The sequence below is a fragment of the Sceloporus occidentalis genome, unplaced genomic scaffold (assembly GCF_023333645.1).
Source record: "Sceloporus occidentalis isolate IW3139 unplaced genomic scaffold, rSceOcc1.0.p SCAF_224, whole genome shotgun sequence".
NCBI classification, from domain to species: Eukaryota; Metazoa; Chordata; class Lepidosauria; order Squamata; family Phrynosomatidae; genus Sceloporus; species Sceloporus occidentalis.
This window is the reverse complement of record NW_028317204.1, coordinates 1,043,703-1,166,260: the sequence shown is the minus strand read 5'-3', so window position 1 is coordinate 1,166,260 and position 122,558 is coordinate 1,043,703. Positions and strand designations below refer to the sequence as shown.

Genomic DNA, 122,558 nt, shown 5'->3' with positions numbered 1-122,558 from the left:
CTTGTTTATGTTCTTGGTTTGTTGTTTTCAGGTGAAGCCTGCCGTGCTGTGCTCTTTGCTCGACGGCATTGTATGGACATACTCTCCGTCTATGTTATTACACAATCTTTCTTCATTCTGTTGGAGTCTTTCGGACCCTGGTATGCTTATTGTATAAGGTTGTGTCTGATAACCTCCTGTATTACTGTATTGTCAGGGGTGACTCTGCCTATTTCTACGCATGTATGATTTGTGATGTTTTTCTTCTTCTGCTTTCCCTGAATAAACGGAGATTTGAACTATTTAAAAAAAAATAAAAAAATAATCATTTTAGGTAGGTTCTGCCATTTAAATATCATTTATTCTACATGTTATGGCAGCTTGGTTGCTCTGATCAGAAGGAGATGAAACATCGGGGGCAATGTTCCTTGCGTTGTTATGATGATCATAATTCACGCTAACACTTTTCTTTTTTTTTTTTTATTTCATTATAACCTAATTAAACTTACAATGTAATGTAAAGATTAATTAGGGTTTAGGTCATTATAGTATCGTTAGCGCTGTAAAATAATTATCACGCGCCGCGTATTATAATCCGTAACCACGCAGCGATTGGGAAACGCGGTTATAAACGGAGCTTTAGAATTCCACATTTATAAGAAAGAACATCGAGACGCGTTGCTACAAAGTATCCGTGTAGCGTCACCCCCATCTAGGACCGTCCTAGGTATCGTTCGGTGGTTAGAAGATCCGGTTCGTACCTTGAAGATATTTGGAAAGATATTAATAATTTACATTTTTTTTTATCGTTTAAGTGATGGAAAAAATTGATATATTTGGTAGAAATTGTAATAGAGTTGGATGATAAAAATGTAGAGTTTCATTTAAAACATTACTCTGGGTCACTGATTTCAGTTACAGGACACCATAGCCATTTCTTTTCAAAGAAAAAAAGAAAAGGGATTGTTGGCATTTGGTCTTTGGCCGGTTTAGATCAGTGATTTGCGTTAAAAGACGTTTAACGACTGCAGGAGTAACCGGGCCAAGTTTTAATTGCGTCTCCGGTATATCGATGATTAAAAGGAGATGTTCCACATAATTGAAACATTAATTACACCCTCTGGCATGTTTATCTAAGAAATCATGGAAGATTTATAATTTTTCTATTTACTTACACAAAAAAATACAGCAAATCTTAGAAACCTACTACCTGCCGGCAGATCGGCCCCATCCGGCCCCCGTCTAGTCGCCCGTTTCTCCTGCTGTAAAGACTCAAACCTTAATCAGTCGTTGGTCTCGTCTTAGATTCAGGAGCCGTATGTCTATCCCATGCATGTTTAATCCCCTCACTGTATTACCCTCTACCACTTCTGCTGGGAGGCTGTTCCACTTATCCACTACCCTCTCAGTAAAGTAAAACTTCCTTCCGCCCCATCTCAGTCTCTGACCCTCTAGTGTTAGATTCTGGCCTCTTGTTGTAGTTTTTCTCTTCCCAGGGGCGTAACTAGACGCCTCAGGGCCCGGGTGCGAGAATCTGTTAAGGGCCCCCCCACCCCCTCACCCCCCCACCCCCTCACCCCCCCAAAAAAACCATGATTTTTACCCAACAATTTTTTTTCAACTAATTCAACAAATTCAATTTACATATTGAATTATATCTGTAAAAAAATCAAAGAAAAAGGGGCGCATGTACAAAGGGCATAATCCAGGGGTGTCCAAGTTTTTTCTGCAGTGGGCCACTTCATCAGAATTGTATACGTGCGCGGGCCGCACTCATTTTTCACTGTGACAAAAAATATGGCCTTTAATAAAATATGCAGATTAAAATAAAGTAAAATGACCCAAAACCTTTACTCTTCCTCTCACTGATTTCTGGGCCTTACAAATTCAGGATTCCCTAGATTTATTCTAGGGATGAACTAAAATGAAAATTCTGGACCAAAACATTCAGGGTTCACTTAGCCAAAACCGAAAATGACCCCCACCTTTAAAAATAATAATAAAAACTCACATGTTTAATAAAAGTAGGTAACACACAATTGGACAAAATTAGCAATATGACTTGGCATGATAGGAGTGTGATTGCTAACAGCAATCACACTCCTATCATACCCAGGCAACCAGTAAATGCTGGTACCTAGGCATGATGGGACTGTGCTCGCTGTGATTGCTGTTAGCAATCACACTCCTATCATGCCAAGTCAGCCAGTACATGCTGGTACAGGGTGGCTGTAAGTGATGTGCAGACCCCATACTGCTGGCAGCATCACTACACAAGGGGGGCAGCTAGCCAGGTTTCAGCATGTACTGGCTGACTTGGCATGATAGGAGTGTGATTGCTAACAGCAATCACAGTCCCATCATGCCTAGGTTCCAGCACTTACACATCCATGCTATCACACACACACTCATTTATTCATATAATCATTCATTCACAGATTCATTCCCTCAATCACACACACTCATTCAAACACCCTCCCCACCCCCTTACCTGCACTGCAGCTCCTCGATGCCGCTCACAGACTTCAGCAGGGGGCGCGGCCTCCCTCTGCCTTCTCTGCTAAAGCACAGAGGAAGTAGGAAGTCACGTGAACTCCGCTTCCTCTGTGCAGTCCAGAAGACCCTCCCACAAGTAAGTAGCAGGGCTTGAGGTGCGGCTCGTGTAAGATCGGTTGCCCTGGCTGCCGATCTTACGCAGGCCACACCTCGAGGTCTCGCGGGCCGCATTTGGCCCGCGGGCCGCATGTTGGACGCCCCTGCCTTATTTAAAAAAAAAAAAAAAACGTAAAAAAGATTTCGGGCGGCCCCTTGGCTTGGGCCCCCCTGCCGCCGGGGCCCGGTCGCAGTCGCGACCCCTGCGACCCCGGTAGTTCCGCCACTGTCTCTTCCTCTGAAATAAAAACTTCTCTCTTCTCTCTCTCATCCTCTCTGTCTCTTTTTTTCTCCCCCAAGACCCCTTAGTCTACCTTTTTTCTGCAATGGTTTTTTTTTTCCGGAGTATGAAACATATAAGCAAACAAAACATGAAAAATCGCCAGACTCCAAATCTGCTCTATTCTAACATACATTATCTGCGCTAACCTTTTGGTTTATTACTAAATGATCACCAAAGTTTAATTAAATGTTTAACATAAAGACGAATGGGCAATCGGAAAAATATAGAACCATTAAGGAAAACGAACGGCGAAGACCAATTATCACGCGCGGGGAGATTCATTAGGTGGACGCCTCACAGCTTAATTAAGCAGAAATGAAGTAATGTTGTATTATTTGAAATTGTGGTTGAAATATATCGGAGAGGGGTAATAAATTAAGACGTTACATTCGTAACACTTTATTACCCGTCTTGCTACATTTTCCATATTTAAATCCCGCCAGGGGTGACGTTAAAAAAAAATTGCCAATATATCACAAGAAAATTCAAATGGTCCACTTATCACTTCTTTTCTATTCCACGTGCTAATCTTATTGTCAATTTAACCCGTTAATGACAAAGCCCGTACATGTATGGGCTCAAAATGCATTGTTTTCAATGGGTTTATGGACGGCCCATTGTCCTTAAGGGGTTAATTTAGTGCCGATTTATCGTTATTTTCACTCTGTACTGTAATAGTGCTACGGAATCTGCTGGAGCTCTGTTAATAGAATGTAAGGCGACGTGTATAAAAAAAGATAAAACTAATGGCCTCCGTAGGGTTTGGAAAGAGACCTTCAGAAAGAGAAGCCGACCACACCAGTCACACCAGTCACACCAGTCACCCGGATCCCGCTGTATCCGCCGTCGAAAATGATGTTTCTGGACTTCAGGAAAAGGAAAATCATCCCAAGGCCAGACTGCGGGTGAAAACCAGCGACCCCACACACCAGGACCTGATTTACTACTGGAGCAGTAAGGGTGAGGATACTAGGGAAGGGTAAGTATTTGGTGCTATTGACCGGCTGTCCATTGACATTTGACCTGCATCACCCACTGGATTATGGTACTGAATATCATGGAATAAGAGGAAAATATTTATGCTTAAAGAAACGTAACTAAAGCATAGCCATCGTCAGGTCCCCATAACAGTAGGAGGTTAGGAACGGACGGGTATTACGAAATTCCACACGGAAACGTAGATTCTTCATGTCCAACGTTCTACCTCTTCCCACCACCGGCAATGACCAGGAGGAAACTCATGAAGTCATTATTTGCGGTATAAGGAGCATATAAAACAAATTAAAGCGAATCAACTGATTCCAGTCTTTGTGAACTGCCTTGAATCGCTGTGATCGGGACACTTTTAATGAGTGCCCTATTAAGTGAATAGTATGTGTTCATCGAGAGGTAAGTTATGTGGACTAAAAACCCAACTTTTGTGTCTAGCATGCGTGCAGCCATCTTATCAGCTCTGCATTCTAAATCTTCCCTATTAAGTTGCCCCTACCCTTTGGTAGAAGGTGATTGGTCGAATGAGCTTTTTAAGTATGGAGGCTGAAAACACCCTACACGTTACCCTATTCAGTCTCCAAGTCCCTGATGCCGCTCTCTCTCCCCCCCTGTTACCCCTCTTTGCTCCCCTGATGCCCCTCTCTCCTCCCCAATCCCCCTCTCTCCCCCCTTGATCCCCCTCTTTTCTAGGAGGTCAGAATGTTTGCTGGGTATGAGGGGATCGCAGGGTTCTACAGCCCTAAAAGCCCCGATAATGTGTATAGAAACAGCAGGAAACGGCTTTATAAATTAAACAGGGTAAATAAACCCCATTCTTCTTCTAAATGCCCCACCCAGTTATACAAACAGCTAGTAATAAATATACAGAAGTATAAACTTTCTGCACCTCAGAGATGTCTTCTTCTGCCCTACCAATCCAGTACCAATCATATCAATTTCTCAGTAATAAATTGTAAAATCTCATAAAACAAAAACTGGAAAAACCCCTGCCCTCCCCCAAAACGTGCCGTTAACCATAACCCTTAACGCTAAGTACCCCTGCGTTCTTTGGACGTGTAAGTAAAAGACTAAGGGAGAGATTAATGTCGTAACGAAAAAAAATATTTATCAGAGAAAATCGCCCACCAACAATGATGAGAATTATAATGATTCTTCCAGAATGGAAAACATTTATAGGATTGTACACAAAGGCTTCAGACACAAAGAACCCGAAAAACATAAAATGTCCATACTAAAAATGAAACAAAAATATAGTATCTTTTTACCTCCTCAGGTCACACTTTATATTAAAACAAAATTACAAGCGAATTAAGGAGGACATTTTAACTGGGGGGGGGTAGCGACGGCAATAAACAGAAACTGGAAATGAAGAAGAAGAAGAAGAAGAAAAAGAAAAAGAAAAGGCAGAATAGAAGCAGAACGGAAACGTCTAATTCGCCGGGTGAACCATCTCATCTTCTTCTCTGAGGACCGGCAAAGACCTGTGAGGTTTAGATTGGACTTGGCCAGAAAGAGTTTGAAGATTTTCAGAAGAGCCTAAGGAAAAAAAGCAAGAAGAGATAAGAAGAGACGGTTAAAAAAAGGGCAGAAAAGAGGAGAAAGTAACAGAGCGATAGGTAGTTTTGCGTTGCAATCGTAAAAAACATGGCGGAAGGAACAATTATCCTGGAGATGTCGGCGGGGTCTACTGAGACGGACCACCTGCTGTAACGACTCAAACCTTAGTCGTTGGTCTCGTCTTAGATTCAGGAGCCGTATGTCTATCCCATGCATGTTTAATACCCCTCACTGTATTACCCTCTACCACTTCTGCTGGGAGGCCGCTCCATTTATCTACAATCCTCTCGGTTGGGGACAGAGTTGGCTATCTTTCTGTCTTTCAGTTAGGGTGGTCTCATTAACCCCTTTTTCCACAGAATTACTTACTGGCAAGTGATTCCTCTCTGTAAAACATGGGGCCCATTAACTCACAGACGGAATCTGTTGTACATCCCACATGCTGCAGGGGGCAGAACTTTCTAAACGTCCAGAAGAAAATGGCTGATGTGGTCCCTTGAGGTAGGCCAGTCGACTCTGATTTAACTATACCTTATACAGGGCTGGCTGAGCCCTTCCTGCATTAGCAGCTCCCAGGGTCGGTCCTTCTTAATGCACAAACAAGTTCTCCTATCATATTTCTTAGTTTAATTTGATTTTAATTCAGTTATCTGATTGCGGGAGCGATGAGGTGCAGGAACTGATAAAAAAAAGTAATCTCGGTCACTTAGTGCCGTAGAGGAAATTGAGGTTATTGACACAGAATGCACCTTGTAAGCAGTCATGGTGACTCTGCCCGGTCTCAATAGAAGTCTGTTTTTCAAAAATACAGAGATACCTCTTAACCCGCAGCGATTTCTTAACGCTTTGTAATTGTATGTCATCCACACGTCACATAGAGGCGATATAAAAATATGAAGGGGGTTCAGTAAACCAGTCAGAGATCTGTAGGGCGATCGCATTCAGCCATTTTCCAGGAAATACTCATATTACTGACCGACAGATTTTAAGTGCTGCCCCCTGCAGTATGTGGGGTGTATGAGCACACAGAAGGGAATCAGTCTCTGTGTTATACCTCCCACACCTTGCGGGGGGCAGCACTTTACCGATGCCAGTCAGTAATGTGTGACATCTACCCGTGTCCTAGAGAAAATGGCTGAATGTGGTCATCCTAGGCCGCTATTGGCTCAAAGGGAAGGAAACAGGAAAGAGGGGTATATGCAGAGTAAAGAGGGAGCACAAGGTGGGAAAGGGACGTTGTCAAAGGAGAAAGGGGGGGGACATTTGGGGGCCAAAGAGGGACTGGCTAAGCTGAATAGGGCCACTTGGGAGGTCTGATAAGATATATTTTTTAGTCCATTATTACATTATCACTTCAGCTTGAAAATGTAAAAAGCTTTATATTTTTTGCAACTTTTTTTCATCAAAATCCTTAAAAATTCTGTATGTTGCAGCGACCTCCCTCTATTTCCTCCCCAACATGCCCTTATCCTTAGTAGTCTGCCTTTTACGATATTCCATCTGTTTATGACCGTGCGACGTACGTAGGGCATGAACCTGTAATATAACTCATACAGAGACTTTGTGGTGATCTATGCATGCGCGGTAATTTTATTGAATACCAACAATTGAAATAACAAATGAGTAGAAAATAGTTCTTTTTTCTGAAAAACACTGATTTCTCTGTTAGTTTGTCAGAATGAAACTGAATGAAACTAATCAGAAGCACACAAGGCCCTGTAGCATTAATGATAAAAAGTAAATTCTAGCAATTAAAATGAAATATTGACCTTGGAGCTTTTTGCCAGGAATATGACATCAAATAAGGAATTAATTGAATATTGTCATAATTATTAATTTGTTGACATTCTATAAAGCTTTTTTTTTCTATTTGATTACTTTTGGAATTTACGCAGGTGTATGCAAGTTTAAAAGAGTAGGCAACTCACAAATTCATGAATCTATGTGCGGTATTTCAGAAAAAGGACCCAGTCAAGCCAATAAAGGCTGCAAAATACCCTTCTAACACTGGAGGCCGCTGGTGCGCAGGAGTATATAAACACGCGCCCATCCAGCCACAGGATATTTTGCGGCATCAAGTAATGATGGAATACTTTTATTATTTTTTGGTTTATTTTTTGATGGCTCCTTACATTGTTCCTTGAGGGCTTTGTGGATCATCATTGGATGGGCTCTCAAAAAGGTAAGTTTTTTTTTTCCACTCCAAATAGTTTTTTATGTATCTTACATGGTGTCAAAACAATAAGCATGTGTGTAGGTTTATTTTTTAAAATGTGTATCGTGAGGGGTGTTTTAAAATTTTGCGAGTTTCAGGAAAGGACATACAGTTTCCTATAGACCTTTCATGCCCTCTCCTGAAACAAGCAGAATTTAAAGTTGCAGGGTATCGCAAACATCTTGCAAATGAGTTCATGTGTGAGTTGTTTTGCACATGCTGGCATGCCAGGGTGTGTGGATGGAGTCCTGTCTAGTCAGTTGAGTTAACCCTTGATCTGACTGACCGCTCAAAGTCATGAAAGGGACTTCCCAAATAATAACCCTTTAATTACCCATCACACAGATTCTATTGACACTCTAATGGCACCAGCCAAATTCTTCTAATAATGCTAATCTTCATTATGATAATACATGAATATAATTACTTTAAATAAAAAAAATAAAAGCATTAATAGTGCCGGCAGGATTACCTCCGGGGATTTCCGTGAGCTCGTTTAATGGTGGAACGCTCTCCAGTTTGTCGGCATACTGCTTCCCAGCCTGGCGCTGCGCGTAGCGAGCTTCGATTTCCTTCTTGGTTCTCGGAATCCGGCATTTGAAGATGCAGCAGAGAGTGATGACTTCATGAAAAAGTCAGAAAGCACAAGATCAGCTTTTACAATAAAGATATTCCATTATAAATGATTTTTATTTTAAGCTGCTACGTAAATTGTTGCCGCTATATAAATAAAAGATAATAATAAAAATGTAATATTTTTTTTATCTATTTGTCCCCCCTCCTAGTAAAGTAAAACATTCTTACGTTACATCTAAGCCTCCGACCCTCTAATTTTAGATTCTAAATTCAATTTAAATGAATTATGTAAATATTAAAGAGTCTGAAACTAGAGGGTCTGAGGTTTAGATGGAATGGAAGGAAGTTTTACTTTACTGAGAGGGTGGTAGATAAGCAGAACAGCCTCCCAGCAGAAGTGGTAGAGGGTAATACAGTGAGGGTATTAAACATGCATGGGATAGACATACGGCTCCTGAATCTAAGACGAGACCAACGGCTGATTAAGGTTTGAGTCTTTACAGCAGGAGAAGCGGGCGACTAGACGGGGGCCGGATGGGGCCGGTCTGCCTGCAGGTTCTGCTTTTTATCTAAAGCTTGCATTTTACCAGTTGCCTTGGTAACAATTATATTAAATTAACAATTAAATAAATAATGTGTTTATCGCTAGCTAATGACTTCTCTATCTTAACAAACTTGAATTCCAAGGAGATGGGTTTGCCAGCCAGTCACGGCGTTAACCCCCCGGCCCCCCCGTCTCTGCCGTCGGGGCACTTCAACTAATGTATAAAGTAAATTTACGTCTTTAAATGCAGCAAAGTAATTCTTGCCGCTAACCATCGGCGGCACGTTCTGTAAAATGAGCCGCATATAACGTACGGCAACAGATTGCGAGCAGAGTAATAGATTTAGACTCCAATACGGTGATGGGGGAGAGGGAATTGGAAACAGATGCCATTGTTTTTATTATCAATGTAAATGATTTTTAGATTACATGCAGAGCGGTGCTTCGGAGAACGCCCCCCCCCCCAGCCCCGGAAGAAACGGGGTCATCAAGAGTAAAACTGGAAACATTACAACGCGAAACGCGTCTGCACAATGAAATGCAGAGGAAGTAAATGCACTTAGAAATTCATTCATTCATTCATTCATACATAGGCCATGGCACTGGGATACGCTTTTCAAGGTGCTGTTCCACTTGCTGCTGAATTTAACACTTTTATAAGTAAAAAGACGTTCAGTTAAAAACTGCTGTTAAAGGGAAACGTCAGCCGCCATATGATGTTTAATATATATGACAGCCGGGAGGTCCAATTAAATTCTTGTGTTGTCCCCCCAAGCAAATGCATTTGGGGGGCATCTGTCCCTTTTCAGCCCTCCAGTTATTAATTACAAAGTACTTTAATATGCATTCTTTGTTCCGGAGGCTGTCTGTCCCTTTAATAATCAGTATGCTCCCACTTTACCAAAACTTGCATTTATTATGTTTTTATTGGAAATGATTTATTTGATCCAGAGTTTCGGGACGAAGCTCTGCTTTCCTGGGTCTCCAGGTCAGTCTTCTCCTTCCCCCCCTTTCAATGTTAACCCATTCAATGCTGTCTGGGGCTAGCCTCGCTCGTCCGCATTGCTTATACTACCGCTAACCATTCACTTTACGTGTAATGGCTATCCCCTGAAGCTGTTCCCCTAGAAGATGCGGTTCCTGCCCCACAGAGCTGGCAATCTAATTTGAGAAGATAGAGAGAGGAAGTCAAATTAGTCTTCACAGTTCCTCCTAAATCCAAAGGTCCCAGTTTTTTTCCCTATGGGGAGCCCGCGACAATTTTCATATTCTTGCTATAGTTACATTCAGGTGGCGATCCTGTACAAGGGAAACCTGTATATTGTTTTACAGGCCAAGTTAATTACAGGTATTCATAGCTACCTAGTTTAGGGCAAGCCATGCCTCCCATAATAATAATAATATAGAGTAGGAAAAACTGAAAAAAAACTATTTTATTCCCTATTATTTCCTCAAAAAAACCAAAGTGATGGCAAAGAAAAGATATTCCTAACCCCCCCCCCAGATCTAGATTGTACACACAGCCCATATACAATATACAATATAACACAATTTAGGAACACATAAGAAAGGCTTCAATTTGCTAATAGTTTGAAATAAACAAAATCTAGGTAAAAAAACAAAAGTGTCCAAATGTATAGCCCCCCCCTCCTCCCTTTAGCAACTTCTTCTGTGGGCTACAAACTCCCATCTCTCCAATCTGTATTCCGGCAAACACACAATTTATTTTATTTACAAAATAAATACATTTACTTATATAAATATGTCCATTTATGTCTTTATTTGATTGCTGTTTTAATTATTATTAATTTGGCTTGATTTGATTGGTGGGGGTTGTTTTATAATGGGGGGGCACTTATGATGTCACAGTCAGGTACTTCTGTGCGTCTCACATTAGATCCGCCAGCGTCAGACTGTTAGGTTACTAGAGTAGCAAGCCGCCGTATTGGCCGCCTCTGCGTCATGTGACACGCATCCCCCATAAAAATATGAACGAGTCAAAATATGACATAATTCAAGAATTATTTCCCGGGAGGCGTTTGGAAATTGTAACTGCTACAATTGGTTACGACGACATCGTTAAATTCAGGAGAGTAAGTGGGACAGCAGCGTAAGTCAGATAATGAGATTCGTTTCTGCTTATCCTTCGTTTACATGAAACGAAATCATTTACTCCTGCGCTCCCTCCTTGTACTACGAAGGGTCAACTTTCTTAATTGCCTTATTTACTTCAGAAAAGAACCTGCACAAGAGGCTATTAGCGGACTCTTGCAGAGCCGGTCCTGTCGCAATATTTAAACAAAGCTCTGGATTAGACTAAACTGGGGAGAAAAAAAAAAAATCCCATTAAGAAAATGGTTTTGAGTCTCTGGGAATCGATACGCTCTGTGTAAGTAAGACGGGGAAAAAAAAACCCCGAGTGGATTCAGTCATTAGCGGGAAAGCTCGGCGTCCGCGGAATATATTTTATTTCATCGTCGTAATAATAACCCAAAAGGAGCTGGGCAGCAAGGAAACAGCAAACTGTGTGAGATTTTTGTTTAGCAATCATTTTTGTTACACAAATGTAGAAAAATGTTAGCACAAAAAAAAAAATCCCAGTAATGCCCATGGACAGATGTATACTGGTCATGTGCATGCGCAGAAGCCCCTGCTTGTTAAAGGTGCTTTTCTACATAGACCTTTTTTAAGATTTATTACGCACTAATACGGAATGCATGTTAAATAAGCTTTTATCTTTTTTATAAAAAACTTTTCAGCCGGGTCTCTGAATCCTGCCTGTCTTCACTGCTCATCCTGCCCGTCTCTGACATCACAGAAGGGGGCGTTACCTTTAAGCTCTTCTAATCACTCTCATCACACCTATTACACAGAACACCTCACTCACCGGCCATCACTGTTTCACATGCAGGGGTATGAGACGGCAGGTGGGAGTGGCTGCAGGCGGTCAGACTGCTGTGATGTAATAAATAGAGGAGGGCTTTGTAGAAATGACTTGTAGCTGTTTCTAGGCAGCTGTAGTATTTCAATAAACTTTAAAACACAATTTTCCAGAGAAAAACAAAGGAGAAAAAGTGACAAAACTTTATTTCTTTTTACTTCTCTCTACATGATGCAGGAAGATTTTAAGACCCCCCCTCTATAGAACAGCTCTTTTAATACAGCCACCTATAAGGAGCAGGAGATGAGGCCCCATGTATGGGGGCTGGGAAAGCATGCTGCTTGGGCCTCCCTGTCTTTGGGCCCCTCATTGACCCTCATGAGCTGACCCTCATGACCCACTACCCGTGTCTGGACCCTTTGGGGCTTTGGAGCACAGATGGCCTTTTGGGGGGGGAATGTGGTAGATGGTGCTTTTCCTGACTTTAGGGCCTGGTGGTCCTGTTGCGATCTTAAGGCCATGATGGGATAAGGCAGTGGGAGTAGCGTGGGTTGAGTAGTGGGAGGACCATGAGGTAATACGGGGCAGTCTTAAGGTTTGTAAAGAGCCCTGAGATTTCTGATGAGGGGGGAGACTCCCCAAATCCCAGATTTTGGGGAGTTTCTGTGGGATTTTTGCCCGTTCATCCAGTAGAGCGTTTGTGAGGTCAGGCGCTGATGTTGGACGAGACGCCCGGCTCGCAATCTTCGTTCCGGTTCATCCCAAAGGTGTTCAATGAGGTTGAGGTCAGGGTTCTGTGCGGGCGGCCAAGTTCTTCCCACCAAACTCATCCAACCCATGTCTTCATTTCCTAACAGCTTGTGCGCAGTGGAAACTTCTCCACGCCTGGAAACTTCCCAGGGTGCACTACCCGGAGCTCTCCCTCTTCTGGGGGAGTGGCTTCATAAGTGGGTGGGGCTAGACATTGGGCTCATGGGTTAGCCTTGGGTGAGGGCAGGGCTAGCCCCAGAAAGTATTCAATGAGCTGAGAGTGGGAGGAGAGTTGGGTGTGAAAGGGGAAAGTGACCTAGAGACTTCAGGAAAGACTCACCGGGAGACTCTGAGTCAAACCCAGTTCCCCGGTGATTATATTGGGACACTTAAATGCAATGTTTATTACAGCAGGAAAAATGGCAGATTAGATGGGGTCGAATGGGGGCTGATCTGCAGACAGGTTCTGGGGTTCAAATCTTTATACATAGTGGGTTTATTATCTATGGATCGTGGTTAGTTATGCTAGGGAAAGCAGTGCCTCATTCGGAGACTCCAGGTCAATCCCCAGGAGTTCCCAGGTATGCTTTTGGACTGTGTTTAACTTTGCTTGTAGATCATCCTTTACTGGTACCACACTTTGCCCCTGCGCTGTTGAGTAGTCTCTCGTATAGTACTGGAATATCGTACCGTTGTGCTTCTTTCCACCATCCAAACTCCACCAAACAAGCCTTATACAAGTCTCAAGTTGAACGATCAAGAGTGGGACCTTCTGGACAAATAAGAAAAGCGAGCGTGACTGTTGGTGTAGCTGTTTTTTAGTCACAGCTGTGCTATTGCATCCTGGCCAGAAATCCTCAGATTTTGATGCCGAAAATCCAAAAAGGCATTTGGAGACAAAAAAACAGATGATGTCCCAGGACACCAGGACTCTAAATCACAACTTTAGTTGACAGCTTGGTTTGCTCATTTGACCACAAGGCTCTTCAGTTGTTGAGTTGTTGTGAAGCTTTGTGTACTCAAATTGTGTTGTGAAGGCACCTCATCCAAAGTCTGTGTTGTTATTTTGTCTTAAAAACTTTCTAAATGAGCTTAACTACTAAGCCCTTTATAGCCAATTGTAGAGATCCTATGTAGTGATTTGCGAAATGTGTTACCCAAATTGCTCTAATACTGGCCCTCATGAATTGTCATTATTTAACGATGTACATAATTGAGTCACCTGCATTCAAGCAGAGATTTCAACCATAACAAATTGGTACCAAAAACACCAGATGGTAATCTTATACTGTATATGATGACAGGTAAGTAGGAAGGCGTCAGTTCCAGACTGTGTGACACTTAGAATCTACCCCTTCACCCTGAGACTGGGGCAAAAACCCTGAGAGTTCCCTTGTATGGCTGTGGGGCTAAGTTTAGATATCTCCATATAAGTAGCATCATTCTACATGAGAAGGATTCCCAAAATGTATGTGATGCGTACTTGAAAAATAAAATGAGGTGAATAGCCTAGTGGAATGTAAGACATTGCGAGACTCTCTTATTATGATTGAATTAGAAGATTCATACAAATGTTACCGTGTGTACATGTTAATGATCTCATAATGCGGTAACATTTACAGAAGCCTGACGGCCAGGCTTATACATGTTAGATGCTGACTGTTGATATCCAATTTAGTGGGGCTGCCAGTAGGTTAGTATGCTGGGGGCCATACATGATGAAAAGGGGGAGGAGCTTCCTATGACTTCATAATGTCACCCATTGTGACATTGCGCAGCCAAACCAGCGGTGTCCAGACGTACGACCGCTTCCATGTCCCTGTCTCCTTTCTCGGAGCTCAGCTTCTTCTCCTGCCTTTTCTGCCTTCTTTCTTTACCCACTTCTCCCCGGTATCCGTGTCATTAACCTTGCCTCCCGAAGCACTTCGCGCAAAATGGCAGAGCCTCCAGCACACCCTCTCCCTCGACAGGAGGAACAGGGGAGAGGCTGTCCCTGTGACTCTGCCCTTTTGCAGAAGTACTCCGTGAATAATAGAATAATTCATCTTTGCGGAAAAAGATGGGTGCAGCAACCAATAGGGGAGAAGAAGTGCCAGTGGCTCCGCCCACTTGAGGAAGTGCTCTGGGAGGCCTGGTTAATGGAGCAGATAGTGGGGAGAAGAAGCCGATGAAAGAAGAGGCAAGAGAAAAAGTGGAGGTGCGGGAAAGGAGAAAGGGACATGGAAGCAGTCAATGGAAAAGGTGGGGAGACATTAACAGAGAGAATGAATGAAAATGTGAGAGAACATGAACGAGAGTATGAGAGAGAGAGTAAATGAGTGCGAAAGAGGGTGTGAGAGCATGAGAGAGCATGAGGTGAGTGGCAATGAATTTCACATTCAAATAAAAAGGGACCTCTGAATTTCATCCCAACCGAAAAGGGCCATTTTGGTCCATTAGCACAAGTCTATTAAGTATCTGTTATGAGTAAGTTTCTCAGGGCTTTTTGTGGTCATAAAAAACTATTTTTTCATTAAGATCTCTAGTTTGGAACAGTTTGGCTCCAGGAAGTACCCCCTGTGGCTCAACGATCTCATCTTTGGCGACTGGGGCAGCTTGATGCAAAAAAAACCACTTCTGTGACATCATACAGCTGCTTGTATGCATACCAAGGAACTCTCTGGATCTCGCCAGAATGCTCCAGAAATGAGAGCCGATTACCGGCCCTCCCCGCCATCTTCAACCTCAAATACTTTTGTGACCCAGCATAATAAAAGTTAAACACAAGGGCAATTTATTATTAGACATTTATTTTACATTTCTGTTATCTATAAAACTCTAACTAAAAACAAAGGAAGACATAAAACAATGATATCTCACAATATTTATATAAAAGAACCGCCAAAACATCCTGTTCTTTGGATTCGTAAAAGGTTTTAAAGGATGGGAATCCAGGCAAATGATGCAGCTTGTGAAACAATGAACTAAACTCTCTACATGCTTGTTCTAATTTAAACAAAAAGATGAAATAGGCATAGATTAAGCTAGGTCTTCAGAAAACATTTTTTCTTTTAATTGAACCTATTCCATTGTTTTGCGTTAGCGAAATATTTTGTTATTGCGGGTATGATTTTACGATGTGTTTTTGTTGCCATCTACAGGCAAAGAGCTGTATTACACCAGCTGCTTGATGTTTTTTATCCTCATTGCTTTGGATTCTTTTTTATTTGTAATCTATGGATCTCTTTTACATACCGATAATATGAATTTGCCTATACATACCCCGTAAGGCAATACTTTTTGGGGGAACTAACAGTCTTTATGTGTCACTGATCATTTTAAGTGGACCTTGCTTTGTGCGCCACTATATAGACAAAAGTATTGGGACGCACCTCTTAATTATTGGAATCAGGGTTTGGGTCCCTTAATTCCAGTGAAGGAAGATCTTAATGCTTCAGCATATAATAAACATTTTGGACAATGTTATGCTTCCAGCTTTGTGGGACCAGTTTGAGGAGGGCCCTTTTCGATTCCAGCATGACTGCGTTTCCCACAGAAACTCCCCAAAATCTTGTGGAAAGCCTTCACAGAAGAGCAGAAGCCGTTATAGCTGAAAAGGGGGAAACAACTTCATATTAATGTCTATATATTTAGAAGTCCAAGTGTCCCAATACTTTTGCCCATAGAGTGTATATAGTGTCAGTGTATGTTGTTGGATAGTGTGATGATGTCAGCATGTGTGTGTCTGTTACTTCATGGAGTTTGAGTGTAGAGATGTTAGTGTATGGTGTAAGCATGAATGTGTGTCTGTTAGTATTTGGTTTTAGCGTTAGTGTATGGTGTTCGTTGAGTATGTAATCATGTACAGTATGTTATTATATGGTGTTAGCGAGAGTGTGTTAGTCTTTGGTGTTAGCGTGTGTGTGTGGATGTCAGCGCGTGGTGTTATCTTGGATGTGTGTGCATCAGTGTATTGTTTTAGAGCATGTAAGTGTATGTTAGTGTATGGTGTTGGCATGAGTGTGTGTTAGTATTTGGTGCTCGCATGTCTTTCACGGGTGTCAGTTTATGGTGTTATTATGGTTGTGTTACCTCATTGTATTGGAGTGTCAGGGGTGAACTTAGTGTTAGTGGTGCCTGGGAGGAGTAAGAGACACAATGTGTGTGTAAATGTATTGTGTAAGAGTGAGTGGGTGTCAGTATGTATGAATATATTTATGGAGGGTGTCGAAGAAATATCACTAACCTTAGGGTCACTCTTGCTCTCATATGTGTGCTGATTATAAGGTAGAGGTGGTTTGGGTAAATGGGGTGGGCATCGGACGGGTTGATGTGAGGGACATTGGGGCTCAGGCTTTACGCCTGTAATGGGCCCCAAGAATTCTGATGGCAGCCCTGCTTCTCACATCTTTTAACACAAGCAATCAGGTCCTATACTCCAATCAATCCTCCCTCTCCTCCCTCCCCAACTTCACTTCGGATTATGAATTTAACTATACATTATACAGGCCATCTCGCTGATTGAACTATACATTATACAGGGCATCTCGCTGCTTGAACTATACATTATACAGGGCATCTCGCTGCTTGAACTATACATTATACAGGGCATCTCGCTGATTGAACTATACATTATACAGGGCATCTCGCGGATTTAACCAGCTCTACCTGGGGTTGGCCCTTCGTGGTTCGGATAAAATGCAAAAATAGAACACAATATGCGAGCATGGCCAGGAAAAAGTCCTCAGGTTAAAGATAATCAGCTGGAGAGCAAAATATTACAACAATTATTACATTATTGCTATTTTATATGTTTTTTTGCGAGTACAGATCCTCATTTCCGTGTTTTGGTACATCCAGACTCCACGACCTGGCATTTCGCTATAAATCTGTGCAGCTGAAACATTGTATCTGGTTTTCTATGAAACCAGAATAATTAGAGTAACTACAGGAAGTTCCGCGAGTATTTCCAGCAAATCGCAAATCAGGTCCATAAAATAATGACGGTAATGTTCATAATCATTATTCTTAATGAAATGTAACTTACTGACTCCTAGAACAAAGATGGCAAAGACTCCGATAACTTGCCACAGTCGAAGGCCCCAGAAAACCACCGTCTCGGACGTCACGGGATCCGGCTTCTTTTTGGGAGGCTCTGTGGGCGCCTGGAGCGAGAAGCAGATTTTTTAATTTAGAGTTTTATTTTTAGCTGTTTTTCGAACCTACATTACTATCCTTGTGAAAGCTGAACATACTCTGTATGGGCCAAAACCATGAAGTCATGTTCTCTGGCTTACTTTAGAGGCTCTTTCAGCCCCTTCAAAAGGCCTGAGGTGGAGGTCTGACCTCTCCTAACGCTTCCTCCTTTGAGTGCTGGGCCCACCAACATTTAGCGACTGCTGACTTATGATGTCATAGCCCAGTGCCCCACAGTATATGACATGCGGAACACTAGGAAGTAACTGTTGGAGAGGGGCTACAACGACCTCCACTCGGATACAATTGTGCGTGACAGGATGACACACAGGGGTACTTTGCCCTGAGCGCCATTATGTCATTTCTTGGTCCTGCTAAAGGGCACTCAGGGGAGGAAGGTTCAGAAGGGAAAGAAACACGGGGGGCATCCTTATCCTTATGGGTAGAGAAAGATATACTTAATATTTCATTATTTCATTCTACAGAGCTGTGGAATATGATGTATATAAAATCGCTATATAAAAACAATAACTAAATAATAATAATAATAATTCAAAGCCTGTGATGTAACTTGAGACCAGGTCTAAAATGAATACATGATGTAAGTGTGAATCGCTGTAATCTGAGTCTACATAAAATGATAATTGATGTATTATGAGAGGACATACAAGGTGAACCCAACATTCCCATAATTTTTCCTTAAGTATCCAAATTCTAATGAAGAAATTCTCAAATAATTCATAACAAATAATACAATTAAAATAATGGCGGCGTTATGGTCTTATCCATTTATATTTTTAAACCGGACTCGTGCGATTTTATGAACAGGCAGAGGGATGACAATGAATGCGATTCTTTGGTTCCTGTTTTCTTCTAAATTGTACTTCGATAATTGGCCGTTCCAGACACTTTTTTAACCTCATTTTATGCTAAAAACCACTCTGTTAAATTTAAATAATTAAAATAATTAAATATATATTATTTTAATCTGTGAACATAATTTTGTTCAATTTGGCGTATTTAACTGTGAAATGCAATATTTTGGAAAATAACTTATTTAATGAGAAAACTGGGCACTTTTTTCCAGCAAATAAGATCAATATTGCAAAAAAATGGTTACTACTATTGCCTCTCTGGAACTCAAATGTCTAAAGTTATAGAAACATTTGCATTTGTATTTTATATTATTATTGTATAGCAATCAACAGTCCTGTATAAACTGGTATAGAACGTGCTATATTTGGCAAGCCGACCTTACGCATTGCAAACTAAAGAATCGGACATCGAACGTTTAGATCCCGGTCTGCGCCGGACACCTTTACAATGTATAGATATACTTCAGTGACGTGTGACTGCCATCTAGTGGCCAAACTAATTAATGCATCCATTGATGGCCATAACGTGGGTACAGGTGGTTTTAAGGATATCATTATTATTATTTATTGATTTATATAGCGCCGTCATATTCCATGTCTCTGTACAGTAGTTAGACAGGATATTAAGTAGTGCATCACAACAATTTACACAGAACTAAAAGGTGAGTAGGACCTGCTCGAAAGAGCCTACAATCTAGAATTTGCAGGAATGTTATAGAATCCTCTGGTGCCCTGGTTTGAATGTCATTAGTGTGCTATATACACAGCTTTTCCAGTGTTACAATTTTTTTGTGATTCTGGTGCAAAATGTCAAAACTGATTTTATTGCTACAGCAACTTATTGAAAACCTGGACTGTCTGTCAAAAACTGGACTGTTGGGTGGTATCAGCAGGAACACTCTTTTGGCCCATATGATTTAAAGTAATTTTTAAACTTTTAATGTATATTTCCCCTATTCTAAATATTTTTTAGAGGCAAACTAAATTAAAATTATTTTTCATTATTAATTATTATTTATTTTTTAATTAAATTCTTAATGGGAATTGCAAAGCTGATCTTCATGGGAAAATATTATCTTGACAATAAAAGCCATTTCAATAAAATTTTTACAAATTATTGGGTTATTTTACAAATATTAAAATACTTATTGTAGAAATATCGTGAGGGGATGCAGATAATTATGAAATATAACATATAACATATAATATGATTTTTCCGTTCCAATTGGCTCGTTCCTCCGGGCTTTATCGTCATTTCTTAAATCCGGCCGCCAGTCGGGCTTCATGTTTTTAATCACAATTGTAAATTTGATATGAATAGGGCTTTTCTCTAGTGATTCCCTCGCACTCGGCCAAGTGGGTAACTCTGCGGAATGTCACATTTCACAATCTCGCTTTTTATACTTTCCCTCCCAACTAAACATTTCACAGAAGTTTGTAAACCCTGGAAACGCGACCTCTGCGCCGGAGCACAAAGATAAGTAGTGTTGTAACGAGAGATTTCACTTGGCTCCGAGTGCTGCCTGGCAAAGAAAATGTCTTCCAGGGAGACGAAACATAATGTAAATATTCAGAGAAACAGAAAACAAACAGAAAAAACCTGGCAGCCCCTCGTTTCATCGCGTTGTAGAAAAAAAAAAGTATAATCTTTGAAAATTCTCATTTTCTGTCATTTCATGCAATTATGGTGTCCTGGATTCTGTACGTCATTTTAAGCCTGTAAACAAAGTATTGAATCTGTCGGGAGTGATGCACAGACATAGTATTTGGCCAAAATCAATCAATTATTAGTTTTACAAACAGATAAAAAATAATTATCACCGTAATAAAGGATTAAAGGTAAACAGCTATTCCAAAAAAGAAAAAAAAAAAATAAGAAAATAAGCAAATTATTAACACAATATTTGGAAAAAATGCAAAAATTTCAGATTATTTAAATTCTAGACAATAGCTACACCTACTTAATGGTATTTGTATCCTATTATTTGTACATTATGTGGTTACCACGGGAGCAGCCATCTTTACTTCCTGTTCTTAGGATCGACAGGGTTATCCCTCCTCGTTAAATTATCTCAGTCTCTGCTGATTGTTGCTGATTGGTTGAGGCAGCCTTTGTAATGTTAGGGAGAGCAGAAGGGAGAGGAGTTAAGAACGTATTTGGAAATAAGGAGAGGTAGACTCCATAATAATTATTATAAGTAATATAAACATATGGCCTTTATTTAATGCCTTTATTTACATATATGTCCTTTTAAGACAGTAATGTACCCTAGGCCTAGTGCAGCCGGTCCAGTGGGCTGCAGTTCCCCGTCACAAAACGGGGGACAGGCCTTCATAGACCCCGGCCGATGATATCGATGGCGGAAATACGAGAAATGGAACCTCTCACTACCCTGCTTGAATTCTTCTGGTCTGAAAGTTCAAGCATCATGAGAACATAACATGAAAAATGGGCACGTTTTAGTGAGAATGCCCCAAATTGCCCCAAAAACAAAACCTGAATGCCCCAAAACTGATTTGCGCCCTGGCTTCCCGAATCAATAAATCACTTAAATACGAGGTAAAGGTGTGATTTATACGCGGACTTGTCTTATATTAAAAAAATTTAAAAGGCCGATCTCCTTTTTTTTTTTCATTTGGAAATTTCAATTTTCTTTGATATCCCTTCAACAAACAACATTTACCGAAAACAGAGCAAGACGCGGATTTTCAAACCATTTTGGAACGACGTTCTCTCCAAAAAGAGGGGATATTTATAATGAATTAAAAAAAGAGAGAGAGAGAGAGAGAGAGAGAGAGAGAGAGAGAGAGAGAGAGAGAGAGAGAGAGAGAGAGAGAGAGAGAGAGAGAGAGAGAGAGCGTCCGTGGCGCCATCGGCGAAGCTCGATACCGAAAAACAAGATTTTACTTTACAGGAAAATTCGAATCTCTTACGGTTTGAAGAGCGTTGGTTTTTTTTTAAAGGTTTTTTAAGGTTTTTTTAGTTCTCCTCTAAGCAATTTTCCAATATAAAATTCATGAACTCTTTAGAAAATATTGACTTTATTTCCCTTACAAATGTAAAGTTAATTTGGCTTGCGTTTGACCTTGACGTTTGGAAGCGGAAAGGTTTGCCCGTACTGGCGGTGGCGCGGCCGTTTTATGAGGACTCGGCGGGCTGGAGTTGGTTCGTTATTTTTGTTGGCGGCCTGAAGTCGAAGTAAAGAGCCGGTGCTTTGTCCCACATAGTCTTGGGCATTGATACGACTCTTTGGCTTGGAACGCGAAGATAACTTCCGGAGAATTCTCCTCACATGAAGTAACTGAGTTGTATCTGTTGTACGTTTTCAGAAAATGTATTATTCCTGTTTTATTGGCCAGAACGACGCATGTCTGCGATCAATTCCAAAACGTTATTTATTTATTTTATAAATATTTACTTGGCATAGTATTGATCCATAGAATTTTAGGACAAATGGATTTTAATATTATACAGTAATATAACCCCCAGCGCTGTATACAGTAATATAACCCCCAGCGCTGTATACAGTAATATAACCCCCAACGCTGTATACAGTAATAACCCCCAGCGCTGTATACAGTAATATAACCCCCAGCGCTGTATACAGTAATATAACCCCCCAGCACTGTATACGTTAATATAACCCCCAGCGCTGTATCCAGTAATATAACCCCCAACACTGTATACAGTAATATAACCCCCAGCACTGTATACAGTAATATAACCCCCAGCGCTGTATACAGTAATATAACCCCCAGCACTGTATACAGTAATATAACCCCCCCAGCACTGTATACAGTAATATAACCCCCCAGCACTGTATACAGTAATATAACCCCCAGCGCTGTATACAGTAATGTCTGGTTTTATCTCATTTTGTTCTAATAAACTCCTTTTATCTGCAGACCTGGAGCCGCCGTTGCTGTCAGTCATGTGATATTTTGGGTGACTTTCCCGGCTCAATCACCACACTGAGCTGATGCTTTATGGCGATGCTAATGAAGTCCGTTCCTCCATAGACTTTTCTTAGTCAGAGACTCTGGGTGGTTAAGACTGAGCCATTCTATTGTTTCCCACAGGCAGTATGGTAAGGAGTCGGGGTGTTATTCTAGATTATATTTTTAGAAATATTAAATTTAATCAGATACTAGCATTTAAAAAAATTGGTGTGAATTTCCCTTTGCACAAAAGACGAGGTCTGAAATAAATATCAGACTCAACCGGGGCCACAGATTCACGATGATAGCACTTCATGGATTGCAGTCTGCCCTTTTCTACACTTTTCTAGAGGATTGTAGTTTATCCTCGACATAATAATCTCCCGGAACATCCTGAAAAGATGATTCTTCTCCAAGTCCGTTCCAGACCCCTGCCTGACCCTGACTCTGACTCTTTGCCGCCCGCCTTGGCCATGTCCTGTTATTTGATTATACGCTGCCTGATCCTTGGATACTTTGGACGTTTATCATCTGTCCTCCTTCGATACATTGTAGCATTTCCTGATGTAAAGATTCCATTAACCCCCGACGCAACCCAGCGTGATGAGGCCGCCGGCCACCGCAGAGACGCCATTTAATGGAGTTTATCCGTGGAAAACAGGCGGCGCCCGGCATTCACCACCTTCTAGCGCCTTCTATCTCCTAATTAATGGATCATCCAACAAAAGACAAAATGACCGGATATTTTTTCCATAGACGAAAAGCCATCTGCTGTCATCAAAAGGGATCTCGAAAGGTTAGATATGTAAAGAGTTAAAGACGTTTACACTAATCCTTCACAATCCTACATTGCGTGATCTCATAACATACGGCAGACGGGATTGGCCAGCCTCTAATTATCAGTAATTATGGAGTCTCTGGAGTCTCCGTCTCAATTGATCCCACCATTTAACCCCGTAGAGTTAAACCAGGTCCACCTGCTGTGAAAATACCTAAACAGCTTTATTCTCCAGTGAAGGTTGTTAGAAACATCGGTCTCGTCTTCGATTCAGGAGCTGTATGTCTATCCCATTCATGTTTAATACCCTCACTGTATTACCCTCTACCACTTCTGCTGGGAGGCTGTTCCATTTATCCACCGCCCTTTCGGTAAAGTAAAAGATCCTCACATTCCATCCCTAATTTTACAATCCTGCATCCTGAAGATCTCATCACACAGTGGGGTCATTAAAGAGCCCATTTTACATCGCTACGGAATATGACGTTGCTATATAAACAGATAAATAATAAAAAAAATAATAGGCCCTATATTATAGGAAATTACCTTTTCTGTTCGATTAAAAAAAAACAACATGAAATGTAAATGTTACTAAAAATAAAAGTAACAGATAATATATCGGCATAAATGTAACTTCATTTATTTACTGTGTGAGACGCTCAGAGTAGCTTCGTAACTTCATCCGCTACAGAGCGTTATCAACGTTCATTTCTGCTTTAAGTAAAATAATAAAAGAATGGGTTAAAACGTTGCGTGTGTTCAGAACGCGGATTTTTAGACATCAGAGCGCAATTTCTGAGGCTTCAGTTCCATTAGATCTCGGAATTGTGTAACGATAGCAGAATAACGAAGGCTGAATAAATCAGTTAAACGCAGCTAGAAAGCTTTGTCTGGAGTCCCCTGTTATTTGAAACCCCGAATTAATGGCTGTTTAACCCATAAGTGAGCGCAGGCACCGCCATGGTCCGCGTGAGTCAGGGATATCGGTTTATTATATGCTTTCCCAAACAAAAACAACGGCATTTACGTCTGGCGCCCTTTAGAAATTGAATTTAGAGATCTATTACTGTATGTTGTGCCTGCAGCACTTATGGCTGTATCCGTAACGGGTGAGCTCGGCATGGGGTCACCTACAGAATACCTGCCAATAGTCTCTAGTGATGCCAGTCCCTCTACATGTCCCTCAGTCCTCCCCTGAAGTCCCTTTTGTCCTCCACTTTCCCTCCTTTATGGTGTGTGCATATGTATGTGTAGATATGTGTGTTTGTGCGTGTGCATATGTATGTGTAGATATGGGTGTGTGTGCGTATGTATGTGTAGATATGTGTGTGTGTGTGCGCATGTATGTGTAGATATGTGTGCGTGTGTGTGTGTATGTATGTGTAGATGTGTGTGTGTGTGTATGTGTAGATATATGTGTGTGTGTATGTATGTGTAGATATGTGTGTGTGTGTGTGTATGTATGTGTAGATATGTGTGTTTGTGCGTGTGCATATGTATGTGTAGATATGGGTGTGTGTGTGCATGTATGTGTAGATATGTGTGCGTGTGTGTGTGTGTATGTGTAGATATGTGTGTGTGTGTGTGTGTATGTATGTGTAGATATGTGTGTTTGTGCGTGTGCGTATGTATGTGTAGATATGTGTGTGTGTGTATGTATGTGTAGATATGTGTGTGTGTATGTATGTGTAGATATGTGTGTGTGCATGTATGTGTAGATATGTGTGTGTGTATGTATGTGTAGATATGTGTGTGTATATATGTGTAGATATGTGTGTGTGTATGTATGTGTATATATGTGTGTGTGTGTATGTATGTGTAGATATGTGTGTGTATGTATGTGTAGATATGTGTGTGTGTGTGTGTGCATGTATGTGTAGATATGTGTGTGTGTATGTATGTGTAGATATGTGTGTGTATGTATGTGTAGATATGTGTGTGTGTGTGTATGTATGTGTAGATATGTGTGTGTGTATGTATGTGTAGATATGTGTGTGTGTATGTATGTGTAGATATGTGTGTGTATGTATGTATGTGTAGATATGTGTGTGTATGTATGTGTAGATATGTGTGTGTATGTATGTGTAGATATGTGTGTGTGTATGTATGTGTAGATATGTGTGTGTATGTATGTGTAGATATGTGTGTGTGTATGTATGTGTAGATATGTGTGTGTGTATGTATGTGTAGATATGTGTGTGTATGTATGTGTAGATATGTGTGTGTATGTATGTGTAGATATGTGTGTGTGTATGTATGTGTAGATATGTGTGTGTATGTATGTGTAGATATGTGTGTGTGTGTGCGCATGGGCACAAAAGGATCTTAATCCAGGACTAAGGTGGATGATAAAAGAGGTGACCAGTAATCTTGTAGGACCATCCAAGAAACATCTTTACTGCTAGGAGGAGAGTTGTCTGCCTTTTTATATTTAATAGACATTTTTTTAGCTATAGCTGCTTGAATTGGGGGACCCCCCCTCATGGTCGAGCGATTGGTTGACCTTTAGGAAAAATCGGTAAGAATGTGTTTATCGTAAAAAGAAATTTAAAAAAAAGAAAGAAATCAAATCAATGAATTTAGTTTGAAGATATGTGGGAAATGTCACAAAATTCTAAATCTTTACAGCGGCGAAGAAACAAAGCCCCCTCCAGACGCCCTGTGCGGTGACGCCGCGTGGCGCCGCCTCGTTATTCCAGCTCAGCGGATGGCGTTATAAAAAAAAATCTTTTATAGATCGGAATCAGACCTTGAAACTCGCTCTCAAAAAATAGCAGAATGTGCGTTTGATTGTGAAAACGATCCGCGCGGAGGAGCTAGCGGTTAATCGGCCGTGAAGTTGGAGCGCTGATCCGCCATTACCGCGTTAGGCGGCGTCCACGCAGATTTACACCTTTCTGCTGCCCGAACGGCTATGATTATAGTCGGCCCATTAATAAATATTACCGGCCATTAACTTCCACGCAGTGATTATTGGAGGATTTAATCGCGAAGGTCAGCGCCTGGACCTGCCGGAAATCCCTGAGTCTATAGACAAATGAGAAACACAGAACCTGCCGGCAGATCGGCCCCATCCGGCCCCCGTCTAGTCGCCGGTTTCTCCTGCTGTAAAGACTCAAACCTTAATCAGTCGTTGGTCTCGTCTTAGATTCGGGAGCCGGATGTCTATCCCATCCAGTAAAGAGTTTTTATCTCTATGTAGAATGTTCTTTACGGTTGAGGCGTGGAGACGTCGAGGCTCCTCACCTGCGCATGGAATTGTGTCCCGTCTTGTAACAACATTGCAAGCATTTATATGTAACTTTTTTGGGCTCTATACACTAAATGTGGTGGTGTCTATAGATTAAAGGGATATCCCAGCCATCACGTACACTCTAATGCATGTGATAGTTTGAGTGTCTCCTTTATTGTTTTATTTCACTTGTAGATGCGTGGAGAGGGTTCTACAGGGCAGGGGCGGAAGAGGACCAAGTGCCATCCAGTGACCAAGGAGAGTTGTAGAGCGGCAGTGTTACAGGGTCACCGTACCCAAGGCTGGGTCCCCCTGTTTGAGGGCTGAGGAATCACCAGTCAGTCCCTCATACGGATCGCACTCAGCTATCCACGGATCATCCAGACCACCATTCGTAGCAAACCAAGAAGAACTCTCTTTATTACAAACACACAGAACTTATATACAATCTCAATGCAATGAGTACCGAACCCAACCCCCAATCCCATCAGCCACATCCCATCACAAATCCCATCAGTATACAGGGGATGTATCAGGTGAGGGGATTACAGAATACAATGGGTTCCCCCACCTGTGTTATCCCCCCTGTAGTGCGGGTGCCGTCTGGGCAGACAGGGCTGTGTTGGCTGATTAAGAGCCCCAGCCAGATTATAGGATCGTCTCTTTGAAGGCTGGGGCTGAATCCACATCAGTCTCTGGGCCGGTTACACATTAAACACAATATAATATATTACCGGGTCACGGTATACGGAACCGGACACAAAAGTGCTCCGTGACCCGGCTAAACTTCATATGACACATGAGCCAGCTAGCCTGGCCCTGTCACAGATCTCCCCCTTGACCAACGGTCCGGCAGACCAGGCAGATCCACACGGGTCTGCTGCAGGCTGTCCGAGTGGACAAAGTTCAAAGGTGCAGGCCTTAGTTCATGGCCCCCTTTGTCAGAATCATCCATTGAAGGTGGGCCAGGGCCCTGGTTGCCCAAAAAGATAGTCAGTAGTCCTCTGTGAATTGGAGGGCGGACCCAGCTCAGCCGGGGGCACATGGCTATCCCCCTCACCGGGGTAACAGGGGCACGTGGGGACTCTTGCTCCCTAGTCTTGGGAACTGAGTCTGGGGCAGCTGCCAGGCCAGGGTGGTTGCATGGAAGGAAAACCCTGCTGATCGGGCCGGGGGCACTCGGGGAACCAGGGAAACACGTAGAGGTAGTAAGCGAGGCCTCTACCGGGACACTGGAGTGACCTAGGGGACACTCTGGGACAGGAACAGGTGCCCTTACAGGGTTATTGGGTGAGCTAAGCAGATCTGCGGGGTACTCAGGGGACCCAGGGGAATACTCCGGGGCAGGGACAGGTGCCAATACTGGACCACCGGGAGGGTTAAGCAGACCCTCGATCTTTCTCTCTGGGACAGGTGCCTCTGCCTGGGCACGGGGAGAGTCAGAGGAACACTCTGGGACAGTGACCTGGGCTTCTACCAGGACACTTGGGGAACCAGGGATCACTTCGGAGAACACAGGGATAGGAACCAGGGCCTGCGCCAGGCTACTGAGAGGACCCAGGGAACTCGGCAGCCCCTCTGGCGTCCTCGCTAGGTTAGGGAACGGTACCTCTACTGGGTCACCGGGGACTTCAGTGGGAACCTCTGGGGCAGTGACCCGGGCTTCTCCCAGGACACTCGGGAAATCAGGGGGACCGTCTGGGGCACTGGCTTCTACAGGCATAGCTAGGGGTTTGGTGAGGGGAATTGTGCCACTTACTCGGGCGGTGGGGACAGTCATCTCTTCTGCCGGGGTAGAGCAGCCAGGGTTGTTGGTGAGGACTTGGGTCGGAGCTTTTGGCTTCCTCCTCCGCTTCTTCTTGCTGGCGAGGACCTCGGTTCTTCTCGCCAGGGCAGGGGCCGCAGAGTAGGTGAAGAGGACCTCGGTCCCACTCCCGCAAGTTGTAGTATCATGCTCCCAGTCTCCTTGTAACTCCTGGAGCTCCACTCTCCGCAGCAATTCTTTATAGTCCCTCTCGAGCTGCCATTCCTCTTGGACCAGGCAATCCATAACAGCCTCCAGCTCGGGGGGAATAGCATAAACCAGGACTTCTGCACGGTTGTCCCAGATTGTATCCCTGCGGTACTGGCAGGGGCTTCCGAAGGACGAGTCAAATTGGAAGGCATCATATATCAGTCCTGGGTCGACGGGGCTATACAGCATCAGAGGGTCGCTGTGGTCTTCACCTGCTAACTGCTGGGAGAATCCCTGGTAGCGGCTCTGGAGGTCGAGCTCTGCATATATGAGACCCCTCAATTCGTCTTCCCACTCCGGCAACGGGTTCTCCCCCAGGAGTGGAACTCGTATATCCCACATTGTCCAGTACTGTGCCCAGTATGTTTCAAAGTGGGGATGGGAGAAATCATCCCTCCAGTCTGCAGGTGCAGACTCTATCTGCCATTGCTGGTGTTCCAGCTCACACACCTCGGCTGTAACCCGGTCTCTCTCACCCTCGGGTTCTCGGAAGGGTTGGATATCCTGGTATGATATTTTGGGGGTCTGTTCCCCTAGTCTGGGAGATACAGACCCACTCTGGCTCAGTTCCCGGTGACACATTTTAATCACCGCCGTCACTTGCTCCGATGTAGCCCCTCCTGGGTACAGGGATAGGTGCCATAGAATGTTCTTTTGTAGAGCACTCAGTCCGAGGCTCTCCTCTGGGGCATCCTGGTGCCGGTCCATCTCTCTGCAGTCCGCAATCAGAGTAGCCTTTCCTTTGCTACAAACCTCCAGGAGCTCTCTTGGTGTCTCTCGTCTGCAATCCCAGTTGGTGGTTTGGATTTCACCCAAGTCGTGGGATTCTTCCCACCGCTGCCAACCAATGTTACAGGGTCACCGTACCCAAGGCTGGGTCCCCTGTTTGAGGGCTGAGGAATCACCAGTCAGTCCCTCATATGGATAGCACTCAGCTATCCACGGATCATCCAGACCACCATTCGTAGTAAACCAAGAAGAACTCTTTTATTTACAAACACACAGAACTTATATACAATCTCAATGCAATGAGTACCGAACCCAACCCCCAATCCCATCAGCCACATCCCATCACAAATCCCATCAGTATACAGGGGATGTATCAGGTGAGGGGATTACAGAATACAATGGGTTCCCCCACCTGTGTTATCCCCCCTGTAGTGCGGGTGCCGTCTGGGCAGACAGGGCTGTGCTGGCTGATTAAGAGCCCCAGCCAGATTATAGGATAGTCTCTTTGAAGGCTGGGGCTGAATCCACATCAGTCTCTGGGCCGGTTACACATTAAACACAATATAATATATTACCGGGTCACGGTATACGGAACCGGACACAAAAGTGCTCCGTGACCCGGCTAAACTTCATATGACATAAGAGCCAGCTAGCCTGGCCCTGTCACAGGCAGCAACTTGCACTAATGATGGGAGAGGGAGAAAGTGGGAGTGTGTGTGTAAATATGTAAGTGTATGGTGTTATTTTAGGTGAGTGGGTTAGTGTATGGTGTTAGCGTGTATTACTGTATGGTGTGTGTGTTGGGATTGTGTGTTTCTGTATGGCAGTAGAGTGCGTGTGTTGGTATTTGGTGTCAGTATGTGTGTTGGTGAGTGTAAGTGTATGGTGTTAGTGTGTATTACTGTATGGTGTGTGTGTTGGGATTGTGTGTTTCTGTAAGGCAGTAGAGTGTGTATGTTGGTATTTGGTGTTAGTATGTGTGTTGGTGAGTATAAGTGTATGGTGTCAGAGTGAGTGTTTGAGAGATATAGTGTGTGATTGGTGTTTGAGTGAGTGAGTTTGTGTGTAAGTATGCGTGTGCTTTGGTTACAAGAGAAGGAGGCCACCAAAGAAATTCCACACCCAGACTCGTAGTCCAGGCACGATGGCTCACCAAAAATCTAAGGCCGCACTAACCGGAGGGACTGGTCTTCCTTGGCCAAAGCCTGGAGTATTTCTAAGGGAGGGCTAAAAGGGGGACCACTGGGGTCTCCAAAGAGAGATGAGATCCAAAAGGCATCACCAGACAGCATTAGGCTGGGCTAATGGTAAAGGGCTTTGGGTAACAAAGAGGGACTGGCCAGAATGAACAGTGACACTTGGGAGGTATTATAAATGCATGTTTCTTCTTTATAGTGCATTCGCGATATAGGTGTAAGCAAACATAACAGTAAAAATCATTTCACAAGCCTAAATTAACCCTTTGCTGGTATCCCTTGGTTAAACCATAGAACTCGGGGTCACTGAAGTTTCTTATTCTTTTATTAAATTTATAATAAATCTTAAATTCTGGAGATCTCTCATAAAGGGATCCTTTATTTCTTACATTTAATGATTCTATGGGACAGAGATATTTGAGTCAAATTAAAGCAGCGACTATTTTATAAGTCAGGACTTAACCCTTTCAGGAGAGCAAAACCACGGCCGAAGGATTTCATGTAATCCGGCTGCTTTTTATCGCTTTTTAATGTATTTAAAAAATGGTATTTGACATATAAATCCCATATAACAAAAAAAAAAAGAAGTTAGAGTTAATAAGTTACAATGTTGAAATCCTAAAAGTCCGTACTACAAAAAAAGGGAAAAAATGTGTTTAAAAAGAAAATATCAAAAACAAAAAAATAAAAAATCAATTTTTAAATAAAAAAATAAAAAATAAAATACAACTTTAAATGAAAAAAATAAAAACAATATAATGGTTTCCACGGTGATAGCTTATTATCTTTTTACATTTATACATCAAATACGAAAATCACGTCCACGAGTCTCAAATAGACTGAAATAAACTAAAATCCAATTAAATTTTGTGCGTTTATTTCAACGAAACCTCTCCTGGGTTGGTTTATTTTCTGTGTAGAAATCCAGAAATACAGTTAAAATTAAAAAAAGCGTGTAACCATTGCATGGCCAGAGCAAAGTGCGACAAATATAACACCAGTTAGTGATTTAACCTGATATTTACCAAAAACATAAAGAACCACCAGAAATGAGCCATGTTTGGGAAACCCAATCCCTGTGCATGTTGCAAATTGTAGAGCATCAACAATCATTCCACCGGTTTCCATGGTGATTGCTCCACATTTACAACCTTTTCTCAGAATCGCTGTTATAACACAGAATGTGCCGGCAGATCGGCCCCATCCGGCCCCCGTCTAGTCGCCCGTTTCTCCTGCTGTAAAGACTCAGACCTTAATCAGTCGTTGGTCTCGTCTTAGATTCAGGAGCCGTATGTCTATCCCATGCATGTTTAATACCCTCACTGTATTACCCTCTACCACTTCTGCCGGGAGGCTGTTCCACTTATCTACCAACCTCTTGGTAAAAAAAATAAAACAGCCTCCCATCAGAAGCATAAAATTTACACGGATCCTGCAACCCACCGACCCCTAGGCGTAATTTTCCCAAAAGGTCTCTTCTTACCTGAACTAGCTGGCAATACGAAGATCCCAAGGACGTGAATATCAGAATTATCAGCGTCCTTAGAGGTAGAAATAATAGAGAGAGGCTCGACTCGCACGCCATCTTCTTCTTTCTGTGTTACAGCCTCTCCCTCTCCCTCTGGCCACTGAAGAAGGACCAGGCAGGCCAGCTGATTGATAGCCAGCTAGCCACTGACTGCCCGTCCACGGCGTGTCTGTATATCATCGGGCGGCAGAGAGTTCTAGACCAACTGTGACAGCAGCGAGAGGCTTCCCATGGGGATAATTAATTAATGAGACCCGGTGTCATTTACACTCCGCGCAAGAGAGCAGGGGGTGGGGGCAGATCCACGGCGGGGTATACAATAATATAATATGTCCAGAAAAAAAAAAGAAATGTTCGTTAATTATTATCATTATTTTTTAATAGAATGTTAGAAAATATCTTTTCAACTGCTTGGTAACAAATTTAGTGGTTTGTAACAATTTCATTTATCATATCATTCATTTTAACTCTTCTATATACATGCAAATTTAAAAAAGGCATTACAAAAAAATATATATTCCCCCCCCTTTTTCTGAGAGGGTGGTAGATAAGTGGAACAGCCTCCCAGCCGAAGTGGTAGAGGGTAATACAGTGAGGGAATTTAAACATGCATGGGATAGGCATAGGGCTCCTGAATCTAAGACGAGACCTACGGTATATATCTCTATATATATATTTATATATAATGTATATATATATATATATATTGGGATATTGCTGAATTTAAAAATATGACTTGACCCAAACAGACAGCAGTGAATTATTTTTATAAATAATAAATATTAGATATAAATTTTGCATTTAAATTGTTTGGTTGAATTAAATAAATGTCAGTTAGAAGAGATACGGAGGAGAAAAGCTTCTCGTCGCTGAAAATGACTTTAAATATTAATATTAAATATTAAAAAAGTTTTTCTTCATTTAGAATAATCGCTCCGAGCAGATTTGAGATGTTTTCGGAATGCATTGTACAGCGCTACGGAATATGACGGCGCTATAGAAATCAATACATAATAATAATAATAAATGATAATAAATAAAAATACTTCTTAATGTGGCTTCGCTGCTATGCTGAGAAAAATTACAGGATTTGGTTTTTGACGTTAGTTAGTAACCCTTTGGTGGGTATAAAAAAAGTTAATTTATAAAGCCGTTCCCTGCTGTTTCTGTACACATTATCGGGGCTTTTAGGGCTGTAGAACCCTGCGATCCCCTCATACCCAGCAAACATTCTGACCTCCTAGAAAAGAGGGGCACCAGGGGAGGAAAAGGGGTATCAGGAGGAAAGAGGGGCACAGCGGAAGCGGAAGGGGCACATTGGAGGAAAGAAGGGAATTAGGGGAGGGAAGGCAGGCACAGCAGTGGAAAGAGGGGCATAACAACGTAAACCATAATTCCCAGGGACTGGGGATGACTAAGCGGCCCTGGCACTTTAAGGCCAAAGGCTACCAAATAAAGTATCCGCAGCACACATTATAGTCACCCAACTGCTGCTGGGTATGGGGCGCCATCCGGGTTCCAGCCCTGGGCTCTCTAATTGACTAATAAACATGGCAGAAAGAGGTAACATTCCAAAAAATATTTGTCCTTCCAATAGACCTGAAAACACCACAGGTTACCATGACAACAACACCCTAATCAATCTATAAATCACTTAATCAATCAACCAACCAATCAATCAACCAACGACTCAACCAACCAATCAACCAACCAATCAACCAACCAATCAATCAATCAATCAATCAATCAATCAATCAACCAACCAACCAATCAACCAACCAACCAACCAGTCAATCAACCAATGTATCTATGGTATAAATTCAGGACAATGTGACCAAGGATTTTAACCCTTACATCTACAATCAAGAGTTCTTAGCGGGTTTCATTCAGAATGTATTGTACATAACTCAAGCGTGTGTGCGGATCATAAATATATACCGGATCCCGACACCCAATAAATAAACACATAGATGCATGAGTAACCCTTTCACTCCCAGGAGCGTCCCCTCCTCCAAATGTCCATGCAGACGTGTGTCCGAAACCCCATTGTATTTACTCGTTGTGTACATTGTGCTGTGTATATGTAGCCTGGTATACATATAATGAAAAGGCCAGACACCTCTATAGAATTTTGGGGTATAGCGAAACCCCAACAGGAGCTTTGATGACATCATATTCCAAATACATAGACATTCATATGAAGTTGGTCCCCCCTTTTGCACTTCACTCTCCTGGGAAGGATTTCTACAAGATTTTGGGGAGTTTCTGTGGGACTTTTTTCCCGTTCATCCAGCAGAAGTGGTAGAGGCTAATACAGTGAGGGGGTATTAAACATGCATGGGATAGGCATATGGATAGATAAATGGAACAGCCTCCCAGCAGAAGTGGTAGAGGGTAATACAGTGAGGAGACGCATGGGATAGACATACGGCTCCTGAATCTAAGACGAGACCAACGGCTGATTAAGGTTTGAGTCTTTACAGCAGGAGAAACGGGCAGACTAGACGGGGGCCGGATGGGGCCGATCTGCCGGCAAGTTCTGTGTATCTATAAATGAAGTTAGTTGATAAAAAAAACGTCAAGTATTGTGAAGTGAGTTTAATTATTGCCGAATTTACATGAAAAGTTCGGATCAGCCAAGTTAGAAAAAAAAAAGCACTTATCTCGGGAAGACACATTTGTAGCGACATTTCTGGTTCACAAGTCAATTATCTGACTAGCAGCGAAGACGTCTCGTTCGCGTCTCCCTTTTCTGCCGGAGATAATGGCTTCTGGCCAACGCGAAATTAGTTTTTCCGACCAAGAATGAGAAATGATCCGAGTTCCGGCCGGTTACGCAGCTCCAGATATCATCGGACGATGTTAATAAGGGTCAGCGTTCAATAATTTCACTGGAAGGGTCTCGGCCCTTTAAATTGGCAGAAGCCGCGTCAAAATCTCGTTAAAAGATAATTCCGCTGTAACTCTATATTCTATTAGAACTTTCGGTGTGCGTAAAAATAGGAAAAAATACTGGTTTCCTTGGGAAATATTACGCTGCGGAAAACTGTTTATCTTAAACCCTAATCCTCCTGAATTATTGAAGGCGTCACACGCGGACATCATGGAAAGATTAAAAAAATTTAAATATATTAAAAAATAAATAAATATATACATATAGCCTTAAAAACAAACTACAATAAAGATATACGGTTTAATGATACAAATGGCATATATCTTATGATCAAAAAATGTTTATTTTAAGCCTAGAAATTATTAATATTTTCATTGTTTCTGATTCCTTATATTTGATCTTTTCTGAATTTCCCTTTTGATTGATTTACCTATTGATTAAAAAATATTTAAATTACAAATGTAATCATAAAAACTCCTTTCTAGTGCCTCTTTTTAAGATGGACAGTCCATCTTTGGGCCCCATATCCCTGCTGCTCCTCTTTCCTCCCTTGATTTCTTGCCCATCCTTAGCCCCTCTAAGACACATTCCGTCCCCTTTGGGAACCCAGTAAGTACATGGGCATTTAGTGATCACGTTAGAATGGTTTCCGAGATGGGCACAGTGCTGCCCCCTAGAGCATGTGTGATGTATTAACTCATAGAGGAGACTCACGTATTCTGTTATGCCTCCAACATCCTGCAGGGGGCAGCACTTTACATGTGCTGGTCAGCAATATGTAAAATATATATGTGTCCAACCTGCGGCCCTCCAGCTGCTGCAGGACTACATCTCACATAATACTCTTTCAGCTAAGGTGCTGGCGGAGGAATTATGGGAGATGTAGTCCTGCAGCAGCTGGAGGGCCGCAGGTTGGACACCCTTGCCCTAGAGTCACAGTGCTTACTGTCCAAGTAGTGGAGTGACATTTGCCCAGATTCCATCCAGGTTACCCCCCCCCCTTCCCACCTACACTATGTACAGGAGAGGGAGGGTTCTGGGGGCAACCCTATGAGGTTGCTACGGCAACTGCACAAAATACCTCTTAAAGTTCTAACCCATGCACATTCCACCGCCCAGCAGCCGGGTACAGGGAGTGTTGGATTAATTACGCATCTTTAATTACTAGAAAATATTTCACAAAAGGACGGAGCTGAACATGTTTTATCCGGAACGCAGTGACTGCTCCGCGCCTCCGGGTTAGTTGGCGCGCGCTTCCGCGATGTCAGTCGGTCTCTCCGACGTTTAGCGTTTAACGAAACAAAACTAAGAACTGATTCCCCTGACTCGAAAATCCTGACGATATCGCGTGCGGCCGCTGCTTAGCCTCCTGTGTGTTGATTTGCGTTGCGTGTACTTTGTCGTTGTGTTTACCCCCCCTGTCTAGTTTGACAACTTTCAATGTTCAAAATTACCAAATGTCCCTGTGTAATTTCTTCATTCCCTCCCCGAAATGCCTCTGCTCCTCCCCTGATGCCCCCCTTTCCCCCCCTGATGCCCCTCTCTCCTCCCCTTTGCTCCTCTTTCCTCCCTGTGCCCCTGTTACAGGGTACCCCTGTTTGAGGGCTGAGGAATCACCAGTCAGTCCCTCATACGGAGCTCCTGCTCTCCACGGGTCAGTCAGACCACCATTTGTAGCAAAACAAGAACTTTACTTACAAACACACAGAACTTTATATATAACCTCAATCCAATGAGCACAAAACCCAACCCCCAATCCCATCAGTATACAGGGGATGTATCAGGTGAGGGGATTAAGGGATATAATGGGGCCCCCCACCTGTGTTATCCCCCCTGTAGTGCGGGGGCCGTCAGGCTGATTAAGAGCCCCAGCCGGGTTACCTGATCGTCTCTTTGAAGGCCGGAGCTGCAGCCACATTCAGTCTCTGGGGTCGGTTATAAAATAAAACATCCTATAAAATATTACCGGGTCACGGGATACAGAACCAGGACACAGACGCTCCCTGACCCGGCTAAACTTCACACCATCGTATGAGCCGGCTAGCCTGGCCCTGTCACACCTCTGTGAGCCAGGACCCTGAGGTGGGCTCACCTTTTGGCTCCAACCTCCCCTTGAGGCCATCAATGGGGACCGAGGAAGATCTGCCCTTCTCTTGGTCTTTTGGCCGGCGAGGGTAGTTTGGGGCCACTCATCCCAAGAAGCAAAGCAGCTAAAAAGAACCTCTACAGAAACATTGTAACGAGTGCAGTGTCTGAGAAGAGGCCGCTTGAACCCCGAGGTGCTTCTGACCCCCCAAGATGGTCCAACCTGGATGTGCGCCGCGTTTTGGATCCGCTCCCCGTTTTGGATGTGCTCCCCGTTTTGGATCCGCTCCCCGTTTTGGATCCGCTCCATGCTTTCCCCATTTAGTGAATAGGTGACCCTGTCTCACTAAACACTGGAGCTGCCGGTCGTTGGACAGAACTTTTTGACTCTTCAAATGCACTTTTTATGTTTTTTTCCCAGTTCTGACTTTTTTTTTTTTTGCTGGCTGGTGGAGGAAGAATTTTTGAAATACCAGAAAATGCACTTTTTTGGCTCTCACATTTATTGCACTTTATGCCAATAGTTTTTGATTGAAATTTGATTTTCTTCACACCATCGTCACCCTAACGATTCGGCTTTTTGGTAGGTGAGGCGGGGGCCGCCCTCCGGACTGCCATCTTCCCTTCCAAACTTAAGTGGTTCCCCTCTTTTGGGTGGAGGTGACCAGGAAGATCTGGCCCATTTGCTGGCCTCCTGGCCAGGGAGGTAAGTGGGCTAAAAAACAAATCTGGGGACTTGGTTGTCTACTGAGTTATGTGAGTTACATTATCAAAAACCTCATTTTATCTCACCACACTGAGCTGATGCTTTATGGCGATGCTAACGAAGTCCGTTCCTCCAAAGACTTTCATTAGTCAGAGAGTCCAGCTGGGTGATTAACATTGAGCCATTCTACTCTCCCCCACAGGCAGTATGATAAGGAGTCGGGGTGTTTAGTAAATCGGGGATCAGGTAACAGAGCGAGAATCATACAAACGGCTGATATGCAGCTGCCTGAAAACTTTATATTATGGGGCAAAAACTACAACTGGGGTGAAAAAAGGAAATATTTTGGAATCTTTCTGAATCCCCTCTAGGGATAAACAAATAAGGAGAGTTCCCCTTTAAGCGAGCCGTTTAGGTGAAAGTGGCCCAGCAGGACTGGCAGGGTCTGGCTAGCCGCCAGCTCTTGTTTAGAGCCCGTAAGGAATGCGTGCGGTGCAGCCTGGGAAAAGCTGTCAAAAGACACTTCCCTGTTTTCGCCGTTTACTTATTAAGTCGTTGCGATGCCGAGCGCTTGACTTTTACCCCTCTGAGGTCACAGCTACCCCTGAAGGGCTGCGAGGGAACCAGAGAGCGGGGTAAGTGGGGCACCTGATTTCAAGAATTAATTTGCAATGCTTGCTCTGTCAGTTCAGCTGTTGTGAACCACAACTCCTATCACTCCTGTCTACCTTTAAGCTGCTGCTAGCAGGAGAGTTCAGCGTCCCTTTGGGACGGCCGACCTCCACTCCTGTTGTTTCAGCTGTGGACTGCGGCTCACATCATGCTCAGCCACGTTTGTACTGGTTAAAGAAAAATCCACCTGCTGTTCCAGGCGGCACATCCCGCTGCTTTTGCTCAGGGTGATGGGAGTTGGAGTACTGACGATATTCCCTGATAAGTCAAGAATGAGACATTTTCTATAGTTATTGTATATGAAATAAGTGAAAATCTCTAATTTCTCTTTTAAATGTATACATTATCTGTATATTATATTATATGATCATCTAGCACTACAGCTCCCAGCATCCTCAGCCACCCTTTGGCTGTTGTTGGGTCAAATTTCTGTTTAAATGTAATGTTAGGTAGCGTTTTTTGTTATATTTTCTTTACACATGCAAAAAAATAATTTTCATCTTATGGATATTCAGTGATCTTAAGAAAGTTTGACTTTACCGAGAGGGTGGTAGATAAGTGGAACAGCCTCCCAGCAGAAGTGGTAGAGGGTAATACAGTGAGGGGATTAAACATGCATGGGATAGACATACGGCTCCTAAGATGAGACCAACGGCTGATTAAGGTTCGATGCTTTACAGCAGGAGAAACGGGCGACTAGCCGGGGGCCGAATGGGGCCGATCTGGGTTTCTATGTTTAATTAAGTGAAACCCTGTATTTTACTGAAATATTTATTATCTGAGGCGCTGCGTCGTTCTACTCCCTGTCTTAACTGAGGAATTTTCCTTCCAAAACACCTGCATTCAAGCAGGACGTCCACCTCTGGCTTCATAGCAAGACAAGTCACAAGACTTACAGAAGCCATAATTAGATATGGATGTTCAGCAGCTCACTGGCCGCCCTCTTCTGCCCCTATTCTCTTTTGGGGGGGTTCATGGGGGGTAAATGAGGCAGCCAACGGCAGCCCCAGACTCAGCATTTGGCAAATGCCCAATGGGCCGACGGCTGATAGAGCGGCAGCCTTACCCATACGGCCGGGACCTGCGGCCGACAGCCGAATATCACAGCCGCACGACGCAACAAATAAAAACACGCATCTAGCCGGGGCTGCATGCGCGCCATTTAGTGGCCCCTGCCCTTAAAGTGCCTGCGCCGCTTAGTCCTCCCCAGTCCGGCCGCGGCCATGAAAAACGGGTGATTTTTCTACTGCTTTAAACTCTCATGTTTCATGAAATGTTGAATTTTAATCGCATCCTCGCCCCTAACACCAGGATCTCTGTGTTTCTAAAACTTGCGCAAATCCCGAATTTTTACCGTTTCCGCCGTTTTCTGACGGCACAAAATCCTCATTTCCTTCAAGTCATTTACTAGAATTTTCACGTACGATTTTCTTTTGCAACTTTTCACCCAAACAGACCCGGCGTCGCTCCACGTGTCACCCGCGCCTTCTCACTGTTGCTTAATAAACTGGCAGAATGACAAAATTGACTTTTTTTTTTTTTTTTTTTAAGATTAACAAATTCATGTTACGAAGCATTATTTTGGGAAGCATGTTGGTCAATTTAGGAAAGAAAAAAAAAAAAAAAGCTATTTTTCCGCTGACTGCACAGCATGACGCGGCTCTAAGCGGGTTATTTGTGAACAAAAAAGATAAATGCTAAATTTTAATATATTTATTTTTAAATAATATATTCTATATAAAAATATATATTAATTTATAAATGAATATATTTTTTTATTTAAATATTAAATAAATGTATTTATTTTATGAAAATGTTTAAAATATTTTTAACAGCTTTTTGAGTAAAAAAAAAAAAAAGGGGTGAAATGATTAAATATTGTAGGTTTTTTTTTTTTTGGTTTTTTTTTTTTTGAGATAATATTGTAGGTTTTCTTTTTTTGTTTTGTTTTTTTTTTTTTTTAAAAAAAAAGCAATAAAAGCAATAAAACCAAAAGAAAAAAATTCAGAATAATTGAAAAAAAAAAATGTAATCCAAATGGCCAAAATGATGATGTATACGTCAATGCGATATTTCTGGGGCACAAATGGCGAATTTGATATTTCTGGTTTTTTTATTGGGTGGGATGATGACCATTACATGGAATATTCTGTTTTACTGTAACGGCTATAAAATAAAGGAATCTAACAAAAGAGGAGAAAAAGTCCCAACAAGAGGTCGGAATCTGACACTAGAGAGTCAGAGACTGAGATGGAACGGAAGGGAGTTTTACTTTACTGAGAGGGTAGTAGATAAGTGGAGCAGCCGCCCAGCAGAAGTGGTAGAGGGTAATACAGTGAGGGGATTTAACATGCATGGGGATAGACATACGGCTCCTGAATCTTAGACGAGACCGACGACTGAGTAAGGGTTGAGTCTTTACGGCAGGAGAAACGGGCGACTAGATGGGGCCTTTGTACTGCGCTGCGGAATGTGATGGCGCTATATAAAACAATAAATAATAACGCCTGAAGGTCATATAATTACAGGCAGACGCATCATCTTTCGTTGTTATCACTCGTTGGGTGAGAGCTTTACTGCTTTGCTCGGAATGGGATAGAGAGTTTATCAGCTGGCGAAATCTTATGAGATTTATTAACTCTGTGATTTCTCACGCAGACAGAGGCGTCGTAAGGGCGGTTAACCCTTTGCATGCCTGCGTGCGGCTGCTTCACCCCGTGCAGGAACACGAAGGGTCTCGAGAGGTTTAACGGCTGATGAGTGACATGCGGAGCTGCGTTAAACGTAAAGCTTTATTCACTAAGCCAGGAGTCTGTGGACGGGAGGGAATTTATTTCAAAGGAGGAGAGTCAGAGACTGAGATGGTATGGAAGGACGTTTTACTTTACTGAGAGGGTGGTAGATATGCGGAACGACCTCCCAGCAGAAGTGGTAGAGGCTAATACAGTGAGGGGATTAAACACGCATGGGATAGACATACGGCTCCTGAATCTAAGACGAGACCAACGACTGATTAAGGTTTGAGTCGTTACAGCAGGAGAAACGGGCGACCAGACGGGGGCCGGAGGGGGCCGATCTTCAGATTCTCTGCTTCTTTTGCATAGTGCGCTGCCAGCCGCTCCCCCCTCTCAGTTTCTGTAATAATTCCGTATTTATTATGATTGTTTTTCCGTGCGGTTAATGCGGGAATTCATTCAACAGAGACAGACGCTGCGCGTTGGGCGTCAGGACAAGGGGGCTCTGTGAGGAGACGACCTGATACGGGGGAGAGAAACCCAGACCCCCCCCCCGACAGATCGGCCCCCATCCGGCCCCCGTCTAGTCGCCCGTTTCTCCTGCTGTAACGACTCAAACCTTAATCAGTCGTCGGTCTCGTCTTAGATTCAGGAGCCGTATGTCTATCCCATGCATGTTTAATACCCTCACTGTATTACCCTCTACCACTTCTGCTGGGAGGCTGTTCCACGTATCTACCACCCTCTCAGTAAAGTAAAACTTCCGTCCCATCTCAGTCTCTGACTCTCTAGCGTTGGATTCCGCTCTCTTGTTGTAATTTTTCTCCTCCTTTGAAATAAATTCCCTCCCGTCCTTTATCCCTTTACGGATTTAAATACCTCTCTCCTCCCCCATCCCCCCTCTCTCTCTCTCTTCTCTGCCCTGTCTCTTTATCCCCGTCTCTCTCTTCTCTCCCCGGAGCCGGAGATACTCGGACCCCTTTAGTGCGAATCTTTCCCTTTTAGAGTAAAAATCCCCCCGGCGGCCGCTCGTGTTTTTTTCTGGCACAGAATTGAGTAATAATCGCGTTTATTTGTATATTTATCGCGCGGCTGCTCCTGACTCGCGCTGAGGGATTACTCGCTCTCTGGCATGGATGGGGTTAATGGAGTTAAAGCTGGAGGGGGGGGGCGGTTGGGTGAGCGTCCTGGCTTGTCGGGATTTGTCATCGCGGTGCGAGGCATTCTGCGGCTGGAAGGTGAGCGCGGGCGGCTGGCCCCGGATGCACGTCGTGTATACACCGGTGTATATATATATATATTGCGTGCCGCGCACGTTCCGAGCTTCACCCGGCTGAGAACCCCCTGGGTTGTTTCCACCTCCGCGGGATCGCTGCTGTAACGACTCGAACCCTAACCGGTCCTTTGTCTTGTCTTATATACTTGTTTGAATCCCCTGTATTAGCCTCTACCACCTCTGCTGGGAGGCCACTCCACCTATCTACCATCCCCTACTTAAGTCCAACCTCCTTCCTTTCTCAGCCTCCGGTGTGAGATTGCGTCCTCTCGACGTTTCGTTTGCTCCGCAGGCGCTTCGTGTCAAAGTTCGAGGGATTGAAGCGGTGTGACATCATCGCCCGCGAGGGACGGGTCAGCGGGCGTCACACAGCACCGCGGGGCGGCGGAGTCGCGCTTGGTCACCGAGGTACGTCCAGATAACACGGCGTGTCTTAGATGGGAAGCTGCTGAGCCGGAGCTCTGTATGAAAGAGCCACGAGGATAGATTGCAAGCTCACTGGCACGGTGACCCCAACGCCTGCGCGTCTCTGTGTTTAAGCTTCTTTTTATAACGCGCTTCTTAACAGCCCTTATTTACTGTACTGCGCTGCGGTATATGCGGGTATTTAATGAAGATTATTAATAAGAATAGTAATTAATAATAAGAATAATTCAGTTCCTGAAAGTTATCCAGGAGTTTACAGGAAGGCGACTAAAATGTGTAAAGTTTGGAAAATATCAGGAAAGATGAAGGGATCTGAATGTGTCCGGAACCCAACACTAGAGAGTCAGAGGCTGAGATGGGATGGGAGGGAGTTTTACTTTACTGAGAGGGTGGTAGATAGGTGGAACAGCCTCCCAGCGGAGGTGGTAGAGGGTGATACAGTGAGGGAATATAAACATGCATGGGATAGACATCCGGCTCCTGAATCTAAGACGAGACCAACGACTGATTAAGGTTTGAGTCGTTACAGCAGGAGGAACGGGTGACGGGGGCCGGATGGGGCCGATGTGCCGGCGGGGTCTGGATTTCTGTGTGAGGAAGAATAATATAAATCATCAGAGAAAGGTTGACAATAATTGACAGATTTCGGGACAGGGGTTCGGGAGGGGGCGTCGTGGGGCAGATTCGCTGAATGACTCTCCGCTGGCGTCGCCCGGGGGGGGGGGGGCAGGACGGGATGTTTTTATTAGATTTATTCCGTACATAGATCTTACGCAGAATACGTCTTTATATATCGCCCGCAGAGTCCGTGGCGTCGTTACAGTCTGGACAATATTATCATATTTTGATTTGATCTTGGGAGCTCACAATCTATTGGGGGGGGTGGGTTAACCGTCCCAGGTATCCAGTTACTCGCCGTTCCTCGCACGCCATGCACAGCAGTCTCTCACTCGGCTGCACCCTCTCCGCACAATCATATCATGCACGGCTCCGCCTTCAGCACACGGAACACACCGACACGCCAGAACGTACACATCACACGCTACATGCATAATTACACACGGGTGACCTCATACCTTCTAGAAAATCAAGGGAGGTAAAAGGGAACAGGAATTTGGGGACCAGTGAGGGACTGGCTAACTTATACAGGGGCGCATGTCAGGTATGATGTTAAGAGGCAGGGGATAGTATGGAGGCTTCCCAGTTATGACATCTTATTCCAGCAGCAAAGGGTTAAAACGTGGGCGTGTCTCATTGCGCTGTGACATCACTTGCTGGAGTGGAAGTCGGAGGGGAGACCGGAGTGGTTGCCCAGCAGAGGCCGTAATGTGCCTAAACGGGAAACCACTCACTTCCTCCCTCGCTTTCATTAACAGGAACGCGTTCACGCCACAGGAAGTGAGAGCGTCGCCCTGAACATGTCATTTATATCGCCGACATATACCGCGGCGTGGGTCGCCAAAAAAAAAAGCAAAATAACTTAAAATTTTACATAAAATAAAACAAAAAAAATATTATTATGATTTAATGCCACATTATTCTGTCTGCAGTTTTCACTTTACAGAGAGGGTGGCAGATAGGTGGAACAGCCTCCCAGCAGAGGTGGTAGAAGCTGATACCGAGAGTTAATTGCACCAAATTCTTTCTTCTATGAATGTCTGGCATTCATTTAATTACTTTTGGCAAAGTAGCGATTTGTTAGGACTTGCCTAAAAATGAGGGAGGAAAGCCTCTTTTTATCTGCATTCCATCTGTTTTTGTTTCTTTTTATCTGTAAAAACCCTCAAAAAAAAAAAAAAAATGTCATAAGATGTAAATGCGTGTTTTTAAAAATTTTTACTTTTTAATTTTTTTTTGTAACTTAATTCTGTGTTAAAAGCATCATTCCCAGCCCTAGAATAAATAATTGCTTTATTTGATATATTTTTAGGGAATGCTTAAATGTCACGTGAGATGAAAGCGGGCTCTGATTGGTTGTTTTATAGAAATGATTAAATATTTAAAATTGTTTTATGGAAAAATAAAAATCGGCCTTGAAAAAGCTGCCGCATTACTCAAATGTGATTAAAATTCAAAAAAAAAAATCGTGTAATACCCTTGCCGCGTCCATCGTTTTTGCTGGAAACGCTTAAATCGTCGCGTGCCACAAAAGCAGGCTGGTTGCCATAGAAACCAGTAACAACTTAACGTAAAAGGTTTCACTGCTTACTAAAAAGTGCATTTTTTAAAAAAAAATTTTTTTTTTATAAGTGATTTCTACGGCTTCCCTAGTTTTGGGGTCGTAATGAACGTTTTATGTCACAAATACGGAGTGAAATTGTATATTTTTGTTTCTTTTTAACACGTGGCTTATACATTTTTTTTTTAATTGTAAAATAGAATTTTTACGTTTCATTTTTTTTTTTTGCAGGGGTTGTCTGATGTTTTTTTGGCATTTTTAAAAAAAAAATCTATATATATATATATATATATTGTGAATGTACCCCTTTTGCGCTGGTTAACATTGGAGGAAAAAGTCATGTGACACATTAAAGAAAACCGCAAATATTTGAGAGCGAGAAATTTTTTTTCAAATGAGTTATTGTTGTAAATAATATTATCGTGTTTAATGCTTTATTTTATTATGGGTTCCATGGGTCAGAGTAATTCCCCAAATCAGATATCGGGAATAAAAATGTTTCAGATAAATCAAAATCAGTGAGCCGGTTGGATGCATCATCGCCTCTCATTGTTGTGATTTCATGCCCTTGGGGTTGGCGCTTGCCATATATATATATATAAAATATTGTGTTTTCAGGCAATTCTCGCTCTGTTATCTGAGCCCAATCTACTTTAAACACATCCTGACTCCTTATCATACTGCCTGTGGGGAACAATAGAATGACTCAGTCTTATTCACCTAGTCAGACTCTCTGACTAATGAAAGTCTATGGAGGATCGGACTTCATTAGCATCGCCATAAAGCTTTAGCTCAGTGTGGTGTATCACATGACTGACAGCAACGGCGGCTCCAGGTCTGCAGATAAAGGGAGTTTATTCGGGCAAAATGAGATAAAACCAGGTTTTTGTCACCGACAGACATTTGTCTGATATATTTCCCATTCTAAGCTTCTGGACAGTAGATGAAGCTGAGATGATGAGCAGCCAGGGTTATCGGCAAATAAGTTAAATCACAATCATGGCCTTTTTTTCTATAAAGAATGATTGATTTCGGTTGAATCGCTCCCGTCTGATCATCCAACGTGTTTTTCCTCCCCATCTGTAGAATATCAGATGGATGTTGAGATCGGGGATCCGCCGTTCCTCCTGTGATGTCCAGACCTGAGAATAAACCGCTGTCACGGCGCCTCGGCCAGAAACGCGTCACTTCTCCGAGGAGCTCCGTGATGCCCTTAGACAACGCGTCCCTCGCGGTAACTCGGCACATTCCGTGTCATTACATACCGTCACGGAGCGAGGCCGTAATACACCGCTGCTCCAACGTCTGGGGTCACTGAGAAATGTCTTTGAATGAAAAGCACATTTTGTCCATTAAATAACATAAAATTGATCCGAAATCCAGCGCAGACGGGGTTAATGCTGTAAATGACTATTGTAGCTGGAAACGGCTGATTTTCAATGGAATCTCTTCATAGGCGCACAGAGACCCTTTATCACTCCCATCACTCCTGGGTTCCAATGGCCCTTTATCACTCCCATCACTCCTGTGTTCCAACGGCCCTTTATCACTCCCATCACTCCTGTGTTCCAACGGCGCTTTATCACTCCCATCACTCCTGTGTTCCAACGGCCCTTTATCACTCCCATCACTCATGTGTTCCAATGCCCTTTATCACTCCCATCACTCCTGTGTTCCAATGGCCCATTATCACTCCCATCACTCCTGTGTTCCTATGGCCCTTTATCACTCCCATCACTCCTGTGTTCCAATGGCCCTTTATCACTCCCATCACTCCTGTGTTCCAATGGCCCTTTATCACTCCCATCACTCCTGTGTTCCAATGCCCTTCATCACTCCCATCACTCCTGTGTCCCAATGGCACTTTATCACTCCTGGGTTCCAATGGCCCTTTATCACTCCCATCACTCCTGTGTTCCAATTTAAACAATACATTTTAAACAATAAATATTAATAATAATTTCTAGAAAAAATCCATAATTGTCCAGGTAAAAAAAATTAAAGGTCACAACTGTCAATGGAACACAGTCATTCTTTAGCTGAGTTTGGTAATGCTAAGATTCTTACATTCATTTACCCTTTGTACAGCGCTATGGTATCTGATGGCGCTATATAAAACAATAATAAAAACATAACATTAGAATAGGTGATACATGAAGTTTACACAAGCTTTTGGAGACAATACAAATAATGTTTAGTTTTCACATTTTATTTTTTTTAACAATTTTGGCAACAATTAATTTTTATGTATTTATACAACAAAAATTCCATAAAAATTCTGGTTAATAAAATCTGCTTTTTTATGTTAAAAAAAAAACCTCAGTATTAGGATTTTTACATGTCCTTGTAAGAAGGTCTCCAAAATGTATATTTCTAAACTCTTATGTAGAACAAAACCCACCATTTTAAACTAAATTTTTACATATTTTACAGCAAATAATAATATTTCTTTAAATTAACAGTTTATTCCCCCAAATTATATATTTTTTTAATGCATGTGGACTCCAACATGCACTCAACTTGCAAATAAGGCTTGAGTGGACCTTTTAAAATATATATATATATATTTACTGAATACATTTTAACACCCATATGATTGCGTTTTATTGGCTGCTGCATTTCTTTGTTATTTGTGATTATTATTATTAATCGTTGACATCATAAGTGTATTCAGCGTTAACTATAATATCTTGTTTATCACGCAGAGTGTGAGCCGCCGAGCAGCCGAATCGTTATTAAATTCCGACGGGGACTTTTTAATCACCTTGTCTCGGATTGACTCGCTGGTACTTAGCTTGTTACTGCAAGCCGGTAAGTCTGACCACCCTCCTAAAATGATCCGTTCCTGGTGTTTCTGGTAGGAATTGATCTCCACCAATCAGCCTTTTACACGTCCAGCTCATATTCCTTTACTTGTACCGTGTAGATGAAAACGATGCAGTCGGCCAAGACCACCTGAAGTCAATCAGACTTGTCAAAAAGCATTTCTGTGCCCTGTGGGACCTAACGGCTGAAAGCCATCGGGTTCTTAAGGAGCTACACGAGAACTCATCGGCGAACGTCTCCGACCTCTACATCATCAAAGACCAAAGAGACTTTATACACGCGTACACTCAGTAAGTATCTGGGGCTCATATCTGTTTCCCCTAACGTTATACCGCTGCTACCCTTCCCACCATACCCCATATGCCTTTCCCCCAAACATTGTACCGCTGCTACCCTTCCCACCATACCCCATATGCCTTTCCCCCAAACGTTATACCGCTGCTACTCTTCCCACCATACCCCATATGCCTTTACCCCAAACATTGTACCACTGCTACCCTTCCCACCATACCCCATATGCCTTTCCCCCAAACATTGTACCGCTGCTACCCTTCCCACCATACCCCATATGCCTTTCCCCCAAACATTGTACCGCTGCTACCCTTCCCACCATACCCCATATGCCTTTACCCCCAAACATTTCCTCGACCCTCCTTTTTTTTTACCCCCCAGAGGATGCTGATCCCTATCTCTTTCATCATCCCGGATGCTGATGGATCAATATGCCTGAAAGGGTTAACTTTATGTAGATTTATTTTGATACGCGTGAAATAAAAAGTTACTAAAATTGTTACGTTTCAAAAACAAGGTTTAGAGATTCATGTTTGAATTCATAACTTTGTAACTATGTTTTGGAAGAATTCACTATTGGAGTTTATATGATTATTTTTGGTGTTTTATACGTTTATTATTTTTTTTATGGATGTTTGGTTATTTTTTGTAACTTCTATCGTTTTGCCGTTTGACGGGGTTTGCGGTTTACATGTTGACTTCACGTTTCGTCGGAATCCGGTGCTGGAACGGTTTTCGTGAGAAATCAGCAAATATTGTCAAAGCGAAATGGAAAATCAAACTTAGTGTTTTTGGCCCTCGGTGTCAAAGTAAATCCTGCGGGGCGCGGCTGAGACGTATTCTGTGCTCATGCAAGAAAGTCTTACGGGGGGGAGACGTTTTAAAGAAACGCTGCACCCCCAAACAGACAAAAAAATACCCCCTGGAGGTGTCATTTCCCTCCTCTACCGCTTCTGTGAAGACCTAGAATTGAGTAGATCGGCCCCCATTCGGCCCCTGTTTTCCTGCTGTAACGACTCAAACCTTAATCAGTCGTTGGTCTCGTCTTAGATTCAGGAGCCGTATGTCTATCCCATGCATGTTTAATCCCCTCACTGTATTACCCTCTACCACTTCTTCTGGGAGGCTGTTCCACTTATCTACCACCCTCTCAGTAAAGTAAAACTTCCTGAAATACTAAAACTAGCAGAATATGTTAGCTCTAGGTCCGTGTCAATCCACTAGTAATAAATAAACTCTCACAGGAGAGCTGTGATCCAGTTTAAAAAAACAAAGGAAGCTTAACTTTTTTAGTTTGCAGTTTGCAGTTTCTGTGGCTTTCTGGGTCACATGACAATTTAGAGCTCCCGGCACAAAATCAGTGATAATTTGACGTGGTTAAATAATTCTTTTTATTGAAGGAGACGAGGAACGTTTTCAATGCTGTTTTTTCGTTACAATAATGTTAAACTCAGCAGAGCAACAGCAGCTTTAATGGGATTACAGAAATGAGATAAACATCTAATTTTCTTGAATTTTATTTAAAAAAAAAAATCATTAAAAAATAAGGACTGGTGTGTCTCTTTAAAAAACAAACAAAAAAACAAACAAAAAAACCCCAAAACCTGTTACTAGCTAACTTTATTAAGGCAAATATTATTATTGTTTATTATTATTATTATTACAATTATTATTATTACCATTCAGGCTAAATTGCAAATTAATTTTGTAAACATTAAAACATTTCAGCATGTAGCAAATAAATTCCATTATCCTTCTTCTAAATGCTTCACTCGGTCACACAAATAGCCCCTCCCTGGCCACGCCTCTAACCACACCCCCTTAAATGTTGAAATATTTTAAGGTATGAACATTGTTATATTTTAATACATAATTTTACATATTTTTATATATGTTTTGTTTGTTTGCAGATATTTTCAATCCGTCACAAATCACCTGGTGACAAAGGGGTTCGACAAGATCTCTAAAGCGACGAGGTACGGTAACAGAGTGTATAACGCAGAGATAACCAGCCAATCCCAGCGCCCCATACTGATACCCCCAGCAGCACGCAGCGTAATGTCTTATCCAGCCGTCTACCACGCTTACAGCATTAGGTGGCCACCGACCTTAAAGTGCCAGCGTCACCATACACAGTCCTGGGGGGTTATATTACTGTATACAGCGCTGGGGGTTATATTACTGTATACAGCGCTGGGGGGTTATATTACTGTATACAGCTCTGGGGGGTATATTACTGTATACAGCGCTGGGGGGTTATATTACTGTATACAGCGCTGGGGGTTATATTACTGTATACAGCTCTGGGGGTATATTACTGTATACAGCGCTGGGGTTATATTACTGTATACAGCGCTGGGGGTTATATTACTGTATACAGCGCTGGGGGTTATATTACTGTATACAGCGCTGGGGGGTTATATTACTGTATACAGCGCTGGGGGTTATATTACTGTATACAGCGCTGGGGGGTTATATTACTGTATACAGCGCTGGGGGGTTATATTACTGTATACAGCGCTGGGGGTTATATTACCGTATACAGTGCTGGGGGTTATATTACCGTATACAGTGCTGGGGGGTTATATTACTGTATACAGCGCTAGGGGTTATATTACTGTATACAGCGCTGGGGGTTATATTACCGTATACAGCGCTGGGGGTTATATTACTGTATACAGCGCTGGGGGTTATATTACTGTATACAGCGCTGGGGGGTTATATTACTGTATACAGCGCTGGGGGGTTATATTACTGTATACAGCGCTGGGGGGTTATATTACTGTATACAGCGCTGGGGGTTATATTACTGTATACAGCGCTGGGGTGGTATATTACTGTATATATAATTGTCACCGGGTCTCATCTCTCTCGCCCTGCGCAGCGCTTACTGGAAAAGCAATAAAAATAATCTGAAGGTGCTGATCGGAGAGACTTCTGAGGTTTCCGTCTCCGTGTTCCTGCAGAGACTCTTCACCGAACCCTTCCGTGATCACGTGCAGACGTACTCCCTGTTACTCTCAAAGCTCAATGGAGAATTCTTTCAGGTAACACACATTTGGCACGTGGGCTAACTATCAAAGGTTCTCAACAAGGAGGTGTTGACCGCAAGTTCTATATTTTTTTGTACAGCGCCGTGTTATATGATGGTGCTATTTAAATAAATAAATAATACTGTTTATAATAATGTGAAATCAGGAAATACAGCATCGCCCTGATCGCCAGTTCCGCATAATTTCAAACACTATTTCCATATAATTCATAATCTATCAGGAGGGAAGCGCGTTGGGGGCCGATTCACTAAACGCCTACGTGGATCTGCAGACGTTTATCAGCCAAGCTTTGGACGAAGCCTCCCAGACAAAACTGTTGTGGACGTCGTTATCCAGCAAAATAACCGTAAGTTACCCAATCAGAAGCTTCTCTTTCTTATTATTCTGATGTCATAAAAACCCCAAATTGCAGTAAATTCTTACGATTTCTTTGAGCCATTTTTTTTTTTTTTTTTACAATCATGATCCGAGCACTTGCCAGCTTGTGGGTCATGCTAACGGGTTTAAAACATAATGTATTGTACCATAAAATAAATGAGACGGACAACCAAATGGATTTTGAAAAGGCCACAGCTTTATTTATTGTAAAATCACTGTGACACAAAACTTTATTTGAATTTTAAAACGTACACAACTTTGTAACATTGTAACCTCCATGACTTAGGGTCCCTCCACCCCTACTACCACACTTCACCCCATGGAGGTTACTACCACACCCCTTAAGGATAAACCGACATCCTTTCCAGACAGCTCCACCTCCGTCCGGGAGCTGCCACCAACTTTTGCCGTGCACCCCAACCACGAGCTGTAAACTGCACCAGCACGTGGCATAAGCACAACGGCCCCCTCATTCCCTTGGGACCGTGCCCGTGGGAAACGCCCACAAAACGTGACAAATAAACACGGTTCCCATACCTCGGATGAGAAACCACCCAATTATAACCAGGTACCACGAATAAGTATCCTAAAAACAGCCAACCGGAACCTCAGTTCCCCGCCATGGCCAATGCATTCGAACCTACTTGAATGCAGTGGCTCCTCCACACAGCAACCGCCTTCTCCAAACCGAAACGAACATCCAGCAACCAAATATCAGAACCTATATCCGTCAGATGAACACCATCCGCCCGAAACAAAGACGAATTATCGCCCTCAAGATCCAGGTGGGGCACAACTATCCCCCCAAACCGGGACACAAAACGGGAAATAGATTTATTAACCTTCACCCGCGCCCTGTTGACTCCTTGAAGAGATTTTGCCCCCCTCCAAAACAGCCGAGGCGCAATATGGGACCAAACCACCACTAGCCCAGGGAAACGGGTCCACAACCGCAGCAAGTCGCACTTAATATTCCGAACTAACACCCGCAACGGAACCACGCAAAGATCGTTACCCCCCCCATGCAACACTAAAACATGAGGGGGCGAACCAACGGTAGCCCGAGCATAAAACTCCGACAGGACAAAATCCCAAGACTTGCCCCGAAACCCAAACCAGCGAACCTGAGCATCACTGAGCGGGAGACCCAGCTGAGTACCCTGAACGCGCACCGCAGCCCTCTTTTCAGCCCAGTAGACGAAGGAGTGCCCGAAAATCCAGACACGGCAACGCACACGATCTGAAAAAGAGCGAGAAAGTAACAACAAACATCAGAGCAAGAAAACAACTAAACCAACGAAGGCCGAACATAAGAGCGATAGCGAGCAGAACCCCAACGCCCCAATCTCATAATCGTCGTCTCTGGAAGACCCCACCTAGCCGCCTCCGTAGCGGCCCCAATACGGAAGGAATGAGAGGCAAATTCCCCAGGAGACAGGCCCAGACCCAATAAACCCTTACGGAAAACGGCCACAAATTGAAACCGGGACAAAAAGGAGCCGTCAGCGTGAACAAAAAGGGGGCCCGGGACCTGCGGACGTAACCGCAAAAAACGAACTAAGCAATCCACAGGACAGAGGTCAGAACCGACCAAGTTGCGCAGCACGACAGCAAAACCCTTGCCCGACTGATCAGTTTTAGATCGCCTGATAACCAGACGAACGTCGTCACGACCCACACACACATCCTCAAGACGAAGTCCACCGCTGAGGACTCGCGACGGGCTGACCAACTCACAAAAGCCGCGCGAAACAACACCTGTTCATAGAGATCCGTACAAACCAAACGGCCACAGAGCTGACCCAGAATAGAAAAGGTCACCGGCCTACGCGTATCCCGCGTCCGAAAACCCCGAAGTGCCTGCTGAACAAGAAATTCCTTACAAAAATCAGCGTCACCAACCAACTTGCACCTGAAGGACACCGCGGCTATCAGCTGATTGACCCTGGACACCGACACACCTTGTTCAAAGGCCTCACCCAGATACCTCAACATAGCCAACACTCTTCCTTCAGTTGAAGACGAGTCGCCAGACGAAGCCAGGAACGCATCCCACACCGACCAAGCCCTCTGGTAGGCCGTCCAAGTAGAGGGAGCCAGGGACCGCTGCAGCAACATCAACGTGCGATGTCCCCCATGGTCCAAAGCGAAGGTGGGCAAGCCAGACCCTCCTGCGACGCTCCCGGCGCCAGCTCCCGGAACCGCGACCACAGCTGTCGAGACAAAGCATCCGCTATGGAATTGGCCACGCCAGGGATATGGACAGCCGTCAAAAACATGTTCAACTGCAGGCAGCACAACACGAGATGCCGCAGCAAACGTAACACAGGGGGGGAGGAAGCAGAAACATTGTTAATGGCCAACACCACGCCCATGTTATCACAATGAAGCCGCACCCTCTTATTCCGCAGCAAATCCCCCCCAGAGTTCCACGGCCACCAGATTCTTGCAAAGCCCAGAGGCCGTCCAAGCCACGGGCCAAGAGGCCGCGCTCCACCGACCCTGGAAGAAAGCCCCGTAACCCACGCCACCAGCAGCATCAGTATAAAACTCCATATCGATGCTAGCCACCGCCTCGTCAATCCAAATAGCCTTCCCATTAAACTCACTCAAGAAGAAGTCCCAAACAGCGAGATCTTCCCTCAAATCCGAGGTAATCCGAATGAAATGATGAGCCGAACGGACGCCCGCCGAGGCCAGAGCCAACCGCCTGCAAAAAACCCGCCCCATCGGGATAATGCGACACGCAAAATTGAACTTCCCCAACAAAGACTGCAACTGCCGCAACGTAACCTTTCGAGCCGCACGGAAACGACCGACCCACGAACGCAAATCAGTAACTTTATCCTCGGGTAGCTGGAAAATCATAGACACCGTATCGATTTCGATGCCCAAGAACTTCAGCCGGGTAACAGGGCCCTCCGTCTTATCCAGGGCCAACGGAACCCCGAAACGACTCATGACCCCCTGCAATGTTGCCAAAATCATGGCACAGACCGGAGAACCACTCGGACCGACACACAGAAAATCATCCACATAATGGATGACGGACGGAACCCCAGACTCCTCCCTGACCACCCATTCCAAAAAACAACTAACCGTTTCGAAATAAAAACAGGAGATCGAGCACCCCATAGGCAAACACTTGTCAACAAAAAACCGCCCATCCCACATACAGCCCAGGAGGTGAAAACAATCCGGATGAACCGGCAATAGCGGGAAGGCCGCCTCTATATCGGACTTAGCCAACAAGGCACCACGGCCATAGCGCCGAACCCAATGCAAGGCAGAATCAAAGGAAGCGTATGAGACCCTACACAGCTCCTTATCAATACCATCGTTAACAGATCCCCCCTTAGGAAAGGAGAGGTGATGTATCAAACGGTACTTGCCCAGCTCCTTCTTGGGCACCACACCCAAAGGGGAAACCCGCAAATTAGGAAGAGGAGAACTATCAAACGGTCCCGCCATGCGCCCCAACTCGACCTCCTTGGCCAATTTCTCCCCCACCACCCCAGGAAACGACAAAGCGGATTTCAAGTTCCGGGGGGCCCGAAAAACATCCTCCTCCCGAAACGGAATGTAGAAACCCTCCGAAAAACCCGAAAAAATCAACTCCGCCGCCCGCCTATCAGCATACCTATCCAAACAGGGGACCATCTCATTTACCCTCACCGGAGTCGCCCCCTTTTCCTCCAGCACCAGAGGCCTTTCCCTCCTTTGCCTTTTTAAAGCACTTGGACAGGGGGTGGGAACCGGCACACCCTGAACACTCATGTTTGAACCTACAAGTGGAGCCCCACTTACACTGGCCTTCATTGAATTGCCAGCAATAGCCCTTTCTGGGACCCGCCGACGGCGAGCTATGGGCTCCGCCGGCAGACCCTGAAAAGGGCTGACGTACCGGAGCCGTAACCTTAAGCCACAAAGCAATGTCCTTGTGGTCCCAACGAATGGAGGGACGCACCGCCTTGCGCTGACGGAATTGCTCATCATAACGGAGCCAAGCCAAACCGCCATAAACCCTATGCGCTTCGCCAATACTATCCATATAACAGAACAGCTGCGAGCAGTGATCAGACGCCCTTTCACCGATAACACTGGCTAATATGGCAAACGCCAGGAGCCAATTTTGAAAGGTCCTAGGAATCAGCCGAAACCTACGCCGTTCCTCATCCTCCTTTTTCTCCTCCGTCTTGGATGACCTATCCAAATTAAATCGCTCCAAAGGCAGCAGGGTGAAAATATCGACATATTCTCCCTTCCATATCTTTTCCTTAACCTCCTGCTTGAGATGGGCCCCCAAAGGGCCCTCGAAGCAAACATAAACTTCCCCTTTCGCCGAGTCAGAAGGGCGAGCCAAATCCCCTGCCTCTTTTGCACCAGCCACAGCCGTAGGGGACACAACTGCAGAAGAGCCCGCGCCGGCACCCCCTTCCCCCACAGCAGCCGATCCTAAAGAAGAGCCAGGGACAGACGGCACTTCACCGGCGCGAGCCACACCACTCTCCCAGACAGAAGCCGGGGACGCGCTCCCAAGCGTAGCAGACGGAACAGCAGCAGAAGCAGCCGGAAACTTGTCTAAAAGCGGCAACCAGAGATCCCCAATCCCCAGGAGGAACCACCGGACCCTGTGCAGCCGCCCCAGCCACATGCGCAATGGACTGCTGAGAAGCCTGAGATAACCCTGCGGGACCAGTATCCCCTGTAGACTCACCGAGCTGGCCTTGAGATCCATGCACAGCCGTTCCAGACGCGCCCACATTGCCAGCAGCAGGTGTAGAGAAGATAGCAGGAGTAGCCGACAACCGCTGAGAAGACCGCGCCCTACTACGCCGTCTGGAACCGCTGCCCGCATCACCGTGATCCCAGGAAAAACGGTTGCCCGTCCGAGAACGGGGGGTGGAACCCCGCCGAGAGCGAGACCGCCGTGAAGGGGGGGGGGGGTCCGACCACGCGCCCGGCCCCGGACCCGACTAGAAGCCGCGGCAGAAGAAAGCGATCCCCGAGACAGGGCCCGCCATCGCGGGACATCCTCTGGCCATTCACTCCCCCGCCGGCCACCGGTAGACGCCGCATCCAGCCGCCCACGGAACACAGGCGCCGGCGAAGCCGAACGCTGACGACGCCCGACACCTCCTGCTATTTTGTGGTGTCTCCGGGGCCTACTATATTTTGATTGGCTGACCTGCCCCCATAGGCGATCACATGATATTATCTTCCAATAGGATAAGGACCTGTCGATTTTGTTTTCTAGAAGAACGAGGTGACGCGACTTTTATTTACAAACAAAATAGCAGAAAATACCAAAGTAACAAAACGAACGTTTAACGAGCGACTTCCTCTATAATCCGGGAAGCAAACCCCACGATGTAACATAAATGGTGAAAAACAAGAGAAATGCTGAATTTGAGGAACTTGGCCGGAATCTGTGCTTTGTCTGCCTGGCTTCACATGCTTTTCCCTTATTTTACTTCACTGAGAGAGTGGTAGAGAAGTGGAGCAGTCTCCCAGCAGAGGTGGTAGAGGGTAATCCCAGTGAGTGGGATAGACATACGGCTCCTGAATCTAAGATGAGACCAACGACTGATTAAGGTTTGAGTCTCTCTGGATCTCTTGCGGTGATTGAGATGATTGAGGACCCCCACGGCCCCCCTTAATCTTGTCCTGAGACTCCCCCAATATTAACCCTTTAATAGCTGATCACGCAGGTCCTGTCGCAGGGACTCGCTAATGTCGGCAACCAAATGATTGTAATAGCGGTCGTTATGGAAACCGTGACTTGTCAGGAGGTGAATATTTTCTGGATAGTCACCTGTATTTAAGCAGGAATTCCAGCTGTGATATAGCAGGGAGAAAAGCACCAATCGGGACGCTCATCAGAGGGGGAATATCAAGGCTTCAAACTGTGTGAATCTGCCCATTTGCCCCAAGACCCCGAGACTGGGGTAAAAACCCTGAGATCTGCCCATTCACCCCGGGATTGGGGTAAATACCCTGATACTCGGGGACAAACCATCAGAGGCTCCTCGTGAGGTTGGAGGAAACCCTCATGGATCTTCAGTAGAAATGAGTAGATTAAGTTCCGGGATGAGATGTCACCGAGTGAAGTTTAGATTGAGGACTTCGTGGTCTCCTCCTCGCTAAACAATGAATGAAATTCGCGCCTCCCCCCCCCCCCCCCCCCCGATGAGGGGGTCTCGGTGTTTTTGGGCCGTAATCAGCGCTTTGCTCTTCCAGGCCGCGCTGTGTACGGCGGAGCGGCGGATCCAGGAGGACAGCAGACACGTCCCGATGAGCGTCTCCCCGGGAAAACACGACCGGATCCTGCTGTTTGACGACATCCTGGTGATTCTGCAGGTGGGCGGCCGGCGCGCGGCCATCAGTAGCGAGTATCACAGAGCGCGGCGCGTTCCTCGTCATTAAACTCACGCCGCCCCTTACCTGTCTTTTATTGAAGGGGAACGAGATATTCCGGTGCGAATTAAAGACGGTTTGGGTGGATTCGTCGACGAGGCAGAAATCTCATCAAACCAGGTGAGCGACACAAAATCCAGTGTGTTCCAGAACAATTTATACTAAGCTATGAGAAAGGGGGTAGATAAGTGGAGCAGCCTCCCAGCAGAAGTGGTAGAGGGTAGTACAGTGAGGGGATTAAACATGCATGGGATAGACATACGGCTCCTGAATCTAAGACGAGACCAACGACTGATTAAGGTTTGAGTCGTTACAGCCGGAGGAACGGGCGACTAGACGGGGGCCGGATGGGGCCGATCTGCCGGCAGGTTCTGGGTTTCCATTAAACATTTTTTTAATGCTTTGCAGCCTCTCCCTGCGCGTCGTCACCCCAGAGGAGGAATTCCTGCTTTCTGCCAAAGAACCTCAGCATCAGGTGATTTATCTATACATTATACAGGGGGTCGGCTCACTGATTTATCTATGCATTATACAGGGGGTCGGCTCACTGATTTATCTATGCATTATACAGGGGGCCGGTCACTGATTTATCTATACATTATACAGGGGCCGGCTCGCTGATTTATCTATACATTATACAGGGGCCGGCTCACTGATTTATCTATACATTATACAGGGGCCGGTCCCTGATTTATCTATACATTATACAGGGGGTGGTCGCTGATTTATCTATACATTATACAGGGGCCGGTCAATGATTTATCTATACATTATACAGGGGGGCATCTCACTGATTTATCTATACATTATACAGGGGGCCGGCTCACTGATTTAACTATACATTATACAGGGGGCCGGTCACTGATTTATCTATACATTATACAGGGGGCCCGGTCACTGATTTATCTATACATTATACAGGGGGCCGGCTCGCTGATTTATCTATACATTTTACAGGGGGCCGGCTCGCTGATTTATCTATACATTATACAGGGGGCCGGCTCGCTGATTTATCTATACATTATTCAGGGGCCGGCTCGCTGATTTATCTATACATTATACAGGGGGCCGGCTCGCTGATTTATCTATACATTATACAGGGGGCCGGTCACTGATTTATCTATACATTATACAGGGGGCCGGGTCACTGATTTATCTATACATTATACAGGGGGCCAGGTCACTGATTTATCTATACAGGGGCCGGCTCGCTGATTTAACTATACATTATACGGGGGCCGGTCACTGATTTATCTATACAGGGGGCCGTAAATATGTGTAAATTATACACATAATCTATTGCCAATCCTGCCCCCAAACAGCTTCCTGGTGCCAACCTCATCCCCTATCCTGCTTACCACTCCTAACTTTGTCCTAAAAACAGCTTCCCAGTGCCATCCCGGCCCCCTTACAGCTTCTCGATATGAAATCATTATTTAGTTTTCTCTGATTTCGAAGACGTTAATGATGCGATTGGGGGGGGGGCGGTTTAAAAAGTTCAGATTTCTTGGAAAACCTATAAAAAATATAAAAACTGTCATCTTTATAACTTGAATCCGTTTCCGGGTTAAAAATTATTCAATGAAGAGGGACGTTACTATGTGTGATCCATACACCGCTTTATAAAGGGAAGCCGGAACGTCTGCTCTGAACTGACAGCACCTGGAGAAACTACTTCTGTGTTCCCGAGACACCGAGGCGGAAACCCAGAACCTGCCGGCAGATCCGGGCCCGTCCGGCCCCCGTCTAGTCTGCCTGTTTCTCCTGCTGTAAAGACGCAAACCTTAATCAGTCTTAGATTCAGGAGCCGTATTTCTATCCCATACATGTTTAATCCCCTCACTGTATTACCCTCTACCACTTCTGCTGAGAGGCTGCTCCACTTATAGGCTACTCGCCTCTCAGAAGGTTAAGGATTCCAGATCTGTGATTCCCCTGTAGACTGAAAACTGGTTTGTCAGGATTCGTTCTGCTTAAGAGTCTTTACAGCCGGAAAAAAATGGCGGACTAGACGGGCCGAGTGGGCCGGATCACCTATACAGGTTCTGGGTTCCTATACGTTAATTTCTGACTTTAAAAAATGAAAAATTTTATATAATCTGCGCTGAATTTTAAAAAATTCCACAGAAATGACTTTTTCCGGATATTTTTTTATTATTTTTTTTAGACTTTGTGGTTCTGGAAACTCAACCAGCTCATTCGCCAGAATCTGACCGGGAGGAGAGACTTCCCGCAGTGGGGGAAAACGGGAGACGCCAACGGCCCCCCGACTTCCCGCTTCTGTACCTACACCTACAAAAACGACGGGCGCTTCAAAAACGCCGTATATGAGGGAGAGATGTCCTGGGGAAAGCCTCACGGCAAGTGAGTGACGCAGGTTACTGCCCCTCATTCGCAGCCAGGGAGGACAATGTTCCAGGACCCCCAGATCCCCAAGTCTCTCTATGAGTTCGCCTTAAGAGCCCTTACGAGACACCAGGTCGGGAGAAAATCCTTCAGTATGGGGCCACATCCCATGCATGTTTAAATTCCCTTGCTAGATTAGCCTCTACCACTTCTGCTGGGAAGCTGTTCCACTTATCTCCCACCCTCTCAGTAAAATATAGTATTTCCACTTAAATACTAAGTATGAGAAGCTCACCACCCAACGGTGGGTCCCCAGCTTGGGAGCGTCTCCATCTAAATATCAGTCTGCCCCAAGGGGGGTCCTGAACCGGGGCAGAATGTGAGGCAAATTTCCCCTTCGCGAGGGAACCAACAACCCCAGACCTACGTTTTCGGGGCCTTCATGAGTCTCATCTGTGGGGGACGGTTGGTCTCTCTCTAAGCATTAAAGAGGTCCATGTCTGGACTCAACTCTTCACTTGGGATGAACCCCAAGAGATCCTCGAAGGGTGAAATACCCCACAAAACCAATTTCCTTCCCGAATTGCCCCTTGGGGCAGGTTCAGACTAACATGTTGATCAGTAATGGCGAGGAGAGCCAAAACCTACCCTGTTCCCAAGCGGGGGCCGCACCGTCGGACAGCCCGTAAAGCGACGGTTAGTTCTTGGTGAGCCTCTTAGATTTGTTTTGTATGGCATTTAACCCTTCGGGGATCTCTTGGGGTTCACCTCGAGTGTAAAGGCCAGTCGTGGACCTCCTCGCTCTCTTGTGCCCAGAGAGAGACCAACCGGACCCCGGTGATGAGGACAATGAAGGCTGAACACAGAGGTCTGGGGTCGTTGGTTCCCTCGTGAACCAAGGACTGTAACTTTTAAGTGTGTTTCTCAATAAATACCAGCTTTTTGTAGATCGTTTTTTTTTACTGCTAATGAGCTTCTTCCGTGTCGCTGGCGCAGGGGGACGTTAAAGTGGCCGGATGGATCCAATCATGTCGGGGACTTCGAATTTGGCCAGGAAAATGGGTAAGTGCCATAAATCTGAAACAATATATTTTGTGATTAAAACATTTGGAGCCGAATCCTTGTCAGCCCTTTGAAAAATATTCAACCCAAAGGACATAGAACACCGGGTTCTAACTGGTTCTAGAACCTTCTCTCTCTAATGGAATGAAAGTTCCTGTCTGATAGAACATGGTTCCTCGATAATGGTCCAAGATGGAGCCACCAGTTCTTGTTGGTCTCCATTGGTGGACGGAATGTCTTCAGACGCCAACGTTCCTTAAATCAAGGAAGCGCGTGGTAAATTTTTCCATTTTCGCGCTTTTAGGTTTGGGATTTGTCTGGTTCCGAGCGCCCTCCAGGACAGATACGACTGCTACAAATGCCACTGGGTGAACGGGGTCATGCAGGGATATGGCATCTGTGAGTAAGTAACGGAGCTCGGCAGGACAGGGTCTGACGGGTGTTGATGGTCATGGAACGCCACACAAAACACGGTTAATATTAACTGTCATGGAACTCGGCAGACTTGGGTGTGTTGCCATTGGAATGACCGGGTATATAAGAAATTTATATATATAAAGATGGAGGCAAAACACACAGGTACTCCTTGCTTCTGTGTCTTTATTGAAACATATTAACTGCATCTCTTCCTGTTCAGGAGGAAGGAGGAGATAACAACAAAAACTTTATTTATACTTATCTTAACCATACAATGTATCACATAGGCTGTAGCACTGTGAGAGCACTTTCAGATTATATCTCAACGGGGTGATATTTATGACGTAGAACGCAACAGGACCAAGTGACTGGTATTAATGAGCACAGAACTCATGGGACTCAGCAGAACCTGACTTAGGTGATATTAACGACCATGGAACCCAGCAGGACAGGGTCTGACTGGCATTAATGACCATGGAACCCAGCAGGACAGGGTCTGACTGGTATTAATGGCCACGGAACTCAGCAGGACAGGGTTTGACTGGTATCAATGGCCAGAGAACTCAGCAGGACAGGGTTTGACTGGTATCAATGGCCAGAGAACTCAACAGGACAGGGTTTGACTGGTATCAATGGCCAGAGAACTCAGCAGGACAGGGTTTGACTGGTATCAATGGCCAGAGAACTCAACAGGACAGGGTTTGACTGGTATCAATGGCCAGAGAACTCGGCAGGACAGGGTTTGACTGGTATTAATTTGTATGGAACTCAGCAGGACAGGGTTTGACTGGTAGTAATGGCCACGGAACTCAGCAGAACAGGATATTAGACTCAGTTTCACCAAATCTTACTGTGTTCTCTCGCCAGCTACGCCGATGAATCCACCTACAAAGGATACTTTAAAGACAACATGCGCCACGGCTTCGGGGTCCTGGAAAATCTCAATTCTGCCACAAACCCCTTTAAATACACCGGGAACTGGCGGAGGGACAAGAAGTCGGGATACGGCGTATGGGAGAACACGGACAAGTACGTGGAGGATAAGGGGTTAAGGGAAAAAAAAAGGGAAATAAGGGGCGATGCACCTTTAAGCCGACCAATCAAATGATTAAAGCTGCTGTCCCGCCTACTCTGCTGAATTTAATACCTTTGTGATTAAACACAGCATTGGAAACCTCATTCTCGGCACTTCCAGAAATAAGTCTTTAATCATGTCAAATTGTTCCCTTATTCATAATTTTGCCGGGGGCCACTTAATTGTCATGTGACACAAAGGCAAGCCCTGATAGGATGTTGCCATTATTGTTTAATCGATCTATTTCACGCCATCATATTAAGCCTGCTAGGTGGTGTAATTGTGTTTTTGTCTAAGTGGAACTGCACCATTAAAAGGCTGGAACCTCGCCCCGTGGATCGTGGGTAACGATTGTCGTCCTAACGATGTTTGTATCCGCAGAGGGGAGCGTTATATTGGAATGTGGCAGGATAATCTCAAGCACGGTCCCGGGATAGTCCTCACTGATTCAGGGAAATGTTTCCAAGGGTCGTTTATCCTAAATAAATTGGTGGTAAGTCATCTTCCTTGGTTGGGGGATACTCTTTTAAGAGGGTGGTAGATCAGTGGAGCAGCCTCCCAGCAGAGGTGGTAGAGGGTAATACAGTGAGGGGATTAAACATGCATGGGATAGACATACGGCTCCTGAATCTAAGACGAGACCAACGACTGATTAAGGTTTGAGTCTTTACAGCGAGAGAAACGGGCGACTAGACGGGGGCCGGATGGGGCCGATCTGCCGGCAGGCTCTAAGTTTCTATGAGACGTTATGAATTTGGGTTATTTCAATAATTCTCAATTAACTAATTGCTAACGTTAATTTTACTAATAAGATTCAAATTATTAAATTAACTAATTTAACTTTAATCATTTTTTTAATTTTTTTTTTAATTAAAAGTAGCCCTGAAATTACCTTTTAATTTTCAAATTAATGTTTTCCCTCCCGGTTTTTATTAAAATGCTGTTTTTTGGGGTTTTTTTTATTCAGAATTAAGTGAAATGTTTCTTTTTTTTCCCGTCAGGGCGCGGGCGTTCTGCTTTCAGAGGACGGCTCGGTGTACGAGGGGGAGTTCACGGAGGAATGTTTATTGGCCGGGAAGGTTAGGGCAATTTCTTGTAAACCCGTCCGGTTTTCTTTGTGACGTTTAATATATTATTATATTATTATTCTGGAAAATATTGAGATGAAACAATTAAATAATATCCCTGAAATAATATAACTTTCTATTTCAGTTCAAAAATATACATATTATGAGTGAAGTTTAGTATTATAGTACTTTTCCAGAGCATTCTATATCTGCCCCAAATTAGTTTCTAATTATTATTATTTTCACTATTATTTTATTATGATTATTTTTATTCTATTTAAATAGTAATAATATTAGTTATTTTATTTCATTGTTATTACTATATTGTTATTCTATTTATTCTATTTAAATTTGTATTGTTGTTTTTTTTTTATTTTTAAATTATCACATTTATTTTGTATTATTATTGTTATTATTATTATAAATCATAGTTAATAATAAATTATCCTGGGCAGTTTTAGTAAATGTAATGTGTATTTCGGGACTGCCTTCTACTATAAAAAGCGGAGGCGGAATAATAAGTGGTGGGCCGCAGGCTGGTCGTAGAATTTATATAATTAAAATTCCCTGTATTTGTTTTTCTGCCCCCCCCCCGGGGGGTTATTATTGGCATTCGCTGAGGGATTTGTACTTTTTGTCTCTTAAAGGGAAAGCTAACGTTTAACAACGGCTTCACGCTGGTCGGGACGTTCAATATAAACCCAAACTCCGGCCTCCTGACTCAGGGGGTCCTTAACACGTCGAGTGAGGACCAGAACGAGAGCGTGGAGCGGAAATTGTAAGTCAGCGGTCAGAATAGAGCGCCGTCCTGTATGTCATACGGCCCGAAGGAGGACTAATTATTTTTATTTCACCCCAAAGCCAGCTCGGTGTGGGATTATTCCCTGTGGAGGAGCGGTGGCCGGGGGTATTCGATCACTTCCAGAAGTTCCTGGAAATGGGCTGCAAAAGAGACACGGAAGAGTCCTTCTTGGGGTTTCATGTCAAGTTAAGCAAAAAACTCCAGAAATCTCAAGAGTATCTTTATTGCCAGAGGTGAGGGGCTTTAAAGCTGCAGTTCCACCAAGACGAGACTTATTTGCCTCTTTAGTATGATCTTAGAAGATCCGTTGTTTTATTTATTTAATCACATAAAATTTAATCACATCCTGATTTTGTGTCACATGACAATTACGTGTTCCCGGCAAAAATGATAAAACATTTTTAAGACTTCTTTAGACATTCAGCGTTATTGGGAATGATGTTTCCAAAACTGCATTTATTATTAGTGTCAAGCTGGGACAGAACCTTTAATCCTTTCATGTAAGACGGTGTTTAACCCCTTCCGGATGCAGGCGGATACGTCCTAAACCTGCATCTGATTGGCCGGCTGTCAGAGGCTGGGCAATGGCGCCAAGAGATTTGTTTAATATTCCCAGTCGAGGCATTTAAAGAGAATCTGCCCAACATACGATAAAAGTGTAATAGGCGAGAGTATCTGCTGATGCTCAGGAGTCCTCATCGCCCCATAATGTATATTCACTAAAACGTTCATTTCAGAGACAATGAAGACGTATCCGGTCAGATAGAAGATATAATGAAAGAGATCAGCCTTCTGTCAGAGCAGGAATCCGTGCAGATCTACCTGGAAAAGGTACAAGTCCTCAGCTTCAGCAAATTAACTATTTTTCACTAGTAACCTAGTAATATAGTAACTTAATAACATAGTGATATAGTAACATTATAATATAGTAACCTATTAACATAATGATATAGTAAACTATTAACGTAGTGACCAAGCAATATGGTAACCTACTAACGTATTAATATAATGATATAATAATATAGTAATATAGTATTCAGTAATATAGTAACATGACATAGTAAAATAATGATATAGTAATATAATATCATAGTCATATAATAAAATGATATAGTAACGTAGTAAAATAATGATATAGGAATATAGTATCATAATAATATAGTATTACAGTGATATAGTAACCTAGTCATATAATAAAATGATATAGTAACGTAGTGATATAGTAACGTAGTAAAGTGATATAGTAATATGGTAACCTAGTAATATAATAAAATGATATAGTAACTTAGGTAAAAATGATCGAAGTCCATCGTGTTCCCGTCTACTGATCCTTCCTGATTTTGATCCAAAAGAAGGCAAAAAAACTCCAACTAAAATATTTTTTCTATTTCTGCCACATAGGCGGGAAAATTCTTTCTTAACTCCGAAAGCCAATCAGATTCCTCCTCGCATCGAAAAGCTCTAAAATATGACTGTTTTTTTCTACCATTTATACCCCTGTATGTTCTGCTTTTACCCCTTTTGGAGGCATCCAGTGTATCGGCAGTGGATTCCGTACCTTTACTGCCCTCACTCCCTGTGTCGTGGATTTTTTTTTACTGGTTCCTTTGTTGTATTTGGAATCATACTAAGAAGTTTCTGGGTTACCCTGAGACGATCCAAAATGTATTAACCTATAGAATATTTAAAATTCTTACCCCAAAAAATATTTATGGTATATTCGGGGGGGAGGCGAAATCCCGCTGTATTCCCACCAGTGGAGCCGATTACTGGTTTAGTTTAGACATTAGCCTGGAGCGTCGGTCAGTATTAACCCTTCCTAATCTGCGTCCTCATCACGCGTGGTTGAAATGGTTTCTGTTCCTTGACCCGTTTTTATATATTTTTTTTATTTCCGTTCCAGGCTTTAAAGTCTCCGCTCCACCCTTTCAGAAAACTGGCGAAGACGCTGTCGGTGGTCTTCCAGGCTACGTACTCTGGGATAGGGGCCAACCTTCACCTTCTAGACATGGCGCAGGAGGAAATAAAACACTACGCTACGAAGGCCTGGGAATTTTACAGGTACGGACCTCGTCTCTGGATCTCGGGGCGCCCGTTTTATTAATTTCAATGTAAAGTCTTTTGAAGTTTGGAGAATAGGCTTCAGGGAGATGGGAAGGGGGTCTGTCAGCGAAGCCCCCAGAAGCCTGAAAGGTTTCATAAATGTAATGCTGTCTGAAGACACGGTTGTGTCCAGATCGACACACGTGTAGTTTATACTTTACAAGGTGGTTACCGATATGTTTGGTTTTGCCTGATTATGCATATTTTTTCAAATTTGTTGATTCATTCACAGAATAACAATTTCCTTTGTTTCAAATTGTTGGAAATGCTTGTATTTTTAGTCCAAATTAGACTTAAGCGTTCGGATTCATCCAAATTTACATTTTTACGTGAATGTGTACAAACGTTCGAAACCAATGAGGAACCCCAAGGGAACAAACGAAAATGAAGCAGAGAAGAATAATTTTTAATTTGCATTTTGTTGCCTTTTCAGAGTGAGAGCGTGCGACAGCGTGAGTGAGAGCGTGCGACAGCGTGAGTGAGAGCGTGCGACAGCGTGAGTGAGAGCGTGCGACAGCGTGAGTGAGAGCGTGCGACAGCATGAGTGATAGTGAGTGAGAGCGCATGAGACAGCATGAGTGAGAGCGTGCGACAGCGTGAGTGAGAGCGTGAGACAGCATGAGTGAGACAGCGTGAGTGAGAGCGTGCGACAGCGTGAGTGAGAGCATGAGACGGCATGAGTGAGACAGCATGAGTGAGCGTGAGACAGCATGAGTGACAGTTAGTGAGTGAGAGCGCATGAGACAGCATGAGTGACACAGCGTGAGTGAGAGCGTGAGACAGCATGAGTGAGACAGCATGAGTGCGAGCGTGAGACAGCATGAGTGCGAGCGTGAGACAGCATGAGTGCGAGCATGAGACAGCATGAGTGCGAGCGTGAGACAGCATGAGTGAGACAGCGTGAGTGAGAGCGTGCGACAGCGTGAGTGAGAGCGTGCGACAGCGTGAGTGAGAGCGTGCGACAGCGTGAGTGAGAGCATGAGACAATAAGAGAGCGTGCATCAGGGATATTCTAGCTTGCGTTGGGCTGGCAGGAGAATCAACCTCATTCCCACGAGACTCCCAGAGACTTTGGACCTCTGCGTTTGATCCATACATCAGATCCGATACATCGTTTCATTCCTTCGTTCCCATTTAGTTACATGTAAGATGGGCGAAGATTCAATAAATCCCCCCCCCCCCTCAGGAAATATTGTTGATGATTCTTGGCTGATTCCATGGGCGCTCTGAGAATGAATCGGGTGACAGCTACCATTTTTGGTCAGTTGATGTCACGAGTGATTATGTGATGTCAGCATCATGATGCTCTAGTGCTACTTTCCCCCATAGCTTCTCCCGGGCTCCTGAGACTTGTCCCAAACTGCATACCGAGAGCCTCCGGCCAGAGGGCCGACATCAAAGGGCATCTTACTGAAAAAAAGCTTTTTCTCTGTTTTAAGGGCCTTGATGGTTATGGCAGCGGAGAAAAATAATAAGATTCCTCCTCTGCTGGACAATGAGGGAGAGATCAGGTAACCAAAGTAACTCATGGACCATTTATTATCCCACAACTATGCCTTCCGTCTGTAAACTAATCGTCTTCTGCTTTGTGTAGCGACTGACGTGCGGGCCGGTCAGGCCCAGACCCGCACATCTACCCGACGTGGGCATCTCTTACCTGTTACACCCTCAGGCAGACTCCGTCGCGGGCATCCCAGAACGTTGCCTATGCCATATGCCTATCCCATGCATGTTTAAATCCCCTCATTGTATTACCCTCTACCACTTCTGCTGGGAGGTTGCTCTACTTTATAACGCGGCCTTCTTTTTTTTTTCCCAGTGATGACTTGAATCCGACCACTACAGTTCTCCCTCTTCTTCTACCTCAGTTCCACCCAGACCTGTTCATGTTGTACATGCTGTATCACCAGCAGGAGGACGCCTATTACTGGCAGGGCATTATCCGCCTGGGGATCCTCACCGACACCAAGCTGCTGGAATTCCTGGACGTACAGAAGTGAGTCCGTGTCTATAATACAGGAGTTTGAAGACGAGCTAAACGTTCCCTCTCCTCGACTTCTCTGTGTTGTATTAAGGGTTCACTCTGGGGTTCCTCATCACATCAAACGGGGTCCCCAGGAGAAAAAAAATGTACAATTATTAAGCTTGTGGGAATGGACCCAAAAAGATTTTATCTTTTTAGTCCGTTTGTTTCGGACCAATGTAGGGAGGGCTTTTTTACTTTTGCTGTCATTCGCGCTTTATCGGAATGACTCCCTACCTTCTACGCTTTTGTGTCCCTGTCTTCATTCCTTTTCTTGCATCTTCTTGTTCTTCTGTCTTCGTCAGCTGCTCCAAGTCTTCTGTCTTTGTCCGCTTCTCCGTAGACCATGGGACAGAGACATGACCTCCGTGATCTTCTGCAAAATGGCAGAGCTTCCGGCTGGAGGGAGAGGATGTGCCTAGAAGCTCCGCCGTTTTGTGGAAGTTCACTGGAGGCCATGTGCTTTTCCCTTTGTCCACTGAGAAGCGGACACAGAACAAAGACTTTATGAGCAGCGGAAGAAAACAAAATAGACAAGACAGAAGAACAACGAGATGCAAGATCAGAGGCGGCGCTGCGCAGTACAGAGCCAGGGACACAGAAGTGATCGGCAGAGAAGGTAGGGAGACATTCAGAAAGAGAATGAATGAGTGTGAGAGTGTGAATGAAAGAATGGGTGAGTGAGAGTATTTAACAAAACGTAAATGAAAATTCTGAGCTTTTCGCTTTAGTTTGTTTCGTTGGGGGAGGGTCCCTCCTAATTTTCAGTGATTCCTACAAATTGTCCAAATATGCAAATTTCTTTAAAATTCCAATTCGTGCAAATCGAAATGTACAAGTCTAATTAATACCTAATAATAATAAAAAAAAAAAAACATGATATATTTAAAATTCTTTTCTATAATTTTGTTCTTTTTTTAACATTGTTTTGTTTTTATTAGGCAATTATGGCCCCTGAAGGAGATTAAACTAACAGCCAATCAGGTGAGAGTTTCTCTCCCCAGCATTTATAATAACTAAACCTCTATCATCGGACATAAGCCTTAGAAGCCCTGCTGACCCCACTAATGGTGCAACACATCACAAATAACACTCTGTGACGTCACAGATTCCTCTTAAACTTGCATCACAAACGTGTCATAAATGACGTGTTTTTTGTTTTTTTGTTAACGTCTAATCCTTTTTATCACTCGCGTTACAGACGAGCCTCCCCAGCTTTCATTTTCCTTCCCTTATTTTTTCAGAGATACTCAATCGTCCGACACAAATGTTTCCATTCCGCCATCGAGTCTCTTCAGAAGATCATGTACGTCACCCACGCTTTATCCAGCGTCTCATTTTGGATTAAAAACATTGGTTCATAGAATTATTCGAATATTTCCGGGCTCTTATTGCACATCATTTATAAAAATGTATAAAATGTATACCGTATTTGCTCGATTATAAGAAGAGGTTTTTTTCAGAGCAAATGCTCTGAAAAATACCCCTCGTCTTATAATCGGGGTCGTCTTATAATCAGACCTCAAATAGAGGTCTGACTATGAGACTAAGATCCAGATCCCCCGCGCCGCTGCAGGGGACCTGGATCCTCCTGTCCCCCCCACCCCACCCCACTTACCGGGGCTTCTGAGTCCCCGGTGTGTAGCCGGGGCAGCCAGTGCTGCACCGGTGCCGGGAACTCTGATCTGTGACAGTCGGGGAAGGTCTGCGCAATGGACGCAGACAGCCCCCGCTGCTAGCCACCCCTCCTTCCGGCTGCAGCGTAAGTGCGTGGGATCTACACGCTGCCCCGGCTACATGACAGGGGACTCAGAAGCTCCGGTAAGTTTGGGGGGCCGGGGGAGTGTTAAATGGGGGGCATAAGGCATTTCTGGAGGCAGAGTGCTCTGTGAAATGCCTTTTAACCCCCTTAATGCCACTCTGCCTCCAGAAATGCCTTTTTAACCCTCTATACGCCACTCTGCCTCCTGAATGCCTTAAACCTCCTTATATGCCACTCTGCCCCATAATATGCCTTTTAACCCTCTAAATGCACAGTGGCACATAGGGGGTCAAAAGGCATATCATGGGGCACAGTGGCATATAGGGTTAAAAGGCATGTCATGGAGCACAGTGGCATTTAGGGGGTATAAGGCATTTCTGGGGCAGATGTGCATAACTGGGGGGCAGGTTGGAAAATAGAAGGAAATAAAACCAAAATATTTTTCTCAATCATAGCTTTTATTTAAAAAAAAAAAATTGTTTAGATGAATTAACATTTACTGGTAAAACCTTTTTCCTATAGGGTCGTCTTATATTCAGGCTTTTTCTTTTTTTCCTAAATTAATATTCAGATTTGGGGGGTCGTCTTATAATCGAGCAAATACGGTATATTTTTGTTTGTTTGTTTTTTTAGCACGACGGTAGATCCCAAAGAGAAGCTGGAGATCGTACTGAAGACGTACACGGAAATCGAGAAGACTGTGTCCAGAGTGGTGGATAAGGATTATAAGCTTCCCATGGACGACTTGCTCCCGTTACTGATATACGTCGCGTCTCGAGCCGGGTAATAAAAAATGTTGGTTAAAAACATAAAAAAATATAACCAACATCACCATATCTAACACCTACTGGTTGGTGGATGGTTCTTGGCGTGTCTTAAAGATAACAACTAGTAATTATTGCTACTCCAGTTGAATATAAAAATATTTAATTTTTTCTATTATTTGTTTTTAATCCATTGCATAATTTTATTTTATACTAAATGTTGGTATTTGAAAGCAACGAGGAGGGCAAAACATGAGAAGTGCTCTATAAAAATATTCAAACTTCTTGATATTTAACTTCTGCACATAATCCGCCGGAGGCCGCTGACTCTCTAACCACGATCCACGTGCTAGAGAAGGGCAAAAAAACCTTTAAAAAAAAAAAATCATTTTCGATACTTAAAACCCTTCAATGCTCCTTAAGACTTGGCGACGTATGGACAGGTGAAACATTTTCTTTTCTCTTGCTTGACACAAAGTTTCCACTAGCCTAAAAACACTGGTGAGAAAGTCGAGTTTGGTTAAAACAAAGGTTTTTTTTTTTGTTGTTTTTTTTCGGAAATGCCCATGGCGTGGCAATTGTCCAAATGGAACTCGCGGTATTTAGTGAAGATATTCTTTGTGAACCAATAACTTTTGTCGTACAGGATACAGCGTCTGGGAGCTGAAATCCACTTTATCCGTGATTTCATGGATCCCAGTAACAGGGGAGGAATCTATGACTTCTTGCTAACTGCTCTTGAGGTCAGTATGAAAAATGAAACCGCCTATAAGTCCCAGGATACCCTACCTACGATACCCTACTGCTCCAGTGGGTGGACAATGTATGTTATCTGTAAAAAAACAAACAAAAAAAATAAACCAATCCATTATATTTAAAAAAAAAAAAAAACTATCAAAAGACTGTGGAATGATGCATAATAATCACATGGGGTCACGGGTACCCTGTTAAAAGCATATTTAATATATTTTCTTCCATAATGCTGACCCGTGCTCTGATGGGGGTATGATTATTGAAGCGGTCAATTTTTTATCCTTACTTTAGTTTTTTTTATCTCTCCAGTCTTGTTATGAACACATTCAGAAAGAAGAGATCCGACACTGCAAATACTAGCTTCTTTCTTGGGCTGTGAATGGCGCATGTTCGAAGGTGAATCTGAGGGAAATCGGGATCTGAAGCACTAAACAGTTTTATGTCTTTATACTAAAAACAAGTCTATTCCGGGAAATCCTACTGACTGCTAAATACTGGCAGTAAATATACCAAGACGGACGCCGTACACAAAAAGTCATGGATCAAGACCACGGTCCAGGACTTTAATGACTGTATAAAGGGAAACGATAGCGACCTTGTGTATCATGTTTAGCTGTCGTCCTGCTATGTTCATATACATAGGCATCACTGGGAGCTCATTTTCAGTTGAAGTGGTTCTGCGGGGGTGGGAACATCCCAATGCCCCGCCCCCTTGGAAGGTTCTTTAAATACTAAATACAGGCAGAGCTGGATTTCCTATAAGGCAGGTAAGGCACATTCATCTGAATGTTCCTCCCGGTTTCCATCTATACACTGTCTACAAAGCATTTTATTTATTTTTATATTAACCTGAAAGGGGTCTAAAAGGGAAACTAATCCAGTTTGCCCACATCTATACTGCCTTAGGGTACTATGTGTAAAAAGAACACTTTTTAGCATTTATAACATTGTGTTATAATAATCACAAGGCTTACTATAAGAGGTCCGTGTACAAGATAATTAAGAGACGCCGATGATTCCTTATCGCGATCACCTGTGGTGCAGTTTAGAATTCAGGTATGAGAATTATTCTATGTTAGAATTTAAGTAAAGGGAATTTATTATAGGGGAAATGGATTTGCCCTAAACATTTGACAAGGATACATATCGAGAAGCACTGATGTTAGAAAATGGGTCATACGCTAATATTTAGATCAATTTAGGCACTAGAGACACATAGCTTGTAACATTACACTGTAACATTATATTAGTCTACCTGCGAGTAGATTAAGAAGCTCTACAAAGTGAGGACTCTGCGGCTAAGAAACCCTTTGTTTGTGGATATGTTTAAATTGGCGAGCCAGCCGTCGGATGACACAACCAAGCCAGACTCGCTGCTGGATACAAAGGGTCTTGGAAGGACATAAAGAGGAGGAGGAGATTTAACCATCTCAGATGTTGTCACCGCCCCTGAAGAGCTGAGCTCAGTAAATTCAGCAATTGCTTGTTGAATTTATCTCAAAGATGACCCAGACTTTCTCCTGGAACCATTAAGAACTCGGCCAAGACTGCAAACAGGTTCAGCTGAACTCATCAGAATCCTAGAGACTTTAAATTGAATTCTGCAGATATCGAGCAACCGAACGGAATGTGGACAGTTTAGGCTGAATTCGCCCAGTTTAGGGTGAACGCCCAAGTTCAGGATACTCAGGTTATAATGAAATAATTATTGGTTTTTAAATTAACTTGGTGCAACCCTGGGCTAGGGAATGATGGGATATAACATTTGCTACGAGAAAACATTATTTTTTTGTGAGGTTGTGCTGGGTTCCTTTAAGGCTTTGTGTAATATACTAGAATGGAGCTCTTTTTGAAAGCCACATTTGTATAGCCTGTAAATATTTATTAATTTATAGTAATCTATTTATTAGTAGAGACACAAACAGAAGAAATATTTTTTTTAAACACAAAAAAAACCCACTAAATAAAATCTGGGCAAAACACTTGTATCTTTAGAAGAGACTTTTCATAAAACCTCTTTTTTGGTTTCGGTTAGAATTTCATAATCTTTAACAAATGGTTTTGTTTTCTGTGTCAATAAAATGGGAGATTTTGGAAATATTAAGATTCAACTTTTTCTTTTATGTAAACCACACAAAAAAATGGAATTTCAGGATGTACCAAATTAAAAACTAAAGATAGAAATAATTATCTAAATATAATTGTTTCCCAAAGTACCATCTTACCCAAGGTTGATTAAAATGCTATCATTACGCCCCAAATTTCAAATAGCTTAAGGGGGCATTTTTGTTGTAAGGGGTATAGTTAGAGGCGTGGCTGGGGCTATTTGTGAGGCATTTAGAAGAATAATGGGGTTTATTTACCCCGTTTAATTTATAAAGCCGTTTCCTGCTGTTTCTATACACATTATCGGGGCTTTTAGGGCAGTAAAACCCTGTGATCCCCTCATACCCCGCAAACATTCTGACCTCCTAGAAAAGAGGGGCATCAGGGGGAGGAGAGAGAGAGATAAAGAGGGGACCCGGGGCATGTGGATTTTTGTATCCATAGTTATTTTGTATCCATAGTACGATTCAGACACTTTACTGCCAGATTGTGAGTTTTTGGGTAGTTTTATTTTTAATGCAATATCTTTGCACGATGAAGAACCGACTCTGGCAAAACTTCTTCCGCACAAAGAGCCGAGTCGCCCCCGCTCCGTTATTTTCTCCGATTAAGAGGAAAGGAAAGAGGTTTCGGATTTGTTTCATGGCTAATTACAATTTCAAATCAAATCGCAGAAAAATCTAAACTACAGAAACCGACGTTAATTGCGATCTCAGAAGGCAGCAATTAATTGGCTCTGTTAGCGGCTGCCGGCGCGGCTAAGGTCACGGCTCCAATTTACTCGAGGGATTGTGTAACGCGGGAACGGGATCCGACGGCTAAGCCTCGCGCGACACGGATAACGATCCGTCCCGGAGACTGTATCCTCCGCTATCCGAGGAAAAGATTAAAGCAGATCTGTGACTTAACCGAGTTCTACATGTTCCGGGTCCATACAGTAAGCAACCCAATGTAACGGCGTTTACCGATTGAAAAAGGAAACCTACATACATGAGAAACCTCCCTTATGTGTATATCAGCATCTGCGTGATTATTCCTCCCCGTTACGTTATCTCGTGTGTGTGTGTGTGTGTTAGATAGATATATATATACACACACACACACACACACACACACACACACTGCGTTGCCCGGTCGTTGGCTAGCTTTCCTGGCCGTGGAGATGGCGTCTGATGGTCTTCTGCGTCTGCCGGTGTCTCTTCGGAAGTAGGGCGTCCCCGCCGCGCACGTCCACTACCTCGCCCCATCAAGCAGCCTGTCGGTAGGTCACGTCTGATTGCGACCACACAATCGTGCACTCGCTCGCGGTCACATGACTTCACCGACCCCTGGCAGACCTCTTGTAACCTGCCATGAACGCCATTTCAGCCTCGTGCCTCCGGTATCTCGTTGCGCTTCGTTGGCGTCCCGGTCCTGCGCGGCTTCTTGATTTGGATTTAGCGACTCCGGTTCTGACTCGGCTACGCTTTGTGACCTCACCCGTCTCTGCATTAAGTTGGAATGATGACAGAGCACCCCCCCCCCCTTAAGAGAGCGCCGTGTCCCATTACCTCTATGACGTTTAAATTCGCAGCACGGAACTCCCAGGGTGTTTTACATCGTAACGATGTTATTATCGAACGCGGGGAGGACTAAGCGTAGGTTTTCAGCCGCCGCATTAATTCGTCGGGACGCGGGGACAGAGGCTCTCTGTCCAGTTTTTGAAAGTCTTCATCGCCCAACATTAGCGTTAAAATTTCGGCGGCCTTCTTCAGATCGAACGCGGCGTGTTGGGGTCCCGGGAGCGTCGGATCGCAGCCGGCCGAGCTTTCTTCAGAGACGCCGTCTCCGCTAGAATTCTGCAAAACTCCAATACGATTTTCTGTGATTATCTTAATGAAACTGTAGAATTCTTTATAGTCGATTCCGGTGCAAGATTTCATGATTACCTGAAAATTCAAGAAAAAGACTGAATATTAAAAACACAGAGGCAGATCGGCCCCATCCGGCCCCCGTCTAGTCGCCCGTTTCTCCTGCTGGTCGTTGGTCTCGTCTTAGATTCAGGAGCCGTATGTCTATCCCATGCATGTTTAATCCCCTCGCTGTATTACCCTCTACCACCTCTGCTGGGAGGCTGTTCCATTTAACTACCCCCTCTCAGTAAAACCTACAATCTATTATACTGGTGTATAGTTCTCAATAGACACTCAGGGGCATGAGCGTAAAGAGAGGAGCGGGGTATTATCTACCTGGCAGTGCCCATGCCAGTCCTCCATGGTGTCTTCCCACTGGCCGATCTCCGCGTGAACTGCTTCCAGCTCTCCTTGGAGGAATTTCCACATGAGCAGCACATTGCAGCCGTTCACCCAGTTGTGGTTGATGGAAATCGTGTCTTCCTAGAAATAAAGAAACCGGTATTATTATTATTTATTGATTTCATTGGGTTTCTCGTAGGATATAACGTGTCTCCAATCGCATGGCCAACGAGTTATTATTGTCAGTGTTTCTCTTTAAGGAGAATAAAAACAAAAGTTAAAAGCAGTCTTTTTTACCCCATTTGTAGTTTTTGCCCCCATAATATTCTGTTTTCAGGCAGCTGCATATCAGCCATTTGTATGATTCTCGCTCTGTTATCCGATCCCCGATCTACTAAACCCCCCGACTCCTTATCATACTGCCTGTGGGGAACAATAGAATGCCTCAGTCTTAATCACCCAGCTGGACACTCTGACTAATGAAAGTCTATGGAGGAACGGACTTCATTAGCATCGCCATAAAGCATCAGCTCAGTGTGGTGTTTGAGCCAGGAAAGTCACCAGTGCTGGGGGGGTTACTGTATACAGCGCTGGGGGTTATATTACTGTATACAGCGCTGGGGGTTATATTACTGTATACAGCGCTTGGGGTTATATTACTGTATACAGCGCTGGGGGGTTATCCACGTGGAGAAAATATATTTTTTACTGGGATTTCCTCTTTAATGCTATAAAGTATGTAAAGTTATTTTTTTGTGCCATTTGCTGACCCCGCGTTCTCCTCACCAAGTTGTACACCTGGTGGTGCCAGCCGCTCGGAACGAAGATCATCTGCCCCGGTTCCTGTATGACGCTGAGGGGCGCGCAGCACTTGTGTGCGTTTGGGTACAAGCCGAGATCGTGAAGCGGAGCCGAAGTCACGTCGTACGGCAGGTTCCCGTGACGGTCCCGGAGATGCTCCTCCTGCCCCGGGGGGAACAGCAGCCATTTCTTACGACCGCAGACGTTGGCCGACCAACTGAACGAGCGAAAGACATCGGCGTGGAACGGGGTCCTGGACCCAAAGAAAGAAAAAAAAACATGATGGGTTACTGAAAAAAGCGCATAACGGAAAAAAATGACTTCTGACTTTTAATAACGGTTACTTTATATTAAACTTAAGAGACTCCGCCTCGCCGCCGTTTCAGGCGGTAATTATTGACGCACCATTTAGTAGAAGTACATTTATTTATCAAAAACTACCGATAGGTCGTGCTTATAGGCTGGACATCGTTATTGCCCTTCCGACGTGTCGCTCGTTTTTATCTCAAGCGCTACGGTATTTGATGGCGCTATATAAAACAATAAATAATAATAATAATAATAATAATAGGAGAAGAATGTGATGACTGCCATCTACTGGTCAGAATGGAGAATAACACCAAACGCTGGAAATAGTCCTGAGTTTTTAGAAGATATCGCGATCCTTCCGTGTCCAAAACATTAACAGAAAAAAATAAAGAGGGTGGAAGCAGCTCTTGGAGGTCTAAGCGACTCTACATCCTGTTCAATTAATTAAGAAACATAGAATGTGATCGGCCCCAACTGGCCCACCTAGACTGCCCGTTATCATTGCTGTAAAGACTCAAACCTTAATCAGTCGTCGGTCTCGTCTTAGACTCAGGAGCCGTATGTCTATCCCATGCATGTTTAATACCCTCACTGTATTACCCTCTACCACTTCTGCTGGGACGCTGTTCCATTTATCTACCACCCTCACGGTAAAGATAAAAAAAACACATTGTTTAGACCTTGTGAAGAGTTTATCTCCTTTGGAAGCAATACAGAATTATTAATTTTTATGGTAAAGGAGCAGGAAATCGGACGTACCAAGAACCTTTGGGTCCCATGTAGACAAAGCGATAGTCGTCTCCATCAATGAAGTCCCAATATTCGTTCAGCCAATCCGAAGAGAAATACTCGGGAGTGCTGTACACAGCGCGGTCTGGGAACTCCCTAGAGAGGGAAGGAAGGGCCATCAATGCAACTGCGGGGTTATTTCATTAAAGGGGAATCTCTCTCCCCTACACAGCGGCGGTGTTGAAGAATAGGGAGCCATGATGTCACCCAGGTGAGAAGATAAAGAAAGTCAGAAAGCTCCATCAGGGAAATAGAATTCCTTTAGTCCGCTCTGCCTCGCCAGTGATGTGCGAAAGGAGGAACTTCGTACACTCTGCGGTTCAAAGGCTTGGGGTCACATAGAAATGTCTTTGCATTGGAAGAAAAATACATTTTCCCCGTTAAAATAACATGAAAGTAATCAGAAATCCAGCGCGAACGGGGTTAACGGTGTAAAGGGCTATTGTGGCTGAATTTTAATGGAATCTTTTTCATAGGTGTACAGAGGCCCTTTATCACTCCCATCACTCCTGTGTTCCAATGGCCCTTTATCACTCCCATCACTCCTGTGTTCCAATGGCCCTTTATCACTCCCATCACTCCTGTGTTCCAATGGCCCTTTATCACTCCCATCACTCCTGTGTTCCAATGGCCCTTTATCACTCCCATCGCTCCTGTGTTCCAATGGCCCTTTATCACTCCCATCACTCCTGGGTTCCAATGGCCCTTTATCACCCCCATCACTCCTGTGTTCCAATGGCCCTTTATCACCCCCATCACTCCTGTGTTCCAATGGCCCTTTATCACTCCCATCACTCCTGGGTTCCAATGGCCCTTTATCACTCCCATCGCTCCTGTGTTCCAATGGCCCTTTATCACTCCCATCGCTCCTGTGTTCCAATGGCCCTTTATCACTCCCATCGCTCCTGTGTTCCAATGGCCCTTTATCACTCCCATCACTCCTGGGTTCCAATGGCCCTTTATCACCCCCATCACTCCTGTGTTCCAATGGCCCTTTATCACTCCCATCACTCCTGGGTTCCAATGGCCCTTTATCACTCCCATCACTCCTGTGTTCCAATGGCCCTTTATCACTCCCATCACTCCTGTGTTCCAATGGCCCTTTATCACTCCCATCACTCCTGTGTTCCAATGGCCCATTATCAGTCCCATCACTCCTGGGTTCCAATGGCCCTTTATCACTCCCATCACTCCTGGGTTCCAATGGCCCTTTATCACTCCCATCACTCCTGTGTTCCAATGGCCCTTTATCACTCCCATCACTCCTGGGTTCCAATGGCCCTTTATCACTCCCATCACTCCTGGGTTCCAATGGCCCTTTATCACTCTCATCACTCCTGGGTTCCAATGGCACGTTGTGTTCGCGGATCCAAGTTTAAGAGGCCAGAAGTTTTTGTGTTTTCCATGACCCCAAACTCTTGAACGGCTGTGTCTGCTGTTTATGATAATACCCCTTCAAATGCGCCATTTTACCCCCTCTGCTGAATTTCACACTTTTATAACTAAAGGCAACATTGGAAACATCATTTTGGAAGCCCAGACCTCTTTCAGAAACAATTATTGGCTGTGATTGGCTGTTGCCATAGAAGCAAGTAAATAATTTGTCACAAACATGAAACAGAAGCTGGTATTGACTGTGAAGGCTTGGGGGGGGTTCACTTGATCGTGTACCTGCGCATGTGCCAGTCTTTCAGATACAGACACCCCCTGGGAGAGCGGCAGCCGTTCTCAGAGTAATCCCTCCAGTATTTGATGTACTCCCGCAGCGGGATCTGCTCCTTGGGATTGGAATTATACTCTTTAATGCCACAGTTTGCCACGGGAACAACTGCGTCTCCTGCGAGAAATATAGAAAAATACACTAAACTGCGCAATTTAGTGATCGGAACCCAAACGCTCCCACGCAGAAAAAAATAATAATAATTTCTTCTAAAAATCATCCAGGGAGTTGGATTTTTTTAAATATTTTGTAGTAAATAATGTGGATTTATATTTATGATGATTAGATGTTTTTGGATTTTTTTTGTTTTACAAAAGGGGGAAAAATCTACAAATTAATTTGCATGCAGGGGGCTGCGCATGCTAAAGAGACAACACCTAGTTTTCACTTTATCTGCATTTTATATATAAATATATATTTTTACACTAAGGACCGAGTGCTGTTACCAAAGTTCTGCAGCAGGTGGTCCCAGTCCGGTCGGCCCCCAGAGGTGACCCAATCTCCACGGCAGCCCCAGCTTTCGGTGAACTTGGCAGAGAAGAGGCACGGAGTGTTGGTGATCAAATACTGGTGGAAGAAGTCGCTGTAGGCGAATGATTCCGGATCTTCGATGAAGTCGATCTGACGGCTGCCTCTGGGGCAGATCTGGGGCTTTTCCGGCAACTTTGTATCCATGAGCCGCCCCTCCGATTTACCCCGAGATCCTTCACCGCCTGCAATATATATATATATATATATATATATATATATATATATATATATATATATATACACACACACACACACATTTATATATACGCCAGATCATACGATGTAATAACAGATAATTCCATTGGTCAATTTGTCGACATCAGTTACAGATAGATAGAACAGGCTGCCATTGCTCACTTAGATTAACTCTTTCAAGGTTGTCTGTTTTGTACCCCCAAAAGAGAAGGCTGTTCCACCATAGTGACGATGGGCTTTTATTTTCAAGAGGCCACTGATAACCTCTTTTTCAGGGTGCCTTCTTAGTCAAGGGGCATTTTGTGTTTTAGGGGGTGTGGTTAAGGGCGGGGCTTTACTGACACTTTTTACGTGACAGTTTGTACCCCGTTGCTGGGTGTTTTAGTGGGGCATGTAGAAGAATAATGGGTTTAATTTATTAACCCATTTCCTGCTGTTTCTATACACATTATCGGGGCTTTTAGGGCTGTAGAACCCTGCGATCCCCTCATACCCAGCAAACATTCTGACCTCCTAGAAACGAGGAGCATCAGGGGAGGAGAGAGGGACTGGGTAAACTGAACAGGGACACTTTGCAGGTATATACACATATTACTAGCCAAAGCAGCACCTCTGGGACAGACTTCTGCAGTAGTATTAGGATCTCTCTCAGCTATGGGGGGGTTTCAATGACCAGAAACAGAGTTTTGTTTTAATCTTATCTTTTTTTGGGGTGGTTTCTTGTATATTAATTAATTTCATTAACTTAAAATTATTAGAAATATAAAAATAAAAGTAAAATCCACAACAAACTGCTACACACCGAACAGCCGGGGTAGATGTCGGTATATCAAAATATTACCTGATCTCCTGTTCCAATTACTGGTTTCTGCCCGAGACCAATTTCAGGCGCGCACACCTCGTCACGTGATCGCAGAGAGCCCGTGCGCTCCGCTCTTTCACTTCCTCTGCTTCTCACCGTAGAGCTCTACAGTGTAGAGCTATAATGCGAAACCTTCTAGTGTGTCTTTATCTCGGAGCCATTTTGTTGGAGCCAATTGCTGTGACGGGAAGAAATCAATGGACACAGAAGATATGGCCGCTGTTCGGGGGACACTGTACATTGACTGCAACCAACCTCTGCTCTAGTGATTATAACATCATTCCAGGAACCAAGGCATTGTTTTTGTGTAAAGCTCTGCTGCAGTAATACCCGGAGCCACGAAACGCCAGGGGCAGTTATATGAAGGGCCGGTATCCCAGAGGCAGTAATATTAAGGGGCATTATCCCTGGGATAGTTATACAAAGGGGCAGTAATATCAAGGGCCAATATCCCAGGGGTAGTAATATAAGGGAGCAGTTATATGAAGGACCGGTATCCCTGGGTCAGTAATATCAAGGGCTAGTATCCCAAGATTATTGTATTAGGGCCACTATCCCAGGGGCAGTATATTAGGCCCCACCATTTAAAGGGGTATTAATATCAGGGGCCGGTACATATTTACACCTGGAATCTCATTATTAACATATAACGGAGCAGGTGAGTGCCCCTCTGTGTCATGTCTCATTGGGGCTTTGGGTAAAAGCATCTTTTGCAAGGTTTTTTACCCCAGTGTTGGGGTTTCACAGGGTTCTTACCCCAATATCATGGTCGCACGGTCAGGAGACACCTCCTCCATATTCTCCTCCGATTTAATGATATCTGAGCATCCTGATTGCTTCTTTTCTCCCTGCTATATCACAGCTGGAGTCCCTGCTTGAATACAGGTGACTTCCTTTAGAAAATCTTTCCATAAGGGCCTTAGCGGGCCTTTATATGAGTTTCTATGTTTCCGGTTTGAGTTTCCTTGACGATCTGACCATCCACTATATGTCTTTTTTTTTTTTTTTTTTTCCTTTTAGAATACGGAGATCTGGTCCGAACATCGCGACAGAGGAACCGATGAACAAGGAGGTCTGTGTCCAGAGCTGGCCATGTTCCTATTTCCTGACCGGCGAAAGGCGATGGATTCCCGGAAGGCTGTCGCTGACTCCTTCGCGGCTGCACTTCAGAGCTGACAACGCCGACGAATACCTGGTGAGCTTCCACCTGTCCGGCATCTGCGAGGTTAAGAAGGAGTCCTCGAGCTACATCTTCAGCTCCATCACCGTGCTGGAGAAGGACCAAGCCAAGCATTGGTTCAGCTCCATCCAACCCAACAGGAACGTTGTCTTCAATGTCCTCGAGCATTTCTGGAGGGAGCAGTTACTGTCGTCCGAAGGATCGCGGGACGCGGCTCCCAAATCATCTAAAGGGCGCGAGCTCATTAACATTGTTTCCGGGTCCCAGAAGCGGATGGAGGACACCACTCAGGTCCTTCACCACCAGGGAAAGCAGTTCGAGGACATTATGAAAGGCTTGAATAAGATCGAAGGGGACATGGATACTGCTGGCAGGTGACGTCACCGACTCCTATTTATAAGGTTCTCAAGTCTCGTACGTACGCCCTACTGTTCAAAAGTTTGGGGTCACTTAAAAATATCCTTGTTTTTAAAAGAAAAGCAGATTTGTTCCATTAAAATAACATGAAATCCAGCGCAGACGGGGTTAATGTTGTAAATGACTATGGTAGCTGGAAATGGCTGATTTTTAATGGAATCTCTTCATAGGTGTACGGAGGCCCTTTATCACTCCCATCACTCCTGTGTTCCAACGGCCCTTTATCACTCCCATCACTCCTATCACTCCTGTGCTCCAATGGCCCTTTATCACTCCCATCACTCCTGTGCTCCAATGGCCCTTTATCACTCCCATCACTCCTGTGCTCCAATGGCCCTTTATCACTCCCATCACTCCTGTGCTCCAATGGCCCTTTATCACTCCCATCACTCCTGTGCTCCAATGGCCCTTTATCACTCCCATCACTCCTGTGTTCCAATGGCCCTTTATCACTCCCATCACTCCTGTGCTCCAATGGCCCTTTATCACTCCCATCACTCCTGTGTTCCAATGGCCCTTTATCACTCCCATCACTCCTGTGCTCCAATGGCCCTTTATCACTCCCATCACTCCTGGGTTCCAATGGCCCTTTATCACTCCCATCACTCCTGTGCTCCAATGGCCCTTTATCACTCCCATCACTCCTGTGTTCCAATGGCCCTTTATCACTCCCATCACTCCTGTGCTCCAATGGCCCTTTATCACTCCCATCACTCCTGTGTTCCAATGGCCCTTTATCACTCCCATCACTCCTGTGCTCCAATGGCCCTTTATCACTCCCATCACTCCTGTGTTCCAATGGCACGTTGTGTTCACCGATCCAAGAAATTTCCTTGTTTTCCATAAAAAAGCCGAGTGACCCCAAACCTTTGAATGGTTGTGTATGTATATTTTTCTTTCTTTCTTTCTTTCTTTCTTTCGGTTCATTTTCCAAACCAGTTTTTTCTCTATTGGAAACAAGGCAAATAATGTGCTATTACTGGGAAGGTGTTCGCCCCTATTGGGAATTATGTTTCTATCGCTGCTTTATGTTCAGCAGGGTTGGTAGAAGCACCCTTGAGATCCTCTGATCTCCCATGACTGGCCCCAAAGTTAAATCCATGATGGGATAAAGGACGGAAGGGAATTTATTTCAAAGGAGGAGAAAAATTACAACAAGAGAGCGGAATCCAACGCTAGAGAGTCAGAGACTGAGATGGAACGGAAGTTTTACTTTACTGAGAGGGTGGTAGATACGTGGAACAGCCTCCCAGCAGTGGTGGTAGAGGCTAATAAAGTGAGGGGGTTAGACATATGGCTCCTGAGCACAGCAGGAGAAACGGGCAGTCTAGACGGGAGCCGAATGGGGCCGATCTACTGGTAAATTAGCGGGCAGGTGTCTATTCTTCTGGCTCTGCCCTATCAGCACACCGGTGTCTGGATTAGAATTGTCGGGGGTGTATATGGGTGTCGGTGTCATGGCCGCCGCGACCCCTAGCGGAACTTTGATTATTTAGAATGTTCCGGCTTTTCCTGAGCTTTCGGGAGATGCTTCGGGAGAGTTTCCCTCAACGCGACTTCATTATCCTACCAACCCTTCCAAAGAAAATATTGACCTGAATTTAAAAGGCTTCCTCCCTATTAAAATCTGTAAAGCGTAGCAGCTGCCTCTTGTTTAATAAGGGTTTGTGAAGTTTAAGGCCCCCCCCCCCCGATAAATTAACCCCTTGGCACCCGGGGAACATGCTGCATTTTATAGGCTTACGTCGGAAGCGCTGAAACTGGGGCGAGAAACGTTAAATCGAAATAATGAATCATCTGTTGTATGATGTCATTTCTTTGGCTGTTTAAAAGGAACAACCTCATTATTCAAGTCTCAAGACTTGGTTTTTTTTTTCCCTCTTGATCCTGTTTATGACTGTTTTTAGTGTCTTGGAGGATTTGGTGGTGGACGGGGGTTTCCTTGAGCCGTAAAAGAAACACTTCACTATATCACTGGAGATGCTGACTTTATTAGAACTATCAAAATGGCCAAATTTCCATGCAAAATGTTCAAAACAGAACCCCCCACCTCATGTATTTATAAATAATGGGACATAATGTAAATTTAAAGGGACCTCTCACATATTATATGAGTGAACCCTTCGTGACCACATGGATGTACCGGTACGTCCTGACTTTGTCACACTTGCAGAAACATCTCCCCGCAGCTACCCTGGACATCAGGCTGCCTGTTAACATTGCTGGCTTCCTGCTGACCAATCGCTTGTAATGGCACGAGCGCCGCTGCGCTGTTACCGGAAGGTCACTGGAGGACAGCCCCCTGCTGGCTGATCGCGCGCAGTGCAATCGGCAAGGAAAGTTTATGGAGCCCTGCTTGCTGATCACAGTGTGATCAGTGCGGGTGAGATCAGAGGGAAGAACAATGTTTCTCCCTCGACCCTCAAAGGGAAAAAGTAATGAATAAATAAATTAGAGGAAAAAAAAGCCCTGACATTGCCCTGGCACTACATGTAAAAAGTATAACCCCCCCTGTTCATTACCACTAAATGCCTTAAACCAGAAGTATTACAAATAATAAAAGTACTAAGTAATCCCTAATGTAAGGGATAAAAATATATATATGTGTGGGGTATGTCTGTAGTCAGGGGATATTACCGAACTTTGGGTAGTTATGGGTAAATTGGGTAATTATTCATCATTGGCACCTATTGTGTAGAAGAAATTCAAAGCGTAATTTTTAAAAATTTTAATAGGATGTAACAATTAGCACATCACGGAACAATTGGGACTTACAGAAAAAACAATGACGTGAGGAGCGCCCTGAACAAAATATTTATGTTTTATTTTTATTTATTTTTATTGAACTATTTTTTATAATTGATATGAAATGAAGGAATAATTTTCAAAATTCAAGTAAGTTAATCAGGAATAATGTTTGTATGAAGTCTGTGCCACCAGGGGGCGCTCTGGTTATTTTATTATTATCTTAAAAATATCTGTTTTCGTTAACAGTAAAAATGAACAGCAGTGTATTAATTTTTTTAAATAATTATTAATTTTGATTTCCGGAATACAGTCACAGGTTAAAGGCTAAAGTGGGGGAGGGGTATAAGAATGTTAATCCAGACCCTACATTACAACATATAACGCATTTTTGTAAATATAGGTGAATACCTTTATTATAATTCTAATCTTTATTTTATTTTTATATAGTATATTAATATATATTTTTTATTTAATATATTTTATTTTTATATATGAATCTTTTTTATTATTTTATATATTATATTAATATACATTTTATTTAATGTATGTTTTTATATATTTTTTATATTATATATTTTTTTATTTAATATATTATATTAATATATATATTTTATTTTTGTGATTGCCTGTTTTTGTTATTTTTCCTTGTAAATACCATGAATATCACTTATATATGCATCAAGATGTACTCGGCGCTTTACAGATTACAGTATAATAGAGGGAAGGAGCAGTAAGTGAAGTTGGGTACGGTGGTCTACGGACATGATGATCGGGGTGTAATAGGTATGATAGGTGGTCCCTTGGTCGTACCGATTACACACTAAGTAGTAGTAGAGAGAATGTGAGCGCACAGATACAGGGGGAAGAGGTAGGTGCAATTAACCAGGGTTTGGTTGCTGAGTCTTGTTAACTCTTTTCCTGTTCACAGGATGTTGTCTATTCTGGAGTCTCCATCTTGGTGGCCGTTTGGCTTCAGGAAGGGTCCCAATCGCGAGCGGGGAAAAGATGCGACCCCCGGCTGTGCTTCTCAGAACCGCGGGAAGGAAGGCATCATCGCGACAATCCCCATAATCTTCTCCCGCAGACCAGACTACAACTTCAAGCCGGGGAAGCTGACCGTATTGGTGTCGGCCCTGGAGATCTCGGACTGTGACTCCCAACTGCTGCATCGCTACGAGAGGGAAGAGGTCGACGACGTCAAGGTCTCCACTGGGTACGATATCTGCGTACGGCAAAGGTTTATTGGAAAACCCGACATCGCCTACCGGATCCTGTCCGCCAAGCTGCCGGACGTCATACCGGTCTTGGAACTGCAGTACAAAAAGAAAATCGAGTTCTTGGAAGAAGCCTTGATGTTTAGCGAGGCGAGGAAACCCTCTCCGGCTAACAGCTCCAGCCCTGTCTATCAAACAGGTATGAAAAGAGCAAGTAACTTTATTAAAGTGACGCTAAACTTTATTCTTAACCCTTAAGGAAATGAGCGCTTTATACATAAATTATAAAATTTTATATATATAGAGAGAGAAGAAACGGGCTCAATATAAGATGACCCTATGAGGAGGCATTTCCGTACAGGAGTGGGGGGGTGGTAGTTGGGGTAGTAATACGGGGTAATTTAATCCATATTTAACGTGTACAGAATCTTGTATACTTGCCTGCCTGTCAGTCTGTGGCTCAGAGGTAAGCAGTGGATCTTTAGGAACTACATGTCCCATGATGCCCAGGCTAAATTAAGCCCGGGGATCATAGAATTTGAAGTCCTCAAATATCCCCCCCCCCCCCCCCATATTTGAACCAGAACTCCTCTCCACTACTTTTGAAGAAGAGCACAGACCGTGGGAGATTGCACTGAAGCGTACAATTTGTGAAGATCTCTCCTTAGTAACATGTTACTGGAGACTCGTTAGGATTGGGAGTGAAAGGAGCCCCAGGAATCTGGCAGATCGGCCCCATCCGGCCCCCGTCTAGTCGCCCGTTTCTCCTGCTGTAAAGACTCAAACCTTAATCATTCGTTGGTCTCGTCTAAGATTCAGGAGCCGTATGTCTATCCCATGCATGTTTAATCCCCTCGCTGTATTACCCTCTACCACTTCTGCTGGGAGTCATCCTCTGATTGCTCTAATCATCCTCAGTTACTCTCCAGCCACACAATCTCCCCTCTGCCGCTGGTTGGTGGACTACTCGTCCTATCATCTCCTGGCTGCCTGGAGGCATTAGAGAAGTTCTGTTCTCTTTGGCCATCTGGACAATGTGCCTGAATGACCCATCGCTCCTGCTAATTGCTCTCACCCCATGCTTCCTCTCTCTCCGCTTTGTTCCGTGAGTCATTTTGTTGATTTTGCTGACACCCGGGGGCCCCACCTGCATTTTTATTGTTATAATCGGAAGCTTCAGGCTGTGGAAATCCTGACGCTTCACAGACCCACCTTTCTGCCGAAAACCCCCTCCAGCTGTGGCTCAGGGGGTGCGATATTCTATGTGGCCACTAGATGGCAGCAGAGCACCTCAGCAAACCCAACGCACGTTACCAGTCACAGCTGATAAAACAGTTAAAGGGACAGTTTCCTGACACCCCCCACTATAGGATACTAATGCCCCCCGTGAGCATTCCTAATTCTCCGAGTGCTTTAATTTTGTTTCAGCAAAGAAAACCCACAGAAGACGCAGAAGATGTAGCCGTTCTGCAGCAGCTGAGCTCCTCCGCTAGGGTCTGACTATTCTTGCCGCTGATTGGCTGTTTGAAGTAGTAGTGGGAGAACTTTCTTGCTGTTGATCTATGTTTCTGCTGCATAATAACATGAATTGCATTAATTAAATAGTCTGAGCCCTGCAACTAAAGTGATAGAAACATAGAACCTGCGGCAGATCGGCCCCTTTCAGTCGTCGGTCTCGTCTTAGATTCAGGAGCCGTATGCCTATCCCATGCAAGTTAAAATTCCCTCACTGGATTAGTCTTTACTACTTCTGCTGGGAGGCTGCTCCATTCATCTATATTTCAGTTTTAAAAAATATGAACAACGAGCCATGTTTACAAAGGAATTCAGAGCCGCACATCGCAATTCTTTATGAGTACCTGTGAATCTGTTAAATAACCCCCCCGCCCGGCACCTCAGGGGTTACGCGGTGGCCGAGCATGGCTTGTAGAAACAAGACCCGAAAGGGTTTCAGTCCATCTGTTTTGCGAGCGGCTGAGGTTGCGTCCCCCCCCCGTCTTCCTCCCGTAACACAGAATGTACCGATGGTCTCCGTTAATGCGAAGCAGAAGGCGGCAGGAACCGCAGCCGGGGAGAATTCCGCACGGAGTGGGCCGCCCCTCGGTCCCAAGCCTCAGGGCGGAGGTGCAGCCTGACAGGAAAGGGTCATCCACCAGGATCCCGCAGTGATGTCAAAAAAACAAGCTCTGCACGCATCACGGCCAGCTGTAACCCTTACGCTGCCTTCCTGCCTCGCACCCCAAAGGGTTAAAGAGACACCATCCAGCATACGCAGGAACAATATAAACCGCCATAAAAAAGTGAAATGCCTGGAAGTTTGTTTTTTATACGCAGATTACATCACTGGGGAAACACAGAATCACCGATTCAGCCCAACTGAACAACACTAGAGGGTCAGAGGCTGAGATTGAGAGGGTGGTGGATAAGTGGAACAGCCTGCCAGCAGAAGTGGTAGAGGGTAATACAGTGAGGGAGTGTAAACATGCATGGGATAGGCATACGACTGATTAAGGGCAGACTAGACGGGCCGAATGGGGCCGATCACAACCCCTCCCCCATCACCCGACGCCCAGAAGTGTTTGTGATCCACGTTTGCACCCATGCTGGCCGTGGCTTAATCCTTCATGTGCTCACATCACCTGCAGCCGTCAGGGCAGTCACACGATGCCGTGGCCCCCCTCCGTTATTAATTAGCCAGCGGGAATTTCCCGCAATAAGTATCGGGTTTTTAATTAGACGGCAGCTGACAGCTCCTTTACAAACATTAACCAGCGCCGCGCCTGCCACTGCCGCTGGCCTTTGAATAGCGCGCCATTTAGGCGACTTGTCCTGTTAATGAATGACTCGTCCTTGTGGTCACAAAAGTCTCCCTGCGGCAACAAACTGATTGATACAATTCCTGCATTTAACCCGCTTCGGCTTCTTGGTTTAAAGGGACAGCAGCCGCCGGGTCCTTTATTATAACATCGCTAGCATTGTTGCTAACAGTTGCATTGGAAGCCTTTAAAAACAAAACCCCCCGGAATGCTTGCCAATCAGCTTCCACCTATGGGCACCTATGGGGAGGAATAATCATGCAGATCCTGAGAAAAGGAAGTTAAGACGGCTGCACATGGACCAAAAAACGATTTTTAGTTTAGTTTTTGGTCCATTGGTCTTCACACAACGAATTTCAGATGACTTTTTCCATTTGAAAACGAAATTCTTTGTCACTCAACCTCACTCAACCTTTTGTGGCAGCCGTGTGCTGTGCATTACCGCGATCGTGGAGCAGGGGGCACTGTGTAACCATGCGCTGTTTTCCTGCAGACTCCTGGTATATCGATGCCATCGTGAGATCCGGGCCCGGGGAAGGCACTCATTCCGACGCGGCGGCTCAAAGTCAGGAAGTCTCCGAATCCGAGGCGCAGGAGCTTCGGAAGGTAACGTAACTGCTTCTAAAATGGAAGTGTAATTTAAGTCACAATTGTATGAAAAGCTGATGAATACAAATCGGAATCTATTTTCCGTGGATACAGCGCATTTTACTGCATGCAGATCGGTGCCGGCGTTCTTTAGTTATTGGAGTTAAAACCTCTGTTTAGCCCCTCCCCGGCTGCCTCTTCTGGAAGCAGGAAGCGTACATCAGTACACTTCCTGCAGATACTCAGCAAAACTCCAATTCTAGACAACCGATCTCCCTTTGAAATCATCAGCAACCAGTCACATGTATGCTGTGTCATAGAATACATAGGATTGGCTGCTGCTACTTCCTAACCAATGGGGGTAATGCCAATGATTCATGGTTTCAGTAGCGGAGCCAGGGGAGGAAGAAAGACTATTACCCCTCAGCCAGGCCGCACCCTGGTGGCTGTTACCCCCTCAGGCAGGCCGGTCCCCAGTGCCTGTTACCCCCTCAGGCAGGCCGGTCCCCAGTGCCTGTTACCCCTTCAGGCAGGCCGGTCCCCAGTGCCTGTTACCCCCTCAGGCAGGCCGGTCCCCAGTGCCTGTTACCCCCTCAGGCAGGCAGGTCCCCAGTACCTGTTACCCCCTCAGCCACACCTGGGTCTCTGCAGAACCCAAAGCTGACGGACAGCTCTGTTCATTTTGCTAGAGATACCCTCCCCTCGGTGTATTTTTTGTGAATGCTGCGTACAGAGATTTTGTATAAATAAATTATTACCCATATGCGTGAAGGAGGAGGCGCCATGGCCTGCGGCCCGATGTAAACACGTGGAAATAATTCGCAGAATACGTCCTTCCCGGATTCTTCATCTAAACCAAACTTCATGATTTTCACAATGGCTTCTGTCCCACGCCAGCCGTTTGTATTCACTTCATATATAACCCGCTTCTGGCTGAAATAAACCCATATTTAATGAATAAAGTGGGATATCAGATGAAAAAATAATAAATAACAGTTTCAGCCGAAGAACTGAAAATCTTTTTTTTTTTTTTTTCTATCATTGTGCCTGCCCGTCACATGCGCAGCAACACATTTATCTCATTGAAATATCCAAGCGCTTGTGGTCGCGTGGGCTGCTCTCCATGAAGCTTATTGATGTTTGGGAAGTCGGCTCAGTTTCTGAGGTCTGCGGGCTGACCCAACGCTAGTAGGTGTAGGAGAGGGTCTGACAATATTCGGAAGGGAGCGCGGTAAATCAATACAGCTTAAAGGGGACCCGTCACAACCCCAAATTCTACCTTTTTACATTTCCGTTACATAACCCAATATAATGCTGTTTACAGATATCGTGCGAAAAAGAAAGTACATCAGGACATAACAATCATCTGTTCTTAGCAGGTCTGATAAATACAACCTTAGATAAACACACGGTGTCATCATTTATTCAACAAAAATAAAGCCAAAATGGAGAAGCCATGTGTGAAAAAACTCAATTGCTTGTAGAACCACCTTTAGCAGAGATAATGGTTTTCTGTATAACTTTTATCAGTCGCTCACATCGTTGTGGAGGATTTTTGGGCCGCTCTCCTTCGGTTCGTTGAGGTTTGAGGGCTTTTGTTTATGTGCAGCTCTCTTAAGGTCCCGCCACAGCATTTCAATCGACTTGAGGTCTGGACGATTTCATCTATTGTCTAGGATTACCATAAACAAAACTTCTATTAAATAAGATCTGTCAAGTTACCATAATTGTAAATGCTTTTAAAAAAATAAATCTCTGATTATTATCTTTTATCAGGATTAAAAAATAACTCAGATGTTTTTTTTCTGCCTACTAAATATGACTTGTCAATAAGAGAAACTGTATAAAAACAAATGATATAACTAAAAAAAAATAAAAAAATAAAAACCAGATGGGGAAAGGGGGGGGGGGAAAGGCAATCAACAGGAGGGTGGATTATAATGTTTTAAAAAATAAAAAACAGTGTGAGTTTAGTCAAAAATTGTTATTGAAATTAAATCTTGTTCATAATTAGGGGGAAAATAATTTACATGATGATTAAGCAAATGATTTAATTTTCAGATTATTTTTATTTTATTTTATTTTAAAAAACATACCTGCCTTTATATTCTGTAAAATATATGTATAATATATATATATAAATACTGTCTTAGTTATAAAAAAAATAATAATAATTAGACTTTACACATTGTGACATTTTATGCACAGTACAGATAACGAGAGTGCCTTCCTAGAAGCAAAAACTTACATTTTACGTTTTTTTATTATTCTAGATAAACCTTTGTAGAAAACCATTAGAGATTTATGATTTTGACGGCATTTTTTGTCACCTAAACAAATTTTTATTTCTAAATGTGACATTTTAATATTTGAAATTTTTTTTTTTTTTTGCTCACATCTGGAATAAAATAAAGAAAACGTAGTGATGAGTAGGCTTTGTGCATCCTCGACTAGACAGCCTGTCATCATTCAGAAATAGCCTTTTTTTTTTTTTTTTTTTTTTTTTTTTTTAATGGTTTGGCCAGACTTCAGACCCCGGGCGTCCTTTCTGGCCATCTGCATGTGGCATTTGTTTGCGTTCGTTTCAGCCAAAAATACGACCCGAGGATTGCAGCAAACGGGCTGCAGTGTCACCCAGAACCGGCAAACCTCGCTAGAATTCCTAGCAAACCACAAGGTAATCGAATAATGACACTTTCACCCACTCCGTAACGTAAACACGGATCTTTAGCGGTGGTTTAGAACGTAGGCGGGTAAACAACTAACCACTGATTCTGTCTCCAGCTGCGGCCGCTTGCATCATACTTCATCATTTAGCGGGTATTGCCCATTCCCGATATGTTTACGCTCCAGGTGGACGCCTGACTGCTGAGCAACAGAAACCAGTAATCGCCTTAAAATATATGGGGTAAGAAGTATTTGCACGTGTTGTGAGCTACGAATGGCCCATAATTGCTCCACACGTTGGGAAAGCTTTCTCTCGGGGGGGGGGGGTACTGTATTCGTAGACCTTAGTCAATGCTAGGGGGTGCCATGTTGAATCGGTATTACTGCTTCCGGGTTTCTGTGGTCATTTGTATACTTTTGTATGGAAACACCTGTTCCCAGATGCAGAAGAGTGGAATTTCTGGAAAAAGGGAGATTTTTTTTTTTGGTGCCCTTGTCTCATGTTCTGAATACTTCAAAGTACTTGATGAGTTGAAAGCCTCACATTTCCCCCCCAAAAATAGTCTTTTATTTTTTCCACTGGAAGAATTTTTGTTTGTGGGATACTGTTACCAGTTCCTATGGAATGTCCACGATGAAGACTGCTGTTTGTCCGACCATCACCAACCGGGTCGTGCAGGGTAGAACGCACACACATGTGCCCACCAGGACAGGCTGAGGCACTTGGAGACCTAATAGGGAATCAGGGCAACTAAACAGAAATGACTTGGCATAAATACTGGTGTTCACAGCTCAGTCCAAGGTGCCCACCTGAATTCAAGAAACGCCAAAGCTATAGCTAAGGGAAACATCTAGCCGTGGCGGCTGAGTCTCCTCTCCAGCGTTCTGTGAATTCTTCTGTTGACTGAATGCGACTTTCTGAATGTAGGGCACTAATCACATCATCCAAAAATCCTACTTATCAAAAAAAAAAAAACCCACCAGAAACAAGTCAATCCTCCCTTTTCATAAAATAACTCACTTTCATATAACTCCAAGTGTGGTTATCTGCCTGTCAATGTCTGTGATAAGCGCAGTTGCACTCCTTCACCACCAGGAGCCGCCTGTTTGTCACAGATAGTCTGCTGAAAAGAAAGAGGACATTTCCATAGAGAGATCACATCATTATCATAAAACAAGCTGAGCTTTTTTTGGCATTCAAACACTTAAAATCGTAATAATCTTACTATAGAATATAACAATAAAGAATATAATAGACATTTTATCTGACATGAGTCTCACCAAGTAATGAATATTAAATAACTTTTTAAGCTTAAAAAATATAATGAAGTACCTTACAGAGAAGCTGCAGCTCCCTGTCTTCTCCCTGGTCTGATGTTTCGTTCCACTGATTGTGATTGGCTGCTTGAAGCAGTTTGGGGGAAACGGCTCGTGGTGGGGGGGGCACACATAAATTTAAAGGGACCACTCAGCTCTAGTACTCATTAAAGCGCAAATGATGTCAGGAGTGTCCCTTTAAGGAACTGTATTTCCCACAAATAACTAAACCGAGAACTGTTTTTTTAAATAAAGTTACAGGCGCAGACTACAGAGACGAGGCGAATTAATAATGTCCCCGATTAAATTCTTGCTTTTAAGTTTCAAACATCAAACGGCGGCCCAATTGTACCGTAACTAATCACCGAGAAGGTTGCGTCCAAGAACGCAGAGCAAAGCGATGTCACCTTTAAAGTGTTTGATGGGGGTAACTGTTTCCCACCCCCAGCCTTCCCCCTTATCTGATTAATATATGTAATAAAGCCATTACGTTTGGGTCGCTGGCCGACGGCGGCACTTGAGTCGCTCCGATATCTCGGCTGTTTCTTTGTAGTAGGAGTTTGGCCTTGATTTAGGGACCGGCGTAGGTAGCATTACGGGGGAACAATGCTCGTCTATCTAAATTGACGTAATAACCCATGCCAAAAAAGTGATTTTTTTTTTTTTCCCTTAACAACCGTAACTTCTGTTCGGGATTCAAAATTAAGTTCATCGTGTTATATATAAAATATAATTTATAACAGTCACTGATTTAAACATGAAACGATATCCGTATTAATTAATTAATTGTTAGTATTAAAGGGATATTTTACTTAACTGAGAGGGTGGTAGATCAGGGGAACAGCTTCCCGGCAGAAATGGTAGAGGCGAACCGCTGAAATAATCACAGCTTCTCTTTAAAAGAAAATAAATGTTCTTCTCTTGCAGATGCTTACGAAGCTGAAATGTATCGCTCTGGAAGCAGAGGAAGAGTTGGAGAGACAGGACGAGACTTTGGAGGAGATCAGCTCGTCCACGGACAAGGCCATCACCAATATCGACAAACAGAACCGACGGATGAGGAAGCTGTTGTAGGAACCTGCGCTGCTTTTTAATAATATTAATAAAAGTTACTTAAAGGGACAGCACCAGGACGCGCAGAAATCAATGGATTTAAAGGGAAAAGTACATGAATCACTTTAAACCTAAAGCGCAAGCTACGTAGGACGTACGTAACCAGCAATACGCGCTCAGACAGCACTGTGACTGATAAACCAATAGTTTAAGTGAAATTTCTCACGAGCCAATGGGCAGCCGTTTTTCTTCCCCCTCCCCCGAGGAACTCTCGGGTGTTGAAGAGAACATGCTTAGGAAAATCTATTATGAGATCAGCCGGCTAGCATGCTGGGAACAGACCCGCTACTAAGCAAGCAGCGATCAGTGATTGGGACATCACAGGTGCCCTACTGTTCTCCACCCCCCTCCCCTCCAAAAAAAACAAATTAAGAGACAAAGACCCACGTAGTTATTTAACCCCTTCTTTTGTGTTCCCGCAGAGCACTGTGACGTTAACTTTCACCTGAATGGGCTATATGTAAAGTTTAAAATATTTACATATTGATTGTTCTCCATGTAGCAAGTTATTATATAAAAAGTCTTGGGGCCGGTGAGAAAAGATTTTTCCATTTTTTTTTTATTCCCTAGAAGTATATTGTTATAGCTGCTATGGGTATCAAGGGATTTTCACATAGATGGACCTATGGAACACGTAGCATGATTAGGAGGCATGTTTCTAAAATATCGACTGTCCGTACCGGCAAACATTTCATGTGTACAAACATAGGGACTGTCCTGCAAAAAATGAATAGTTCGCAGGTATGCATGTGTATCAAATCAGCTGTAAGCAGAGGTTTCCGCCATTGTGTTTGTGTAAGTAGTTTTACTATTTGGAGTTAATATGTTGTATCTTTTTTTTTTTTATATACATTCTAGATTTTCTAATCTGGTTTAAGATATATAATTTTTATTATTATTATTATTATTTTTTAATTTATTTTAAAGGCTAATTCGTGTTCTAATACTTGGGGTAAGACTATCTTGGCCATTATTTATCATCATATTTCCAAATATGCGGATGAATAGATGATTTTTTTTTTTTTTTTTTTTATAATTTACCGGTTTTACAAGAGTTGTCATTTTCGGTTGGATTCTCTCTGATAACTGTGACAGAGATTGGATAATATTATTCTCCATGGAAACGTGCACGTTTTGCTCAGCCTGTCATGGTTAAAAAGCTATCAATTCAGATTGCCGCGTTGGGCATGGCTATCTCTTCGATGCGGACGTAATTATTTTATCCGTACCAATAAACTATCAACCTCTACAAGCTTCCCACTGTCTTGACCCATTCCTTACATGTGTGTTTTTCATCCTCGGTTCATACATGTTCTTAACGTTATATGTTCTTGAATCTGTGATGTCATTGATAGCGATGGATATTAGTGTTTGTGGTACGCGGTAGCCGACAGAGTCCCGGAATCTCTTTAAAGTGACTCCATGCAGCATTTTGTGCCAATGAGAAACTTCAAACAGCTTAAAAGATTCTTTTAGCGGATGGTCCTTCCTCTGACCCCCAACCTTTCCACCTCCTGCCTCAGCCCTCCAAACATTCAGCCAAAAAAGAAACAATGTCCCCAATATAAATAGTTGGTATATCTACAAAAAAAACAAAAACATGCATAATAAAACAAAAATATTAAATTAGAAACTTGATGGTAGATCTGCCAAAGTAGTCCAAATGGGGTAGAATAATACCTTTGAGATCTTGCAAGGGACCTCTCTTCAGATGGTTGCTGCAGACGGTTTGTGGTGTTACAGGAAAGCTGCAAGAGGGGAAGGAGAGCGGCGATTATATGTTTATTATGAATATTATGTGATTATCAAAAATATCAAATGGTTTTATTAAAATAATCATTTTACGTATCGCTCTTCACCCGCTGGAGTATTTCTAAGTGCCCTTCTGTTTGGTTAATCGTATACTCGATAATAAAGATTCGACGCTGCTGATACAGGGTAGAGATGTTGAAATATTTCATTTTTTTTTGTACGATTTACTGTAATTCTGCATACAATAACCAATTGTACGCGTTTAAGAGCGCGCGCCTATCAATCACAAAGACCGGCGAAGGAAAACGCGCGCACAATGCTCCGCATTATTCCGAAATAATTTCAATATTTTTGTAGTAAGCCGGCCAAGAACATGTGTCACCCAACGAGTGCTTAACAGATGGCAGATTGTGGCCCTTCCGTACTGACCCCAAATCCCGGAGGAAGAGGGTGGCTTCCCAGAGTAACACATTTTGGTTAAAAAAAATATAAAAAAAATAAACTAAAAAAAAAAGTTAACCATTAAAGGTTCCGCTTAGACAAAATGAATTGCACTCTCTAGTATGTAAAGAAAACGAAACCTGAGCAGATCGATCGTTTTATTCTTTCCTCTGAAGGTTTAATCCCATAACGACGCAGGAACATTTTACGAAGCGTTTTCCGTTTCTATGGCAACAACCCATGAGTGCTTGCTCTTGTGTCACGTGACAATTGTAGTGTTCCCGACAAAAAAAATGAATGAGGCAGAATTTTACATAATTAAAGAATTAAATATGGGAAAAGTGCTTTTGTATTAGCACAACAGTAACAACAGGTTTAACGTGTGGAACTTTGGTACCTAAATCTTCAAAATATATCAAAATTAAATAAGTGAATTAATTAAAAATACTTAAAGAACAGATATTGAGTCCTCCAACTGCCCTGCGGACCTTCAATGTTCTTTTAAGAAGGCGATGAATCGAGTTAGAAAACAAATGCAAACTTTATGGAGCGTTGGAAGAGCGATATCTAGTAGTGTATTTTCAGAATTTGTATTATATTTAAGACATTAGTATTTTGGTTTATATATTTGGGTTCCCAGAGCTCTCCCTCGTTTCAGCGTTAGATAGCATTAAATGGAGTGGGAGGTGAATCGGATCGGCCAAGCACCGCTCCTCGGCCGTGGAGAACGAGGGGACTGACCCATAGACCCTGGGAGGCAGCCCTTTTACTCGCAGACTCCAGGTCATCCCAGGTATCACTGAGTCTTTGGCACCCGAGTTGGACCTGAACATAAAAAAATATTGTTTCTACTCATTTTGCTGGTCACATTAGATCAAATTATAATCCCATCAAAATGCATTTGTCTTGTTGTACAGGTTACAATATTTTGTATTAGCACCAATCTTTTTTTCTAACCTATCTTCAGTCTAATGATTCCTTCTTTAACCCTTTCCTTTATTTTCTACATATATATATATATATATATATATATGTTTTATCATCCTTTTTTGGTTACTTTCATAATACATGTTACCTCCTTAAGCCCAGCATTCTATTTACAAATGCTATTTTTTTTTTATACATTCTTTTTTAATACATTCGCTACTTCTGCCGGGCACCACGGTGGTTAACATAATATTCTGTTGCCTTTAGTGAAACACCTTTCATATAATTGCGTTTATCCTGGACTCCATCTACCTGCGACCAGGCCATCAAGTTCTTGGTGCCAGTTATAAGTGATATTTGGAAAGTCAGTGAATAAGAACAGAAAGCAGGTTGTGGATACCAGAATTTATAGTCTGATATCGCAAAAGATTTTCTTTGGCATCTGCAATAGATAAAGCCGGTACGCACGTGTATCTGAACACAGTAAGCAGATGTTTTGTCAGCGTGCCCTATCACTTAGACAAAAATCAATTTCACGTTAGAAGAAGAGCTCAAGTTCACCGAAATTAGACAAATATGATGAAAGAATCCAACAGGCAAAATTTCAATAAATAGGGAAAAAGGCACAAAAAAAACAAACAAATAGCACTGAGAATTTCAACAAAACTTACAAATTACAGATTTGGCCCTAGAAGAATATGTCTCCAGGAGTCTCCAGGAGAGTAAATCGGAAATCTGGATGCAAGTTTCAGTGAATCATTTTTCCAACCAACAAGGCAGGCCCAATCTATCATTTACATTTAAATAAATCTGTAGATTATCGTGTTAAACGAAACATGCACCATATATTAATCTCATTCATTTTTGGTGCATCTTGTTTCATTGTTGTCCATTGCGAGTGCACATGAGTTTATATATTATGAGTTGAGTGACAAATCGCATGCCCTCACCAGCAACTTACAAAAGTAACCAAGTAAAACCAGCTTCAGTTGAAGAGAAAATAAAGGACATATCGTCCTAGAAGTAAATAAAGAAAATATTCCTTGTCCCCCTCTTAAATTATAGCCTGCCTATACCAAACTACTGTCACTCAAATCCTGCTTCCAGCGGGATAAAGTGAGTTAATACTAAAAAAACAAAAACATACAGCTTATCCCATCCCTGCCCCCATCATGTGCCCAGTGGGATAGGGATAGGTAAAGAAAAAAATGAAAAATTCCATTCAGGGACATAGAACACACTTACACCCCCATCCCTTGCTTGTTGGCTTAGGTAAAATTAAAGAATAAACCATTTAGAGAGGTCAAGGGCAAAATGTAAAATTACCTCTTTCCTTCCCTCTATCCCTGTCCCGTGGGATGGAGGGGATTAAGTCCAGCAAAATACATATTCATATCAATTAAAAGTTACCCTAACTACTTTGTTCTCAGAATATTGTATCAATAACTCCCAACAACATTTTAACAGGCTTTTTAATAAGAACAAAATCCGGAATGGTATCTTTACAATTATTTGTTACATCTATACACATACAGTACATTACTTTAAGAATCAGCATGCATTGTTTTCGGTCATTCTTTTGCTTGTCTGACAGGTAGATCACCGAGCCCATTTTCTTTCCTCTGAGTTTTTGCTAGACCCTTTCTAATCTGGTTTCTGCCCCTCAACACTCTACTGAGATAACCCTGGCCAGAATGACTAAAGTTCTCCTCACTGCTAAAACGAAAGGTCAATTATCCATACTTATCCTCTTGGACCTCTCTGAAGACTTTGACACTGCTAATCTCCACCTTCTCCCGATCTCATGGCATCTGTGACACATTGCTCTCCAAGGCTTAAATCCCACCTCTCTGACCATACCTTCAATGCACGGACGTCCAACCTGCGGCCCTCCAGCTGCTGCAGGACTACATCTCCCATATTCCTCAGCCAGCCCCTTAGGTGAAAGAGCATTATGGGAGATGTAGTCCTGCAGCAGCTGGAGGGCCGCAGGTTGGACGCCCCTGCTTCAATGCCTTTTATGGCACTTTTTCCTCCGTTGCTTCCGCTCTCCGCCGAACTCTTTATTTTTTCACTGTCTCCCTGATCCTCAATTTCCATTATCTCCATGCCTGTTGAGAATTCCACAATCTACCCAACAGCCCAAGTTCCTTGCCTTAATGTTACACCACTCACTTAGCTACCCCTTACATCCATTCGCTCACCAAAAACCCACCTGTTGAGACAAGCTTACAGCCTATCATACTAATACTTTCGACCTACATCCTAAACAAACCATCCATCCTCCGCCATCGAGATCTCCGGCCCCTGACTTCCCCACATCCCCCTCGCTACAATGAAACCCTCCTCACCCAAGCATCCCCTCTCCTTCTGTCTCATTCCCTCCTAATAGATTGTAAGCTCCCAGGACCAAGGCCTTCTTCTCGTTCTGTACCAGCTTGTGTTAATGTTAGTGTCAATTTTGTATATTGTCATTTTTAATCTTATTGTTAATTTTCACTCTCCCCTATTCTAATATCGCTATGGCTTTAGCCATATAAACCATGTTTATTGTAATGTAGATAATTAGTCAGGCGTATTCGGTGGACAATATCTTAATAGGAATGTAGAATTGTAAAAGTAAAGTCATATATTAGCTAGTAAGGTGCTAAGTCCTTAACACAATATTTTCTCGGGTTTATTATGTAACATATAAACATTTAGTGCTGGTTTAAGCGTCAAACATTCAATTCCAATTTTTAACTATGTAGTTAAGAGGTGCAAACATTCGGGCTACACTGCGATTTCTTTATAAGGAACACAGTTGCCTAGTTTTCGAATACACAATAAAAGTAATAAAAAGTTTTAGGTTCTGGCCGGCGGTAAGGCTGAGTCTGTTGGAGCTTTGACTGGTTGCACAGGAAATTAAAGTGTTCCACAGATCTTTGTAGTATCATGTAGCAGTAACACGGACCTTGCCAGTCCTGTGACCTTCCCAAAGTCCCACCTACCTCTTTGGCACCAGAAAAGGTTTCAAAATATTCCACACATGCACAAACCCCCTCGGTGACTTGCAATAATTTATAGTATCCGCAGAATGAAAGGTCAGAGCTTTGCCAACGAAGACCTGCCCGAAACAGGTGGAAATAATTTGTATTAAAATGTTAAAACCAGATGGGACTGTGAAGGTTACAGTTCTCTCTGAGGGACCCTGACATAACATGATCCTACTTCTACAAAGGTTGTGACCACAAAAAAAATCGGTGGCTGACAGGTAAATGCCTGGTGGGCTGCCGCCCCAACGTTGCTCCATAGGCACCCAATCTGCAGTGGTCATCTACGCCCAGCTGCATACTACGTCGGCCATACTTACATTATTAGGAGGCCACTGGCCTTAAAGTGACAAGGCCTCCTCATCATCCCTAGTCCAGCCTTGGTCAGATCTAACGTATTTTAGGAGAGATTCACAATTGTTTGGCATGCAACAAAAAAAAGACCGTCACCGGTCAAAGGAAGGAAAGAGAACTTGAAAAAAAGCAAACCTTTTACATATGTTTTTGACGTCAGTTAATATGTATATTATTTTAAGTGGACTGGGGGCAAAGGTATATGCCAGGCCACTTTATCATGAAAAAAAGTTTAGGAAATTTTAGACAAATCAACTCGAAATATTGCACAGAATACATGATAGGTCCATTGAAGGCACCAACGTTGTTGTCTTGTTTTACCTCGAAGGCTTACATAAAATAAACCACATTTAAATTCAAATTCAGCTGGAATAATATAACCAAGACAGTATCCAATCTGCGTACTCGTTCTTTTTGTTGGAACAGAGCATCTGTAGTTTTGAGGTTGAGTTACAAGAATTATTCCAGTCGCCTCGGTAAATCCGAAAGTGTTTTTGACATAGCCTTGACTTTTTTGCTTCAAACTACAGTTCATATTTGGGACCTCCCGGAAAATTCGGATGCTTCTAATATACTACGGTACGACCTAATAACACAGACAAGTATTAAAATTAAAATCTCATGTGTCAGATGCTCAATACCCCCCCCTCCCCGGTATTTACGGAGCAGAAAAGTTTATTAAAAAAAATTTTGTTTCTGCCAATATTTACAGCCAAGACCCCTCTGAATCAAAGATGCATTTCCACGTTACATATTTTATTTTCCTCCAAAATACAGATTCTGATTTATGAAACTGTGAGGGATAGGCTGTCAGAAAAAAATAAAATAAAAAAACATAACTTTTACAAATTTGCATAGATGTTGTTATATTTATTTTTCAATTGACAGTGTGGATTGGATCTACCATGGATGAAATACTTTCAGAGGAAAACCAGACCTTAATCTCAATCTTAAACTGTCTGGGCACAAATAACCTAAGGCAAGAAAAGTAACATGGGAGCCTCATCTCAGATCGTGAAGTGACAGTGCTGTTATAGCCTGCCCTATACGAAGATACCTAGACAAGAGGAACACCACCCTATTTATGCTCACTTGTGCCATTACAAAGGAGACATCTATATTACCATATCTGATTGATGCCACCCATCAGCACAGTCCAGACCTGAAAAAGCACAGCAAGCCTCCCCTGCACAAAGATTTTGTTTTTCTGGCGAGGGGGGTTTTCTGACTGCAGGGGCCAAGCCATATCTTGACAAAAACCCAAGTGCTGCCAATGCTCCTTGAACTGCAAGGATCCAGCCAAAACCGCACCAGAAGGCCAGCTCACGGCAGTCTCCTTCAAACAGTACTGGTTGATATGCCTCCAGATGCAGTGAGCCATGGACCCACATCTGAGCATACCCTAAATAACCTAAGGTGAGAAAAACAACATAGGAGCCTCACCTCCGACCAAGTGCTGATATAGCCTGCCCTATAGGAAGATACCTACTCAGGAGGAATATCACCATATTTTTGCTCACTTGGACCATTACAGAGAAGACATCTCAATTAGCATATCAGACTGGTTCCATACATCAGGGCAGTCCAGGCATGAAATGCAAACATACCTTTCATTTTTCAAGGCGAGAAAACCAACATGGGCGCCACATCTGACCAAGAACAGACAGTGCTGAAATATTGCCCTATTGGAATATCCCAACTCTGGGTGGGCATCACATTTTCTTTGTTCGCTTGCACAATTACAGAAAAAAAAAATAAAAAAATCTCTGGATTAGCATATCAAACTAGTCCCACCCATCAGGGCAGTCTAGATGCAAAATTCACCACAAACCACCCCAACTTAAAGAATATAGCTGCCACAGACAAATATTTCAGCCTTTCATAGGCCTTGATGGTATGATATGGCTGATATCTGTTTAGATGCAGTGAGCCAGGAACTGTTAATCTGGCCATACTCTAAATTAAGGCGACAAAAAATCATGCAAGCCTAATATGAAGACACTTTCTGTAGTGCGATATCACTATCACAGAGAAGACTCCTCCATTAGCATGGCAAGCCCCCCTTGCATAAGGCAGACAGCAATCACAGATATAAATTTCAGCCTAGCATCGCTTTGTCAGTGTGATACATCTGATAACCTTCTTGCTGCAGCGGGCCAGGGACTGTTAATCTAGGTGCACTTTAAGGCGAGAAAAGCAAATTATATAACCTGCCCTATATGAAGATACTTTCTCAGAAGGGGCATCGCCATTTTTTTGCTCACTAGCATCATTATACAGAAGACCTTACATTAGCATATCAGCCTGGTCCAACCATCAGGGCAGTCCAGATACAAAATGCATGGGAAAACTACCCCTGTACAAGGATGCAGAAACCACAGATGTCCATTTCAGCCTTTCATAAGCCTTGACAGTACCGTATGGCTGATATCCCTCTAGACCTCAGTGTGATACGGCAGATATCTCTCTAGGTGCAGTAAACCAGGGACCTACTCCTAGGTAATCCCTGAATAACCTAAAGTGAAAACAACATCATAAGAGCTTCATCTCAAGCCAAGAATGAGCAGTGGTGAAACAGCCTGTCCTATAGTAAGATTTCTACTCAGGAGAAGCATCTCCATCGCCTTGCCAACTTGCACCATCACAGAGAAGGCATCACCAATTGCATATAAGACTAGTTCCACCCACCAGGGCAGCACAGAGTATGAACACTAACCTGCATGAAGAAACGTCAGCCACAAATGTATGTTTCAGACATGCGTAGGCCTTGTCAGTACATTATAACTGATAACCTTCCATACCCACTGAGCCAGGGACCCACATGTGGGCATACCCTTAATAACCTAAAGCGAGAAAAACAACATGGGTGCATCACTACTAGGGAGAAACAGCACGCTTTTTTTTTGGTTTTTGCTCACTTTCCCCGTTACTGAGGAACCTCTTCATTAGCATCAGACTGGCCCCACCCAGCAGGGCAGTCAAGATTTGAAATGCATGGCAAGGCTCTTCCACACTATGAACGCAGTAAAACCTCAAACCAAGAACAGCCAGCACTGAAGTAGCCTGCCCTCTAGTGAGATATAGACTCTGGAAGAGCATCTCCATTCGTTTGTCAACTTACACCATTACATCTCCGATAGAATTTACCAATTGCAGCAATTCACACTCAAAATGCATGGCAAGCCTCCCTGCACAAGAAAAACAGCAGCAAATATATGGCTATGTAGACTAATGGTTAAGGAGCTAAACCCATAAGGTCCTGGGTTCAATTCCCTTGTTGTTACAGGGTCACCGTACCCAAGGCTGGGTACCCCTGTTTGAGGTCTGAGGAATCACCAGTCAGTCCCTCATACGGATCGCACTCAGCTATCCACGGATCATCCAGACCACCATTCGCAGTAAACCAAGAAGACTTCTCTTTATTACAAACACACAGAATTTATATACAATCTCAATGCAATGTGTACCGAACCCAACCCCCAATCCCATCAGCCACATCCCATCACAAATCCCATCAGTATACAGGGGATGTATCAGGTGAGGGGATTACAGAATACAATGGGTTCCCCCACCTGTGTTATCCCCCCTGTAGTGCGGGTGCCGTCTGGGCAGACAGGGCTGTGTTGGCTGATTAAGAGCCCCAGCCAGATTATAGGATCGTCTCTTTGAAGGCTGGGGCTGAATCCACATCAGTCTCTGGGCCGGTTACACAATAAACACAATATAATATATTACCGGGTCACGGTATACGGAACCGGACACAAAAGTGCTCCGTGACCCGGCTAAACTTCATATGACACATGAGCCAGCTAGCCTGGCCCTGTCACACTTGTGTTCTCAGCAAACATACATTTCAGATTCTTATAAAGCTTATCAGAATATTACGGCTAACAATCTTCTAGATACAGGGAGACAAGGACCCATGTCCTCTAATGAGGGTTAGAGTAAAGGGGGCCAAGGAGAATGGGGCTAGTCTTCAGCCTCTAGACTGTCCTTGAGAGAGTAGTCTCTCAGCAGGCTGTGGATAAGCCTGCGGCAGTCACGGACTGTGACCTGCTCCCTCCTCAGCACCTGGCAAACCATAGAGGGTCCTTTACACAGCACATGAGACACCAAGCATCTTCAATGGTGCTCTCGGTGTGTGTTCCTGGAAAAAGCCCGTAAAGTACAGAGTGGTAAGGCTTTCTGTCGATAAAGTCCTTGAGATCCAGCTCCAAGGCCCTGAATAAAGCCTGTGCAAACAAGCACTGCCAGAACAAGTGAAGGAAAGTCACCTCCTCCACAATGCACTGCGGACAGTGTCTATATCCGCACAGACCTCCAGAATGCATAAATGTCCTTGGGGGGAGGCCGCAAATGTGTGTCTCAACCACTTGCATCCATTGATGATACTACCAATAACCCTTGAAATGCAGTGAGCCAGGGACAGCTAATCTGGGTATACCCTAACTATAACCTAAGGTGAGAAAAACAACATGGGAGCCTCACCTCCGACCAAGAGTGGACAGTGCTGAAATAGCCTGCCCTGTAGGAATATACCTACTTGGGAGGGTCATCAGAGAGGAGACCTCAGCATTAGCATATCAGACTGATCCCAACCCATCAGGGCTGGCCAAACCCTCTCAAAGAATACAGCAACCACAGATGTACATTTGAGCCTCTCCTAGGCCTTATCAGTGTGATATGGCTGATATCCCTCTAGATGCAGTGAGCCAGGGATCCATCTCTGAGTATATCATAATTAACCTAACGCAAGAAAAACAACACAGTACTGAAATAGACCGTCCCATAGGAGGATATCCAGCCAGGAAGAACATCACCATTTGCATGTCAGACTGATCCCACCCATTAGAGCAGCCCAGACATAAAACGCATGGGAATATACCAATCACAGGCATATATTTCAGCCTCTCATAGCCCTTGTTGGTATGATATGGCTGATAACCCTCTAAGTACAGTGGGATAACCTAAAGTGAGAGAAACAACATGGGCTCCTCATCTTAAACAGAGGACAGCTAGTGCTGAAATAGCCTGCTTCGTATGAAGATGCCTACTTGGGAGGAGCACCACCCTTTCATTTTTTGGGGTTACTTACACCATAGACTGGTCCACCCATCACGATAGCACAGACCCCAAACGAAAGTGCCTTCCCTACACGAGGAATACAGCAACTGCAAACATACATTTCAGCCCTAGACCTACATTTCATTTTTTTTGTTAGGATCCCTGAAGGGATCTGCCAAGTCTTCCTTCTTTGCCAAGGTCTGCAGGAGGGCTGGATCTTCTTGGTCCCCCGTTGAAGAGTAGGACCACTGTAAGGAAGAGGTAGGGAGCCATAAGGCATGAACTACCTCTCCCAACAAAGAACTGGAATCCAGCATCACCGTGGTACAGTGCTCACACATCCAAACAAACCGGGTCCAATAAAATCATTGCTAGTGTTCTAGCCGTGTTCAGATAAAACCGTGAAATCAGAAGAAGTCATGAATTCTCACACGTTAATTTATTGTTAGACATGCTCTTTAAAAGAGTGCAAATAGTACAATAAATAAAAAAAGTGTCCAGCCATATCCCTGTGGCCAGATTGAAAAAAAATATTTAGCACACACAGACCCATAAGGGTCAACAAATGAAAAAAAGGTGTTCTGTAGCAGGCCATTGGTGATCTTCCTGCATGCACTTCAAGAACAATAGCGAAAGGTTGCAAACACAACCCAGGCCCACTCTAGGGGCTATAATAAGACACCTTGGGCTCCAGGCCACCTCAGGCCTGAAGGTCAAGTTCAGGCCTGAAGATCAAGTTGTGTATCTACTCAGAAGACACAGCACTCTTTTTTCAATCTTGCACTATTAGAGAGAAGATCTCTACATTAGCATTTCAGACTGGTTCCACCCATTAGGGAAGTCCAGACCCAAATGAAACGGCCAACTTCTTCCGCATGAGGAATATAGTAACCATAAACACACATTTCGGATGATCATAGGCTTTGTCAATGGGGTACAGCTGACATCACTTTAAGTGCACTGAGCCAGGGACCCATGACTAGGCATACCCTAAATAACCTAAGGCAAGAAAAGTAACATGGGAGCCTCATCTCAGGCCGAGAAGAGACAGTGCTGATACAGCCTGCCCTATAGGAAGATGGGAAGGACACCACCATTTTTTTCTCTCGCTTGCATCCTTACAGAGGAGATCTTACCATTAGCATATCAGACTGGTCGTTCCCATCAGGGTGGTCCAGACCTAAAATGCGTGGCAAGCCTCCTCTACACAAGGAATACAGCGACCCCAGATGTACGTTTGACCCTCTCATATCCCTCTTAATAAAAAATAATAATAATAATAATAATAAAACCAACCTTTCTTCATCGCTACATTTCACTTTTACATTTTTCCAAGTTTTCCCCAAAAGAGTTCTCTGCTAACACAAAAAAAAAAAAAAAACACGTTCAAAGCCTTCAACAACAGCGTTGACAACATCATCAACACGAGATCGTGGGCTTTTATAAGTAGTAGAGATGATAAGATCGGTTGCGTCTATCCATCCTGAAAAGAATTCGCTCATGAGAGGGAAAACATTGTGTTTAGTCTGTGTTTAGAAGAGTCGTCAGGGACACGAGCTCATAGTCGTGTATAAAGAAACCTTTACACCACTCCTGGCCTCTTGCATTCCTTGTGAGTATATAGCCAGAAGGAAATGACATCATTTCATATATTTGTAACACGAATCTAATTACAATATTTGCTAAACTGATTTTATTTGGAGTATAGAAACGTGGCATCGGATCTCAGGGTGAGGTCACATTTATTCCACCTTTCTTAGGCATGTTATCAAGATGAAGCCGAGATAACGATATCAGATATTTACTGTTTTGACAGGCGAAAAAACATGTTCTCTAAAATGGATTCATTTCATTTTCCATAACGCTTCTAAGCTTTTGGCAATATAACAATAAGAAGAATGTTAATGTAGCATTGACCCAAAAGTTCTTCAGGGAATCCAAACGTTTTGAAGTTCTTCCTAGCCTACCTTGATAATCAAACTTTCTTCTTAACCAAACTGGTATCAAAATAAAGAGAAAATGACAAATTAAACCCCTTGATGGAATGTTCCTTCACTTAAACGACCCGAAGGAAGCTTTGCTTGGAACCAAGAAGGAAACATCAAGTCAAACAAATGGACTTATGGACTTTCCACTAGATGTTGGCCATTCTTGGTGGGAGATGTGGTCTACAAAATCCTTTTTAAAACTGAGAACCCATCCTAGACTCCAGGACCTTTCAATGTCATTCCTTGGGATCTGATGACGTGGTATCATTTTGTAAGCAAATACAAAGTCAGACGAGGGGGCACACAATATAATCGTCATTTTAGATTGTTTGGACAGAATGGTTTAAGGCTTTTTATGTGTTTTACATATAAAATAATTATCTGGAATTTCTAGCGGAACAAAAAATGAGGTTAGTTTCACACAAGTTTTCTACCAAAATCTATGATGCTTATATAGAGCTGTAAAATTTCCATTTTTTAATCAGAATCCCCTCTCCGTACAGACACGGTGTTTATAATGTTCCATTTAGTTATAAAATTCTGCTTATTTTTTGCATTTGGAATGTAGGTAAAACATGTGTAACGCATTTTAAGTTGGACCTGACATCCTGGCTGGCACCTATTATTATTATTATTATTATCTTTTATTTATTAAGCGCCCACAAACTACACGGTGCTGTACAATTTAAGTGGGGCCGCTAACGCGCATAACAAATATACATTAATACATACAGACACATCAGGAGATGAGGACCCTGCCTGTGAGCTGGCATCTAGAACGGTGGGCTTTTGAGGGACCGGCTCGAGAGCTTGCAATCTAAACAAAGCCTACAAGAGATCTTGGCTTGCACACAGTTTAGAGTTAGGGGTTAATATATATATATATATATATATATATATATATATATAGTACTACCCCTGAAGTGGATAGCAGTGTAACTGGTGCTATAATTGGGATATCTATACTGTACCTGTCCTTATACACAGGGACTGGCCCGTAAATAATCCTTCCGCTAATATCTGTACCAGTATGTATGTTGGTTAGCCAGGTGGGGCCAACTGGCCAGAAGGTGCCAGCCCTCCTCTGACTTATTATATTAATATCAAATTATATTAATATCAAATTTATTTTTTGATAACCAAAATAATGGCTATTTTTTTCTAATTGTAATCTTATTAAAAAATGTAACACATTTCTTACTATTTTTATAAACTTTTATCTTTATTTTCTATTTCAGCTTATTTTTAATCAAATCGAGTTTGATTTGTCACGGACTAAGTAATATTTTTTTTAAAACGCAGCTACTTGAACTTTCTGGGAATTATTTTTTTGGTTTTGATACATTTTCCGCCTTAATTTCCAACTGCTAAATGACAGATTTGGATTTAATGTGGATGGGAATACAGAGAGCTGTTTCTGATGGATGGGGCCTTAAATAACCACATCACTTAGCGCAGAAATTCAATATTCAATCGCCGGGAAACAGTTGTCGATTATCAAATATTTTATTAATACAATAACAAGGTGATTTGTTTTCGTGGGAAATGTTCTGTAAATGTTGATGATTCAGAGTAAAAACTGCTTTCTTTAACTAAAGCACAAAAAGGTTATTATACTAAAGGAATTCCCAGCAAGTATTTCTATGGGAAATGATTTATATTCATGTTTTTACTTCCAAAGCATGTATTAAATTTTGGTGCATCGGCAAGTATTGAAAAATTGACGTGGAACCGAGAGCAGAGGTGAGAAGAGCAAATAAAATAAATGATGTTATAGCTAGATAGGTAGATCAGAGGTTTATCTATCTCCGTAGCCACCGTCCAGGGCTCTCCATCCTCCAATGGAAAGTCGGGATATGATGTCATATCCTGTCACAGCCCATGTATTTACCTGTGGGATCGACCTAAGGCAGCGGCCCCAACCACCACCCTTCAAGGTCTGCATCCCAAATAAAATAAAAGGCGATGAGCACCCTTAAGAGATAGATCGTTGTGTATGATGTCATATCCCGCCTCCATAACAAATAGGCCAGTCGCAGAACACCGGTGGGCTTGATCGTCCATTAAGACTGCTTCCCTCCACGACCTGCTGGGAGCTCTGTAAGGTTGGCTACAGGTGGCTCTCCATTTTCTGTGAAAGTGGCTTTGTGAATCGGTGGGACTATTACAAAGGATTACCAGCTCTACAAGTAATCATCACATTTGCGTTTCTGAAGGATTGGACTTTAACTGGTAGTGATCTTCAATGCTCCGCAGGTCTGAATGATGGTGCGATCTGAGAGATTATGTCCAATCTACATCTCTCTCTTCTGATGGTCTCCCATTGAGCTTGGAAACACAAATTTCGTGTTCCCCCATCATTCATAGATAAAAAAAGATGGCAGGATTAAGCTATTCCGTGGGCTTAATGTGAGATGAACTGGAACGCAACCCCCCATGACACCTCTATGAACGTAACACTACAAGAATCTGATTTCCAGCCCACCAAACTTGAAACCTAAAGTTAATCTCATCAACCAAACATCTAAATATTACACTAAAACAATAAGAAAACCCTGTATTTTTGAAAATGATATATATATAGTTAAACATTTTAAATTGAAATAATATATCCTAATATGCAATTGACCTTTTCCAAGTTCAGAACTGGACTTTTAATCTTTGCAACATTTGCAAAAAAACCTGAAATGGGACATGGCTGAAACGAACGCCCAAAATGCCCAGAGCATCATGGCTGAAATATTTTATATATATTTCAGGTGCGCCAGGTTCTTCCGCAGGAGTGAGTGAAAAATGGGAAGTTTCCATGGTAACTCCCATTTACTGTTCAGCCAGCTCTACTCCCCATGCCTGTAGCTTATAAACAGTTTTTTTTTATATAAAGAAGTACATTAAAATAACAAAATCATTAATTTGTACTGATTTGTCTCTTTCAATTGACCAAGGTGTCATTTTTAGGATTCATACATGATTCAACCCATTGCGTAACCCAAAGTTCAGCCAAAACACAGCATTTTAAATAATAAAATTTTACAAAAAAATATAAATTTCTATTCTAAACTTCATATAACAATCTACAAAATATTACATTATATTAATGACATTGTGACGATACTTTTAATATTAATTTTATTATTAATACTAGAACAGTTGTTTTATTAATCTCTTGAAAATTAATATAAATCATTTTAAATTTCATATTAATTGAAAAAGATTAAAATTACTTTATTTTCCTTAAAAAAAAATGAAATGCAAAATATGTATACTAACTAGAAATGAACCTTTTTACTTTAAAATACCCACTTTTTTTCTTTGTAAATAACCTTAGAAGCTATTTAGCCCACCTTGCGAGAATATCATTTGAAAATGACACGCTATTCCTAATAATAAATAATTAAACCCCAAAAAATAATGCATTACTTTACATATAAGGAGCAAAAAAATATCCCAAATTCTTAATTCGGTTGAAAAAAAAAATGTTATTGGTTCTCAATCCAAATATATAAACCGTTTCTCATAGATCTGGGGAATAATTGAATTTTCGGTACATTAAAAAAGTTTACTGAAATCTGTCCACGTAATTTTCCATTAAGGGGAGGTCATGGAATGCAGAACAATGTGTCCTGCCATAAAATCATTATGACATTAAATCACAGAGAGCCATCAAAGCGAGTAACATGATGTTCGACACATTTCTTCTTGACTGCTAGAGTTCAGTCTTCTATACACCTTTTTTGGAGTCGGAACCTAAAATTAGCGGTTATTCTGAAATAATTCCCTGGATTTGTCCAAATTAATAATTGGCATGGCAACCCACCGAAAATGTTCACAGGGAGGCTTCAAAAAATGTACATTTTGAGTGATGGAACAATGTCCGATCTGCTAAACGTTTCTGTAACAGTTCATAATTCTTTGTTAAGAAATGTGTCAACAAGTATCCAACTGAATGGACGATCGTTCAATTTATTGTTCTTTTCTTAAAAAAATAAATATAAAGGTTCAAATGAAGGTCATTTTATATGAAAGATCACATTGACAGAAGTTATTTTTCTAGGACCTATAGGATTATTATTATTATTATTATTATTATTATTATTTTAAGCAATTATTCCATTTCGGGGCATACAAACCTTTATTCGCATTTGTTAAGCGATCATGATTTGAAAAATGCCTTCTGATTGGATGTAAAAACTAACTTTTTAGTTATCTGTGTTCTCATTTATCTTGGTATGGCTCTTTATTTTAAATTAATATATATATTTTTACATATCCAAATTCAAAATAATTTTCTCTGATCGGTGCCTTTTTTTACCTTTAGGATATGAAAAGCGGCCTCATGATATTGGAGTGACCCCCAAAAAAGAATCCCGATTCCCACTCTCTTGTTCCAGTCAGGAGAATACAAATACTTCTTACCAAAACATTATGAATTTCTATTAATTCCATCACATTTAGAAGGATATCATTTGCCCATCTGGCTGGCCATTTCTCCTGCTGTAAAGACTCAAACCTTAATCAGTTGTTGGTCTCGTCTTAGATTCAGGAGCCGTATGTCTATCCCATGCATGTTTAATACCCTCACTGTATTACCCTCTACCACTTCTGCTGGGAGGCTGCTACACTTATCTACCACCCTCTCAGTAAAGCCTGCTTCATAAGTAACTCTTGCAAGAGCAAGGTCGAGTAGTTAGGCTTAATGATGATTTCTGCACATGCTCTGTAGCACTGCATTTGAAATCGATGGAAGTGGCGGCCTGTCTCAGAGCCCGGTTAGTGTACATGGCGTCAGTGGTCTTCTGTTCAGTTGCTAGCGCCGTGTCCTGATTCTCATGAAGGACAGAGAACTTGGTGTTCCTATGCCTTGAGGTCAGTATCTGATACACCTGCTTATTTCTTTACATATTTGAATCACATGGTAAAAATAAAATTCCAAAAACTCAAAAAAGCAACCTCTAACCCGGGGAGGAGTGGTACCTTCTGGCCTGGTGAGCAGGTAAAACCAAGTGGTCCTGTCACCCCCCCCCCCCCTCAGACACACTTACACAAATTTACATACACTTTACAAATTTACTTTACACACATGAACACTTACATACACACATACTTACACTAACACACACTTACACATGCTAACACTTACATTTACACATTCATGCCAGCAGACACTTACACATCCATGCTCACACACACACACTTACACATACACATCCATGCTCACACACACACACACACACACTTACACATACACATCCATGCTCACACACACACACTTACACATACACATCCATGCTTACACACACACACTTACACATACACATCCATGCTCACACACACACTTAAACATACACTCATATACACATACATACAAACCCACTCCCCCCTCATCTCACTCCCTTACCCTCTAACCTAACACTGCCTTTTAATTAGAATTTCCACCCTATTCCAAGGTGAGATTTTGCTTCAATTCCACTACTTTTCAGCTGCTAGAGGCTCTAAACTGGTTAAAGTATAAATACTGAATGCTGCAATGATTGGGAGAAGATATTATACCAGCATACTGTACAAATCAAACAAATTTATTTCATTATAATTTAAACAAATATTATTAGATTTGGAAAGTAAAAAAGGCTCAGTTCTCGGGGTCTCATTTTTGGGGCCTCTACTGAATAATTTGAAACTTCTGTAAAGTATTTCATTCTAATTTATTTTTTGGTAAATACCCTCATTTGACATGTGAGTGCCATATACTTTGTTTGGACAGAAAGTTATATCTTACAGACATCTTCAAGCATTTAAAAATATCATTTTTCTAAACAAAAGCAACCAGCAAAACGATGTCCTTCTTGAATGCTTAGATATTCACAAACCCAGTTTTACAAATATTTTGAGGTTTCCAACCATTTTATATTTAATTTTCTGAATAGATCCCAAGAGAGGTTTGGAGATGAAAACTGAATTTATAGAGACAAATAATGTACTAAACAGGTTACAAAAAACATATTGCTAATATGAAAAAAAAAATTAATAATAATAATATAATTATTAGGACCCAATAATTTTGGGTGCTGAAAATGAACCCTTGCTGGTAACTTTTAACATTTCAAGTCTATAGTTTGTAATTTATCTTCTTTCATAGTTAATATTGTTTTCAACCTCATGTGACACGGCTACTTGATTAGAAATGAAAAAAATTAAAATAAACAAACAACATTTAGACATTATTCACTCTTTAGTAACGAAAATTCTAAAATTGGAACACTGGAGTAACTGGTAATGTGTTAATAAACGTATCTCAAAATGGTAGGATATGCCACATAGTCTCACAGTTTGAGACCTTAAGTTCTAAATGCCCCACTTGTAGGAATAACTCGGCTGCAGCCACTTTAAAGCAAGTAGATTCCACCAATAATTCCACAACCGATGATTTTTTTTTGTGAAAACAGTTTTTCAATATTGTTTTTCATCGCTAGGATCTATTTGCTTTTACTGGATCTTTTAATTCATTGAATTCTTAGAAGGTGAGGCTGGAAAAGTTTGTGATCCCTTTTAGGAGACCAACGGATGTAGAGTAACATAAGCTTTCAAGATCTCAGAGGTTCCATAAATTCCTAGGTTTGAACATCAAGGTCCTTAATTTAACCATAAGAAATAGTTAAATCCAAAGGTTATAGCTCTGTGTCCCAGTAGTGTACTTATATTTGGAGCCACCCTAGGCCCGAAGCTATGGCAGCGCCCCAGTACCCTCCACCTCCATGATTGGCACCTCCGGTACAATAGTAGGCACTGTGGAGGCCGTGCTGAGCCGGTGCTCTACATATAGCATAAATAGGGTGATTGAGGATGTTGAACATCTCTCTTGTAACCGTCCCATTGCATGGCAGGACACTGGGGGTTTGAACACCCGAGGCCGGAGGTATGGTAAACAAAAAACGTATGGGAACATTTTTAGTCGATGAAGTCAACGATCTGGTTATGAGACTTTGTCACCTTCATCATATGGAGGCTGAGGAGACTTTCATCAGAAAATAACATTGGCTTGTGTAATAAAGCCAAACTTATTATTCATCTCCCATTCATATTTTTAGAAAACAAAGTCCATACCTCATTGTCTCTAGTTGTCCGACTGATACGGCTGATGATGTAATCAAACTCTCCAGCCAATAAGACTAATCTTCTCTCCCTGCTCCTGTAACCAGGAACACACCAGTTAAGGTTCCCTTTATTGACCTTGCAGGAGCAACATGTGGCGGTCGGTGACCAGATCAGTTTTCCAAAAAGAAAGCAGCTTGTAAGTTCCTAAGTACACGCTGTTTTCTCAAATTTGTGGAAATTTATCTTTAAATTCTTTACAAGAAGCCATTGCTATTTTAAAGTCTGGTGGCACTTTATGATACCAACCGTTTTCATTCAAGGTTCCTTAACTTGATCTAGTTGTCAAAAAGTCTTACGGCCATTATGCCAGTATATTATATATATATATATATTTTCTTAAAGGGTGCGCAAGAATTGGGTTTTGGGAAAATCTCGCTAAAGCCATGATGACATATTGAAAAGAATTAATCACACGCACATTCGCAAATTCTGCCAACGAGTCACTGGTAATCCACCCAACCATAACACAGGCCCTAATCCAAAAACCTATTTCACGGAAGAACTTCAGGAAATCGTTAAAATCCCCATTCCATTCCGTGTAAATACAGACACTAATGGTTGCGAGGCTTATGGAGACAATTGGAAAGTCCCAAATAAAGAGTGAAGTAAATCACCATGAGGATCTAGCGCCTTCAATCACTCGGGAACTGGTTTAACTGTGTAATGTTTCTGTTGGTAAATGCAGGTAAGGAATCCAGTATGCAGGAAAGGTAGCAACAGGAACGGTTCGGACAGAGTCCAAAGAATAGTTGAGCAAGCCGGGTCAGGAATGGAGAAGGTAACGTAGTCAGGAGTAAGGCAATGGATCAGCAACAGGAGGATCCTCAGACAAGCCGGGTCAGGAGTGGAGAAATCAGAGTAAACAGGAACAAGCCGAGTCAGCAACGAGAGGGTAATCAGACAAGCCGGGTCAGGAGTGGAGATATCAGAGTAGCCAGGAACAAACCAAAACAGGAGTAAACGCAATATGCAGCAGGGAACAGCTCAGCTGGGAACAACAACCGAGCACTGAATGAGTGTCAGTGCTCAGGTTTTAAACTTGCCGCCTCTCCAAGCCCCGCCCCCAGCTGATGACGTGGAGCTGTGCGTGCAGCATGATCTCTACTGAGGCATAGAGAGAGGGAGGGGGCGTGGTATGTGTGCGTGCTCCTCCTCCCTATTCTGGAGGGGCGGCATGGGGAGTAGCAGACCCCGAGTGCCCGCCGGACATGGGCACCGAAGATTGGGCACCGGGGAAGGTAAGTGGCGAGTACCCGCTATCCGCGGGTACTCGGGAGAATGGCTCCGCTGCGGTTCGGGACGAGAACGTCCCGGATCGTGACAGTCTCCCCCCCTAAAGAGAGACCTCCGGGCTCTCAAAGGACCTGGTTTGTGAGGATGAAGGGAATGAAAGTCCTGTACCAATTCATCGGCATGTACTTCCCTGGCATCCTCCCAAGAATTTTCATTCACTTCGTATCCATTCCATTTTATGAGGTACTGGAGACGACCCCTGTATCTTCTGGAGTCCATAATCTGCTCAACCTCATATTCATCAGATTCGTCGACGACGATGGGAGCAGGAGGATCTGGGCGTCTACCTGGAAAAGGATTCTCAATCCATGGTTTCACAAGGGATACGTGGAATACTGGGTGAATCCGCATAGAAGGAGGGAGTGTTAGTTCAACTGCCACGGGAGAGATGATTCGTAGGATTGTGTAGGGACCCACGAACCTGGGTCCTAGTTTTCTGGAGGGACAACTTAATTTGAGGTGATTAGTGGATAACCATACCTTGTCCCCAGGTTTGTATGCAGGTGTGACACTACGGTGTCTATCCGACTGGAATTTGTAACGTTGTTGAGATTTGATAAGGGTGGTACGTAAGTCCCGATAAATATTAGTCATCCTCGAGATCTGATTGGTTACAGCAGGAACTGCACTGGAGATGGGGGAGCCAGGAAGCATGGAAGGGTGGAAGCCATAGTTAGAAAAGAAGGGGGACATCTGTATCGAGGAATGAATATGGTTATTGTAGGCAAATTCTGCCAGTGGTAAGAGTTGATACCAGTCGTCTTGTAGGTGAGACGTGAAGCAACGGAGATATTGTTCTAAAGTTTGGTTCGTTCGTTCTGTCTGTCCGTTGCTCTGAGGGTGAAATGAAGTAGATAAAGAACGCTGTATGTGTAATTCCTCGCAAAAAGCCTTCCAGACTCGTGACGTGAACTGTGTTCCTCGATCAGAAACAATATTTTCAGGTAGACCATGAAGACGAAAAATTTCTTTCACAAAAAAGGTAGCTGTTTCTTCAGATGTGGGTAATTGTCTTGCAGGAATAAAATGAGCCATCTTCGAAAATCTGTCGACGACCACCATAAGAGTGGTGTGTTGGTTAGATTCAGGTAAATCCGTGATAAAATCCATGGAAATGTCGGACCATGGCCGCACCGGTACTGGCAGAGGACACAAAAAACCTGCAGGCTTATGGTGAGAACCCTTGGAACGAGCACATATATTGCAGGATCGTATAAACTTAAAAACGTCTTCCTTGAGATCAGGCCACCAGAAGGTTCTTTGAATTAGGTCAATAGTCTGTGTGATGCCCCCGTGTCCAGCTGCAGGGGTATCATGAAAATGTTGCAATATCATAAGACGTATTTCAGGAGGAGTGTAAATTGCATCTTTGTGATAGTACAACCCTCCTCGGCACTGTAGTTGAGGGAAATCAGATGGATTTAGGTGGGAGGAGAGAGAACGAAGTTCATCCCATAGAGAACGTGTTAGCGTTAGAAAATGTCCTGATTGTAATACAGTGTTCTCGTCATGGGAGGGTAATGTGGGTCTCTCGAACATACGGGATAACGAATCAGCCTTCGTATTACCGGAACCTGGTCTATATGTAATGTGTAACTGGAAGCGGGAGAAGAACAAAGACCATCTGGCAAGTCTGGGTTGCAGGCGTCTGGCAGTCTTAAAAAACTCCATGTTCTTATGATCCGTGTAAACAGTGATGGGATGAAGAGTACCCTCCAATAAATGTCGCCACTCCTCCAGTGCCAGTTTCAAAGCCAGCATCTCTCTCTCCCCTACCCCGTAGTTTCTTTCCGCAGGGTTAAGTGTACGAGAGAAGAATCCGACTGGGTGAAGTTGGTTGTCTGACTCATCTCTTTGGGAGAGGATTGCTCCTATCGCAGAATCAGACGCATCTACCTCGAGTACATATGGTCGTTGTGGTACCGGAAGAATCAATATGGGTGCCGAAGTGAATCTCTCCTTTAGAAACTCAAATGCTCTTTGTGCAGATTCAGTCCAGACGAACCTCCTTTTGATGGACGTGAGTGATGTGATTGGTTGAATGACTTTAGAGAAGTTTCTGATGAACTTTCTGTAGAAATTAGCGAAACCCACAAATCTTTGAACTCCTCTCCTGTCTGTAGGAGGGGGCCATTGAAGGAGTGTGGTTATCTTTTTTGGATCCATCTCGACCCTTGTAGGAGACAAAATAAAACCTAAAAATTCCACTGATTGAGTCTCGAAAACGCATTTCTCAAGTTTGGCATATAATCGGTTCTCTCTGAGACGCATCAATACCTTGGATACATGTTCTCGATGGGCCGGTAAAGATTCTGAGTAAATTAAAATATCATCCAGGTAGATAACGACAAATTGATCCAACATGTCTCTGAATACATCGTTCATAAAATGTTGGAAGGTAGCAGGAGCATTACATAATCCAAAAGGCATCACCAAATACTCAAAGTGACCATATCGTGATCTAAACGCAGTCTTCCACTCGTGTCCCTCCTTAATCCTGACCAGGTTGTAGGCTCCTCGTAAATCGATTTTGGTAAACACAGAGGCAGAGCGAACGCGTTCCATAAGTTCCGATATTAGAGGTAAAGGGTAACGGTTCTTGATGGTTATATTGTTGATCTCGCGATAGTCCACGCAGGGGCGAAGGCCACCATCTTTTTTAGCAACAAAGAAAATACCTGCTCCGGCAGGTGATGTAGAGGGTCTTATAAATCCCTTGGCCAGATTCTCGTCGATATAGTTCTTGAGCGTAACTAGTTCCGGTTCAGACATTGGATAGATGCGACCAAAAGGAATAGGAGCACCGGAGAACAATTCTATCGGACAATCATACTCCCTATGGGGAGGTAGTTCATTAGCTCCTTTTTTCTCAAACACATCAGAAAATCTTGAGTATTGAGGTGGTATCTTAGGTATAGGCAGTGAACTAAAGTCATGAGCCACATTAAGAGACAAAGAGGGTTGATTGTGTTGTGAGCATTTATTAGAGGTGAACCGTACAGCACCGGTCTCCCAGTTGATAACAGGATTATGAGTCCTTAACCAGGGTAGACCCAATATGACTGGAAAAACAGGAGAAGGCACCACATCAAATATAATCTCCTCCATATGATTAGGACTAATACGCATACATAAAGGTACAGTCTCTTTAGTAATAGGACCAGTCTTTAAAGGGCTTCCGTCTACCAATTGAAGAAAAATAGGTGATGTCTTCTCCCTGGTGGTCATTCCCAGGCGTTGTATGAGGTCAGCATCCAAAACATTACTGCTGGCACCAGAATCAATCATGGCCAAAAGGTTGATGGGGTCGTCTTTCCACTGTAAAGATATTGAAAGGGATAAGTGATTGGAGAAGTGTAAGGATGCTCTCTTGTTAGTTTGCATAAACCGAGGGTTCTGCTTACCCTTAGGGGAACGTGTCTTGGTTCCGCATTCATTGGCGTAGTGACCTTTACCTCCGCAGTACAGGCATAAGTCCAGGCTTCGGCGACGCTCCTTCTCAGCCATTGATAGAGGTCCCCTGATGAGGCCCAATTGCATTGGTTCCTCCCCATTGTCCTTAGGGGTTACCTTGACTGTCTGCCGTACGGACGACCAATTTGAGAAGGAGGTGGTTTGTCTTTCGGCCTTTCTTTCCCGTAGCCTACGGTCAATTTGAATGGCTAGGTTAGCAAACTCATCCAGAGAATTGGGTATATTGGTGCGGGCCAGTTCATCCCTAATATTCTCTGCCAATCCTAACCGAAATTGATCATGCAGTGCAGGTTCGTTCCAGGATGTCTCCATAGAGATCCGACGAAATTCAGCAATATACTCCTCCACAGGTCTTTTACCTTGTTTAAGTGCCCGTAGGGTGCTGGTAGCGGAAGTGGATCGGAAGGGATCCTCGTAGAGAGCGTCCATAGCTTGGCGGAAGGAGCCCCATGACTCTAAAATAGAGCTATTACTACGAAGTAGGTGGTGAGCCCAAAGTTGAGGTTCATCTGACAATAGTGCAATAACCGTATGGATCTTTATATAGTCCGATGAGTAAGTACGTGGTCTTATATTAAACATAATTTGGCAAGACATCATAAAAGTAGTGTATTTCTTACGGTCACCGGAGAAACGTTCAGGCATAGGAATTTGAGGTTCAGGTGCAAATGCTCCTTGCAGAGTCATGGATTCAGGTGCCATAGAAGGAGCCGAGAAAGGATCGCCTTGAGCGGTAGAGCTGCCTTGCCTCTGGTGCATCTCCTGGCGTATCTGAAGCTGTCCTGCTTGAACATCTTGCAGTGACTGATTAAACACGGCCATTTGCTGGGTAAGTGCGGCCACAGCCTCAGCCAAACCTGCGGATTCCATAAGGGCTCGGTTGTTATGTAATGTTTCTGTTGGTAAATGCAGGTAAGGAATCCAGTATGCAGGAAAGGTAGCAACAGGAACGGTTCGGACAGAGTCCAAAGAATAGTTGAGCAAGCCGGGTCAGGAATGGAGAAGGTAACGTAGTCAGGAGTAAGGCAATGGATCAGCAACAGGAGGATCCTCAGACAAGCCGGGTCAGGAGTGGAGAAATCAGAGTAAACAGGAACAAGCCGAGTCAGCAACGAGAGGGTAATCAGACAAGCCGGGTCAGGAGTGGAGATATCAGAGTAGCCAGGAACAAACCAAAACAGGAGTAAACGCAATATGCAGCAGGGAACAGCTCAGCTGGGAACAACAACCGAGCACTGAATGAGTGTCAGTGCTCAGGTTTTAAACTTGCCGCCTCTCCAAGCCCCGCCCCCAGCTGATGACGTGGAGCTGTGCGTGCAGCATGATCTCTACTGAGGCATAGAGAGAGGGAGGGGGCGTGGTATGTGTGCGTGCTCCTCCTCCCTATTCTGGAGGGGCGGCATGGGGAGTAGCAGACCCCGAGTGCCCGCCGGACATGGGCACCGAAGATTGGGCACCGGGGAAGGT

At 43.4% G+C, this 122,558-nt stretch overlaps 4 protein-coding genes across 4 annotated transcripts; 2 read left to right on the top strand and 2 right to left on the bottom strand.

Annotated features, from left to right (window-relative positions):
• Positions 1–5,336: 5,336 nt before the first annotated feature.
• On the bottom strand, positions 5,337–37,184 carry LOC149276935 (transmembrane inner ear expressed protein-like). Its single transcript, XM_089503259.1, has 4 exons — positions 37,098–37,184; positions 17,457–17,574; positions 8,152–8,301; positions 5,337–5,443 (listed from the first exon to the last, which is right to left on the bottom strand). Exons 1-4 carry the CDS (start codon positions 37,182–37,184, stop codon positions 5,337–5,339), a joined length of 462 nt encoding a protein of 153 aa, XP_089359385.1.
• A 20,421-nt stretch (positions 37,185–57,605) lies between these two features.
• LOC149276934 (ALS2 C-terminal-like protein) lies at positions 57,606–72,367 on the top strand. Its single transcript, XM_089503258.1, has 19 exons — positions 57,606–57,776; positions 57,877–57,953; positions 58,242–58,308; positions 60,001–60,197; positions 61,176–61,241; positions 61,546–61,644; positions 62,526–62,687; positions 63,115–63,226; positions 63,735–63,812; positions 64,448–64,578; positions 64,662–64,835; positions 65,340–65,433; positions 66,506–66,663; positions 68,525–68,701; positions 69,670–69,712; positions 69,973–70,034; positions 71,124–71,273; positions 71,901–71,997; positions 72,317–72,367. Exons 1-19 carry the CDS (start codon positions 57,606–57,608, stop codon positions 72,365–72,367), a joined length of 2,166 nt encoding a protein of 721 aa, XP_089359384.1.
• Positions 72,368–75,744: 3,377 nt separating this feature from the next.
• LOC149276933 (2-oxoglutarate and iron-dependent oxygenase JMJD4-like) lies at positions 75,745–80,641 on the bottom strand. The gene is made up of 6 exons (XM_089503256.1): positions 80,413–80,641; positions 79,918–80,083; positions 78,217–78,342; positions 77,134–77,401; positions 76,342–76,488; positions 75,745–76,041 (listed from the first exon to the last, which is right to left on the bottom strand). Exons 1-6 carry the CDS (start codon positions 80,639–80,641, stop codon positions 75,745–75,747), a joined length of 1,233 nt encoding a protein of 410 aa, XP_089359382.1.
• Positions 80,642–82,608: 1,967 nt separating this feature from the next.
• Positions 82,609–95,575, top strand: LOC149276932 (synaptosomal-associated protein 47-like). Its single transcript, XM_089503255.1, has 7 exons — positions 82,609–83,108; positions 86,828–87,312; positions 88,288–88,296; positions 88,780–88,808; positions 89,369–89,418; positions 90,472–90,535; positions 95,429–95,575. Exons 1-7 carry the CDS (start codon positions 82,615–82,617, stop codon positions 95,573–95,575), a joined length of 1,278 nt encoding a protein of 425 aa, XP_089359381.1. The 5' UTR covers positions 82,609–82,614.
• The last annotated feature ends 26,983 nt before the right edge of the window (positions 95,576–122,558 follow it).

Coding starts and splice junctions, on each gene's coding strand:
- LOC149276935 (XM_089503259.1), bottom strand. CDS start 37,184: ATGGAGCGGATCCAAAACGGGGAGCGGATCCAAAACGGGGAGCACATC. Junction 8,302..17,456: donor CATCTTTGTTCTAGGAGTCA/GTAAGTTACATT, acceptor TTTTTCATGAAG/TCATCACTCTCTGCTGCATC. Junction 5,444..8,151: donor GCTCACGGAAATCCCCGGAG/GTAATCCTGCCG, acceptor TTTTTTCCTTAG/GCTCTTCTGAAAATCTTCAA.
- LOC149276934 (XM_089503258.1), top strand. CDS start 57,606: ATGAGGGGGTCTCGGTGTTTTTGGGCCGTAATCAGCGCTTTGCTCTTC. Junction 61,242..61,545: donor GAATTTGGCCAGGAAAATGG/GTAAGTGCCATA, acceptor TCGCGCTTTTAG/GTTTGGGATTTGTCTGGTTC. Junction 68,702..69,669: donor GAATTCCTGGACGTACAGAA/GTGAGTCCGTGT, acceptor TGTTTTTATTAG/GCAATTATGGCCCCTGAAGG.
- LOC149276933 (XM_089503256.1), bottom strand. CDS start 80,641: ATGGATACAAAGTTGCCGGAAAAGCCCCAGATCTGCCCCAGAGGCAGC. Junction 78,343..79,917: donor AAAGACTGGCACATGCGCAG/GTACACGATCAA, acceptor TTCCCTCTCTAG/GGAGTTCCCAGACCGCGCTG. Junction 76,489..77,133: donor ACCACCAGGTGTACAACTTG/GTGAGGAGAACG, acceptor CTTTATTTCTAG/GAAGACACGATTTCCATCAA.
- LOC149276932 (XM_089503255.1), top strand. CDS start 82,615: ATGAACAAGGAGGTCTGTGTCCAGAGCTGGCCATGTTCCTATTTCCTG. Junction 83,109..86,827: donor GACATGGATACTGCTGGCAG/GTGACGTCACCG, acceptor TCCTGTTCACAG/GATGTTGTCTATTCTGGAGT. Junction 90,536..95,428: donor AGGCGCAGGAGCTTCGGAAG/GTAACGTAACTG, acceptor CTTCTCTTGCAG/ATGCTTACGAAGCTGAAATG.